The sequence below is a fragment of the Indicator indicator genome, chromosome 13, assembly GCF_027791375.1.
Source record: "Indicator indicator isolate 239-I01 chromosome 13, UM_Iind_1.1, whole genome shotgun sequence".
Taxonomy (NCBI): Eukaryota; Metazoa; Chordata; class Aves; order Piciformes; family Indicatoridae; genus Indicator; species Indicator indicator.
In genome coordinates this window covers 27,223,961-27,347,047 of record NC_072022.1, presented here as the reverse complement: position 1 = coordinate 27,347,047, position 123,087 = coordinate 27,223,961, and the positions used below count along the sequence as shown (strand labels likewise).

At 53.1% G+C, this 123,087-nt stretch overlaps 1 protein-coding gene across 6 annotated transcripts; it reads right to left on the bottom strand.

Moving 5' to 3' along the window:
* Positions 1-17,227: 17,227 nt before the first annotated feature.
* On the bottom strand, positions 17,228-120,656 carry MBNL1 (muscleblind like splicing regulator 1). 6 transcript variants are annotated; one of them, XM_054385930.1, is made up of 10 exons: positions 120,471-120,656; positions 51,730-51,900; positions 45,216-45,419; positions 38,406-38,663; positions 36,241-36,294; positions 35,199-35,352; positions 29,182-29,217; positions 28,240-28,334; positions 24,843-24,917; positions 17,228-20,471 (listed from the first exon to the last, which is right to left on the bottom strand). In XM_054385930.1, the coding sequence occupies exons 2-9, from the start codon at positions 51,796-51,798 to the stop codon at positions 24,861-24,863; spliced, it is 927 nt and encodes a 308-aa protein (XP_054241905.1). In that variant the 5' UTR covers positions 51,799-51,900; positions 120,471-120,656; the 3' UTR covers positions 17,228-20,471; positions 24,843-24,860. The 6 variants fall into 6 exon arrangements, with proteins under 6 accessions (XP_054241905.1, XP_054241904.1, XP_054241900.1 ...); XM_054385929.1 differs by lacking the exon at positions 120,471-120,656 and adding an exon at positions 109,499-109,521; XM_054385925.1 differs by lacking the exon at positions 120,471-120,656 and adding an exon at positions 88,639-88,915.
* Between the last annotated feature and the right edge of the window lie 2,431 nt (positions 120,657-123,087).

The following is a 123,087-nucleotide window of genomic DNA, read 5'->3' as shown; positions in this document are numbered from 1 at the left end:
GACCCTTGGGAATCCAGGCAAGAGCTGCAGGAGAGCTGAATTTGCCACAGAGAGAGAGTAGAACACTCAGTAGTCATCCTGGGTGACCCAAGAGCTGCAAACAGACTGGGAACAGTGTGGGGATTGGCACCCTGGGGTGCTGGGGGCAGGTGGGCTCCTCAGCCTCCCATGGGAAGAGGGCAGTGGTCACTGCTCCTCAAACCAGAGCAACAGGGAGGCAAAAAGAAGCAGAGGAAATAAAACCCCTCAGAAGTGGTGAGGCACTGGAACTAGAGAGGTGGGAAATGCTTCATCCCTGGAACCAGCCCAGGCCAGGTTGTTTGGGGCTCTGAGCACCTTGCTCTGGTTGCAGATTCTGACTGGATGACCTTTAAAGGTCCCTTCCATCCCCAAAGCACTGCAGGAGCCTTTGGTGCAGTTGCAGAGGAGGCAGCACCGTTGTCAGCTCATTCAGGTCTCCCCTGCCTGCCTTCACTGCCCCTCTAGCCTCCCTGGAGACCACACTTGGGTGTCAGTTCCCTTGCTGCTGGTGCTGGCAGGAGCGAGCAGGATGAGAGCTGTGGTGCACAGCTCCCTGCTGAGTCATTCTGAGACCCAGAGAAAGGCCTTTGGCTCCTCCAGCCACAGGAGCATCCGGAGCCAGCTGAGCAGGAAACAGATTTGACCCCAGCTGGTGCCTGCTGCTGCAGCCTGACCACAGCTGCTGATGGGCTATTTTTTTCTCCTCTCTGAGATGGAAGAGCTCCAAAGGAGGGCAAGGAGGGCTCCTCCAGGGAGCCCAGCCTCTCTCAGCAGCTTTGTTCAGGCTGGCACCAAACAAGACCCCCTGGGAGGAATCTCCCCTGTAGTTTGGTGGAGCAGCTCAAGATGCTCAGGGTGCAGCTGACTGCCCTCCCCAAGCACAGCAGAGCTGCCAGCACCACTGCAAGAGAGCTTGCCCTGGGCCTGCTGTAGCTACACCCCAGCCACCCACTTCACTCAGGACAGCACCTGCAGGACACTGCTCTCAGCCCAGTCTGTGCCCAGGGTGAGGAGCAGGGCAGTCCAGCACCAGCCTCTTCCCAAGCTTCCATCCCCTCAGGGGATGGCACTGGCTGAGAGTCAGAGAATCACAGAGTGAGTTGGGTTGGAAGGGACCTCAAAGCTCATCCAGTTCCAACCCCCTGCCATGGGCAGGGACACCTCCCACCAGCCCAGGTTGCTCCAGGCTTCATCCAGCCTGGTTTTGAACACTTCCAAGGAGGAGGCAGCCACAACCTCCCTGGACAACCTGTGCCAGTGTCTCCCCTTCCTCACTATAATGATTTTCTCTGTAATCTCCAGTCTAGAGCTCCTCTCTTCCAGCTTCAATCCATTCCCCTTCATCTCATCACAACAAGATGGTTGTCAGAGTCCTGTGCCATGGCTCTGCTCTCAGCCTGCCTGGCCCAACAGCACCAGCAGGGCTTCTAACCTGGGTGAGGAGTTATGCTCAGATGCAAACCCAGTGGGCAAGCAATGAGCCAGACAGCCTCAACGAGGGCCTCTTGGGAAGCTCCTCTGCATCTCCCCTCTCATTGCTCTCCTCAGCACCCCCAGGATCCTGCCCCCAGCTCTGCTGAACCCCCCAGTTCTGATTGGGCCTGGGAACTGTATTGCCTGCAGCACCGGAGCCCAGCCTGACCTCCCACTGCAGTCAGTAAACTGGGGAAAGCCTCCAGTTCTGGCTGCCAGAGAGTCAGCTCCCTGCCAGCAGCTGGGGGCAGAGGGAGAGCCAAGCAAGCATGCAGAGCAAGAGCACAGGCCTGGTGGTCTTCTGCTCTTGGACCTCCCTGCTGCCCCAGGTGAAGGATCTTACTGGCATGGCTCTGGGGCTGTGGTTTGGTTGTTTCAGCACCCAGCACCAAGACTGTTTCAGCAACACAAGCCTGCTGGCACTCTCCACACCACTGGCAACCAGCCCTGCAGCTGCCCAGCTCACCCTGGTGTGAGGAACACCTTCTCAGCTGGACACTTCCCACAGGCTGGAAGCCCCTTCCCAAGTGAATTCCCTCTGTGCCCTTTTTGTTTTCCCTCTGGAAGCTGCTGCTGTGCAGTGGGGTCAGGGCACCCCGAGCCCTGTGCCAGCAGGTGGGTGCAGCAAGGCTGATGCCAACCCCCAGAAGGTAGCTGCTGTCCCCTCTGTGTGCCCTGCTAGAGCCAAGGGAGGGCACAGAGTTGGCCAGGGGGGAGCAGGGGCACAGGGACACCAGGATAATGGCTGGGAGAAGGGCACTGGGAAGCAGCCATCTGCAGCCTGGCTTCTGCAGGCTCTGCCCTCACCTCCCACCAGCTTCCCCATGCCTCTCGCAGAGAATTCCAAGATTAATGGATGCATTAGGAGAAGAGCAAAGCAGAGAGGGCTTCCCAGGACAGCTGGTGCTGCACAGGCTGCTAGGGGTGGGAGGGCTGGCGGAGAGCAAGGCCAGAAGGTGCAGGAATCACAGAATTGTCAGGGTTGGAAGGGACCTCAAGGCTCAGCCAGTCCCAGCCCCCCTGCCATGGGCAGGGACACCTCACACCACAGCAGGTTGCTCACAGCCACCTCCAGCCTGGCTGCAAAAACCTCCAGGGATGAGGCTTCCACCACCTCCCTGGGCAACCTGTGCCAGTCTCTCACCACCCTCATGGGAAGGAATTTCTGCCTCACATCCAACCTGAATCTGCTGCTGCTCTCCTCACCCAGGGTATCTCACAGCTGGCTGCAGTGAGGGTGGCTGGCCAGGCTCTGCTCCTGCCCCTGGGATGGGACAGGATGTGGCAGGACCATTGCACAGCTCCTGGCAGTGTGGCAGGGGGAGAGGATACCCCAGGGAAAGCAAAGCTGAGGACCACTGGGCCCCCTGCCCTGAGCACCCCCATCCCCAGCCAGCAGCAGGGCCTGGGGGCACCTCCTGGCTTCATGGACAGCTCAGATCCTTTGCACTGCTGGAAACTCTCAGCTGCTTTCCAGAGGCTGAGAAAAGCAGCCCCAAAAGGCTCCTGTCTGACCTGGCCCCTTGGCTGCTCATGGAGTCTGGGTGGCTTGGCCCCACAGGTGGGAGCATCTGGACACAAAATGCCAAAAGGGGCTCTGAAAACTCTTCTTGAGACATTTCCTTCCCTCCAGAGCAGGCTGCTCTGCAGGGACAGATGTTCTGCACAGGCAGCTTGGCAAACAGAGCTCCACCTCCTAGGCTAACTGATTCCCCTGCCCCCAGCACGCTCCTGATGAATCATTAATCACTTCCTTCAGATTCCTGGGATGCTGCACAGATTCCTCTGGTGCACTGGGGAAGGAAATCAGGCCTGGAGCTGACCAACACGCCAAGCAGACAGAGAGGAGGGGCAGAGCAGGACTCTGGGAAGCTCTCCCCATCAGCTAACCCCTCCTGGCAGGTCCCACACTTGGAGCTGTCCCACTCCTGGGCTTCTTAAAGCCTTTTGAGATGTTTAAAGTTCCTCCCCACAGTTCAGGGGATGGTTTTCAGCCGTGGGAAACCAGCAAGCTGCTCAGGTGTCCCCAGTTCTCCTGGTCACCAGGAGTGGTGAGCACCCAGCAGCAGCTTTGGTGCTCCTAGCTGGTGCTTGGTATCTCTGAAGACCATCACACACCTGCTGAAAACACCAAATATGGAAGCAGGATGCACCTGGAAGTGCTTCTCCCCAGCAAACCAAGAGGGTTGTCCTCTTGGGAAGGGCTCGGACATGGGCATTTCTACAGCTGCCTGGGAGGAGGTTGAGTGAGGCCAGTGTTGGCCTCTTCCCCAGGTAATTCATGGCAGGACAAGAGGAAATGGCCTCAAGCTGCACCAGGGGAGGGGTAGGTTGGAGGGGAGGAAAAATTTTCTTTGCTGCCCAGGGAGGTGGTGGAGTCCCCATCCCTGGAGGTGTTCAAGAGAGGAGTGGCCTTGGCACTAGAGACAGGGTTTGGTGGCATTGCTGGGGTTAAGCTGATGGCTGGACTCAGTCTAAAGACCTTTTCCAACTCAAATGATCCTCGGAGGTGGGATGGGCCCTGGGGCATCTCTGGGTGCATTTCTTGGTCTGGGCTCAAGTGCCTGTGGAGTTTCTTGGCTGTTTTCCTGTGCTTTGAAAAGCATCTTCCAGGTGAGGTTGCTACTCCCTTTGCAGAGCCTTCTATGCTCAGCCAAACCCTGCAGCTCCCTCCCTGCCTTCCTTAGGCCCCCAGGGATGCTGCTCCTCTTCCTCCCTGTCCTGGCTGCCCTACTGAGAGCCCACACCTGCCACCCTCAGCTGGGTAGTGGAGTCCCCATCCCTGCAGGATGGGAACCTCTCACCAGGCACTACCCTGGGAACCTCTCACCGGGCACTACCCTGGGAACCTCTCACCGGGCACTGCCCTGGGAACCTCTCACCAGGCACTACCCTGGGAACCTCTCACCAGGCACTACCCTGGGAACCTCTCACCGGGCACTGCCCTGGGAACCTCTCACCGGGCTCTGCCCTGGGAACCTCTCACCGGGCTCTGCCCTGGCAACCTCTCACCGGGCACTGCCCTGGGAACCTCTCACCGGGCACTGCCCTGGGAACCTCTCACCGGGCACTGTCCTGGGAACCTCTCACCGGGCACTGCCCTGGGAACCTCTCACCGGGCACTGTCCTGGGAACCTCTCACCGGGCACTGCCCTGGCAACCTCTCACCGGGCACTGCCCTGGGAACCTCTCACCGGGCACTGCCCTGGGAACCTCTCACCGGGCTCTGCCCTGGGAACCTCTCACCGGGCACTGCCCTGGCAACCTCTCACCGGGCACTGCCCTGGGAACCTCTCACCGGGCACTGCCCTGGCAACCTCTCACCGGGCACTGCCCTGGGAACCTCTCACCGGGCACTGCCCTGGCAACCTCTCACCGGGCTCTGCCCTGGGAACCTCTCACCGGGCACTGCCCTGGCAACCTCTCACCAGGCTCTGCCCTGGGAACCTCTCACCGGGCACTGCCCTGGCAACCTCTCACCGGGCTCTGCCCTGGGAACCTCTCACCGGGCTCTGCCCTGGGAACCTCTCACCAGGCTCTGCCCTGGGAACCTCTCACCGGGCTCTGCCCTGGCAACCTCTCACCGGGCTCTGCCCTGGGAACCTCTCACCAGGCTCTGCCCTGGGAACCTCTCACCAGGCACTGCCCTGGGAACCTCTCACCGGGCACTGCCCTGGCAACCTCTCACCGGGCAGTACCCCGGGAACCTCTGTCTGGTCCTTGACAATCCTGCTGCAAAGATCCCTCACAGCTCATCAGCAAGCTGAGAGCTGCTCCCCAGAGCCAAGGAAAGCAACATTCCCGTTCCCTGGGGACCTCTGAGACATTTGCAAACGAGCTGTGAAATTTTGTAGCTTTCAGGTTTGCTGCTCAGCACTCGGAGCCCCAAGATGCCTTTTTTTTCTTTTCCCTCACACTGGATGGTGATAAACCAGAGAAGGGCAGAGCATGGCAGGGGTCAGGCTGCTCACAGAAGCAGGAAAGCCTCGAGTACCCCTCCCACAGCTTCACAGAACCAACACTAACCCAGCAGGAAAAGCAGTTCCTCCTCAGCAGAGCTTGGAGCTCTGTGCTGCAGTTCTCATCTCCAAAGTTCTCCTTCTTTAACCTTAGCTTTGAAAGACCTTTGAAAACGTCCAGGGACTTTTGTTTTCCCTTTCAGTTTTGCAGTTTCAGGGAGTTTTCCTCTTACTGCCTTTGCCTCCTTGCTCGTTGCAATCCCTGCAGGCAATGCTGAGCCTGGGGGGCAGCCTGGGGGCAGCCTGGGTGGGGATCAGCCTTCCCAGATCTGTCCAGGCTGAAGCTGGTTATCCTTTTTGGCCCTGCACAGACATCCAAAGAGCAGAAGAATCCAGCTGGAGAACCAAGCCCCCGCCAAACAGGCTGCCCAGGGCAGTGCTGGAGTCCCCAGCCCTGGGTGGGTTTCCAAGCCATGGAGACATGGTGCCGAGGAACAAGATTTGGTGCTTGGTGACCTGGCAGTGCTGGGTTGAGGGTTGGAGTTGATCCCAAAGGTCTTTTCCAACCCAAATGGTGACCTGATAGCTCAAAGAGATAACCTGCTCCCCAGGCTGGAGCTGGACCACCACTTCCCAGCCCCATCCTTGATCCCAGACCTCTAGGAAGCAGCAAGGGCAGCATCAGCCTGCCCAGCCCTGTGGCTGGGGTGCTCTCCTTCCCTGCCACCCCCCCCAGACAATCCCAACACACATTTTAACCATATCAGAGGAATTTCTGCAGCAGTTTGACATCAGGACCAGCTCTGCTGAAGGCTTGGGCAGCTCTGCATGGCATCACTGAAGGGTACCCATCACTCAAGTGCTGCTCCATCACCCTCCCAGGGACCAGCCTTGCCTGGAAGTGCCCCCAGCTCAGCCTGGGGCTGAGGAGCTGGGCTGACCTTTGGCTCAGTTTTGTGGCTTTCTGTTTGTTTGGGTTTGATGTTAACTTCCTCCTTCGGCTGCCTGACAGGGAATCAAGCTGCTGCTGGCCTCCTCCCCCCTCCAGAGACCCAAGCTATGGCCGGGACAAGCCCCCCCCCACAGGCATCCCCCAGCAGGGAAGCTGCTCAGCTAATGAAGAGAGAACCCTGGCTCTGTAGCCTGTGACCCAGCATGTGTCTGACAAGGCAGCACTTAATTAAAACAAATCCCCACATGGTTTGCAAACAATATTAATTATAGCCCATTGCTGCCAAAAAAAAAAAAAAAGCCACCAAACCCAAACCAAAAGGAGTATTAATTGCACAAAGCCAGGGCTGTCCCCAGCCAATGCTGAGCCTCAGGACAGCCCTGGCTTCCTCCTAGCTTTTGGGTTTGGATCCTGCACAGACGTGCAAAGGAAGAGAACCCATCTGGAGAAAGCAGCTGCAGCTGAAGAGGCTGCCCAGGGAACTAGTGGAGTCCCCATCCCTGGAGAGGTTTCAAAGCCCTGGAGATGTGGTGCTGAGGGCCATGGTTTGGTGGTGAGCTGGCAGTGCTGGGTCAAGGCTTGGACTGGATGATCTGAAAGGTCTCTTCCAACCCAAGTGATTTTGTGAAGTGCTGTGAGGGGGCTGTCAGCACCTCCACAGCACAGCCTGACCATACTGGGTCAGGTTTGGTAGGAGGAGATGCTACCCTTGCCAAAACCACCCTGATCCTCATCAAAACCACCCTGATCCTCACCAAAACCATCTTGATCCTCACCAAAACCACACTGATCCTCACCAAAACCACCCTGATCCTCACCAAAACCACCCTGATCCTCACCAAAACCACCCTGAGCCTCACCAAAACCACCTTGATCCAACCTTGGAGCAATCATGGGAAGTAAAGAGGAGCGTGAAGCCAGTGTGCCTCAGCTGAGGCAACCTGCAGGACAAGAGCTACGTTTATGTGGTCCTCTGCTCATTGCCTGCAGGGCAGGTGTGAGCACAGCCACCACAGAGTCATAGAATGATGTTAGGGGCTGGAAAGGCCCTCAAAAGCTCATCCAGTCCAATCCCCCTGCCAGAGCAGGAGCACCTAGAGCAGATCACACAGGAACACATCCAGGGGGTTTTGAATATCTCCAGAGAGGGAGACTCCACAACCCCCCTGGGCAGCCTGTTCAGTCTTCTGTCACCCTCACAGGGAAAAAATTCTTCCTCCTGTTTCCATGGAACTTCCTATGCCTCAGCTTCCACCCAGTGCCCCTTGTGCTGTCGTTGGGCATCTTTCACCCTCCAGAAGCAGCCCAGCCCGGGCAGCACAGCGAGGGCCCCGCCGGTAGTTCGAAGGATGAGGTGGAAGCCACCAGGCTCCCAGGGAGGCTGCAGCAGATGCTCCCCGCCCGGCAGGCAGACAGCTGAGCCTCCCCCGGGCTGCAAAACCACGAGGGGATGACTCAGCCTCCCCTTCGGAGCGTGCGGGAGCCGTGTGGAGCCCACCCTGCCAACCACGGTGCCAGCTGGTGAAGGCAGGGGGACAGGTCCGCAGCACCACCCCTCTGGTCCGCAGGCTGCTGGCGAGCAGGGCTCCAGGCACATCCCGGGATGCTCGCAGCACAGGGATGCTGTTGGCAGGAGCAGCTCCTTGCCCGGCGGCAGCAGCGCTTGGCACGGGATGCTGCTCGTCAGGCAAGAAGAGGCAGGGAGCTGCTGGCACCTCTCCTCCTGCTCCCAACCCAACCTGAGTGCGAGCGGCGCTGCGGGGAAGTCACATGCCCGGGGAGCAGATTTCTGCCCAGAATGAGCCTTCAGCACAGCAGGGGCAGGACGTGGGGATTAAAGATGGGCACGGAACCCTGTTTGTGCCAAGGCACGCTCCGAGCGGGCTGCCACCCCCGGAGCAGCCTGAACTGGCGCCACTGGGAAAGGCAAAAGGCTGCAGCAGCAGCAGCAGCTCGGTTCCTGCAGCTATCGATCCCTGCTCTGTTGGGGAATGGTTTGCAAGGCTCATCCCCACCCATCGTGAGTGGGAACCTGCAGCCTGCAGCACCACGATCACTGCTTGGAGCTGGGGGGGGAAGGGAAAAAGGAAAAGAAAAAAAATAAGAGCAAAAAAGGAAAATGGAAAGCATTGGAAGTGTGTCCCGTTCCCTGCTGTCCATCCCTCTGTCCAGCAGCAGGCTGGAGGGACCTCATCCTGCCGGGCGTTGAGGTACTGGGGAAGGGGACTGCTGCCGGTTCTGGCACAGAGAGAGCTGCAAAGCGCCAGAGAACACACCGGGGAGCGGCGAGGGCCAGGCTTCAGCACCGAGAGGCTGGGGAGCAGCAGAGCTGGGTTCTGGCAGGTCCTGCTGCCCGTGAGACGTCACCCTGCCTGTTGGGACAGCTCAGGGCATGGGGCCAGCCCTGTCCTGTCCCGTCCTGTCCTGCCCCAGCCCGTTTCACCTCGTCCTGTCCCATCCTGCACCGTCCATCCCACCTGATCCTTTCCCATCCCTGCAGCAGCCCTAGCCCACAGGGACCTTGTGCCCCCAGCTGCAGCACTCACCCTGGGAGTAATTGGGGGTAAACAGGACCCCAGGCTGTGGGACAGGAGCACAGAGGAGGAGGTCACAGCCCTGGAAGGTCCAGCCAGCAGCTCAGCACTGCCAAAGGGCCAGGCACAACCCCATCTCCCTTCCTGTGGGAGCAGAGGGCTGTGAGGGGTGGCTGTGAGCTGGCAGCTGGACTCAGGTTTTGCTGTCCTGAGAGCAGAGCAAGGGCTGAATTCCTGGGAAAACAGAGGTTGGGAAAGAGAAGATTGCCCAACTCCCCCACGGTGAGTCAGAGAGCAGCACACCTGGCACGGCTGCTCCCCACCAGCTCCCTTGCACTGGAGGAGACCAAGGCAACCACCTTGGAAGGGGGAACCCAGCCCCACACCTTGCTGGCAGAGCAGCTGCACATCAGGGGCCGGGCTTGGTTTGGCATCTGCTGCTGCAGCAGTGCTGGGCAAGTCCTGGCTGGGGACCCAGGGCTGGAGAGCTGTGGCACAGCCTCAGCCAGCAGCATCCTCATCCTGTGGTCCTCAAGACACAGCCTGCCCCAGTGGCACAGCCACGCTGGGGAAGGGAACCATCAGAGGGGACTGTGGCCATGGGGGCTGATGGGACCTGAAACACCACAGGGGCTCCCTGACCAGTTCCAGCAGATGCCTTGGAACCAAGGAATGGTTTTGGTTGAAAGAGACCTTTAGTATCACTGAGTGCAACCAGGGATCCAGCACTGCCAGATCACCACTAACCCATGGCCCTCAGCACCACATCCCCACAGCTTTCAAACCCCTCCAGGGGTGGGGACTCCACCACTGCCCTGGGGACTGCACCACTGCCCTGGGCAGCCTGGGCCAGGCCTGGTCAACCTTTTTGGGGAAGGAATTGTCCCTCATATCCAATCTAAACTTTCCATCCCCTATGAAGTGCCACTGGGCACAGGGCTAAAGTGGCTGACCCCTGGAGCTGGGAGAAGCCCACCCAGCAAGCAGTGCTCAGAAGGAGCAAGGAAAGGTGCTTAGGTGATTTCACAGGACAAACCAGATCCTGTCAGGCCTCTCAAGCTCCTGCCATGAGCTCCTCCTCCTCCTTGCTGTGTCTCAGGATTTCTATTCTGGGCTGACATTTCCAATGCAGCGCCAGTGTTCAGAGCTGGGTTTGGGGCAGGAAGGAGTTTTTTGCACTAGAAATCACAGAATCATAGAAGGGTCTGGGTTGGAAGGGATCTCCAAAGGTAATCCATCCTCCCTGCAGTAAGCAGAGACATCCTGCACCAGATCATGTTGCTCAGAGTCTTGTCAAGCCTTACCTTGAATATCTCCAGGGATGGAGCCTCAACCACCTCCCTCCTCAGGCAACCTGTTCCAGTGTTCCACAATCACCAACAGAGGAAGGAGCAGCAGCTGCCAGAGGCTGGGTAAAGGGACTCTGCACTTATTGTCCCCTTCACTTAGGGCTGTCAATGCCCTATGACCACACTCAGACCCCTTCACAATCACAGAATCAGAGACTGCTAGGGGCTGGAAGGGACCTCAAAAGCTCCTCCAGGCCAATCCCCCTGCCAGAGCAGGAGCACTTGAGCAGATCACACAGGAACTCATCCAGGCAGGTCTTGAATATCTCCAGAGGAAGACTCCACAACTCCCCTGGGCAGCCTGTTCCAGTGTTCTGTCACCCTCACAGGGAAATAATTCTTCCTCTGTTTCCATGGAACTTCCTATGCCTCAACTTCCACCCAGTGCCCCTTGTCAGGTGCGGGCATCTCCTACACCCCTCCCATCCCCATGCTTGGGCAAGGCATGGGGTAGGCTTTGAGGGATGGCACTGCCCCAGTCCCCAGCAGTGTGCCCAGCCAGACAGCAGAGAGCCTGATCCCTTTAGCACCAGCACATGCACCACTTACCAAGGTGGCACTTGGAACATGGGCACTGTTCCTCTGTGAGCTCAGCTCTGCTGCAGGACTCCTGGCATGGCCACGACATGAGGAGCAGCAACCAGCTTCATGCACTGCAGCAGAAGCACGTGAGGCCAGCAGCACATGGCAAGGATGAGGCAAGGGTGGGTGGTTGCCCACCCATCACCTCCTGCCCTGGCTCGTGGCACTGCCAGAGCTCAGCCCTATTCCCACCCCAGCTGCCAACCTGTGCTGAGCAGTGGCTCGTGGTGCCCAGCACTGGTTGGGATCCACCAGTGAGTGCCCAGCAGCTGGCAGCTGGGGCTGAGCCAGGCTCCTCATCCTGCTCCCCAGGCAGGATTCCAGCACACCTCATGCTCCCAGGCAGGAGCTGTGCACACGTGTCCTGGCAGCATCCCAGACTGTGGCACTGCTGCCACTGCTTCATGCCAAGCCAGCCCCACACATGCCCAGCGTGGAACATTCCCGAGCACTGGAGCAGCAGAGTCAAGGTGCAGACAGTGAGGGGAAAGATCACCACTGCCAGCTGCTCCTCAGGAGCTGGGTGCAGGATGAGGAGGGATGGGACACATAAAGCCCTTCCAAGGCCACCTGGGCTCCATGCCCTGGCGCTGCAGGAAGGCACAAGCCTGGGCAGGTCCACCTGGCTTTGCCAAGCTGCCACAAACAGCAGAAGGAGGCCACAGGAAAAGCTTTTCTGCCATGTGCCAAGAGCAGGGCCTGACCCACGGTGCCACTGGCAGCACACTCAGGTCTCTCTCATCCTCACAGGGGTTGGAAGGGACTTCTGGAGATCGAGTCCAAGGCCCTGCCAAGGCAGAGCCACCTGGAGAAGGTCACACAGTAGCATGTCCAAGTGAGCTTGGAATGTCTCCAGGGACCAAGCCAAGCAGCTGGGCCAGGACCTGCCCGGGGTCAGCTTGTCGTGACAGCTTCCCCTGTGACCCTGCACCCACTGCTGCTGGCAGGGTGCAACCAGCTTGGGTTGTGTAAAGTGTGGCTTAGGGCTCCTAAGGCCCAGCCACGCTGGAGAGGAAGCAGAAAGCAGCAGCTTCCACTGCTGACCTTTCCCTGGAGCAGAGGAGAAGGAGCCGTGGGTGGGAAGAGGCCACCAGCAGCACTGCTCCTCGGAAGGGCTGGGTTGGTTTCCCTCCAGCTCCCACTTCCTGCCTGCTTTCAATTTGCTCCTTGAATCCACATAAACAAGAGAGACTTTGCCACCTCCCCAGCCCAGGGGAGCAGGCAGTGGGCACCCAGCACAGGGCACCCCACAGCACTCAGGTCAGCCCCAGCACAGCTCCTTGGTGTGTGAGCAGTGCACAAAACAGCTCCTTCAGAGTCACTTTGCTTCCTCCTCACCCATTCCCTGCTCTCATCCCAAAGCAGATGAAGGCCACTCCAACTCCTCTGCAGGTCTCTGCTCCTCCTTCCCCAAAGGCTCCAGCTGCAGACCCGTGGGGGTGCACAGCAGCCTTGCCCTTTGCCTTTCCCAGCTGCCAGAGCTGTCCTCACTCCTCCTGCAGCTGTGCCAGCCCAGCCCTGCCCAGCCAGGTGTCATGGCATGGGGTTCCTGACCCTGCTGTGGCAGGAGCTACTTCTCGTGGTTCTCCTCAGCAGCTGAGTGGTTTGGCTTCTCCTGGCTCTCTGGTGAGAGCCCTGCTGTGGGCAGAGCTGCTGCTGCTCAGTACCTGCTTCCCAGGCTGAGCCCACCTGGTGCCATCCAGCTGTGGTGAAGGGTCCTGTGTCACATCGACCCAGGGGTGAGGAGCTCCTTGCTCAGCTTCAGTCCAGGCACACTGACTGGCATCTGGTGCCAGAGCTGTCTGCTCAGCCATGGGAATCAGAGAACCATAGAATTGAGGGAAGAGACCTTCAGGATCACTGAGTGCAACCTCCAACCCACCCCCACCATGGCCATCAAACCCTGGCCCCAAGTGCCATGGCCACAGGTTTCTTGAACACCTCCAGGGGTGGGGACTCCACCACCTCCCTGGGCAGCCTGTTCCAATGTCTGACTACTCTTGCAGGAAAGAAATTTTTCCTCCCCTCCAACCTAACCCTCCCCTGGCACAATTTCAGGCCATTTCCTCTTGTTCTATCACCTAATACTAGAGACCAGCCCCTACCTGGCTCCAACCTTCTTTCAGGGAGCTGTAGACAGCAATAAGGTCTCCCCTCAGCCACCACCAAAAAAGCAGCTCCCTGGCCACCTTCAGTGCTTGGAGGCAACTCCAGAGGAGCTGATTGTGCCCAGCCAGGGCACAGCCTGGATTTCACTCACAGCAGCAGGCAGAGGCACATCACAGTGCTGGGGTCATCATGGGGCACATGAGCTGGGAGTGCAGGGGAGGAATGGGGCTGCTGAGTTGGGAAATGAGCAAAGAAACCCTGTGTGACACCCTGTGAAATGCCAGCTCCTCTGCCAGCTCAGCACCACACAGCCACCTAAAGTCTTCATGGCAAAGCAGCCTTCAGTGCATTCCCTCCCCCAGCTGAGCCTGTGGCTCTCAGCAGCTCTGATTATCAGTGATACTTGGAGTATTGTGTCCAGCTCTGGGGCCCCAGCACATGATGGACATGGACCTGCTGGAGCAGGTCCAGAGAAGGCCACAAAGATGATGAGGATGGGACCACCTGCCCTATGAGGACAGGCTGAGAGAGTTGGGACTGTTCAGCCTGGAGAAGAGAAGGCTCCAGGGAGACCTCAGAGCAGCCTTCCAGTAATTGAAGGGGCTCCAGGAGAGCTGGGGAGGGACTGCTCAGAAGGGGCTGTGGGGACAGGACAAGGAGCAACAGTTAGGAACCAGAGCAGGGCAGAGTTAGGCTGGACAGCAGGAGGAAGTTCTGCACAGTGAGGGTGGGGAGAGACTGGAACAGGCTGCCTAGAGATGTGGTTGAAGCCCCATCCCTGGAGACATCCAAGCTCAGAGTGAATGTGACCCTGGGCAGCCTGCTCTAGCTGGAGGAGTCCCTGCTGCCTGCAGGGGGCTTGGACAAGATGGCCTCTGAGGGTCCCTTCCCACCTACTGCAATCTGTTGGTCTGTGGTTAGTGGGAGGGATGAGCACAGCAGGCATGGGTACAGGGCTCCCTCTAACGTCAGCCAGCACCATGCTGTGGGCACCCCACAGGGCAGAGCCTGGGGTGGTTCTCTTTACCTGCACCTTGGGAGCTGTGCCACAGGAGGGGGAACAACAGCTCAGCCTGGATCTGGCGTGGCCTGGGGCTTGCTGATGTCCTGGTGGGTGCAGCTCTGCCACCAGGTGTGCTCAGTGCTCTCTCTCCAGGTCCATGCTGTGTCTCTAACACCCCACACACTGCTGAGGGAGAAGTCCTCATCCAGTTTGATGATGGTGCCCTACTGGGAGGAGTGGCTGGCACCCCTCAGCACCATGCCCCAGAACAGGGGAGGGGCTGGAAAGCAGCTCCATGGAGCTGTCCCATGGGAAACCTATTGTCCACCAGGACCGCAAAGGGATCCTGGCGGACAATAGGTTACCCATGGGACAGCAATGTGCCCTCAGAGCCAAGAAGACAAATGGACTCCTGGGGTGCATCAAGTAGAGCGTGGCCAGCAGGTCAAGGGAGGTTCTCCTGCTCCTCTCCTCTGCCCTGCTGACACTGCATCTGGAGTATTTAGTCCAGTTCTGGGCTCCCCAGTTTAAGAGGGACAGGGATGAACTGGAGAGTGTCCCACAGAGGCTATGAGGATGCTGAAGGGCCTGGAACAACTCTCTGCTGAGGAAAGGCTGAGAGTCCTGGGGCTGTTTAGCCTGGAGAAGACTGAGAGGAGATCTTCTCAGTGTTTATAAATACCTGAGGGGTAGGTGTCAAGAAGAAGAGGCCAGGCTCTTGTCAGTGGTGTCCTGTGATAGGACACAAACTGCAACCCAGGAAGTTCCACCTCAACATGAGGAGAAACTTCTTTACTGTGAGGCTGCTGGAACCCTGGAACAGGCTGCCCAGAGAGGTTGTGGAGTCTCCTTCTCTGGAGAGATTCCAGACCCACCTGGATGTGTTCCTATGTGACCTGCCCTGAGTGATCCTGCTCTGGCAGGGGCAGGGAGGGTTGGACTGGCTGATCTCCAGAGATTCCTTCTAACCCCTGACACTCTGTGATCCCCAGCAGAGAGGTTTTCCACAGACCAATTTCAGCCAAACACACAGAAGGAACTGAAGCAGAAAGTGAAGTGGATTTATGACCTGGCAAGAGAAAAACACAGCTGAGGAAGAGAGCTTTTCTTAGGGCAATTTCACTTTATTTTTGGGTCTTTTTTTTGTCTTTTTTGGGGGTTTTTTGTCTTTGTTTTTGTTTTTTGTCCATACAGCAAGGTCAACTCTAGCAGTAATAATAAAATAAGCATAAAAACAAATTGCAGCCCAGGACAGAGTACATAATTCGGAGCAACTACAAGCAAAAAAGTAAGTCAGTGAGTACATACTGGATAAAACCCAAGCCCAGCTGTCCTCTCAGCAGGTGAAAGCTGCAGGGGAGCAAATAAGTGCACCTGGGGTGGGGATTCAGTGTCAGGCTGGAGGCACCAGGCAGCAGCCTTGCTGCAGCTCCCCTCCAGCCCTGGCATGGACAACACCAAAGTTGCTCCAGCTTGGGCATGGAGAACAGCAAGGCTGCTCCAGCTCTAGCATGGAGGACACCTAGGCTGCTCCAGCTCTAGCATGGAGGACACCTAGGCTGCTCCAGCCCTGACATGGAGAACACTAAGGCTACTCCAGCTTGTGCATGGAGAACACCAAGGTTCCTCTAGCCCTGGCATAGAGAACACCAAGGCTGCTCCAGCCGGGGCATGGAGAACACCGAGGTCCATCCAGCCCTGGCATGGAGAACACCAAGGCTGCTCCAGCCTGGGCATGGAGAACACTGAGGTTCATCCAGCCCTGGCATGGAGAACACCAAGGCTGCTCCAGCCTGGGCATGGAGAACACTGAGGTTCATCCAGCCCTGGCATGGAGAACACCAAGGCTGCTCCAGCCTGGGCATGGAGAACACTGAGGTCCATCCAGCCCTGGCATGGAGAACACCAAGGCTGCTCCAGCCTGGGCATGGAGAACACTGAGGTTCATCCAGCCCTGGCATGGAGAACACCAAGGCTGCTCCAGCCCTGGCATGGAGAACACCAAGGCTGCTCCAGCCTGGGCATGGAGAACACTGAGGTCCATCCAGCCCTGGCATGGAGAACACCAAGGTTCCTCCAGCCCTGGCATGGAGAACACCAAGGCTGCTCCAGCCCTGCCATTTCCCAGGGGTTGTTCAGTTTTGTTTCTCTTTCACCTGCTAAAAGAACAGGACCACTAGAGCAAGAAAAAAAGAATCACCTCAGGAACTACAGCTACAGTGTGCTGTTTGGTTTGCCTGCTCATGATTTACCTCTTTTGTGAAGGTCAGTATTTCTTTTGAACAATCTCCCTCTGTCTCTCTCTTTTTGTGTTTTTTTTTTCTATTTTTTTAAAAAAATTTGTTGTTTTTTTTCTTATTTTTAATTTTTTTTTCTCCTCCCTATTATTTCTGTGAAGGAATAAACCACTGAACTTGTCGGAAACTGGTCTGAGTAGCATATAGCATTAATATATCCTTGGATACTTGAAAACATGCAGTAGGGTTTTTGAGTAATGGAGGCAAGATTTGATCCATGATTTCACCTCAATGCTTTTGAAGTACCTTTTTTTTTTCCCCTCTTTTTTTTTTCTTTTGTCCTTTTTTTTGGTCTTTTTTAATTATTATTTTTTTCTCCTTTGTAATTAATGATTTTTTTAATTATTATTTTTTTTTCATCCAGTGGAGCCTTTTGTCAGTCATGAGATCTCAGAAAGATGTGACATTATCTTTTGGTTTTGGATTTTGGTTTGGTTTTCTTTTTTATGGTTTGTTTTGTTTTTCCTTTTCCCAGCTGAAAAAATCCTGGCAAAACTACAAGCTGTCCAACAATAAAAGCAAAGCTTTTCCCAAGGGGTATGGAGTGCTAACTCTGTGCCACTTTTGCAAGCAAATTTTTCTTCAGCCTGTCATAATTTTTTTTTTTTAATTCCATTTTTAAAAATTATTTTTTATTTTTATTATTTTTTATCATTATTTTTAAAGTTATTTTAATTTTTTAAGTATTTTTCTTTTTTTTAATTTTTCTGTTTTTATGTATTTTTTAAAGGGTTTTTCTGTTTTAAAGGATTTTTGTTTTTCTAAAGGATTTTTCTTTTTTAAAGGATTTTTTTAAAAGGACTTTTATTTTCTAAAGGATTTTTCTTTTTTAAACGATTTTTATCTTTTAAAGGATTTTTATTTTCTAAAGGATTTTTCTTTTTTGAAGGATTTTTACCTTTTAAAGGATTTTTCTTTTTTAAAGGGTTTTTCTTTAAAGGGTTTTTCTTTTTTAAAGGACTTTTCTAAAGGGTTTTTCTTTCTTAAAGGGTTTTTCTTTCTAAAGGGTTTTTCTTTTTAAAAGGATTTTTATTCTTTTAAAGTAGTAGTATTATTTTTTTTTAATTAAGCCTTAACAAAACTTTGTAATTATAGACATTTTTATTCAAAATAAGATCTTACTATTATACAGGTTTCTCTCTCTCGCTCTCTTTTTTTTGTTTTATTTATTTATTTCTTTATTTTTAACTATATACAGAAGTGCAAAAAGTCAACCTTCTCTTCTAGACCTTCCCCCTCCCCTCCCTCTCAACTTGCCTGAACTGCAGCATAATCAACCCCTCAAGAGTTTGCACACACGCTCTATAGAATTCTTGTTACGTAAACTTTTGGAGTATTTGGATTATCAACAACAAAAAAACCAACAAAACAAAACCCAAAACACCCAAAAAACAACCAACCAATGGCCCCCAAACCCCTTCCCCCCCAAAAACAACAATAACAACAAAAGTCCCTTGATCTATTTGATTATGCAGCTTATTTATATACCAAGGCCTGATATTCAGGGATTTCCACCAAAAAAAAAAAATATATATATTTAAACAACATTTGAAATGGATACAGTAGAAAATAATTTTTTTTTCTAATATCTAGGAACTAAATTTTTTTTTTAATTTTTTTTATACCTTTTTTTTTTTAATCTCCTTAACAACTAATTACAAACAAAGGGGGGAAAAAATATATAAATCATTAAAATCTTAACTCAGTTGCCTGCCAGGATTGTTGCCATAGCAACAAACTTAAAAATGTCCTTTACTTAGCAATGATTATAGAATTATTAAGATATCCATAGAAAAGATCTTTGTTTTTTCTTTTTTTAATGAGAACTAGAGACAAGAACTAACAAATGACTGACATTCTTACATTGTCATGTTGAAATCAGCAAAACAGAAATCATTCAGTTTCAAGAAGAAGAAGAACTCCTATGACCCAACTGAGGAGGTGATGAAGGAAAAGAAAACTCCTTTGGGTTGGGGGTTTGGAGGCGGGGAGGCAGGGGGGGAATTGGTTTGGTTTTGTTAGGTGTGTGAAAAGTCATTGATGAAATAAAAGGCTTAGAAACTGAACTGCTATCCAACTAGGAAACTAATAAATGTAAGAAAGGAAAAGCAGGATAAAAACAAGGAGAGAAAAAAAAAAAACAAACCCCAACTTAATATCCGCTACTGGAATAACTACGCTAAGATGTGAAGTCACTATGCTTCCTTAACACGACTGAAGTTACATTGGTATGGGTTGGAACCCGTAAGGTAATCATCTAAGGCTTTAATAGATGTACAGTACAATCAGAAATCAACACCTGGCTCCTGCAAAGCATCTCCCTCCAGCATTAAAAAAACCAAAACCCCAGCAGGGAGCTGGGAAGTACAGAGAGTTCTAGAACCGAACCTGCGCTTCCTCCTACCTCTCCCAGCCACCCGGCCCCTACCGCAGCGCTGGGCTGAACGGGGCAAGAACGACCCTTTCCTGGCTGCACCATCCAATTCCTTTGGATGAATCCACTCTTTAAAACTTGAATGCACATCTATTGATTTATCTTTTTTTGTCTGCTTTTTTCTTTTTTTTTATGGTTTTTTTAACGTTGTTTTTTTTTCTTACAGTTTGTAAAGGCTTTCTAAGGCTATAAGCAGTTAATCTGAACAACAACCCTCCCTCCTCCCCCCCCCAAAAAAGGCCCAAACAAACAAACAAAAAGAAATCACATATAAAACTCACCCCTAGTATTGACCCCACCCCATTTTCCTAGGCTAATTAAACATCTCCATTTGTCATCTTTTGGTTTTGCCATGCAGCTGCTGTCAGTGCTTCTCTCGTCTTTGTCTTTAGAGTCGCCGCCTCACAGGGCGACTGTGGCAAAGGAAAAAGTGAAACCCTACCTCTGCAGAATGTTTTAGAGTCCTTTCGACTTGCCACAAGAGGCTATAAATAGAGGAAAAAAAAAAAGACCAAAAGCAAACCCAATAAAACAAACCCCCCCAAGAAGTTCCTCAAAGCGTTTGTGGCTGTGTCTCAGAAATGGCTTTTTCCCTTTCGCGACTGGGAGAGCTCGACCCTACGGCCAGGGTGGGCTCCTCTGTGGCTGGGGAATCTCTTTTCCATCCCTTCTTCCTTGCTTGCCTGCTGTGAGGAGTTCCTTGGCCATTTCTGAGACAGCTTTGGTTTGAAACAGAAGGGTGCCCTTTGACTGCTTGGGTACTGGAAGAAAGCAAGTGAAAAAAACCCAAAAAAAACAACCTCGAAAAAAGGTGGTTCTGAGCAAAATAACACTGCAGAAAAATAATACTCTAGGTGGGATGTACAGTCTATGGCACTTCATGAGAATCCTCCCCAACGAGGTACTTAAAGCCATGGGTGTGCTTTAGAATAGATACAGTTGTGGTGTTTTGTATTTTTTTTTCCACTTGGCACATTCATCTGTCAAGATACCCTCTCCCCTTCCCCTCTTCCCTTACACAATCTCATTAACATTAAAAAATAGTCCTCTTTTAAAAAACCAACCAAACAACCAAACAAAAAGGAAAGGAAACGAAACCAAACCCAGGCAAAAGGATTTCCTGTGCATGCAGGCTCTCCTCTATCATGGCAACTTTTTAAATACAAGGTGCACCTTTTCTTTTTTTTTTTTTGTTATTTGTAAACCTTGGAGAGAAAAAAAAAGAAGAAGAAGAAATAAAACTTTTTTTTGTTGTTGTTTGACTTTTTTTGTTTTTAAAAATAAAACAAACCCAAACCAAAGGATTATCTCTTGGTCTACAGGATGTACCAACACCATCAGGAAGAGTCATGGGTACACCACTGGCTGTCTTTTCAAGGTGACTTTGATGTGATTGTGGAGGGGGAAAAACCAAAAGAGCCTGGCCAAACCCCAGGCAGGTGGCCCCCCCCTCACCCCCTCTCTCTCCCTGCTGCTAGAAAAGAGAGACGATGCTGTACTCCTTGGACAGGGATTGAAAAGAAAAGAAAAGAAAAGATCACCTCAGCACAAAGATCTCAATTCAATGTACAAAGTTAAGATAGGCAACAGTGTGTGGTGGATCCGCCACGCTCCGGCTCGGCCCCGCTGAACATGCAACGTGTGGAGGGCTTACTGCTGAGGGAGGCTGGGGGTGGCTGGCTGTATATACACTATGGCTGATGAGCTCCTCCTCTTCCCCACCCCAAACACACTGATCCTTGGCTCTTCGTTCATGATCTGCAATGGAAGGGGAAAAAAAAACGAGAAGAGAAGAGAAGAGAAGAGAAGAGAAGAGAAGAGAAGAGAAGAGAAGAGAAGAGAAGAGAAGAGAAGAGAAGAGAAGAGAAGAGAAGAGAAGAGAAGAGAAGAGAAGAGAAGAGAAGAGAAGAGAAGAGAAGAGAAGAGAAGAGAAGAGAAGAGAAGAGAAGAGAAGAGAAGAGAAGAGAAGAGAAGAGAAGAGAAGAGAAGAGAAGAGAAGAGAAGAGAAGGGGTTTGAGGTGTGCTAACTGCTCTTCGGCAGCCCCCAGCAGGAGGACTGCAGCTGGGAAATCACAGAGTTACTGAGTCTGGAACACACCTCTGAGGTCATCCACTCCAGCCTATGACCCAACACCACCACACCAACCAGACCATGGCACTAAGGGCCACATCCAATCTTGCCTTAAACACCTCCAGGGAGGGTGACTCCACCACCACCTCCCTGGGCAGTCCATAGAATCAGTCAGGGCTGGAAGGGACCACAAGGATCATCCAGTTCCAACCCCCCTGCCATGGGCAGGGACACCTCACACTAGATCAGGCTGGCCAGAGCCTCATCCAGCCTGGCCTTAAACACCTCCAGGGATGGGGCCTCAAATACATCCCTGGACAACCCATTCCAGGCTCTCACCACTCTCGTGGGGAAGAACTTCTTCCTCACGTCCAGCCTGAATCTCCCCACTTCCAGCTTTATTCCATTCCCCCATTCCAGTGTCTGATTGCCCTTTCCCTGAGGAAGTGCTTCCCAATTCCCCTTTCTCTGAGGAAGTGCTTCCTAATTCCCCTTTTCCTGAGGAATTGCTTCCTAACATCCAACCTAAACCTTCCCTGGCACAAGTTGCCTGGGAGCAGAGCCTGACCCCCACTTGACTACAACTTCCCTTCAGGTAGTTGTAGAGTGTGATAAGGTCCCCCCTGAGTCTCCTCCTACACCCCCACCAAGGCCAGCTACACTGCATCAGAGCTGCACCTCACACCCCAATTCTGCAGCAGTAAAGGTTCTCAGCTCACCACAGGATCACACAGAATGGTCTGGATTGGAAGGGACCTCCAAAGCTCATCCAGTCCAACCCCCCTGCACTCAGCAGGGACATCCCCAACTAGATCAGGTTGCTCACAGCCCTGTCCAGCCTCACCTTCAATATCTCCAGGGATGGAGCCTCAACCACCTCCCTGGGCAACCTGTTCCAGTGTTCCACCACCCTCATAGTATAGAACTTGTTCCTCACATCCAATCTCAATCTGCTCTGCTCTAGTTTGAAGCCATTGCCCCTGGTCCTGTCCCTTTGCAAACAGTCTCTCTGCAGCCTTCTTGCAGCCCCATCCAGGTACTGTCAGGCTGCTATTAGGTCTCCCCAGAGCCTCCTCTTCCCCAGGCTGAACACCCCCAGCTCCCTCAGCCTGTCCTCAGAGCAGAGGTGCTCCCAACTCCCTGATCATTTTTGTGGCCTCCTCTGGACCTGCTCCTTCAGGTCCATGTCCTTCCTGTATTGAGGGCTCTGGAGCTGGACACAGTACTCCAGGGACAGAGAGGTGGGGGAAGCCCCAGCCCTGCAACCAGGCCAAGTCAGGTCGTTTGGGGCCCTGAGCAGCCTGCTGGAGTTGCAGACGTCCCTGCTGACTGCAGGGGGGCTGGACTAGGTGGCCTTGAAAGGTCCCCCCCAACCCAACTCAACCCAGTGTCTGTGATTCTGTGACCTCCTCCTGTCCCCGAGCCCTCAGCTGTGGGACCAGAGCCTGTGGAACACGTCCCACCCCCCAAAACCCAGACTGGGAGCCAGCATGGTGTCCCTCTCTCCTCCCAGGCCCTGCTGTCAATGTTCCTGGCAGACTCAGGAGCCCCAAAAATATTTAAGAAGCACCTAAACAGCCTTAGAAATCTTGTCCCTGTTTCCCCAAGGTCCTTTTTCTGCCTTAGCTGCCCATCTAGTGTAGCTCTTCCTCTGGACTCTGTGGCCCATCACATGAGAGACATCTCTAGAGTGTGACCCCTCCTGGGGGGGGGGTCTCTAAAATGGGCCCCCCCTGTTGCATCTGGCTGCAGAGGGAAGGCTGGCAGCAGGCTGAGGCTGCAGGCCAGAGCCATCCCACCCCAGCCACAGGAGCAGTTTGAGAAGCTGGAAGGAACAACAGTTATGGTAACCCCCTGAGGAAGATCAGCTAATCCTCTCCCTGCACCCTAATCCCATCATGGCTCAGCCACTCAGGGAAACACTCAGCAGAAATGGAGCAGAAGGGAGAGAAAGGTGCCAGAAACCACGAGCTGCCCTGGGGAGGTGATGTGGTCTTGCTGACAACAGGAACTCCAGTGGCACCCTGGGAGCTACAGGTTCCACAGAGTAAAACCTCTCTCAGCCTTGGGCACACCAAGCTAGCTCTGAGGATACAGGTGAGAGCACAAAAAGCTGGCACAGGGAGGCTGCAGCTGCCATCCACACCACACACCATCTCTGAACCACGCTGGGGGACCTCTGCTGGCTCTGCCACCCACACTAGGACAGCACTGTCCATGGCAGGGCTGACAGCCTGAGCTGCAGGGAAAGCAGTCAGGCAGAGACTGGGCCTGTGTGGGCAGGGATGCTGGCTCCCCAAAGTGGAGACTTGTTCTCTGTAAGGGCAGCTGAATGAGGCCACCTCCTCCTGCCCCTGCAGCCTGAGAGAGGGGATTCTGCCACTCTGGTCTGGTGACACCTCACTTGGGAGTACTGGCTCTGGGACCCCAACACAAGAGGGACAGGGACCTGCTGGAGTGGGTCCACAGGAGGCCACAAAGATGATCAGAGGGCTGGAGCACTTCTCCTATGGGGACAGGCTGGGAGAAGGCTCCAGGGGGACCTTAGAACAGCATTTCAGTATCTGAAGGGGACCTGCAGGAAGGCTGGGGAGGGACTCTTCAGAAGGGTCTGGGGTGGTAGGATGCAGGGCAATGGTTTGAAACTGGAGCAGGGCAGGTTTAGGTTGGACATCAGGAGGAAGTTCTGCACAGTGAGGGTGGGGAGACTCTGGAACAGGCTGCCCAGAGGTGGTTGAGGCTCCATCCCTGGAGACATTCAAGATGAGACTCAATGTGTCCCTGGGCAGCCTGCTCTAGCTGGAGATGTCCCTGCTGCCTGCAGGCGGGTTGGATGAGATGACCTTTGGTGGTCCCTTCCCACCTGCTGCAATCTGGGACTCAGTGCTGCAGCCACCAGCCCCTCTGAACCAAACCATAAACCTCTCCCTTCAGACTGATTCTGCTGTTTGGCTGTGCACAAACAATTCTGCCACCTGACCCAACCCACCAGCTAAGGTGCTCACTGCTAAGGTCCACTTGGGAGAACCAAAACCATCCTGTCCCTGGACAAAGACCAACTTTCACAGACTCACAGAATCAAGCAGGTTGGAAAAGACCTCAGAGATCACCAAGTCCAACCTAACACCTAACACCTCCTGACAACTAAACCATGGCTCCAAGTGCCACATCCAAGCTTGTTTTGAACACTTCCAGGGATGGTGACTCCACCACCTCCCTGGGCAGCACATCCCAAGGGACAATTACTCTTTCTGGGAAGAACTTTCTCCTCACCTCCAGCCTAAACCTCCCCTGGTGCAGCTTGAGACTGTGTCCTCTTGTTCTGTTGCTGCTTGCCTGGGAGCAGAGACCAACGACCAACCCCCACCTGGCTACAACCTCCCTTCAGGTAGTTGTAGAGAGCAATGAGGTCTCCCCTGAGCCTCCTCTTCTCCAGGCTAAACATCCCCAGCTCCCTCAGCCTCTCCTCACAGGCTGTGCTCCAGACCTCTCCCCAGCTTTGTTGCCCTTCTCTGGACATTTTCAAGTATCTCAATGTCCTTCTTAAACTGAGGAGCCCAGAACTGGACACAGCACTCAAGGTGTGGCCTAACCAGTGCTGAGCACAGGGCAGGATGACTTCCCTGCTCCTGCTGCCCACACTATTCATCATACAGGCCAGGATGCCATTGGCCTTCTTGGCCACCTGGGCACACTGTTGGCTCATGTTCAGCTGCTGTCACCCAGTACCCCCAGGTCCCTTTCTGCCTGGCTGCTCTCCAGCTACTCCAACCCCAGCCTGTAGCACTGCATGGGGTTGTTGTGGCCAAAGTGCAGAACCTGCCACTTGGACTTGTTGAATGCCATCCTGTTGGACTCTGCCCATCTGCCCAGGTCCCTCTGCAGAGCTCTCCTAGCCTCCAACAGATGGACTCCTGCCCCCAGCTTGGTGTCATCTGCAAACTTACTAATGGTGGCCTCTACCTCCTCATCCAGACCATCAATGAAGACATTCAACAGTTTTGCATACAGAGAGGTTGCAAAGAGAGAGAAATGCAAGCAACAGGCTGGGAACTTACTGTTTGATGACAAAATGTCTACATCTGTGTAACATACTTGTGGCTAGTCAGATGTTCGGCAGATATTATGGGTATCTGCAGGGGAGAAGAAACAAACACAACCAGTGAGCAAGGGCTGCAAGGAGCTGCCCCACAGGCAGCATTCTGCTACAGAACAGGAGGCTGGAGAAGTTGGGGAGGGTGGGGGGCAGCTGTGAGTCGGTGGAGTTTACCTCACAGCTCCCCAGTTAAAACTCAGGGGCTAGGAGAGCAGCTTTAAAACTGGACAATGTTAAGTTAAGGACTACTTGACAAACATCAAATCGAGGCTTGTTGGCTGGTTGGGAGGGAGGGAAGGAGGCAGGGAGGGAGGAGGAGTTCAAATCTACCAAGTCATGCAGTGCAGTAATTGACAAGAGCCCTTTTTGTTGGCCTACACAAAATTCTGCGCTTTCAGTCCATCACTCAAAAGAATCAGTTCCATGGTGGCCTTGTTTCAGCCTCCTTTTGGGAAGTGTTCACTGCTTCCACTCTGGGGGCCTTTGGGCACCAAACCTAAGATGCCCTGAGCTCAATTTTTATGGCTGGTGAGGACCAGCCATAACCCCCCGCCCCCAAAAAAAGCAGTGAAACAGCTCTCAAAATGCTTGTCTGGGAGAACAGAACCCATCACCTGGCTCTCCTGAAGTGCCCCAGCAGCTCAGGTTCCCCTTTTCAAACCAGGATTGGAGCAGTGTAGAGAAGCAGCAGCACAACCTCGCACACTGCTGAGTGCACAGGAGGGTGGACCCTGAAGGAGGGCCAGCACTGGAGCCATGTGGGTGGGGAGGAGCTGGGGGCAGTCCTGTGTCACAGACAGGACCCCAAGTCTGGCTGGAGGGAGCCAGGTGATGCTCAGGAGCAGGACAGCATGCTGGGGCATACAACACAGCAGTGATTTGTACAGCCACTGCATGGCTGCTGCACTTGCAAAGGCTCTTTGTCCTCTAAGGCTGGAGCTGTTCCTCTGCACAAGACAGGGCCTAGGGAGATTTCTCCTTAACTAAATGCTTTACAGGTCTTGCTGCTGGTTTCTCCAACCCCCCTGTGCCCCCTGTTCCCTGGCAGCTTCACACAACACTGCCAACTGGTACAGAAATGGGCTTCAAAGCAGAAGGAAGCTTCTCATACCATGGTTTTCCTACTGCTGCAGGCCAGGCTGTTGCACCCAACTGTGTAGAAGCGTCAGGGATAGTGCTGTCGGAACATACCAAGGACCTTCAACAGGGCTCAGTGAAGATGGAGGGCCAGCTCTGAAGCCTTTTGGCATGCATGCAGACTGCATTCAGGCACTCCAGCTGCTCACACAGCTCATACATATATGTGCCAGGTGTGCCATATATGTATCGAGGGAGGTTTGGCTGCAGAGTTGCACTGGGTGGTGCTGGGAGGCTCCAGGGAGGCTATGCATGAAATGATCAGAGTCTGCAAGCTGCCCTCCAAGTCTGCTGGGGAAGGGTTATTTAGATGAGTTGAGAATTGGATGTTTTCCTGAGGCTTGGCTTGTTCTCACCATTTCCCTGGACTCGTGGAGGATGCAGAAGCTCACTGTAAGGGACCATAAACAGACACTTTGGGCATGCTTTGGGTTGTTTGCTTGGGTGGGACAGATGCGGTCCTACCTACAAACTACCTTTTCAAACTGCAAAGTCATTCTTCTTCTAGTCTAACACCCTGGAGGTGTTCAAGGCCAGTTTGGATGGGACCTGGAGCAACCTAGTCTAGTGGAAAGTGTCCCTGCCCGTGGCTGGGGGTTAGAAGTCTTTTTGAGGGTCCCTTCCAAGCCAAACTATTTAGGATTCTGTGAATAAATCCACATGTAAGGTGGTGACTCAGCAAAGACTGCTGCAGAGCAGACAGTCTGAGCTGCTAAGCAGACTAAGCTGACTTTTGTGGGACTGAATTAAATTATGTTTTTGGAATGAAAATATAATCAGGTGCCCCCTCGTTGAGACTTAGGATGTGCTCTCCTATCTGTAGGGTAAGTTTTGGAATGGTGCTTCTGAAGGGTCAGTAAGCAGGCAGGGGAACAAAGAATGTACAGCTGCTGGGGTACAAAATGCTCAGCAGGCAGAGGTGGGAAGGCTCACAGACTCCAGAATTAATCCCATGGGAGCCTGACCCTCTCCATGGTGTCTGGGCTCTGCACCCACCCTGAGCACACAGGGACAGGGGCACGGGGGCACAGGCATTGCTGCCACCCTGACAGCTTCACCATGGGGTCCGGACAGTGTTTGAGGAGTTGGCTCTGGTGCCTTACGGAGCTGAGTGTGCTGGGGGGAGTCTGCCTCAACACCTGCCCTTTCTCTCCACAACTGATGGCATGGACAGAGCCTGGACAATGCTGGAGCCCATGGTTAGTTCCATCTCCCAAAGGCACAAGTGTGATCCTCTCCAAGGCTGGAGCAGGACCTGCACATCAGACCAGAACTGATGCATTCAGGCAACTCTAACTTCCTCACATGTCTCCATAATTTGTTTGCATAAGAGGAACAAGGTTTTTAAGAAGTGTCCACTGTCACTCTCAAGGCAGCTGTGCTACAGAAACCTGCACTTTGACAACCCAGCTAGGTAGGAACCACAGCCCAGCTCATGTTCTGCTCTCAGTGCAGCTCCAGCTGGTGCCTGTGGGGACTGCAGCTCCTCTGGCCCCTGGTGCTTGCCTGATGGCTTTGCTGGGAGGACTTAGAATCACTTACTAAGGAAAGCATCATTCTTCTATTCCTGAAATACATCCCAACGTGGCCACAACTGGACCCTATCACCATCAATTTGGAAATAAAACCAGACCCTGATGGGAATTTTCTGAGCTGCCCACTGTGACCAGCACCCAGCCAGTTCCATGCAGCACCACCAGCTAAACAGAAGGGTCAAAGAAGTTTCTCCAGGGCCCATACTCAAGTGGTTTTGTTTTGCTCCTGGAACAGGAGAGTCAGGACATGCTCAGACTGCTAAATTCAGGCTGTTGTAATAATTGGGACCCTGCAAGCCCTCTGCACAAAGCTTTTCCTGCCTTTTGATGGGGCTCTCAAGAAGCTAAAAGGAGCTAAAAGGAAGTGCTAAGAGGAGCTGTTTGCTTCACAGACATAAATCACGGCCTCCCTGTGTTATCCCTTTCTCTGGGAGCAGAAATAAGCCTGCCTGGCCCCTAAATGTTAAGACTGAGTCAGAAAACTCTATTATCAAGTATTTTTAGCATCAGAAAGGAGGCTGCAGCACCTCTCCAGCGAGGCTCGGGGCCGAGGAATCCGCACCGCAGATCTCAGAGAGAATGTGTAGGCCAACAAGAGGGAACAAAAAAAAAAATCCACTCCCCCATGCTCATTAAAAGCACCCATCTCGAGTTGTCTGTAAGGAACAAAGCTGTAAATTAGCAAACCTGGTTGGCTGTGGCTGTTGCAGCGAAGGGAACACTTGTGGCAGATGTTGTTGCTGCAGACACAGTGGCTGGCGTAGCACCGTGCACCATGGGAACTTTCGGAAGGAAAATCAGGGTAAGCAAAAGGTACAGAAGAGTGGAGCAAGGGTGGGAACCAGAGCCAGATGTGGAGGGGCAGTGGAGCATGGGATTGGCACAGCGAGAAGCCCAGGGCGTCAGTGCCAGCGAGTGACATGCAACCAGAGTGCAAAGCAGGATGACATTCCAAGGGGCAAGGGGAAAGGGGAGGAGGAGGTGAAAGAGAAAAATAAAACAACAACAACAACAAAAAAAGGGGGGGGAAGGGAAAAGGCTTGTTACCATCACATCAACAACATGGACACAAACAAGCTTAACCATTTCAATCCCAAAAAAACTCAACGGCAGGAAGTTTGTAAAGCCTTTAGATTTTTTTTTACAAAGCTGTTATACATTAAAAAAAAAAAAACAAATCATTTTCCCACCCCCCCAAAAAAAAACCCCAAACCCAACCAAACCAAACCAAACCACCAGCTACTGCAAACAAAAACCTTTTAATCTCCTCGAAGGCAGGTAAAGGGTCTATGGCAAAGTACAAAGCTCTTCCCATTTTAAACACAAGAGAAGCTTTCTGAAACACTGGAACTCACAGTCCAGTCAAAATCCACCCAGGGAAGAGTGTGCAAGTCAAAAACCTGCTGGTCCAAACTGAACCCCATGGGGGTGCCCGTGTCAATTAAATCAACCAACTGCATTTAATTGACAGCTTGTTAGTGCAGGAGGGCCACGGGAGAGCTGGAGGGGGCCAACCAGAGCTCCAAACCTTAGCAGTGGATTTTGAGGGGTCCTGAGCTGCACACCACAGGTTTTTTTTGTTTGTTTGTTTGTTTTTAAAGAGAATCAAGAAACAAAGCTGGCACCTACCAACACTTGTAGCGGGTGTCATGCACAATATTGAGCCTGCCCATCATGCATTGCAACAGGAAGGTGGATTTGGAGAGGGAAAAGAATTAAAACAACCCATCACACGTGTCATTAGCAATTGTCATTGGAACAAAGAAGAAAAATTGTTATTATGGGAACAGTGGCATGGAACGGTCAGCACAATCAAACCATACAATAGCAGTGATCCATTAGAACCAGGCCGGGGGCAGGAGGAGGCAGGAGGTGGGGGGGAGGACAGAGCTGGTGGAACTGTGTGCTGCTGTTGCTGCTGGGTCCTGTCTGCCTTTGGAGCACTGTGGGGGAGCAGTGTGGCCTGGAAAAGCTGCTGTGGTTTGACTCTACTATGCCCTGGTGAGGCCACACCTGGAGGAGTGCATCCAGTTCTGGGCTCCCCAGTTCAAGAAGGACAGAGATCTACTTGAAAAAGTCCAAGGGAAGGCTACAAGGATGATTAAAGGACTGAGCACTCCTTGTGAGGAGAGGCTGAGAGCCCTGGGGCTGGTTAGTCTGGAGAGGAGAAGACTGAGAGGGATCTGATCAATGTCTATCAATATCTGAGGGCTGGGGGTCAGGAGGGAGGGGACAGGCTCTGCTCAGTTGCACCCTGGGATGGGACAAGGGGCAATGGAGAGAAACTGCAGCACAGGAGATTCCACCTCCACATGAGGAGGAACTTCTTCACTGGGAGGGTCCCAGAGCACTGGAAGAGGTTGTGGAGTCTCCTCCTCTGGAGCCTTTCAAACCCCACCTGGATGTGTTCCTGTGTGACCTGTGCTGGATTCTCTGGTCCTGCTCTGGCAGGGGGGTTGAACTGGATGATCTTTGGAGGTCCCTTCCAACCCCTAACATCCTGTGAGCCTGTGAACTCTTTTTACCTTTTGACACAAAGCTTTGTCATGGTCTTCACCCTGGTTTCCTTAGATGAAGAGAAATACATGAAACTTGCACAGGAGGAAAAACTTCACTCTGACAGTGCTGGAGGCCCTGGAGCAGACTGCTCAGAGAGGTTGTGGAGTTTCCTTCTCTGGAGAGATTCCAAACCCACCTGGACACTGTGCTGCTGGGCAAGCTGCTGTGGGTGCCTTGCTCTAGCAGGAGGGTTGGACTGGATGATCTCCAGAGGTCCCTTCCAACCTCACTATGCTGGGTTTTGGTGATTCTGTGGGCTGAGCATGCAGTAATTTTGTGATGTCTGAGCCTCAAGAGCTGCTGGTGAAGCGGGAGCCATCCCGGCAGCCCTCTGGTCCTTTGCTCACACAGGCCAGGAGTGACTGAAGAGCTAAAGTTTCCTCAACAGCTCACAGCAGCACGTCAGAACACTTGGTCAGCATTTTGTCCCCTCCATCATGGGGCCTATTTTAAGCTGCTGGTGTCTGGGTTCACAACTCCCTTCAGTCTCCACAAAGGTAAACTGAAGTGACAGTGCCTGCTGAGTTCTGCCCTGCAACTAGAGAGCCTGCAGCAGTCTGGTGGGGTTAGGAACAGGATGGGATCATTTTGAAGTACCCCAGAGTTTCTCATTCTGCTCACTTGACACAGCCAAGTGCCTTCCACCTTACTGAACTCTGCATCTGCTATTTCTGCTTCCAATCTGAGACAGTGGTATTTCAGGACACCCATTTTTAATAACCTGGTTACCTTGTTGTTTAACAAATAGCATTGATTGGCACTGCTAATTACACTGGAGGCAGCAGAGACTGAAATAACCTGAAATCTGGGAGCAGGGATTGCAGTGGAAGTGGACACATCTTCCAGAGGAGTGCCAGTGGGAGCCCTGCAACGCTGCTTTCCTTGACATTCCGTGGCCATCACAGGGACAGGAAATTGTCTCAGCTGGTGCCAAGCCCTGTAGTGGTCTCACAAGCTCCAGAGCATTTCAGAAAGCAGGGGAAGAGTCACTCAGTATAATTACTGCTGGGACCAAGGACATTTTCTGTCATCACTGCCTCTGTGAGGCTACAAAGCAAAGGGCACACCCACATTTCCTAATTGCTCTTCTGTTTCTACCTCATGGAAGAGGCTGAAAATATTCTCCAAGGAAGGTTAGAAGAAGGAGAGCTTCCTGACATTGCTGACTCCGCCACACACAAAAATCATGGCTGAGGTCAGTGGGACCACTTGCAAGGTTGAAAAATGGAGCAAAATTTGGCTAGAAGGTACCAGGCTGCTTTCAGAGTCCCTCTTGTGGGGTCTCTATGGCATTAATGAGGTTCCAGAGAAGAACCCTTGGGCTCTGGCTCTGCAGAAGTGCCCTGTTTGCCAGGCTTACAGCACTGCATCTGGGATATGACATCACTCCATGAATACACCTCCCACTATTCTTCATGTTCTTAACGGCTCTGAAATACCACTGGCAAGCTTTTCAGCTCCAAGGTTTAAAGGCTGAGCTGCCACCGTGAACGTTCCAACCAGCGCACACAGTTTAGAAAGGGGATCTGAAGCAAACGGAAGTAAAGGCAGAAATGAAGATACCAGCTGGGGTGCAGGAAGTGGCAAGAGATGAAGACATCATAATGCTGTATGACCCTCTTACCAGCAATAAAAATCAGTTCTCCTCTGACCTTAATCATCATCTTGAACTTCAGAAGCTTTGACTGACTAATGAGCAGGCATGAATAATAAATGTGCAGGCTGAAATGTTCCCTGGCTTTGCAGCACGAGGCACAGTTCTAATTCAAGGCTGTGTGCTCAGCTAACTGATCCTAAATTCACACTCAAGATTCTTTCTGCAGTGCAATGAAGCTGCTTCTATAAATATTCCAGGTTTGCTGGGGTTCTAAACAGGTCTTTTTTCCCTCTCTTCTCTCTCTGATTATTACCCCCAGGTTATTTATTCTGTCCAATCTACTAAATCCTGATTAAAAATCCACCCCTTTGTGTAGGGGAGCAGTGCTGCCTGCTCTTCCCTCCCTTACATTTTGGAGGAGGAGAGCAAAACCACTGCAATCTGTGAAGCTGTGAGAGCAGTGTTTTAGGCAGGGCCAGGAGCACCACAGAGGAGGTGCTCACACAGACACCCCTAGAGGAAGGAAGCTGCATGCTGAGCAGGTTCCTTCCCTGGGGCTGGAGCTGCAGGAGCTGACTCCAAATGCAATTCGTTGGCTGGACAGCAGAGGTGGCTGAAGCCTTTGCTGTCCCTGCCAGCTGCAGCAGGACAGCAGCTCCTGGGGGACCCTGTGAACCTCAGCCCTTCCTTCTGGAGGCTTTTGCTCCTCAACGACTGCCTGCTCACCCTGCCCATACACACAGCCCGTAACAGCACAGCTGGGCAGGCAGTGGCACGGGATGGTGACAAGCATCAGGGCAGGAATGCCATTGGGGTGCACACAGGAGCTCTGTCTGCACCTACAAACTCACCCCCAGCCAGCTCCCAGTGACTGGGCACAGGAAGTGCTGATGCCAAGTAACTGCAGCTCTGCATGTTCACAGCCCCACAGCAAAATGTTTGCCCCTATCTGCCGAGGTGCCCAGAGCTGGCAGTCAGCAACAAAGTACCCCAGCCAGCTGTGGGCATCTCCTGAGTCGTGCAGAGCCTCCTTGCTCAGCAGACTAACCCCCACTTCTTCCAACTAGCCAATGCCACATGTGTGCCCAGCTCTTCCCTGCGATGCCTTTCAGACTCCCCTCTCAGTCTTCCAGCAGCCAAGGTTTCTGGGAGCCCTGAGAGGGGAGCCAAGCAAAGAGGGAGCTTTATTTGGGAGTGGTGAGATGAAGATCTGAGAGTGTTTGATCATGTAAAGTGTGCTGGAGCACCAGTGCCCACCCTCTGGAATGGCCAAGCCCTTTATTTGCTCTCACATGCCCCTGCACACAGGCAGCCAGGCTATGCCTTACCATCTAGAAGAGGTCCATGGGTTTGTCTGGAACATGAGTGGAAAACTCACTAGTCCCCTGCACAGTGGAGGGTCCTACCAAGGCCCTCCACTGGTGTACACACTGATGGCTCTGTGAGTGTCCTGCCCTCCAGACCTGCTGCATTTTCAGCTGTTGTGGCTGAAGCAGCCAAGGACACATCTCAGTGACTACACTTTGGGTGTGTGAAGCTGAAAACCATCCCTGTAGTTCAGTGCCCACTACATTAACCTGCTTGTGCTCCATGGCAGCTGAGCTGAGTGCCCCCAGGCTCCCTGATCTCCTGTTGGTACTGGGGGAACGCAGGAGAATCTCCACCTCCAGGTGACTGAGCACTAGCAGAGCTGACATTGCCTCATTTTAGGTGAGGTAACTATAAAGGGACAGGTGGCAAATAACATTTCCAAGCTTTTACTGGATTCCTGAAAGCTAAAACTGCTGCTGTCTGAATAACAAGAGAAATTACAGCAGCTCATGCTAAAAATTCCTTTCCTTCTCTTGTTTCACATCTACTTCAGTGGCCAGGAGAGGTGAAATGAAGCAGCAAGAACCACGGCACAAACTCCTGGAGATATCAGTAGAGGTTTCCCAGGGGAAAAGCTGAGCTGGGTTGTGCAAGAGCTGCTGTGAGAGATCTTGGTCATTGATGCAGTGCAAAAGAGGCCTGAGGGACACGAGCTTCTGAGCGTGAGTCAAAGCAGCTCCAAGTCCTTCCAGGCATCACCCAGCCCCTTACTGAACTCATGGAAGCTGGAGAAGCTCCTGGTTTACTGACTCCACCAGCCAGGCTTTGCCAGCAAAGAGTGCTGCAGTGACACCTGCAGCAGGACTGTGTCTGCACCACTCTTTGCATCTGAATTCCAGCAGGTGGGCTGCAGGTCTGACCTAAGGCTTGCTCAGTCTTTCTGTGGCCTCCAAGGAGCTTTTACTGAGCGCTTTCAGTGCCTGCAGTGCATTTTTGGAACCTAAGTAAGTTATGGAATTGGACAACATCGAGCAACTGATTTTTGTGCCATTTGAACTCCACAGGTTGATTGTGCACCAGGTCAAGACAGAATGGGAAAGGACATCATAATCCATTCCAGGGAACCCCAAACTCATCAAGAATCAAATCCTCAGGTTTCTGAGGATTTGAGAAGGAGAACACATAGCTGTGTTCTCCTTCCTCCTCCTAACTGGCCTGCATCACACAGGGCTGTCCTTGCAGATCCCCTCCAAGCTTTCAGCACAGCTGTGCTCTGCACACCTGCTAGACTGATAGCCCTGCGCTGGTGGGGTTCACATATCAAATCCAACTCAGCCTGGCTCCACACAGGCACAGAGCCACCTGAGTACCTGCTGTGGAACTGTGTACCCCTGCTCCTGAGGTTCTGCCTGCAGAACCAAACCAGGTGTTCCAACTCTAGGGCCCCCCACTTGTCCTCTGGAGGCATTTCTGAAGTAAACAGCACAACCATTAATCCTTCAGCGACTACACCAGGACAGGTATGGATTGGATCACTCTTGGACAACGGCACCTTGCCTCTGCTGAGTGCCAGATCAGGTCTGAGGCTTTGGAGGCCTGAGCTGTGATTTCTCAGGTAGGTTTAGCTACCTGCAAGCCTGCCTGCACCTTCCATGGTCACTGCACTGTAATGAAAGCTCAACCTTCCAGTGTGTGACTTAGCAAGTGGTGCTAAGCACACGAAGGCAAAGGGGTCTTACAGCAAAGAGAAACAAACCTAACAGCTTGAGAGATGGGCAAGGAAGAAGAGTTACCAAAGGGGTCTTACAGCAAAGAGAAACAAACCCAACAGCTGGCGATGGGTAAGGAAGAGGAAGTTAATCAAGGAGCAGAGGGATGAGAGAGAAGACGGCAAGTTCTGATTGGGGATGACAGACAGAGCACGGCACTGATTTTTGTGTTAGGCTGGAAAACACCCACCCAGCTTCCCAGCCAAGCAGCCAGAAGCCAACCTACCTGCAGCCAGCACCTCCTCTGCCCACTGGGTACCACAGGCTGGAGGGGCTGCCTGCACCGGGCACCTGCCTGCACCGGGCACCACACAAACACCTCTGCGTTTGCCACCGGGGTGATTTTTTTTTTCAGCATCTTCCCTCCTTCTCCCACCCCCTCCAGAAAAAGGCCAAGGAGCAGCACTTACCTGGTGGGAGGAAGGCTGTATGCTGCTGTAACTGCATGTTGGCAAGAGCTTGCTGGTACTGGAAAATACCAGTGTTAAAGACTGCGGTGGCACCATTGGTTTTTTCAAGCGCAGGCCTCTTTGGTAATGGGGGGAGTACAGCTTGAGGAATTCCCTGAAGGGGGGGATGGGGATAAAAATAAAGTCCAGTAAAAAAAAGAAAACAAACAAACAAAAAAAAATGAAGGGGGGATGGAAGGGGAGTGGAGGTGTGGATGAGGACAGGAGGGATGGGAGGGGTGGGAAGGATGGGAGAGGAGGGAGGGATGGAGGGAAGGGAGGAAAGGGAGGGAGAGGGAAGAAAAGGAAGAGAGAGAAGGAAAAAGAAAAATCAGTAGAAGGCAAAACCCACCAGGCAGCACCTTGTTTATCCATGAGCAAGCAAGCAGCAGAGCAGGCTGAACTACCAAATCAAAGGCAGGGAGAAGCTCTCAGGGAGCACCACCTCAGCTACCATCACAGAGCACAGCTAAGGGGCAGCTGCAGGTTACATGGCCCTGCCCAGACCCCGCCGCCGGAGGCCGAGCTTCGGGCACCGCTGGCAACGAGGCTCTCAGGGGGGCAGGGGAAGCAGCACTGCCAGCTCCAGGATCATCCACACATAGAAGCCATGTTAATAGTCACTCTCAGGGGCGGACGGCAGGGCCGCTGGTGCCAACCCACTCCCCGGGCCCCAGCGCCTTGCCTGGGCATGCAGAGCCACGCCGCATGCCGGCACCCCCAGCCGCTTCCGCGCCGCCAAAGCCATGCCAACGCACCCTGCGCCCGGCCACGGCACCCTGGGGGAGGGGGATGGGAAGGAGGTGGGAAAGGAAGGGGCCAGGGAAGGGGCCGGCAGGGCGCGGGGGCAGGGGGGTCCTGCTCTGGAGCGCTGCCCCCGTGCCCAGCACCGGGGATGGGGATGGGGGACGGGGACGGACCAGGATATTCCGTTTCTACACATGAACCCCCAAACTCTACGGTACAGCTACATGCCAAGCTAAAAGGTGAAAGGTCATAGTACCAGGTCAAAGGTTGCCTCGAGGGGTCGCTTCAGTGATTTGACAGCCGACTGAGTCTTAATTAGCAGGCAGCGAGCACATGATGGCAATGGCCAGTGGGGTCAAGCGCATTAACATAAACAGCAAGCAGAGGTGCGTCATGGGGGCAGCAGTGCATTGGGGGGGTGAGAAAAAAAAAACAAATAAAAAAAACCAAATCACCGGATGCCGAGTACAACGGGAACAAGACTCTGCATGCACCGGGGGCGCGGCCCGGCAGGGCCCTTGCGGCGTGGGGCCGGGAGGGGGCAGGGCAGGGTCAGGGCTGCGGCCCACACCCCGGTGCCCTCCTGAGTCCAGGGTCAGGCTGCTCCTCATGGCTCTGCAGGAGTGCAATTGGGGCTCCTCCACGGCCCTGCCCTGCCGGAGTGCAACTGGGGCTCCCCACGGCCCTGCCCTGCAGGAGTGCAATTGGGGCTCCTCATGGCCCTGCCCTGCATGAGTGCAATTGGGGGTCCTCATAGCCCTGCCCTGCAGGAGTGCAATTGGGGCTCCCCACAGCCCTGCCCTGCAGGAGTGCAATTGGGGCTCCTCATGGCCCTGCCCTGCAGGAGTGCAATTGGGGCTCCTCACAGCCCTGCCCTGCAGGAGTGCAATTGGGGCTCCTCATGGCCCTGCCCTGCATGAGTGCAATTGGGGCTCCTCACGGCCCTGCCCTGCATGAGTGCAATTGGGGCTCCTCACGGCCCTGCCCTGCAGGAGTGCAATTGGGGCTCCTCATGGCCCTGCCCTGCATGAGTGCAATTGGGGGTCCTCATGGCCCTGCCCTGCATGAGTGCAATTGGGGGTCCTCATGGCCCTGCCCTGCAGGAGTGCAATTGGGGCTCCCCACGGCCCTGCCCTGCAGGAGTGCAATTGGGGCTCCTCACGGCCCTGCCCTGCAGGAGTGCAATTGGGGCTCCTCATGGCCCTGCCCTGCATGAGTGCAATTGGGGCTCCCCACGGCCCTGCCCTGCAGGAGTGCAATTGGGGCTCCTCATGGTCCTGCCCTGCATGAGTGCAATTGGGGCTCCTCATGGCCCTGCCCTGCATGAGTGCAATTGGGGCTCCCCACGGCCCTGCCCTGCAGGAGTGGAATTTGGACTTCTCATGGCCCTGCCCTGCAGGAGTGGAATGTGGGCTCCCTATGGCCCTGCATTAAGTGCAATAGAGGCTCCTCATGGCTCTGCCCTGGAGGAGTGCAATTGGGGGTCCTCATGGCCCTGCCCTGCAGAAGCACAACTGGTGCTCCGCATGGCCCTGAGGGAGTAGAATTTGGGCTCCTCATGGCCCTGAAGGAGTGGAATTGGAGCTGCCCATGGCCCTGACCTGCAGGAATGCAATCGGGGCTCCACCTGGCCATGAGGGAATGGAATTCAGGCTCCTCACGGCCCTGCAGGAGTGGAACTGGGGCTCCCCATGACCTGCAAGAGTGGAACCTGTGCTCCCCACACCCAGCCAACAGCTCACTGCCCACACCGTAGCCTTCCCAGAAGCTGGGGGCTGCCACCCCACAGTGCCGCTCCCCCTGCTCCTGGCCACCGCATCCCAGAGCCCACATCGCTCCCACACCCTGCCAGACTCAACATGGGCAGGACAAGATTGCAGCAGAGCCCTCCTCGGGGTGCTGGCCTCTCCTTGCTGGCAAACCAGGTGCTGAAAGGTTCCAGATCTGGCTGCTGCAACTACTGCAGCTAAGGGAGGGCTGTGCTGCTGCCCTCAGGGTGGGATGAAAGCAGGCTACAGGTGGCATCTACACAGCAAGGTGGACTTCCAAGTGAGTCTCTACAAAGACAGAGTAGCTGAAAGTGGGGCTTGCCTGTCTGTGCAGCTGGAGAGAGGCACAGCTGGCTGCACACAGGGACAGGCTCAGCTGTAGGTACAGATCTGCAGGCGCAGGCAGGCACAGACGTATGCACACACAGAGGTACATACAGATACTCTGCACGCCAGCAGGCAAAGTAGGGAGACATCCCAAGGCTCTCAACCTGCCCCCAACCCCAGAGCACACCTGGCACCACATGCTGGGAAAGCTCCTTGCACCGTGTCCCCCTCCTCGAGCAACCCCCCAGACCACAGCCAGCCCAGCTTTTAACCCCTCGCTGCCAGCGCTGCTGCCCGGGGAGGTGGGGGGCACCTGCACACTCACCATGGCAGCTGCAGTCGCTGCTGCCTGGGCAGCTGCAGCCTGGTTAACCTGGTACTGGGCAGCCTTGATCTTGGCTTGCAGGTGGGCAGGAGGGTGGAAGTATTTGCACTTTTCCCGGGAGCACCTCCCTTTGATGTAATCCATGCAGACGGTGACGGTGTTGTCGTTGGTGTCGATCATGGCGCTGTCGGCGGGGTGCGCGAAGCGGCAGTCGTTCTCCCCCCGGTTGCAGTTGCCACGTTGGTACTCTCGACACACCTGCCAGGGAGGGAAGGAGAAACTCAGTGTGGGGTGATGTGGGCATGGCTGGGGGTAAAGGGTGGCGTTTCTGAGTGCCGTGAAGGCCCCAGGAGGAAGGCAGAGGTGGTGGGACAGGGTGGAGGATCAGCTCCCTGGGAGCAGGGACGCAGCTTCTGTAAATCACAGAAACATTCAGGCTGGAAGAGAGCCTCAGGATCACCAAGGCCAACCCAGAACCCTACTCTGCAAGGCTCACCCCTGAACCAGAGCCCCAAGCACCACATCCAAACCACCTTCCAACATAGCCAGGCTTGGGGACTCCACCACCTCCCTGGGCAGCACATTCCAGTCCCTGACCACTCCTCCTCCTAATGTCCAGTCTAAACCTACCCAGTGGCAGCTTGAGGCCATTCCCTTTTGTTCTGTCACTAATTAGCTGTGAGAAGAGACCAGCACCAACCTCTCCACAAGGTCCTTTCAGGTCGTTATAGAGAGCAATGAGGTCTCCCCTCAGGCTCCTCTTTTCCAAACTAACCACAAACTTCACAGAGTCACAGAATGTTATAGGCTGGAAGAGACCTCCAGATATCATTGAGTTCAATGCCCAGCTCCATCAGTTGCTCTTCATCAGATTTATTCTCCAGGCCCTTCTCATCTTCCTTGCCCTCCTCTGCACTGGCTCCAGCACCTCCACGTCTCTCTTGTATTGAGATGCCCAAAACTGGACACAATACTCAAGCTGTGGGCTCACTGGAGCTGAGTACAAGGGGACAATCCCCTCCCTGTTCCTGCTGGAGAAACTGCTTCTGATGTCAGAACATCAAAGCCCACCAGGAAAGAGCTCAGCTCAGCCACCCATGAGGTTTTCTACATGTGCTGTGGCCAGCTCTGAGATCACAGAATCATAGAATCAGTCAGGGTTGGAAGGGACCACAAGGATCATCTAGTTCTAATCCCTGCTCCCTCATACAAGATCAGGCTGTCTAGAGCCTCATCCTTAAACACCTCCAGGGATGGGGCCCCAACCACCTCCCTGGGCAACCCATTCCAGGCTCTCACCACTCTCATGGGGAAGAACTTCTTCCTTACATCACCCCCAGCATGGTGCTTGGATGGCAGCACTTAGAGAATCCCAGCATGGTGGGGCTTGGAAGTGACCTCTGGAGCTCATCAGTCTGACCCCCCTGATAAAGCAGGGCACCCACAGCAGCTTGCCCAGGATCACAATGGCTAGGGGGCATTGGAAGCTCTCCAGAGGAGACTCCACAACCTCTCTGGGCAGCCTGCTGCAGAGCTCTACTGTGATGTGGCTGTGTCAAGTTAGCAGCATCCTGCAGCATTAATTAAGGTGCCTGGCCTTAATTAGTGGTGCCAGGAGGATGACTTTGTAGCCACCCTGAGCAGCTCCATCAGAAAGGTGCTTCATGCTGTGCCAGGGAACAAGCTGCAGTCCTTCCAGATCAGGCTGTTTGGGGCTCTGAGCAGCCTGTTCTAGTTGGAGATGTCCCTGCTGACTGCAGGAGGTTGGACTGGATGACCTTGAAAGGTCTCTTCCCACCCAAACCAGTCTGTGACTGTAATGGGTGGGAAATGAGCCACATTTGGAGGAGCAGATGATGCATCCAGAGTGGTCACTAGTCCCAGTGCCATGCCGCCACTGTGTGCCAGCAGCCAAATGAAGCTGAAGGGATTAGAAATTGCCCGAGGAAAGCTGCCTGGCTGGAGGGCATCACAGTGCTGGAAAGTGAGCTCCAGCACAGACCTCCTGACCTCTACCACCAGCCACACAGACATCAACTTCATCACCAAGCTGCCAAACATCAGCCCCCTCTTCACACACCTCTCAAACCCCCAGAGTCCCTTTTGAGACTCCCCCCAGAGCACTGGAACAGGCTGCCCAGAGAGGTTGTGGAGTCTCCTTCTCTGGAGACTTTCAAGACCCATCTGGATGTGTCCCTGTGCAACCTGTGCTGGATTCTATGGTCCTGCTCTGGCAGGGGGGTTGGACTCAATGATATTGAAAGGTCCCTTCCAACCCCTACCATCCTGTGATCCTATGAATGGCACAGAGCTGATCTCTACACATTCACATATAAGGGGATATACATCTAGAACTGTCTAGAAAGAAAATGTACCCAGAGATAAGCTGATTTTATCATAGCCAAAGCCCAAAGAAGAATGACCAAGGAGCTGAACGAGCTGGGCAGATAGAGAGAACCTCTGGCATGCCCACAGTCATTTTCCCCAAAGCTGTCATGCCCTAACTGAGATAAGACAATGAATGGCTCCCTCTCAGCTCTCCTGAACAGACCTCTGAAGGATGCTTTGCAGCAGGGCAGACACAAACCAGAACACTGCCAGTCCTTTCAACCAGTGTGACCAGCAGTGGCTGTGATGGTCACAAAAAAAACACCAACCCCACACCACTTCCAATTCCTGGTTACTTCAAAAGAGCCCTGGGAACAGTGACATCCTGGTGGCAGGGGCAAACAGCAGTGTGTGATTGAGGGCAGAGAGGCACAGAAGCTTGGTGTGTTGTCTGGCCTTGCAGAGCTGCAGAGATTTGATTCAGCTCCTTATTAATAGCCCTGTAATTAGCATCAGCCTTTTCAACTCAGGATGTTAAGAAACAGAAACAAAAGAGGCACCTGCATGTCTCCAGCCTGTCTGCAAAAATGCTGAGCTGCTGGGATTCACTCAGCTGCTTCTGACTTTGGGCTGAGTTTATTTTTGGTTGCCCCCAAAAATACCACAGTGGGGAGACAAACACTGAGTCACTGCAGCTAAGGTGGAGGTTCCAAACCGCTCACCCAAAGGCTGGGCAGAGCTTTGGCTGGAGGGCCATGGACAGCAGAGCTGAGATCCCTGCCATGAGTGAGTTCCCTCTCCTGTCTCCTGCTCTGCACTGAAGAGAGTTGACCAAAGTGGGTGGATTGTTACCCAGCACATTCTGAGCATCTAAACCAACACAACCACCAGAGCTCCTGGTTACCCAACATCTGAAAGTCTCCAAGGTCTGATAAGCTGCCTCTTCCTGGCAAAACAACCCCAGCACATATGGAAGAAGCAGGAAGCAGCAGGCTGGCTGTGGTCACTCTTGGCTGCTGGTCACTTCCCACAGAAGTGATGGAGACCCAGGTGCCAGAGGCACAGCACTCAGGCAACTCCTTTCTCTCTGGCTTCCCTCTCCTTGCTTCTCTCTATTTCACTGGAAGAGCCACACTTTTGCCCAAGATACTTCTGGCAGCATGATGAAAGCTGCTGGATAAAGCCTCAATTCATGGGATTTCCACCCTGAGATCTAGCTTCCTTCTGGGCGTGGCTGAAGGCAGTGGACACCCAACCATCTGTGTGCTGTCTGTACCAGCAGCATGGTCCCAGGAGGTATGAAATCAGTCCTGCTGCTCCTAACAGTCACCCCTACCTCATCTGAGGAGTGTTCTTATCAGTTCAGCTGCCTGGCAGCTTTGTGCTGTGGGCTTCTGGTGGTGCAGCAGCCTGATTCAGTACCCTAGGGCACATGTGCCAACTTCTTGAACATCAACCAGAGTGAGAAGCAGCGTTGGGAACTCAAGACAGAACACATCACACCCCAGGATTAGATGTGAACATCACAGAAGTTATTTTTCTCCAGGATGGTTCATTCCAAGGCAGAGACACCTAAGCCTTACAAAGCTCTCAGATCATGTTCCAATAAATGACAATAGCCAGAGCCAGGAGCTCACTCAAAGAACAGGTAGACACATGCTGGCTTCTGGGAGAGGCAGGAACCAGGCAAAACCTTTCAGAGATTCACAGAATGGTTGGGGTTGGAAGAGACCTTGAAGGACCCTGAAGATCATCTAGATCCAAATCTTCCTGCCATGGGCAGAGACACCTTTCACCAGACCAGGAACACTCTGCCAGCTGCCTCTGGAGCAGAGGAGTTGGCTCAGCAGTGCATCTTTTCTCTGAACAGCTGTATAAAGTATCTAGAAGCTGTGCAGATGTGGTGCTGAGGCACATGTGGTGACCAGGCAGTGCTGGGTTAAAGCCTGGACTCACTGATTTTAAAGGTCTTTTCCACCCAAAACCACTCTGTAATTCTATGATAAAGAGATTGGAAGCACCTGGAGGACCACATCCTGCAGGCTGAAGCCCAAATTCCCTTAGGTCCCCATGCACTGTGGTCCCAGTCTGCTGGCCAGCACAAGCTCTGCCCAGAAGCACCACCTGAAGAGGTGTCCAAATGCAGCTTCTCCTGAGCTTCCTGGGATGTGCCTGCTTCCCAGGCCCCAGCCAGAACTGGTGCTTGGGAACTTTGGGCATATTCTGCTCCTGTTTATGAGCAGAAAGCCTCTGAGCTCACCTGTCCTCAGCACCACTGTCCAGTGCTGTGGCCTCTGGATGGGTGGAAGCTCCATCAAACGCAGCAGCCAGCCACTGCTGTGACCTACAAGGCTCCCTGCCATCAGCATCTCCCTCTCTGTGCTCATTTCTGACTCCAGCCTGATTTATTTAGGATTTTATCTGATCACACTCTGGTTCTCCTCCACCTCTGGCAGGTGTCCATCATGAAAGAATCCTCCAAGGAAAAGCTTCCCTCGGTGATTCCAAAGAGCCAGCCGGGAGCAGCTGCTCTCCTGTAACCTGAGCATGCTTTGGGGAACAGAGCAAACATCTCTAAACAGGGCAATGCTGAGGTCCCACGGGAGGGGAACCTGTGGTGATGTCAGCTCTGAGAATAGTGACAGCAGCAGTGGGAAGTGCTCGCTGCCAGCAGACCCTCCCTGCTCCTCCCTGCTCACAGCCTTCTGAGCAGCAGCTTGCCAGGTCCAGGTGTGGCTGAGGAAAAGGAATTCCTTCAAAAGATAGACTTGTCTTGGTTGGAAGAGACCTTCAAGGTTGTCAAGTCCAACCCTTAACCCAGCACTGCCAACCCACCACCAAACCATGGCCCTCAGCACCACATCTCCACAGCTTTGAAACCCCTCCAGGGATGGGGACTCCACCACTGCCCTGGGCAGCCTGGGCCAATGCTGGACAACCCTTTTGTGGCAGAGATTGTTCCTCATGTCCAATCTAAAGCTCCCCTGGGACAACTTGGGGCTGCTTCCTCTTGTTTTGCGGCTTGTTTCTTGGGAGAACAGACCAACCCCCAGGGTTTCCCTTGCAAGGAGAGCAAGCCCCTGTCACAGCAGAGGCAGCAGCAGCACAATTTCTGGTTGCATCCGGACACAAAGCTCCTTCTGGCTCCTCCAGTGTGCTCCCTGATTTCAGGCACCCAAAAGCAGAACATCCACTTCCCACACCCCTAACCCTTCACACCCTCCCCATGCAGAAGTGTTGCCCAGGGGGTATCTCCAAGCCCTGTCACTGCAGCAGTGCTGCAGGAGCACTGGCTGCAGGCTAGGGGCTGAGGGAAGAGCCAGAGGTCAGGACACAGCACAGCTCTCACCACCACCCACCAAGGCTGCTGCTGGCTGTGGCACAACGCTGGAGAAGGGAGGGCTGACCTCTGGCACATGTGTGCTCCAGCACACCATGTCCACTGCACAAAGAGGGTAACAGAGAGCTACCCAGCCTCTCCCATCATCACCTTTGAACCAGCCTCTCCCACCAGCACCTGGTAACCAGCAGAGCTGGCTGGGGCTGCAAGCATGGCACAGGGCTGAGCTTTGAGCTCTGCTCGTGGCTGTGGCACAGTGCTGGCTCCCTGCCTGCACTGCTGATAAGGTGCTGAGAGCCCTGTTAGGACTTTCAGATAAGGAAGAGTCAGGGCATGGGGGAGCAGCAGCTGCAGAGCACCAACACTTGTCAGGTTGTAGCAGGGACGATAAGGCAGGAGGCAGTGGAGGAGTGCTGGCACCATCTGCGCAGAGCAGAACTAAGAGAGGCTGAAGGTCCTCTTCTATCTGAGCAGCTGAAGCTCTGCCCTTACAGCTGCCCTGCCTGCACCCACATATCAGCACCCTCTGGGCACACACTAACACTGTTGAGGGGCTCTTCTGCTGCCATGGTCACTCTTAAAAGAGCTCAGTATTTCCATTCTTCTCTGCAGCACAGGGGCAGCAGCAGAACCACAAGCACTGAGTGGTCATTGGTCAGTCAGGCCCTGTCCTTACCTGTCACTGAGAGAGAATCACAGAATTGTTTTGGCTGGAAGAGACCTTCAAGATCATTGAGTCCAACCCTTAACCCAGCACGACCAGGTCATCACTAAAGCACAAGCCTCAACACCACACCTTTGAAAACCCTCCAGGGATGAGGACTCCACCACTGCCCTGGGCAGCCAGAGCCAGGTCTGGACAACCCTTTTGGGGAAGGAATTGTTCCTTGTGTCCAACCTAAACCTCCCCTGGACAACCTCGGGCTGTTTCCTCTTGTCCTGTCACTTGTTACCAGAAGAAGAGACCAGCCCTCACCTGGCTCCAAACTCCTTTCAGGGAGCTGTAGAGAGCCAGAAGGTCTCCCCTGAACATGACATTATCAGCTGGAGAGAAACCTGCTCCATTTGCTTCCCTGTTTAGTACCCAGGAGACACAGTAAACGACCCCACAGTGAGAGCAAGCGAGGGAGAGCAGCTCCTACCTCCAGCCTGTCTGTCCTCATCAGCTTCTGGGCAGCGGCAGCAGCAGCAGCAGGCACGGGGACTCCAGGGTTCCCTGTCACCAGCATGGGCGCCGTGGGCAGGATCTCCGCCGGGACCAGGCCTGGGGACACAGGCCCCAGGTAGGGGTTGAAGGCGGCTGAGGCATTGGTGGCGGCGAGGCTGGGTGCGACGGAGAACATCGGCTGCAAGACAAGGAGGAGGAGGCGTGAAACACACCTGGCAGCTCCTGGAGCAAAGCATCACAGCACCACAGAATGTTAGGGGCTGGAAGGGACCTCAAAAGCTCATCCAGTCCAACCCCTCTGCCAGAGCAGGAGCACCTAGAGCAGATCACACAGGAACACAGCCAGGTGAGTTGGGAATATCTGCAGAGAGGGAGACTCCACAAGATCCCTGGGCTGTGTTCTGTCACCCTCACAGTGAAAAAATTTCCTCCTGTTTCCATGGCACTTCCTATGCCTCAACTTCCACCACTGCCCCTTGTGCTGTCATTGGGCATCACCCAGCAGAGCCTGGCTCCAGCCTCCAGGCACTCCCCCTGCACATCTTTATCAACAGGAATGAGGTCACCCCTCAGGCTCCTCTTCTCCAAGCTAAAGAGCCCCAGCTTTTGATCCACACCTGAGCAATGTCACTGTACAGGGCAGTCCTGATGGCACAGGAGAATTATAGAATCAAAGAGTGCTATGGTCAGGCAGGAACACACCCAGATGGGTTTTGAAAGTCTTCAGAGAAGGACACTCCACAACCCCTCTGGGCAGCCTGCTCCAGGCCTCCAGCACCCTCCCAGTACAGAAGTTGCTTCTCATGCTGAGGCAGAACTTCCTGGGTTCCACCTTACACCCTCTGTTCCTTGCCCTGTCCCTGGGCACCACCAAACAGAGCCTGGCACCTTTATCTTGACACCCACCCCTCAGATTATTTGTAGACACTGATCCTAGGGACACATCCAAACTGTGTACAAGCATCTGCTGGGGGGGGAGAGGGAAACCTGCAGGAGAGCCACACTCAGCTTCAGAGACATCAATCCACTGCTGACCCTGCTTCCAGGCAGCACTGGCTCAGGAATCACAGAGGTTCAGCTCAGGAGGGAGGCCAGACAACCAGAATCATTTCTTGCTGCCCAGTCACACAGGCTGTCCACACAAGCACAGGAACTGCATCCAGGAGATGCTTATTAGACTGCACAGAGAAAGAGAAGGCAGTTAACACTGGGAGGGGGAAGTGTCTGTTTGCTTATTTAAAGAGTCAGATGCCCTCATAGGCCACCACATGGTGTGAAGATAGTTAGGTGGAAAAGCCCAAGTAACACTGGAAGAGCAAACTAGGAGCTGAGCCTGAGTCACTCTCCTGCCCCACTGAAGGCAAAGCACTGTGCTGCCACTGCCACTGCCAAGAACAGTTTACTCTGGAGTGTCTCCCTTTAGTACCTAAATAAAAGAGGTCCTCCAGGTATTCAGTTTTCTTCCAAACCAGTTTGTAGAGGGGAAAAACAAGTGCAGAGTGAAGGCAGCTCTTTGTGTCCTATCTCTCTGAGCCAGCCAGCACAACACCAGCTGGGTTTGTGCTCCTGAGGAGACCACTGAACCCTCTGGAAGAAGGAAGGAGTCCATCTGAATCATAGAACCGTAGAACCATAGAATCATAGCATGGTCTGGGTTGGAAGGGACCTCCAAAGGTCATCCAGTCCAATCCCCTCTGCAGTAAGCAACTAAATCAGGTTGCCCAGAGCCCTGTGAAGTCTCACTTGGAATATCTCCAGGGATGAGGTCTCAATCACTTCCCTGGGCAACCTGAAACATGGGCTGAGAAAAGACTGCAAGCCGTGTCAATGGGAATAATTTCTTTGATGCCTTTGCTTCTTCATCCATGGGAATGAAAACCAGGCAGACTTGACAGGCAATGCAATCCTGCTCTTACCTCACCATTAATTAACTGCACTCCTCGTGGCTGTGTTATCAGCTATGCAGTAATGAACACCAGAAACACAAGCAGGGCCCCGCCCATCAGTGTGTTTGACTTCAGCCCAACACACTCACTGCACAGTCAATAAAACACCACCCCATTTACTTCCTACTGAGATCCTTCTACACTAACCCAAACACCCTGCAGCCCTTCAGAGCACTGCAGGAACAGTAGCAGGTTCACCTCCTGTCCTTCTGGGACTCACAGGTGTTTTGCACTGTGCTCTACATAGGCCAGCAGGTCACCCCTCACCTCTGCTGCTGCAGGGGGTTCTTCCTCCCAGGGGCAGGACTCTACACTTGCACTTGCTGGACTTCAAGAGGTTCACAGAATCATAGAATTGTTTGGATTGGAAAAGATCATGGAGTCCAACCACTGACCTAACACCACTGTGGCTATTAAACCCTGTCACAAAGTGCCATGGCCACATGTTTCTCAAACACTTCCAGGGATGGTGACTCTACCACCTCCCTGGACAGCTTGTTCCAATGCCTGATCCTCTCCAGTCTGTCCAGACCCGGCTGAACCAAAAAAAGTCCTGGTCTAGCTAAGCCCAGCTTGCCTCAAATGGTTTACAAGCAGGTAGGGCAGCGCTGACCTGGGCAGGCAGGGCAGCTGCCTGTGGTCAATAGGACGCACAACCCCCACTCCCCATCCCACTTCCCCTCCCTTGAGGGCCAGCTAAAGGCAGATAAGAGAGTGATCTGAAAAGGAGAGGTGGGAAAAGTCCACAGACACTACCTGCAACTAAGATAATTGAAATCTTCATCACAGAGTTGGTTCTGGTTGGCAAAGATCATTAAGTCCAAGCATCTTCTGTCTGCCAGCTCTGGTGCTAACCTCTTTACCAACCAGCAGTAAAAGTGAAAGGATCCTGCTGCTGTGCCTACCTGATTATTTCTGTCATTAGCTGACTTACTTTTATTAGAGCAGAGAATTGATTCTTGTGGAACAAACCAGACTGGCCTGGCTGGACAGGAGGACAGAAATCGGGTGGCTGGAGCAGCCTGGAACAACATCCCCTTTCCACTCTGCTAAATAATCAAGGTCATTTGAAGGCCAAATGAGGAGGGTGATATCCATTTGGAAACATACTGCTGGGAGAGCTTTGCCATGGATCCTGGCATTGAATGGGACTGATTCTGAGAACCACAGAATTGCTTTGGGTGGAAAAGACCTTTAAGAGACCACCAGACCCTGAGAACACCCAGTCTGTGATGCCTGATCTCTAGGAATGAGCCTGTAATCTATGACTCCACGACTCTTCCATGGCCCAGGCACAGGTACAAGGCTTGTGCTGCTCTTCCAACTCCACTGGCTTCAATTCTGCTGCTTAGGGACATTGTGAGAGAGCCCCAAGGAGCATTTCCATTTGATTTACATCACACCAGCCTCCCTTGACGTTAAAAAACGACTGCACTGGGATTTTGTCCATGACCTCCCAAATGTCCATGCCTACACACTGCCTTCCACAAACCCATCACAGCTCATGAAACAAACTCACCAAGAGCTTAAGAGGGAAGAGTGAGGGTGGTGAGAGACTGGCACAGGTTGCCCAGGGAGGTGGTGGAAGCCTCATCCCTGGAGGTTTTTGCAGCCAGGCTGGATGTGGCTATGAGCAACCTGCTGTAGTGTGAGGTGTTCCTGCCCATGGCAGGGGGGCTGGAACTGGATGAGCCTTGAGGTCCCTTCCAACTCCAACAGTTATATTAACGTTTTAAGCAATGGTTCTCTCTGTTGGCTGCATTTTGACCTAAGATTTCTCCTAGTCCTAAACATGAAGCTGCTGTGATGCTGGCCTCCAAAGCAGGTAAGGAAAAGCAAAGCTGTGGCCTGTGCACAGGTCTGTCCTGAGCTGCTGAGACTGAAATGTCCCTCTGAGGTTGCTCTGCAGTTGCAGCACGTAGAGCACAGCCTGCTCTCAGCTGTCTGGCTGCACAGACACTGCACTTTGCTCTGAATTCTGATCTGACAGCCAGCAGTGGCAGCAGCAGCAGGCAGCAGCCCACAGGCAGTTCTCCTACAGGCTGGGGGCAAGGGGCAGGGTTGGGGCACCCCCCAAGCTCACAGTGCCTGCTGGCTGTGTGCTGCTGCTGCCTCAGCTCTGCCTCACCTGGGTGACACAGTTTCAGTTCAAGAAAAGCAACCCAGAGCAGGAAAGCACAAGGTGCTATCTTCTCACACTCTGCACTTCCCTGTGAGGATCCCAGCACAGCACATCTTGCTGCAGCAGCCAGGCAGAAAGCTCTGCAGGACAGTAACAGGGGCAAGAACCACATCAAAATAAGCTACAGAATATTCCCTGGTGTTCTGCAGCCCCACGAAGCAGGGAGCCAGCCAACCACTTGGCACAAGCAGGAGAGTCCTTGCTGCTGAGCTGACTTGTCCTGAGGATCTAGCTGCATGCTGAGGAGCAGCAGTTGCAGTGTGCTATGTGAAATGGAAGCTGAAGAGCCCCTCTAAGAGAGTGAAGTTTCCTCAGGAAGGTGTCTAGAGGCGAATTACACTCCCTGAATTCTACCTCTGCCAGCAAGAATGGCATAAAAGAACTGGCAGAGAAGTGCTAATGCAGGTAGGCTTGGTTTATATAGGTATTTCTTTCAACATATTTTTTCCTTTGCTGCCATTTTAGCCACTGAAAGGGAGAGCTGCAGCCATGGGAGCAGTGTTTGCCTTTCCATGTAGAAGACAGCAGCCTGGCTCATGCATTAACCAGCAGCAGTCTTACTCATACATTAATCAGTGCCCTCTAATGTCTCAGCTAGAAATGGATATCCAAAGGCTTCTGGGCCAAATGTCTCCTGAGGTTAGCTCCAAGGAGCTCTCTGGATTGCATTAGAGGAGGGCCTGGCACAGAGTGTTAAGCTCCCAGAAGTGTACATGCATGGGGGCTGGGTGATGCCAACCACCTTCGGGTTGCTGAAGCAAGGGGTGGCTGCAGAGCAAGGCTCAGCCAAGCTGTTTGACTCCCTGGAACACTGCCCTGTGTTGACTTTGAGACTCACAGAATGGTCTGGGTTGGAAGGGACCTTCAAGACCATTTAGTTCCAAGCCCCCTGCCATGGGGAGGGACACCTCCCACTAGACCAGGTTGCTCGAGGCACCATCCAAGCTGGCCTTGAACATTGCCAGGAAGGGGGCATCATGATTAATCAACACATCCTATGGGCTTCAGTTTAAGGACAATAAAAATCTCCTACTGGAGACCTCAGAAGGTGGTTTGTGTTCTTCCTGCATTCACTCACTACATTCCTGGACATTTCTACTATACAGCCCTCATTAAAAAAAACAGAACACAACACAACAAAACCCAAACCAAACCAACTAATCAATTCCCCTACTCAAGTTTTACACCATTCTCACTGTGGAAGGTGCAAGAGAAACAGAGAGGATGCCCTGATCACATAGAGCTGTGTGGTCACATTTTACTGTCACCAGATGAGAGCTTTCTGATTGATTCTCCTTCCCCACCCCTTGGCTGCTTGTAGCAAATCTGTAATTTCCTATTTCAAGTAGTTTCCTGAGAAGGTTCCACTGAATGGAAAGCATCCAATGGGAATCTTCTCAAAGACAGGATTTTCCTAGAGCTTGTGAGATTGCAAAGGGAAAGACCTGTTGAGGGAAATCCCACACAGTTCACTCACTCCTCCATTTTAAGAAGGTGCAAAAAAATCCATAAAATAAACCAAATTAATTCATTAACTGCAAGGAAGAGTTAATAAGCAGCACAAAGAAACACAGAGAAGCATTCAGGTGCATTTGATTCGATCAACAGGAGCCAGCAGTGAGCACTTGCAGCCCAGAGAGCCAAGCAGAGCCTGGGCTGCAGCAAGAGAAGTGTGGCCAGCAGGTGAGGGAGGGGATTCTCCTCCTCTGCTCCACTCTGCTGAGGCCACACCTGGAGCTCTGTGTCCAGTTCTGGAGCCTCTATTACAAGAAGCATCTGGAGGTGCTGGAAGGTGTCCAGAGAAAGGCCACAAGGATGAGCAGAGGGCTGGAGCTGCTCTGCTATGGAGACAGACTGAGAGAGTTGGGGATGTTCAGTCTGGAGAGGAGAAGGCTCCAAGGAGACCTTCTTGTGGCCTTCAGGATCTGAAGGGGGCTACAAGAAAGCTGGGGAGGGACTTTTGAGGGTGTCAGGGAGTGATAGGACTGGGGGGAATGGGACAAAAGTAGAAGTGGGGAGATTCAGATTGGATGTGAGGAAGAAATTCTTCCCCAGGAGGGTGGTGAGAGACTGGCACAGGTTGCCCAGGGAGGTGGTGGAAGCCTCATCCCTGGAGGTTTTTGCAGCCAGGCTGGATGTGGCTGTGAGCAACCTGCTGTAGTGTGAGGTGTCCCTGCCCATGGCAGGGGGTTGGGACTGGATGAGCCTTGAGGCCCCTTCCAACCCTGACAATTCCATGATTTCTCCCCAGTTCCTGACAGCTGTTGGATTTCCCAGCACGCAACAGAACAGCCCAGCTGGGAACCTGCTTCACTCACAAGCCACTGTACCCACTGGTGGAAGCCAGGAAGAGCACCTACCACAGGCTGCAACGGGGCTCCAGGCATCATGGCATTGGCAAGCTGCATCTGCTGGGCCAGCATGGCCATGTTCTTCTGCTGGATCAGGTTATTGCGTCCATTGATCTCCAGCTGGGTTTTTAAGTGTGGTGGTGGGTGAAGATATTTGCAGTTTTCCCTTGAGCATCGACCCTGAGGAAGAGAATGGACATGGTTGGCTTAGAAGGTAGAGCAGCACCTTTGGTTCCTTATGCCAAGGCATAAACACAACACAAGACAGACCTTGGAGGAAAACCTTCAGCTGCTTCTCTTGGCTCTCACCTCCTGCCCACAGCCCCTGGACCATCCAGGTATCCCAGTCTCACAGGATATCAGAGGTTGGAAGGGACCTCCAGAGATCATAAGGTCCAACCCCCCTGCCAGAGCAGCATCACTTAGGGGAGTCACAGGAATGCATCCAGGTGGGTTTGGAAAGGCTCCAGAGAAGGAGACTCCACAACCCCCCTGGGCAGCCTGCTCCAGGGCTCTGTCACCCTCACTGGAAAGAAGTTTCTCCTCATGTTGAGATGAAATCTTCTACATTCAAGTTTGAACTCATTGTTCCTTGGCTTATCACTGTGAACCACCCAAAAGAGCCTGGCCCCCTCCTCCCCTTGACCCCCACCCCTCAGCTATTGATAGACATTGATCAGATTCCCTCTCAGCCTTCTCTTCTCCAGACTAAACATCCCCAGGGCTCTCAGGCTCTCTCCACAGGGGAGAAGTTCAAGTCCCCTAAGCATCCTCATGGCTCTCCCTTGGATTCTCTCCAGCAGGTCTCTGTCTCTTGCTTTGCCTTTTCACCTCCACAAACTACTGCTGCTTTCTGAAGTAACTGAGGCTGGGCAGATCTCAGTTGGTTTGGAAGTCCAGCATGCCCACCCTCGGTGGGCACAGGGAAGCTGTGCCCATGGGCTCCTCCTGCCCACAGACCTGCCTCCAGGAAGCCAGCAGCTGTGGAGCCAGAAAACCAGCCAAGGGAGGTGCTGTGGCTGCAGCACTGAGCCTGCAAAGCCTCACTGCCTGCTCTCCAATTGCTTTGCTTTCTGATAGCTATGCTGGGGCACAAGCAGCACTGAGCAGACAGCTCAGTGACCAGGAGAGGAGCCCCTTCACCAGACCTGCAGCAGAGCACCTCTGAGGGAAACCTCTGAGGTTTCCATTTCTGTTGCCATTGTGTAAACCATACAAGAAAAATCAGAATTGATTTGTTCCTGAATTTTTCATTAAATGCAAACATGCTAAACAACCAATTCCAGGCACTAATTTTATTTGGATGAAAGAATATTCATCAGTTTGACAACCAGGGAATAATAAGAAATAATTCTATGTACAGCATCTCTCCTTGTTACCAAGTAAAGCAGCCTCACACACAGGACAACCCTGCTCAGAGAACTCTCAGTCAGAGAGAGGTCAAACAGAATCCCCCTCTCCCGGGGAAAAGAATCCCCTTTTCTGGGGGCAAGAATCCTCATTCTCTGGGGAAAAGAATCCCCTTTTCTGGGGGTGAGAATCCTCATTCCCTGGGGAAAAGAATCCCCTTTTCTGAGGGAGAGAATCCTCATTCCCTGGGGAAAAGAATCCCCTTTTCTGGAAGAAAGAATCCTCCACTGGTAGCAAACAGAATCCTCCCCTCCTGGTGAAGAGAATCCTCCTCTCCTAGATAAGAGACTCCTCCTTTACTGGAAAAGAGAATCCCCTCTTGTCGTGGCAGGTAAGCTGGGGTCTCACACCATAAGACCTGAGAAAATGGACTTTCATTAATGGGGGAGCTTCACACACTAATTGCTCCTTCACAGGGTGCCACTGGGGTCCATACTTTCACTAAAGGGATGATAACAAAAAGTCCCAACTGCACAGTAGAACTGAATCCTTTTCTGGATAAAGCCAGACTCATCACATCACTTTTTTTTTCCCCGTTCCTCATTCATCTTTGAGATCAATCCCAGCAGGAGCAATGACAAGGCAAAAGGCAAGCTCAGTTGAAGAAACAAATCCTGGAATCATAGAATGGTCCAGGCTGGAAGGGACCTCCAAAGCTCATCCAGTCCAACCCCCCTGCACTCAGCAGGGACATCCCCAACCAGATCAGGTTGCCCAGTGCCTTGTCAAGCCTCACCTTGAATACCTCCAGGGATGGAGCCTCAACCACCTCCCTGGGCAACCTCTTCCAGTGTTCCACCACCCTCATAGTAAAGAACTTGTTCCTCACATCCAATCTAAATCTGCTCTGCTCTAGTTTGAAGCCATTGCCCCTGGTCCTGTCCCTGCAGGCCTTTACAAACAGTCTCTCTCCAGCCTTCTTGTAGTCTCCTTCAAATACAGGCAGCCTGCTGTTAGTTCTCCCCAGAGCCTCCTCTTCTCCAGGCTGAACACCCCCAGCTCCCTCAGCCTGTCCTCATAGCAGAGCTGCTCCAACCCCCTGATCATTTTCATGGCCCTCCTCTAGACCTGCTCCATCAGGTCCATGGCCAGTTTGATCATGAAGCAAATGAATGCAAGAGAGTCTGACCTGAGACTGCAATCTTGCTCCCAAAGTTGAACCCCCATGCCTGATAGGATCTGCCAGCAATCCAGCTGTGCCATGAGCCTGCTCTGTCCTCAGGGCTGGGAGAAAGGGTCTGGTGCTGCCCCGCTCCTGCTGCCAGCCAAAGCTCTTGAAACTCCTGTCCATAGCCAGTCAAGTGCCAGCTGGGTGATCTGGGCACAGAGGACACCCCTGATCCTCAGAACAATCTGGGAGGTTCTGTGGATCTCTTGGCTGCACACCAAGCCCACAGGAAGCCCCCAAGCCCATGCAGGTCTTATTGGGACACAGAGCAAAGGATGTCCATCCTCCTGAGCACCCATTCATTCCCTGAGCATACTTCCTAGAGTGAAACTCATCAGACGCTGGTCTCCTCACTGGTGGCTAGAGTTGGAAGGGACCCCAAGCCCTTGGGGGGCTTTGTGGGGCCTTTGCCTTCTTCCCTTGACACAGATGGGAGTCTACTCCTTGGACTGAATGGTGCCATGGGCTGTCCTTGGCAAGGTGAGGCACAGGAAGGACCACTGAGGTCACCTGCAGGAACCTCTCCCAAATAACACAGCTCCAAAACATGAAACCACAGAATTGTTTAGCCTGGAAAAGCCCTCAAAGATCATCCAGTCCAACTGCTGGAAAGCAGCCAGGACAGGGGCCAGAGAATGCACCAATCTAAAGGCATAACAACCACACCACAGATAAGCTGGGGGAACACAACACATGCTGGCCTGAGAAAATATTTTTGCAGGGGAATGGAGTTTCCTACTGCAAATAAGGATTAGGACTCCTCAGGAACAAACATCAATGATTCAGAAGCAAAAAAGGCAAACTGATGGTGGCCACAGCAATCTGTGGTTATGAAGCACGGATTCCTCCCCCTACAGAGGAGAGGAGGAACTATTTCTGCCCCAAAAGGGTTGTCAAGGCCTGGCCCAGGCTGCCCAGGGCGGTGGTGGAGTCCCCATCCCTGGAGGGGTTTCAAAGCTGTGGAGCTGAGGTGCTGAGGGCCATGGTTTGGTGGTGACCTGAGAGTGCTGGGTTAAAGGTTGGACTTGATGGCATCTGCCATCAGCACAGCATTAAAATCAGAGCTAAATGCTGCTAAATGAGTTCCAAAGAGCTCCAGCATGTAGCTGGAACCAGAGAGGAGCAATTCCCAAAGCTGACCCCAAACAGCAGATCCAACTCCATGTCCCTACTGCGGTGGTGGGGCTGAGGCTGGTCCACACCTCTCCAGGCTGGATCCACAGTTTGGCAGTGTGTGCTGTACATCCTGACCACCTGATGGACTGCAGGCCTTGAGATTCAAGGCTGCTCATGCTGTCAGGTCAGAAGAAGCCACTCCAATGATCTAATGCAATGTCCTCAAGCTGTTTCCCCAACAAGGCCATTATTTCTATCCACTCAGCAGCTGATCTTTAAAGAAGACAATTTTCTCTGAGCTAAAAACTCCAAGGACATGCCAGGGGCCCAGGTCACTGAGCTGGTGTTTAGCTGCCATTAGCCACATGTTGTTTGCACCTCTCTTCGGAGCCTGGCACTGCATTCAACCTTTGGCCTTCTCTAATTCTTGGATCTTGGCAAATTGTCCCAACCCAGTGCAGACTTCTCTGTCTGGCAACAGGATTTCTTGTGTTACTTTTAACTCCATGGACCTTCAGAAATAGTCCAGAGAGTGCCCAGGAAAGCAGAGGCTGAGAATCTCAATGAAGAGCACAGACTGCATCCCCCTCCTTTGCACTGCAAGTGGCTTCTTCATGCCCTGTCACTAGGTCCTGCTAGCTCCAGTCAGGCAGATTTTCATCCCTCTGAACACTTTCTGACCTCTCCCTGATGGTTTTTCAGCCATCAAGCCATGAGGATCATACGTAAACCCAGGGGAGCAGAAGCTGAGCAGGCTGGCAGTGTCCCACTGTGCCTCACTGGCATGCTGGGAGGGTTTCACCAGAGTCCTGCAGGATCAAACCTTATTGAGGGTGCAGGAGCAGCAGGTCCCCATCCCTTGAGCCAAGCAGGATGGGGCAGAGCAGGCAGAGACTCAGGGTGCTGTGGGGAGCCTTTGTGCCCACCAGCATGCCCTGCAGAGGCTGAAGGAGGAGGGCAAGCTCAGCCTGTGGCAAGAATGCTGCCTGCTCTCCCATGGTGTTTTCCTCCAGCTCTCCTACCAACAGGGCTCAGGCAGGTAGCCTGGGCTGGGCTGCACAGCCTGGCTGGCAGGAAACCAGGGCAGCACCACGTCTGCCCTGCTTTCAGCTCTCCAGCCTTGGAGAAAAGCAAGTGATGGGACAGGGGCAAGGAGGAGCAGGCAGCACTCACCCCTTAGGGTGCCCAGTGCTGGGCACAGAATCATAGAATCATAGAATTCTTTGAGTTGGAAAAGACCTCCAAGATCATCCAGCCCAGCCCTCAACCCAACACCACCATGGCCATTAAGCCATGTCCCCAAGTGCCATGGCCACACATTTCTGGAACACCTCCAGGAACAGTGATAGGTTTGCCATGAGCTGCCCTGGTCAGACTGGGAGGGTGCTCCTGCAGTGCCCTCCAGCCCTTCCCACACCTGGGTTACACAGGGCACTGACTTGCTCCTGCCCATGAGGACGTGTTGCACCTCTGCCCCAAAAGCCCAGAGGTCTTCACCTGCCACCCACAGCCAGGTCCCACACATGGAGGCTGCTGGCTTCACGAGCACTACCCACACACCACTGGCACTGCCAGATGGCACCAGCACAGGGCAGCACTCTGGGGAAGCTGGTTTTGCACCCTAGCCAAACCATGGCCACTGAAGAAAACCAAAGATGAGAACTGCAGCCACACTTCCTGAGGAGCCAGTGATGGGGTGAGCCACTCTGAATGACCAAGGCACCACCATGGATCCATCAAGCACAGCTTGCTGGCCCTTGCAGAGCCCACCAGGAAACAACAGCACCTCCATTGCTCTGTGAAGCACAGCACATGGTGCTCTGCAGGTCCCACACCAAGCCTTTGATCACACACAACAGCAATTCCTGCTCCCTAGAGATAATTTCCCTCCAGAAAACACCCTGGCTGCACCTTCAGTAATCCTTGGGATCCACTCCTGAGAGTGGCAGCTCCTGCAGTTACAGCTCTGGGAACATGGGCACCAACAACTGGTACCTTTCCCTTGAGGGATAGTCAATGGAAACAGCAGCAAAAGTCAATACCTAATTAACAAGAACATAATTGGAGCTCAGTCTGCTGCAGAGCCTTCTGCAACTGCCCTGCTTCCTGGCAGAGAATTGTGACCTGCTGGCAGCCCCCAGGCACGGTGCTGTGCTGCCCTGGTAGTCTCACCCATGGCCTTGGCACAGCTTTGGCCAAACCCTCTGTGCTCTCCAAAGGCTCCTCAAAGGCTGGGCTGAGCCTTCCCTCACCAGCTGGAGACACAGAGACCCTCTCTGCTGGCACCAAGGGTTGCAAGTTAGTGGCAGCCAAGCTGCCTTCACCCAACCACACATCTGCAAAGCTCCCCGTGTGGCGGTGGCTCCAGCTCCTCCAGTTGTGACCCTGCTGGTTTCCAGCTCCACTCTGATAAGGTGAGTGTGAACCCCCAATTCCTGCCTGCTCAGGCCAAAGTGCACACACTTTGTGCAGGATCTGCCCCTGTTGCAGTTAGGCCTTCAAAGCTGGCTTCAAAACTTGCAAACATTCACAACTTCTAGAAACTCTTGAGCCAACTCAAAGTCAAAGTCATCCTTTCCAGCATCTCCTCAGACACACTGGCTGCTCTGTCACATAAAGGAGGAACCAAGCTCATCACCCTGGTGGACTTGGTTCCAGCCTACCCCTTTCTTGGAAAGCACAGCCTGGTGATGCAATGGACGAGGTCTAATTAGCAAACTGCTCTCATGAGATCATTACTCCTCAGGCCCAGCCCAGCAGAACCTACCTGCCTGAGGTGCCTGCAGCATCCCAGAGCAGCCTCACACAGGGGCAGCAATCAAAGCCAAGATGTTTCTTCAGAAACTCTGTGAGCAGGAGGAAAGCTCTGGAAGGAGGTTTTCCACACTGAGTCCTCGTGCAGTGCAGAGAAGCAGAGGATCCAGAGCACCCCACCATGGCCTTGCCCCCATAGTGCCATCACCACCCAGTGCAATGCCCACCATGAACCCTCCTCTCCCAGAAGCATCCCCAGGGCTCCTACCACCTCCAGTGCCCCCTGAATCTCAGGCTGGGGTTGCCAAAGCAGGGCTTCCCACAGCACTTCTGCCTGCAGCACCTTGATAGAACAGGTTGCCCAGGGAGGTGGTTGAGGTCCCTTCCCTGGAAATATCCAAGGTGAGGCTCATCGAGGCCCTGGGCAGCCTGATCTAGTTGGAGATGTCCCTGCTGACTGTGTGGAGGTTGGATTTGATGAGCTTTGGAGGTCCCTTCCAGCCTGGACCATGCTATGATTCATTCTATTCCATGATGTGTAATTGGCACCTGGACAGGTTCTGGACCGTGCCAGCACCAAAACCTGTAAATGCCATCTGCCTGCATCTCTGTTTGCAGTGATGCTGGCAATGAGGCAGACCAACAGGCTGGGATGGCTGAAATTCTAGAGAACCTCCTCTGCTGAAGAGCTGACCGGCAGCCACCAGATGGGGCACAAGCCAAGCAGCCACGGAGAGGAATCCTGCATGGCCAGACTCCAAGCAAAGCTCACCCTCACTGCCGGCCTTGGGGAGCACGCTGAGCACCATGATCCTGTCGCTGCCGCCGGAGGTCAACCTTCTGCAGCAGCAGCGACACAGCAAAAACAAACAGAGCCAGCAAGACAGGGCTGCCACCGCCTGGGGACAGCCCCAACCCCTCCTCCAGCCAGGACAAGCTGCCTGACCCTGGAGCTCCTCTCTGTGCTGCTGGAGGCAGGTAACTTCCACCACACCAGCAGGGACAAGTGCCCCAAAGGCAGGCGGTGGCCTGGGAAAGTTCAACCGGGCTGCAGCCCTGCCGGACCCCTGCCGGGACCGTTTGTTTGTGCTGTTTTCACAGCACTGCGGGAGCTGCCCAGCACTTGCTGCTCCGCGCTGCCTGTGTTTACACAAAAGCTACTGCTCCCCAAGCCAGGGACAAGCTGCTGGCTTGCATCACTCCACCAACACCCTACCAGGAGACAGCACCAGAGGAGTCCAGGGGCAGAGGAGAACCCAGAGCACCAGCATGCAACTCACCACGTGTGGAGACGTTACCACAATCGACCTCGGCTCTTACCTTGAGGTCCTTGAAACAAACTCTGCCTCTTCCCCCAGCATCCCTGGAACAAATCCTGGTTTTTATCCTAGTATCCCTGCAACAAACCCTGGTTCTTCCCCAGTATCCCTGGAACAAACCCTGTTTTTCCCCCCAGAATCCCAGAAACAAACCACGTCCTCTGCCCCCAGTGTCCCTGGAACAAACCCTAGCTCTTCCCCCAACATCCCTGGAACCAGTCCTGGTTTTTCCTCCAGTATCCCAGAAATGAACCACTTCCTCTGCCCTCAGTGTCCCTGGAACAAACCTTAGCTCTTCCCTCAACATCCCTGGAACAAACCCTGGTTCTTATCCCAGTATTCCAGAAATGAACCACTTCCTCTTCCCGCAACATCCCTGGAAGAAACCCTGGTTCTTCCCCCAGTATCCCAGAAATGAACCACCTGCTCTTCCCTCAACATCCATGGGGATCACCCCAGGACAGGGTTGGCTCTGGGCTGCCTGTGTTGATACCAGGGTTTGCCCATATGCCCATATGCAGGGCCTTGCACCTGGCCTTGTTGGGCCTCATGAGGGGCTCGGTTCTCGCTTGTCCAGGTCCCTCTGGATGGATCCCATCCCTCAGGTGTGTCACACTGCACCACTATTTAACAGGTCACCTCCTAAAAGCAAAACAAATGTTTCTGTGGCCAGCAGCTGCTCCTACAAGAGCTGCACATCTCACCTGCACTGTGCAAGGATTTACCACCCCACCACTGCTCTGTCATGGTGATTAACGACTGACATAATTAACCCAGCCACTTCTGGCACTTCCAGCTGTGCTGTAACACTGGATGGCCATTGCCAGAGCTGAGGATGCTCTGCTGATGTCTCTCACTCACCTGGGCCCCTGCCTGTTCCCCTTTCACACCCACACCAGCCAGAGCTGGATGGCTGTCACAGAACTGAGTGGTTCTGATCCAAACCAAACACCTCCCTCTGCTAGGGAGCAGAAATTCCTTCCTGGAGCAGAGAGCTCAGCACATTCTAGCCCAGGCAGGAAGATGCCTGCTGTGGAAAACCCAACACTGCCTGTAAACGGGCAAACTATTCCTGCCCGTGCTGTGTGTCTGACAGGAGAACATTCCCTGCACGTAAGCCGGGGGCTGCTCTGCAAACACAAACTGTTTGCACACACACCCTGCTGCAGCAGCTGGCCACCAAGCAAATCATTCTGATGCACTTGAAACGTGAAATATAAAGAGTCACAGGACTGACTTCACCGGTCCGAGGCACAAACTTGCAGGCCCATCAGTCTAGCTGGGGCTGGCACCCTCTGCATTTGATGTCTCCTAACCGCCCCAGTAAAGGCATCAACAGCTAATGGCAACACAAACGTTTCTAACCCTTGAACAGGAGCTGGGCAGCTGGAGGTGTGGGGGGGTGCAGGTTCCTTTCTCTGGTGCTCTGCACCAAGTTTTGATGCCTGCTGCCTGCTGGTGCTAAGCCGGTGTGGGCCCTGCTGCTGGAGCAGGGCTGGGAGCACTGCAGGGGCTGGGGACAGGGCAGAGCAGGGCTGGGAGCGCTGCAAGGGCCGGGGACAGGGCAGAGCGGGGCTGGGAGCGCTGCAAGGTCTGGGCTCAGCACAGAGCAGGGCTGGGAGCGCTGCAAGGTCTGGGGACAGCGCAGAGCTGGACTGGGAACGCTGCAAGGTCTGGGCACAGCGCAGAGCAGGGCTGGGAGCGCTGCAAGGTCTGGGGACAGCGCAGAGCTGGACTGGGAGCGCTGCAAGGTCTAGGGACAGCGCAGAGCTGGACTGGGAGCGCTGCAAGGTCTGGGCACAGCGCAGAGCAGGGCTGGGAGCGCTGCAAGGTCTGGGGACAGCACAGAGCTGGACTGGGAGCGCTGCAAGGTCTGGGCACAGCGCAGAGCTGGACTGGGAGCGCTGCAAGGTCTGGGCACAGCGCAGAGCTGGACTGGGAGCGCTGCAAGGTCTGGGCACAGCGCAGAGCAGGGCTGGGAGCGCTGCAAGGTCTGGGCACAGCGCAGAGCTGGACTGGGAGCGCTGCAAGGTCTGCGCACAGCGCAGAGCAGGGCTGGGAGCGCTGCAAGGTCTGGGCACAGCGCAGAGCAGGGCTGGGAGCGCTGCAAGGTCTGGGGACAGCACAGAGCTGGACTGGGAGCGCTGCAAGGTCTGGGCACAGTGCAGAGCTGGACTGGGAGCGCTGCAAGGTCTGGGCACGGCGCAGAGCTGGACTGGGAACGCTGCAAGGTCTGGGGACAGCACAGAGCTGGACTGGGAGCGCTGCAAGGTCTGGGCACAGCGCAGAACAGGGCTGGGAGCGCTGCAAGGTCTGGGCTCAGCACAGAGCAGGGCTGGGAGCGCTGCAAGGTCTGGGGACAGCGCAGAGCAGGGCTGGGAGCGCTGCAAGGTCTGGGGACAGCGCAGAGCAGGGCTGGGAGCGCTGCAAGGTCTGGGCACAGTGCAGAGCAGGGCTGGGAGCGCTGCAAGGTCTGGGGACAGCACAGAGCTGGACTGGGAGCACCGCAGGTAGCATGGGGCAGGGCTGAGAAGGGAAAGCGCCCGCGGGGGGCACGGAAAGCCTGCAGGGCACCCCAGCAGGGCTTTGCGGCACCGGTGTGATGAAGTGGCAGCAATGCCCAGCCTAGAGGGGTCCACCAAGCTGCTGTGCCTGGCATGGGGAGCACTGCTGCCTGATGCCCCCATGCCACCCATGCCCAGGGAGGTGATGGAGTCACCATCACTGGAAGCATTTAAAAGATGCATGGATGTAGTGCTGAGCAAGATGGTTCAGTGGCAGTAGCTTAGTAGCACTGGTGGGATTGAGAGCTCTAGGCAAGCCGTCAGACTAGATGATCTCAAAGGCCTCTCCCAGCCTCAATAGTTCTATGATTCTATATTCATAGGATGATAAATATTGGTGTACCCCCCTGGGTGTGTGTCAATCCAGCACATCCAGGTGAGCCTGTATCCATACATAGAATCATAGAATTGTCAGGGTTGGAAGGGACCTCAAGAATCATCCAGTTCTAACCTCCCTGCCATGGGCAGGGACACCTTACACCAGATCAGGTTGCTCACAGCCACATCCAGCCTGGCCTTAAAAACCTCCAGGGATGAGGCTTCCACTACTTCCCTGAGCAATCTGTTCCAGTGTCTCACCACCCTCAGAGGGAAGAATTTCTATAATCCTTATACAATCCTTCTTATAACACATCACACCTCCCTGGGTCTGGATCCACACATGTACACATGCACCAACTTAGCAATATTTCTATTTACACCATCCCACTCCCAGGACACTCAAACTCTGTGGACTGAGCTAGAACAACACCTGATTTCTGTCCAAAGAAGCCCCCAGCTGCCCCCCCAAGCAGGCTGCACTGCAGGGCAGGAGGGAGCTGTGTCTTCCAGGCTTCCCTCAGGGAATCCAAACACCTCCCCAGAGCTGCAGGTGGCTCACCACAGCATTAAGGCTATGAGACATTTCCAGCAGGGCTTCAGAAACTCCTAAAGCCGTAAAATCCCTTTAGAGCAATCTCTAGTAATCCCTCTGATCCTTACTCAAGCATGTAAAACCCAACGTTTTAAGAGTAAAATGACTAACTTTATGTCAAGATGAAGAAAAACCCCAGACAAGATTAAACCTCCGCATTGTCACAGCCTCACACAGCACCGACAGCACAGGGCAGTGAGCAGGGCAGAGCGGTACATAACCTCCCCAGCTCCAGGACCTACAACTGCTATCCCTCCTGCTCTGCCCACAGTGTGCCACCTCCCCAGGACTCTTTTCCCTCCTGCTCTGCCCACAGTGTGCCACCTCCCCAGGACTCTTTTCCCTCCAGTTCTGCCCACGGTGTGCCACCTCCCCAGGACTCTTTTCCCTCCAGTTCTGCCCATGGTGTGCCACCTCCCCAGGACTCTTTTCCCTCCATTCTGCTCACAGTGCCACTCCCGGACTCTTTCCTCAGTTGCCACGTGTGCCACCTCCCCAGGACTCTTTTCCCTCCAGTTCTGCTCACAGTGTGCCACCTCCCCAGGACTCTTTTCCCTCCTGCTCTGCTCACAGTGTGCCATCTCCCTGCAGTGTGACAACCACCTCTGCACACCCAGCCTCTGCACTCAGGAGCTCAGCGGCTCCAAGCAAACCATGAACAGAAGCAGCAGGCTGCAGACCCACTGGGGTCCCACTGCCTCAGATGAATGCAGCAGAACTAACATTTTATAATATCTGCAGGTTCCTGGCTGGTTTTGGTGTGACAGGACTGCATCCAAGCTGGGGGACAAACCAAAAGAGGTGGCCCTTGTCTTGAAGAGCTCCTGGAATCGGCTGGGATCTTCAGAGCAAACCTAATCCTGGAATACCAGGAGAGGGGTGACACTGTGTGTGTCATCACAGACATTTTCCATCACTGATGCATTTTAGAGCTGTCTGCAGGGCTGTCTCACCATCCCAGTCCTGTCTCCATGCACACCCTGCACCACCCCCTTGGCTCAAGCAGTGTCCCATTAGATACCAAACAGAGCTTTGAAGGCAGATGAGAAACACTTCAGATGCTATTGCTGTCAGTTGGTTTGCACTGGCACTGTAAGCCTCTGCTGCCTGCAGAGCAGGGGAGGTGATTGGCCTGGTGATCTAAACTGGGTGAAACACAGCAGAATTCTCCTCTGTAGGTGCTGTGTTTGAAACTTAATTGCCAGAGCTTAACAACAACGTCTTGCCTTTGTGATTCCAAGAGAGAAGAAGAAACTGCCAGCAGAGAGCACGCTGAGGGCAAACACAGAGAGCTGGAGCTGGCAGCAAGCAGGACACAGTGCTGCAGGGTGATGCCACCCTGATGCTCAGCTTACAAATCTCTTCCCTAGCTTGCACAGGCACAACACACAGCACTACTACAGCACCACAGAACTGTTTTGGTTGCAACAGACCTTCAAGATCATCAAGTCCAACCCTTGAACCAGCACTGCCAGCTCACCACCAAACCATGACCCTCAACACCACATCTCCACAGCCTGGAAACCCTTCCAGGGATGGAGACTCCACCACTGCCCTGGCAGGCTGGGCAAGGCCTTGACCACCCTTTTGGGGCAGAAGAACCCTTGGCACTAGTGCAGTTTTGCAGTGGTGGTGTTTACTGTCTCCTGAAAGCTCATGGTGCTGGGTCCCCTGTAAGGTTAGGTTCTAAGCAAACTGCAGGCAGTGAGCTTGGGAGGTGTCTCCTCTGCCTCTTGCCTGTGAGGGATGAAGCCCCAGGTGAAGTGAAGACACCAAGTGCCAGGCTGGTGCTGAGGCTGGGCAGCCTCTCCTCACCTTTATTGTTAAGGTCACTGCTGAAGAACACCAAAATTAAAGTCCCATCAATAAATTGTTCTGCACTTCCCACCAGGCACACCAAGGGCCCTCCTCCTCCTCCTCCTCCTCCTCCTCCACTCAGCTCTCTGCAGGTCAAGTGTCATTGTTATCTGGCTGCATTTTTATGGATGAGAGGCTGAGTTAAAAGCCCTGGTGAAAACTGCAGCCCCACAGCACCCAGGTTGGCACCCAGGCACCTGAAAATGCCAGCACAGGGACACCTTTTGGGGGCGAGTATTGATGTGGTTTACACAACAATTACACACCTCTCTGCTTTCTTGCCTTGCAAACAGCATTTGTAGACCTTGCTACCCCTTTTGTGGGGTTTTCCCTTTTCTTTCCCTTGTACTTAGCAAATGCTGAGTACAATTGGGAATCAATTTGCCAGGCGTTTCCAGTCAAACCAGAGAAAACACAGCCAGCAGCCCTCACTTGCAGGGAAACCCCCTGACTGCAGGGCACAGTGGCTGGCAGGAGGCATGGAGGAGTGACCTGATTTTTGGGAATGCAGACAGCTCCCCTGTCCCTAACCTCTCCATGTGAGGCATTTTACAGTGCTCTAAACTTCCTCAGATGAAGCACATTGCTTCAGGAGCATCCAAACTTCCCACTTCATCCCTGCAGGGCTGGTACTGCCAGAGGGGCATGGAGGGGCAGGGGAGAGCTGGCAGAAGGACCACAGCTGAGGCTCTCCTGGGTGTTACAGCAACTAAAAGCATTCTTACAGCTGGTGGGCTCTGCTTGGGCACAAAACACACCTTCAAAAAACTGCCACCAGCCCCTCTGCAGTCAGCTTGGTCCTCCCTGGACTGATGGCAAACAAGTTCTCAGCCAGGGTAACCCACAGCTGCCAGCCAAGCTCAGGGATCGGCACCATGGCACATGGTCTCCAGAGGACAGCAGGCAGCACTGCCCTGGGGCACAGCCCTTGTTTTGTGCCCCACAGCACAGTGGGCACAGCCTGCCAGAGCCCACAGCAGCACAGCACTGGTGGCACTTACAAACAGTGTGACAGAAGAGGCATGGGGTTGAACTGTGCCCCTGGGATGGGCACTGCAAGAACCCGTGGGTTCTGCACACCCAGCCAAGCCCAGAGGTGTCCACACCTCACCATTATTTACTGCAGGGCTGGAGCTGGAGCTGTGAGGAGCTGCTGTCAGCACCTCTCACCAAAGTGTCAGCTCCAAGCTGGCCTGTAGTTTGGCACTGCCACTCCCAATGAGTTCTAAATGGCAAGGGCATCGTGCCAGCCTTACTCGAGAGTTCAGCAGCAACTAATGAACCCAGCACCATGCACCTGGGAGCACAGACAGCACACAGCCCCGAGCCTAGGGGCAGCAACAGCCCAGCAACAACCCCTGAAGCCTGCTGTGCCACTCCCCAGCCCACTGGCCCCCAGCCCACCTTCTGAACTCCAGGGGAAAGGCCTCAGGCTGTCCCTCTGTGCTCAGGGTGCCTCAGTAAGCCCCTGGTGGCTCAGCAAGGCGAGGCCCTCGCTCTGTGGCTGGTGGCCACCCCTGGCACACCAAAATAACTTGTTTGTTCCTCCTGAGGTGTTATTTTTACCCCAGCAGCTCTGAGGGGATTGAGTCACACAAGGTGCTGGATCAGGACTGTCCCTTTCCAGCCCAGCTGTCCCACCGGGTACAGAGGGCTGGGAGAGGTCCTTGTACCAGGGGAGTCTACAAGAAACACCTCCAGCACCACCCCTGTGCTGGGTACCCATCCTGCACCTCCACGGTGCCTTTTAGAGTTCTGGAAGGAAGGCCTGACCTGAGCTGCTGCTGCTGGACAAGAGATCACAGAGTCACAGAAACATTCAGGTTGGAAGAGAGCCTCAGGATCACCAAGGCCAACCCAGGACCCTACTCTGCAAGGCTCACCCCTGAACCATAGCCCCAAGCACCACATCCAAATCACCTTCAAACACAGCCAGGCTTGGGGACTCCACCACCTCCCTGGGCAGCACATTCCAATCCCTGACCACTCCTCCTGGGAAAAAAGGTTTCCTAATGTCCAGTCTGAACCTACCCAGTGGCAGCTGGAGGCCATTCCCTCTTGTTCTGTCACTAATTAGCTGTGAGCAGAGACCAGCAGCAGCCTCTCTGCAATGTCCTTTCAGGTACTGTAGACAGCAATGAGCTCTGCCCTCAGCCTCCTCTTTTCCAAACTAACCATCCCCAGCTCCTTCAGTCACTCCTCATAGGATTTATTCTCCAGGTCCTTCCCCAGCTTCATTGCCCTCCTCAAATCATAGGATCATAGAATTGTCAGGATTGGAAGAGGGAGATCAAGGATCACCCAGTTCCATCGCCCCTGCCACGGGCAGGGACACCTCACACTACAGCAGGTTGCTCACAGCCACATCCAGCCTGGCTGCAAAAACCTCCAGGGATGAGGCTTCCACCACCTCCCTGGGCAACCTCTGCCAGTGTCTCACCACCCTCATGGGGAAAAATTCTTTCCTAACATCCAATCTGAATCTACCCATCTATTTCTATTTTTTTCCACACCACCCCCCCAATCCTATCACTCCCTGACACCCTCAAAAGTCCCTCCCCAGCTTTCTTGGAGCCCCCTTCAGATACTGGAAGGCCACAAGAAGTTCTCCTCAGAGCCTTCTCTTCTCCAGGCTGAACAATTCCAACTCTCTCAGTCTGTCCCCATAGCAGAGGAGCTCCAGGCCTCTGCTCATCCTCTTGGCCCTTCTCTGGACACCTTCCAGCACAGGTGCCCAGGGTTTCCAGCCAGGCAGGAACAATTCCTTCATACACATGAGCAGCATTCACCATGAGGACAACCTTGTGGTGCCCACCTTGGCTGTACCCACAATGCTGCTTAGAGGAAGGACCCAAGTGCAGCTGTCCCTGCTGGCTCACAGTGCACTCCTGGAGCAGTTAAAGCTCTTCTGGGCTTCACCTCTCTTGGTCAGTGCTGGTTGTGGTAGACACAAGTGCACTGAGTGACTGTGCACATCAGCAGGGGCTGCTAACAACACAGCACGGCTGGGGAGGGGTAGGTGGGAAGAGAAGGGAGCAGGACAGCAGCAGAGGAAGCTGTTGGCAAGTAAATATTGCTCAACAGGACAGCAGCATTGGGGAAAAACTGACAGAGTGGAATAACAGGAAGCTTAGTCACTTCTGGACAAAAAACAGCCAAGCTTGGAGAAGGCTGGGAGGGGACCTGAGCTGAGCTGAGCTGAGCTGGGCTGGGCTGGGAGGCCCTGCAGAGCAGAGCTCAGTTTGCAGGCCTGGCCCATGCTCTGCTCTGGACTGTCCTGCCCAGGTGCCCCCATGGTGTGCCAGGAGGCCCCAGCAGAGCAACCCCCAGCAAGAGCTGCTGCACAGGCTCCTCTCCTCCCCAGGCAACTCCTGCTAGCAGCCTGTGCTAATGACAGGAGTTAAACCATGACCCACCAGCTGCTCCACCAGCTTCTCCTCTGGCCACCACCACAGTTGCTCAGTTCTGGGGCAGGCAAGGAAATGCCAGGGTGGGCCAAGAAGGGCTGAGATGCAGCAGGTAGAGGTTCAGGAAGTATTTAATTTTGAACAATCACCATTATCATTCAGACCTGCTGCAGAGCAGCTTCAGAAGGTGAGTTGAGTAGGCCTGAGGAAGCACCACCACCTTCCAGAGATTGCCTGCTCCAACCAGCAACCACTACAGGAACAGCACTGGAGGGTACTGGGGGCTGGGTGGGAGTGTGTGAACCCAAGCTGAGGCAAGGGCCCAGGAGAGCAGCCCAAGGGACAGCAGCAGCTCATCCTGGAGGATTTCTTGCTGCTGTATGGAATCAGCACATTTCTGGCAGCACTCAGACCATAAGGATGTTGCTCAGAGCCCTCAGGAGGGAGCAGAAAAGCTGAAGAGAAGGTTAGATTGCCCTGCTGACCACCTTCCACACCACCAAAGTACTCAGTGCCTTTCAGAGGAGGCTGCACTGCCTGCTGGTGGCACTGGATGTCAGGGAAGGGAACACACTGAAAAACACAGATCCAACATTGTCCTGCATCATCTGGAGGGGCATGGCACAGTAAGAGAGAAAGAAAGGAAAACATCTAAATAATTAGGGGCTTGGGAAAGAAAGCAACCAAGCCATGCCAGAAGGGAGACAAGCTTGGTTTATAAAGTGTTCTACTGCTTGGGCAGATGAGGGAGGAAAAGGGGTAATGACCAAATGGTTCAGCAGCAGGGAAGCACAACAACTTAACCAAGTTTATGCTTTAAAAGTGACCCCAGTGAGGGTAATTCAGATTTCAGTGGCCAAAAAGAGAATCAGTTGATGTATCAGGAGGAAAAGGGAGAGTCAGCTCAAAAGTCTCTAACAAAGAACAAGTTTAAGCAAGCAAAGGTAGGAAAGGGAAAGTGTCATGGGCAAACAAAGGCTGCCACACCAGGTTTGCTCTACCCACTCAGTGTGTGCTAAGGCACAATAAAAGCTTCCTGACCAAATAAACAACCTCCCAGTCCCCACAGACTAACCACAGCCCTGGCAAAGCCAACTGGGCCTGGGCTGGAGGCCTGGGCCAGTGGCTCTGAGCAGCAGGGCAGCACCTGAGAGCTCTCAGCTTCACGTTCTGGGCTGCACTTGGCCTGTTTGCTTAGAACCAAAGCCAAACACAACCCTGGAGTGGTGTAACAGCTCCAAGCAGAGGGAGGACACCCAGCTCAGCTGCATGGCCTCCTCAGAAACGTGCACAGCACAGCTGGGGCATGGTGTGGGGGGACTGGAGAGCACAGCACAGCACATGTACTAGGGAGACCAGCACCATGAAGGGGTTGGCTGAGCAATGGAGCAGGTGGCACTGGGTTCTGTTTCTCCCTGGCTCTGGAGAGGCTGGCCACAAGTCAAGGTTTGTTGAATTTCCAGTTTGTGGTGGCTCACCTTCACCAGGCAGCACCTGAGGCACAGGCTCAGTCCCCATGGCCAGCTGCTGTGCCCCCAGGCCAGTGCCTGGCTCCACCACTGCCACACCATGGAATGAGCCAATAACCAGCACCTCCAGGACATGGAAATACCACCAAAATGGAAAGTTTCAGCCTGTATGGATGCAGAACTTCTTGCTCTGAGCTCTGTTTGCCCCACCTGCAACAAGGGGCAGGGCATGGTGCTGCTTTTTCTTACAGCCTGGGATCACTTCCTGCACTCAGTACTCTGTGGGCCTCCTCCCACTGATATTTGGGAGACAAAGCAGGATGTGGGCTGCAAGCACTGATCAGCTCATACCTGCCACCAGCACTGCTGGGGCCACGCTGGATCCCTTCAGCCCTCACGCCACAGGTCTGGCCCTCCTGGCTCTCTAGGTAAAACAAAAGAGCAATCAAAGGAGAGAACAAAAGATCCTCTGTAAGGCAGTGTGCAGATAAAGGCAAGCCCTGCCTTCCCTGCACACAGCAGGGCAAACAGCATTAATGCCATGAGGCAACATCCCTCACCCTCAGGACCTCTCCATCTCCTCTGCTGAAGTTCCCTGCCACATGACTCCATGCCTTGCACAGACCAAGCAGAAGGGAGCAAGGCTCTTGTCAGTGGTGTCCTGTGATAGGACAAGGGGCAATGGACACAAACTGCAACCCAGGAACCTCCACCTTAACAAGAGTTTGAAAAACTTCTTTGAAAAACTATGAGGGAGCCCTGGAGCAGGCTGCCCAGAGAGGTTGTGGAGTCTCCTTCTCTGGAGAGATTCCAAACCCACCTGGATGTGTTCCTGTGTGACCTGCCCTGAGTGATCCTGCTTTGGCAGTGGAGGGAGTTGGACTGGATGATCTCCAGAGGTCCCTTCCAACCCCCACCATTCCATGAGTCTATGATCTGCACTGTCAGAACCAGCAGTTCTAACCTGAGGAGCTGGGACTCTGCAAGGCCCCACACAAAGCTGGTCCCAGGGACCACACACTGCAGCAGAGAGGTTGTGGAGTCTCCTTCTCTGGAAACTTTCCAGCCCCATCTGGATGTGTTCCTGTGTGACTTGTGCTGGATTCTCTGGTCCTGCTCTGGCAGGGGGTTGGACTGGATGATCTCTGGGGTTCCCTTCCAAGCCCCAACATCCTGTGATCCCATGAGAGGCCTGGGGGCTCTGGGCACAGCCAGGGACATGCCCATCTGTCCCCATGGGCTGTTGGCACAGCCCTGTGTCCCTGGGCTGTTCCCAGGGAAGCTGCTGGCTGGCCTTGGCCACAGCACCGTCACGGTTTGCAGACACACGTGTTGGAGGGGACCCAGCCAGGAGCTCGTGTGGCTCAGAAACGTGGCTGCAGGACCAGCCTTTGAGATCAAAGCCTTGACAAGCTGAACCCTGGCAAAGTCATGTCCTGGGGGGAAAAAAAATAAAAAAAACAAAAGCAAAAAGCAGTGATAGCTCAGAAAAGCTTCTGAGATCTGTGCCAATGATGTGAGAGGAGCAGAAAGTCCCAACAAAGAGCAGAAACTGCTGCTCAGCATCTCAGGGCTCTGGATGAACACAGAGGTGAAGCTCAGCCTGCCCTGGCTCAAACAGGTTGTCTAGCCTGGAGAAGAGGAGGCTCAGGGGAGACCTCATTGCTCTCTACAACTACCTGAAGGGAGGTTGTAGCCAGGTGGGGGTTGGTTGTTGGTCTCATCTCCCAGGCAAGCAGAACAAGAGGACACAGTCTCAAGCTGCACCAGGAGAAGTTTAGGCTGGAGGTGAGGAGAAAGTTCTTCCCAGAAAGAGTAATTGTCCCTTGGGATGTGCTGCCCAGGGAGGTGGTGGAGTCACCATCCCTGGAGGTGTTCAAAACAAGCTTGGATGTGGCACTTGGAGCCATGGTTTAGTTGTCAGGAGGTGTTAGGTGTTAGGTTGGACTTGGTGATCTCTGAGGTCTTTTCCAACCTGCTTGATTCTGTGAGTCTGTGAAACTGTTGAACACAGGAGGGCAGTGGACACAGAGTGGTAGGAAGCAAAGCTGGCAGGATCCATTGTCCTAAAGTCAATCCCACAACATGTCAGACACTGCTCTGGGGTCAGAATTCGCCTTCACTGTTTATTTTGGGATGGGAGCTGACAACTGAAACCTCCTGTCACAAAACCAAGCTGTGCAGAGAGAAGCAGCAGCTTTCCTCTGGATGGAAGGTGGGTTCACAGAATCACAGAACCTTAGAGGTTAGAAGGGACCTCCAGAGATCATCAGGTCCAACCGCCCTGCCATAAGCAGGCTCACCCAGGGTAGTCCACACAGGAATGCATCCAGGGGGGGTTTGAAAGTCTCCAGAGAGATAGACTCCACAATCTCTCTGGGCAGCCTGCTCCAGCGCTGCATCACCCTCACTGGGAAGAAGTTTCTTCTCATGCTGAGGTGAAACCTTCTATGTTCAAGTTTGTATCCATTACAAGAGCCCTCTGGGTCATTTTGGTGGTGCCAGGGGCTGGTCAAGGGCTTCTCCCCAGGAGGGAGGTCCAAAAACCCCAAAGGCAGCAGTGAGAAGGCCATGGTGAGAAGTTCGTCTTCCAGAAGCAATCTCTCTGTAGGGAGCAGCATTGTACTCAGGGCACTACCAGCTCATTGTAAGACACTTGCAGAGCTCCACCACCTCTCCCATACACAGGGGGACAAAGCAAACAGAAGCTCTGGAGATATTTTGTGGTGCACATGAGCTCAGGAGCATGCCTGTGACCCGTGGGCTCCAGCGCTCGCGCTTGAAGCCTTCAAGCCACAGAGAGCTGGTGGGAAAGTAAAAATGTTCCATGTGTGGGAGCCAGCAGAGCTGATGAAACACAAAGAAACATTCAGAAGGAAGAGCAGAGTATCATGAGCTCATCTGAGAAGCACTTTTTCCACCCCCCCTCTGTTCAGCATGTGTGAGGCAGAATCACAGTGGCAGAGATGAGAGCAGCAGCCTCGGGGCTGGGCTGGGCAGCTGTGTCACACAGGTGGTTCCTCTCAGAACCTGAGCTCTGCTCTAACACATTTCCAGTAGCTCAGCTCTGAGCATTAGAAAGAAGCAAAAGCTTCCTTGAAGTCCCCTCTTCTCCCTCAGACTTTTGTTTTATGATTTAAGAAAGGAAGACCAGGTGGATTCCAAAGACAGCAAAGCAAGAGGTAGAATAGCTCACATCCCACCCCACTATGGCACCAACAGCAATAGTGAAGGACAAGACACCAGCACACACCTCCTTCCTCTTCCTCTGCATGGATGAAGCCACTCAACATCAGGCTTCTGGTAAAATTCACATTCCCACCTCAAGAATGAGGGCTGGAGCCCACCTGCTCCTATCACAGGCACAGGAGGAGGAGGGAGAAGGAACTAGAAGCCTCTACAAGAAAGGAGGATGAAGGCTGCAGGAAGAATTGATCTGGATCTTCCCACTGCTTCTCCAGGCAATGCCACCTCCCTCCTCTACCTCCTCCTTGGGCTTCACAGTGAAGACAGCAACACCAGAGAGCAAGGAGGACCCTACCTCACTAGAATCATAGCAACATAGAATGGTCTGGGTTGGAAGGGACCTCCAAAGGTCATCCAGTCCAACCCCCTCTGCAGTAAGCAACTAGATCAGGTTGTCCAGAGCCCTGTCCAGCCTCACCTTGAATATCCCCAGGGATGGGGCCCCGACCACCTCCCTGGACAACCTGTTCCTGTGTTGCACTACTGATGCCTCCATGTGCTCCTGGACTTGTCCCTACCAGCAGCATCTGACCTTGGATTAGGCAGGTCCTCCAGCTAGTGCTCAGCTTGGTGTGCTTCTACCTGGAGACAGAGGTCCCATTCCCTGCAGGTGAAGCACCTCCCAACCATCAGAGCACCAACACAGCAGTGCCACCACCACGGGAAGTCCCTGTCCTCAGCTGCCCAGGGCCAAGACAGCTTTTCAGCAGAGCTCAGGAGCTGAATCTGTCATTTCTCAGGTGATCAAAACACAACTGAAGCAGTCACTAAATAACATTTTCCTATTGTCATTTAAACGGGGCAGGGAGAAGAGAAGGAAGCACCCAAGGCTGGTGCTGGAGAAGTGATCCTTGCTGTGCTCCAGGCAACAATAAACCCCAGCCCTGCTTCCCAAGGAGCACAAATTAACTGCAGGGGTATTTTTAGCAACTGCTATTTTCGATTTGTTTAAGCACAAAGCAGAGTTTCTTAATTCACAAAAGGCCTTTCCAGCTGCTGAAGGCTCTTTTACACCCAAAGGCAAGGCAGAAAGCACTGCAGCTGGAGCAGTCACCTGGCACCGTTGCTGCAACTGCTGGAGCACTCCCCAGGAAGCCCCAAGGATCCAGGAGACATGGATTGGTAGTGCTGGATGTCTAAGGATGCCACCCAGTGACCACAGCCACTTTATCTCTGAGCTACAGGCACTCACAGGCTGCCCCATGATGACAACAGCTCTGCTGTCCCAAGCCACCCACCTCCCACCCAGGGGAAATCCCCAGGTAGGTGCCCAGCAGCAGAGCCCATCTGCTGCCATCTGGAGCACCACGTCTGGGGGCCCTGCACCCCTGTCACACCTCAGCAGTGCCACCCTGCAGCAGTGCCACCCAGCCAGCTCATTGCTTCTGGGTGTCAGGAGGGTGTCACCACCAGCCCTCCCAAAAAGCTGAGGGCAGGTCTCTCCCACCTGGAGCAATGCACACGGGGAAGGAGAGTGGGGAAATAGCCCTTGTCAAAGAGTATTTGAACCAAAAACTGCAAAAAGATGCAGCTGTCAAACCTGCCCCCCTGTGCTGACCACAGCCAACCCCAGCTCCACCAGCACACACAGGGACAGAAGGGACTCAGAGAGGGACCTTGAAGCTCCAGAGCCCTTCTGGAAGCAGCAGTAGGGCAAGCGTGGAATGGAGGCAGCCACTCTGACAGTGCCACCTGCACGGTAAAGCTTAGCTTTTAAAAACTGCCAGGAGAAATCACAGAATCACAGAAACATTCAGGTTGGACAAGAGCCTCAGGATCACCAAGGCCAACCCAGAACCCTACTCTGCAAGGCTCACCCCTAAACCAGAGCCCCAAGCACCACATCCAAACCACCTTCAAACACAGCCAGGCTTGGGGACTCCACCACCTCCCTGGGCAGCACATTCCAAGCCCTGATCACTCTTTTTGTGAATTCTTTTTCCCTAATGTCCAGTCTAAACCTACCCAGTCATACCTTGAGGCCATTCCCTCTTGTTCTATCACTAAGAGACCAGCAGCAGCCTCTCCACAAGGTCCTTTCAGGTAGCTGTAGAGAGCAATGAGGTCTTCCCTTAGCCTTCTCTTTTCCAAACTAACCATCCCCAGCTCCTTCAGTTGCTCCTCATAAGATTTATCAAAATCAAACAGACCAAAGCCAAACTCAGCTGTTTTCAAACCAGCATAGCCAATAAGGGAGAAGAGCACAGCTAGGAATCAAACCCAGCCTCTCAGGGTGGGTTTCCCCTTGGAAGAACAGCAGGTACCTGAGACAGAGGGCAAGGTGAGCCTGGCCCAGCAGCAGGGCCCAAGGAGCTGGTGTGAGCACAGCCTCACGTACCTGGAGTGCTGCAGGCTCACTGCATCAGCTTGCCATCAGCAAAGGCAGCAGAGAGAGGAGTGAGATCCTGCTGGGACCTGCTGATCTGGCCAAAGCTGCTGGCTGCCAGGGCCTGCAGTGCCCATGGAGCTGCCAACCAGCCGAGCTCAGCAAGCCCAGCCCCAGCCTGATGCAGACACTGCCTCTGCCCCAGCCCCAGCTCAAGGCAGGAGGGGAAGTCTTGCACTGGAGCGTGGAAGGAGAACCCTGACTAAGCCTTAGCTTGGGTGAATGTTTGCTTTCTCCCAAAACGCTTTTTTTTATGCTTCAAATACTTCACTGTAAGTTTTATTCACAGATTTTACCAATCTAGAGTTCAAGTTAAAAGAGTTTAGGTTAAAGACCTAAATAAAGAGCTCATCAGTCTCATCCCCTGCACTTTACCAAGTCCTCAAGTGGAAATAAAAAAAAGCCAGCAGGTATCTAGCCCTGCTCAGGTCACTTGGTGCTCCCTTTCTGTCTTTGAAGGGAACAAATCTGTCCTTGCCCAAAGCCCTACTTCTGCTGAACACCACAAGAGCATTTCCCTTGCCTTCACCCACACATCCTTGGGGGAGGTCTCTGCTGGTTTCCTGCACACTGCTCAAATGACACCAAAAAGCAAGCAAGCACAAAAGAGGTTTTAAACCCAGCCCCACTAAAAAACCTGTATGTGACACAGACAGACAGACAGGGGCTCTGGGCAGCCTGCTCCAGCTGCGAGGGAGCTGCACTAGGTGACCTTTGAGGGTCCCTTTCCACCCAAACGGTTCTCTCTGTGATCCCAGGAACACTCAACGGCTCAGGTAACAGCTGGACCACCTCTGGCCCTCTGTGTTATGCAGCTGCACAGCACAGGTACAGCAGATCACCCTTGCTGAGGTGCCCACATGTGTGCCCCAGCACCACCAGCCTGGCTGCTGGCAGCCAGTTCCTGAGTGCCTGGTGCCAGACACTGTCAGAGTCCAAACCCACTGCTGGAACCTCACAGCAACTCTGACAACAGAGCTACTTAAGCCCCACAACCCTTCCAAGCCCCTCCGAAGCAGTCTGCCTGCAGCCAGAGCCTGCACACACATTATCAGGCAACCAGTGGCAGAACAAGAGGACACAGTCTCAAGCTGCACCAGGGGAAGTTTAAGCTTGAGGTGAGAAGAAAGTTCTTCCCAGAAAGCGTAATTGGCCACTGGAATGTGCTGTCCAGGGAGGTGGTGGAGTCACCATCCCTGGAGGTGTTCAAAACAAGCTTGGATGTGGCACTTGGAGCCATGGTTTAGTTGTCAGGAGGTGTTAGGTGATAGGTAAAAGGTTGGACTTGACAACCTCTGAGGTCTTTTCCAACCTGGTTGATTCTGTGAGTCTGTGATCAGAGCTGTGCTGTGAGCAAGGCAGGAGGCACAGCACAGCTCAGCCCCATGGCACAGCTGGCACTGAAAGGCACCAGGGCACACACAGCTGCCCTGGGCAAAGGAGAACTGAGCCTCTCCTGAAAGCTGCTCCCACTGCCACAGGGCCTGCCCACAGCTCATGGTCAACCCCAAAGGAACACAGCTGTGAAAACTTCCCCCTCATGGTCCCCACCTGACTGTAGTGACCCTTGCTTTGTGCCATCCTCTGTCATTAACCTGTGGTGTTTGCATAAGCACAGGCAGGGAGCATGCAGTGAGCGAGCACCCAGCGTGTATGTACACACAACGCACAGCAGGGAGCAAAACACTCAGCTGAAAGCTTCACAGCCAGCAGCTTCCACGTTCCACACTCTGTCAGTGCCTAAGCACTTGGGTACTCACACATCTGAAGTCCCCAGCAACACCTGAGGAGCGACTGTGGGCAAACACTGTGGAAAAATCCTTCCCACGCTTGCAGACGCTCGAACAGCAGCAGCTAACAGCCTAAGACCTCCAGTGGCAGCCCCAGTGCCTCACTTATTCCTTCAGCCATATCTTACAAGTTTCCAGCAAGGCAAAATCAGGGTCAATTCCCTCTGGATTCCAAAAGCTCCAGCACCAAGCATCAGCTTTCTCAACAGGCAGATCTCAAATCCCACCAGGAACCATGCTTGGAACTAGGCAGAGAAGCCTGCCTTGCCCACAACAAATGCACTTTGCATTCTCCCAAGGCATTTCAGAGCCCTTCTGCATGTTGCATCCCACCCCTGCACTGCCCTCAACAGCTCACTTCTCAGCACCTCTCCTGTCTTACACTTTCTTTCTCTTTCCCTTCTGTCTGCTCACACTTTTCAAACCAAGTCCTTCCTCCTTGGCTATGCTTCAGCTGGTGTAGCAGCATCTGACCCCCTTCAAGTTCCTTCTTTCTTCTGTCATCTCAATTCCTTTCTTCCTTCTGCTTTGTTTTCTAGTTGGAGATTTAATCACCTCCCTAGACATTTTATTTCTGTAAGCTGCAGAACACCCCTGGCCATCACCTCCTCTTCCCCTTTGACTACTTTCCTTTTTCACTTCCCTCTGAGGAGCTCCATTTCTGTGCGTGCTGCATTTGAATTCATCAGCTGCATGAGACAAAACTTAGCTCTGAAAGTCAAATGAGCAATGCTGAACACAATCACAGAAAGGCAGGGGGTGGAAGAGACCTCTGAAGATCACTGAGTCCAACCCCCCTGACCAAGGCAGGGTTGCTTAGAGAAGGTCACACAGGAACACATCCAGGTGGGTTTGGAATGTCTCCAGAGATGGAGAATCCACCACCTCTCGGGGCAGCCTGCTCCAGGGCTCTGTCACCCTTAAAGAAGTTTTTTCCTCATGTTTAGACAGAACTTCTGATGTTCAAGTTTGTGCCCATTGCCCCTTGTCCTATCACTGGACACCTCTGAACAAAGCCTCTCATTCTCCTGACCCCCACTCTTTAAGTATTGATCAGTATTGATGAGATCCCCCCTCAGGCTGCTCTCTTCCAGACTCAACAGCCTCATTTCTCTTGGCTTTTCCTCATCACAGAGCTGTTCCAGTCCCCTCAGCATCTTTGTCCCCCTTTGCTGTACTTTCTCCAGCAAGTCCCTGTCTTTCTTGAACACAGAATCACAGAAAGGTAGGGATTGGAAGGGCCCTCTGGACATCATCAAGATCACCACGCACTCTGGAGTGCCCAACTCTACTTAAAAGGAGCAGGCACATAAATCTTTTACAGCCACTTTAATGAATGGCCTGTGGTGGTACCAGCTGGAGAAAAAGGCAGCTGCCAGCTCTGACAGGATCTCCCTCCAGCCACAGCAGCTTAGAGCATCCCCAAAGCCTGAACCCTCCACCCATCCTGGAGCAGAGGGCTGCAAGGTCCCGCTCCCCTGGAACGGAGTTGGATAGGGCAAGCTAGCAGGAACCACTGGGGGACCTCTTGCAGTCTTAATCTGGTGATGGTTATGAGCAGCTTATGTTTGCTTTCCAGCCTTGTGCTCTGCTCCACAGGACACCAGGTGCAGGTACAATGCTCAGTACCAACAGGAATCAACAACAACAGAATAAAAACAAAGAAGGGGCTCTGCTGTTTGCCCCGAGGGGCACTGATTTTGGAGCTCCTGACTCTTTCAGTCTGCCCAAGCAAGGCTTTCCTAAGTCCCTTTTATCCAGCTCCAATCACTGCACAAACCTCAGGTGTCTCTGATCTCAGCTGACTGTAGGAAGGCTTCACCAGGCTGCTGGACAGGCAAGGCTATGTTGATGTGAATGCTCTTTAGAACATGCCCCAGCACCACAATGCTCGATTACAGGCACCATTTACCACCAAAAGCTGGCTCTCAACCCCAACTGCACTGCAGGAAATGGGAAGGGACAGGGGAGACAGCAGCCTGCCCAGCTCCAGCCCACCCTGTCTCCAGCTATCCAATGCTGCATGCTGATGGCTGAGTTCTGCTCCAAGAGCACCACCAACTCTACCATTTTTTTTCCTCTCCAAGAATCTGCTTTGCCTGTGGGGTTTTATAGTGAGTCCTGAGCTGGAAACAGAAGAAGCATTAATGCTCTGAGAGGCTAAAATGCCATCTGGCTTCTGCTGTTCCTGAGGTTCAGCAGGTGGGTAGTTCCCTTGGTCAGCAACTCAATCCAAGGCCAGGAGATAGGAAACACTTCAGAAGAAGAGAAAGGAACAATTTTTACCTTCCTTAGCAGTGGTGGTTACCAGCTGCACCTGCAGCTGCCCTGGGTTTGCATGGCTGCTCCTGGACCATTTTATTTCAACGTGCCCACCAACAAATGATCCTGCTCCCCAGGAACACTGCAGACCCCCTTGTAACTGAGCCAACCCTGGCCCACGACCTGTCCCAGCCATGAGCTGCCATGCTCCAGCAGAGCTTCAACAGGGTGTTTGCTCCTACTGGCCCCACAGGCACATGCCCCAGTGAAGGTGGCCTCAGAGCCACCCACATCCTTATGCCCCCCTCTTTATGCCAGCTGATTCTTGGGCACACAAGACACATGCCATCCCTGCAGATGGCACAGCAGGAAGGACAACTTCCATACTTTGCAATCCCTCTTTCCCAGCTCTCATTCCCACTCTCTCAGCCCCTTATGCTCACAGTTAGGCCTGGAAAGGCTCCCAGTCCACCTCACTGAAACCACACTGACAGAAAGCAAACCACGCTGTTTCCTCAGGAACTGTTCCTCTCCTCAAAGCCTCCTCTCCTGCTGGCTCTCTGCACTGTTTTACCAAGTTAGGAATGGTCCAGAGGAAGCTGGAGCTGAAAAGAAATCTTTCCAGGAACTTGACAGGACTTTAAGTGCTCTGGAGACACCAGCTCGCTCCAAGCCTGCTACCCCTGCTGGCCCCTTCCATGCTTCTGCTGAAGCTCCACTGCTCCTCCTCAGCAGCCTCTCAGCAAACTTCTTAAGGAGCACAACTTCCCATCAGAGCAGCACTGGTAAACCTTGGAAAGGCAAGGGAACTTGTCAGGATCTCCAGGGCTCAGAGCTGGCAGCTGAAGTGCACAGGGATACAAAAGGCTGCACTCAGAAGTTCATGCAGTGACTGGGACATTGCAGACTGCATTGGGCTGGAAGGGACCCTCCTCACAGGTCATCTTGCTCAACTCCCCTGCAGTCAGCAGAGACACCCCCAGCTAGATCAGGCTGCCCTGGGCCACATGCATGTCTCCAGGGATGAGGCCCCAACCACATCCCTGCATTACAAGAATGCACTCAGAGGAAAGAGATCCTGGTTCTCACACCCAAGGACCTGCTACAGCCAGAAATGCCTCTGGCTCGCACTGAAGCTGGGACACCACCTCTCCAGTGAGCAACCAGCTTCCAGCACAGCTTCTGCTGGGTCACCAAAGGTCCTTTGAGGTCTTCTCTGTCACTGCCACCCATTGAGCAGGATCATGAAGCTGCTGCAGCTCTCAGCTTGCCCCTGCTGGTGTGCAGCAACCCAGCTTTGCTGCACCCTCTGGCTGCATTCATTCTGCTCCTGAAAGATCTGCTTCATCAGGTGTTAATATTGTCCTCTGCTGGAGCTGCTTCCAACCACCTCAAGGGGTGTTCTGCATCAGTTAAATAATTAGATGTTCCCTAATGAAGGGGATAAGTCCTAAGCATTTCAATAAACTCAAACACAACCCCAAATAGGTTTTCTATTTGCATAATCCTGTGCTTCAGCACCTGACAGCTCGCTGCTAAATCTTATTTCAATAGCAGTAATCCTCCTCCTGAAGGAAAAAGGCAGAACTCTGGGGCAGGATAAAAGCATCTCTTGTTAGTTTATACAAGGACTCATTTAAGCTCATTAACTCATTTCTGGAGGAAGAACTTCAAAGCCTGGGTCCCCCAGCCATGGCATGGGGCTGTTAGAGCTAGGGGAGCAGGACCAGCTCCACTTGCAAAGGTCCAGGCTGTCCCCATCAAGGCTGCCAGCACACATAGCCATTAGCACAGCCAGCCAGAGACACCTTGAGGTGGCTTCACACCCTCCAAAGACCAGGAAGGTCAGCCCTGATTGCCCCCAGGCAGTGACACCAGCTGGGTGGAAAGAGCAAGGAAGGCAGTGGACAAACCCAGGCAGTTAGTGTCACTGGCACGGTGCTGGCTGGGACCCTGGGCCTCAAACAGCAGAGCTGGCCTGGTGCAGCCAGATGCTGCTTGCTCCCTCTGAAAGCACCACAGAGCAGGGCAAGGACAGGGCACACACCAGGAATCATTTTAATTGCTCCTCCCCAAGGCCTTCTTTATTCCAAGTCTGTGCTTGAACACAGGGCACTGCTGTACCACCCTCCTACCCCAAGGTCCAGACCCCAGCCAGCACTGGGACAGTGCTGAGAGCTGGTTCCCAGGGGGAGCACTGCTGCTGGGAACAGGCAGAACAAGCACATGGCTCTCACACACAGAATCGACCAGGTTGGAAAAGACCTCAGAGATCACCAAGTCCAACCTATTACCTATCACCTAACACCTCCTGACAACTAAACCATGGCTCCAAGTGCCACATCCAAGCTTGTTTTGAACACTTCCAGGGATGGTGACTCCACCACCTCCCTGGGCAGCACATCCCAAGGGACAATTACTCTTTCTGGGAAGAACTTTCTCCTCACCCTGAGCTTAAACTTCCCCTGGTGCAGCTTGAGACTGTGTCCTCTTGTGCTGTTGCCTGGGAGATGAGACCAACCCCCACCTGGCTACAACCTCCCTTCAGGTAGTTGTAGAGAGCAATGAGGTCTCCCCTGAGCCTCCTCTTCTCCAGACTAAACACCCCCAGCTCCCTCAGCCTCTCCTCACAGGCTGTGCTCCAGACCCCTCCCCAGCCTTGCTGCCCTTCTCTGGACATGTTCAAGTATCTCAATGTCCTTCTTAAATTGAGGAGCCCAGAACTGGACAGAGGACTCAAGGTGTGTCCTAACCAGTGTTGAGAATAGGGGAAGAATGACTTCCCTGCTCCTGCTCGCCACACTATTTCTGGTGCAGGCCACCAGCCCAGTCCTCCAAGTCCATCACCAATCCATGGGGAAGAACAACACAGCAAGAAAGGAAGCACAAGAAAACTGAGGGAGTATCAGACACATGCCCATTCCCACCCAACCCCAAACAACACTGGATTCTCTCTTAGCAGGTTTTGCTGCATCTGGCACTAATGCTTCTGCAAAGGCAAAAACCAGATGTGATCATTCCATCCTGGATGTCATTTGTTGCTTCCAGCAGCTTTTGGAGTGAGCTTTGGCAATGAAGCCTCTGTACTCAGAAAGCAGAGCAACAGTGACATGGGGTCACCCAGGGAAGGGGAGAGGCCTCATGGGCTGCTCCTCACCACTGCTCACAAGACTCAGGACAAATGGCTGAATGTTCTGGACATGAGGTTTGCCTATTTTATGCCTCTTTACATCTTCCCTCCTCAATTTTCCTACTTTTTTTTTTCTAATTAATTCAGACTCACAGAATGGTAGGGGTTGGAAGGGACCTTTGCAGGTCATCAAGTCCAACCCCCCCACCCCCTGCCAAGGCAGGGTCACCTAGAGAAGGTCACACAGGAACACATCCAGGTGGGTTTGGAATGTTTCCAGAGAGGGAGACTCCACCACCTCTCGGGGCAGCCTGCACCAGGGCTCCAGCACTCTTAAGTTAAAGAAGTTCCTCCTTATGTTTAGAAGGAACTTCTTACATTCCAGTTTGTGCCTGTTACCCCTTGTCCTGTCACTGCGCCCAATGAAAAAAAGCCTGGTCCCCTCCTCCTGCCACCCAGCCTTTAAGCATTGATCAGCACTGATGAGATCTCCCCTCAGGCTGCTCTTAGTCTTCCAGACTAAACAGTCCCAATTCTCTCAGCCTTTCCTCACAAGAGAGATGTTCCAGTCCCCTCAGCATCTTTATAGCCCTTTGCTGTACCCTCTCCAGCAAGTCCCTGTCCTTGAACTGGGGAGCCCACAATTGGACCCAATACTCCAGATGTGGCCTCAGCAGGGCAGAATAGAGGGACAGGAGAACTTCCCTTGACATGCTGGCCACACTCCTCTTGATGCACCCCAGGATGCCATCAGTCCTCTTGGCCACAGGGGCACATTGCTGGCTCATGGGCTGCTCGTTGTCCACCAGCACTGTTTCTGGTTTGGAGTTACCCAGCAGAGCTCCTGACCACAGGCAGCAGAGTCTGAGGCTGGTTTCTGGTTTTGCACAGCCTCTGAACCACCACAGTGCCACAGCTGCAAGGCAATGGTTTGACTTTAATTTCTTCCTGCAGGCGTAGAGCTGAGACTGTACCACAAATTCTGACCACTGCAGTGAGCCCTATCTCCTTTGTCTGAGTAGCTGGTAAGATTTCAAGATCCTGCTTCTATTCCTACTGAGGAGCAGGCCTTTGATGGTTTGGGGTTTTTAATGGACTATTTGCCACTCAGTCTAACAACTGCACCATTTTCCCAACAAATTTGCCACTTTCCAGCCCCTGCCTCTGCCAGGAGGATGAACTCCAGGATGGGAAGCAAAGGGAGAGGATTAAACCAGCAAAACAGCTCAGGAATCTGAACACTGCTGCTATCTTTTTGTTTTCCCAGGGATTCCTGCTTCCCAAGTTCCCTTGGGAAGAGCCCTGCGTCTATCTGCCCCCCTGAGCTGAGCTGAACCTCTGCACCCCAAAGGCTGGAGCTCACACCTAAGTGATGCCACAAAGTTAACAGCACTACAGAATCACTTGCTCAAAGGGCATCTGGAGTTTTAACTCTGCCTTAATTAAAGGGGAAACAGAGCCAATGATCTGCCACTCTGGGGTTGTTAGTGAAATTTGCTTTGCTTGGGGTTAAATGAAATAAATAAAAGTCCTCACTCTGCACCCTTAAGGAAGTGTAACACAAAGGGGGATGACAAGCCCAAAGGCAGCAGTGTAACTTAGGAGAGCAAAAATCTCTTTGGAAGTGGCAGTGCCCAAGCTCCAAGAGGGTAAGTTGTGATCCAGCCCAAACCCTGCCATGCTGACCGTGTCCACTGCCACCACGTGAAGTCTGGAATCAGTGGGAACTGCCACATTTTGAGTCAGAGCCCACAGAAAGCCCACTGCTGGAGCAGCACCACAACCATGCTGAGTCCTCCTCACCCTCTCCTCTCTTTCCTCCTGGCTGTTTTTATCCTTTCCACAGCTAGAGAAGGCAGTGTGGCAGCCACAGGAGGTGGCAGAGCAGAGGAGCTGCAGCAGGCTGGTGGGGTGTCCTCAGTGCAGCTGCAGCTCCTGCAGGGGTTGCATTTGACATCCCTCGCCCCTGCATGAAGACATTTTGATCTTGCAGGAGCCATCAGATGACTCATCTCTGGAATATCTGATGGGGCTAACGTCATCCTAAAAATGAATTCTCCTCAGGCACCGTTTTTCCAAGAAAAAGAAATAAAACGAAAGGAAAAAAAAGAAAGAAAATGTTTTAAAATGCTCTTAAAAAATCAGATTTCTGTTGCAGAGAGGGATTCCTGATTTAGGAAGCTGAGTGCTTATTTTTTGCTGCAGACAGTTGAGCAAGCATCCAAATTTAGGACAAAATTCCTGTGGCGTTTGAAGGAGGCAGAGGCCAGGCTGGAGCTGACTCAGCGGCTGGGCGCACAATTTGAATGCAGCCTGGGCTCAAATTGTCCTCTGCTATCTGAGGGCTGGATTAGCCCACAGGCCTTTCTCTTGATTAATGCACTACCCTAAGGACAGCCTTGCAGATTTCATTAGGCCTAATTAGGGAGCAGGGTATTCAACAGCGGCATGATAAAAATCTCGTGGTGATTGACAGGGCCCTGACCCCCTCCTTGCTCTACTCGCTGAGGTCACAGCGCTGCTGCTGCCTCCCTTTTTCTCCTAATTAAGATGGAACAACCTCCTCTCAGCACTGAGAAGGAACCATAAGGTGCACACACAAGGACATGTGTCCCAACAAGTGACACGTGCCCAGAGGGCCATGCTGCAGTGCCACAGCTCCGCCAGCCACCCCTGCCAGCAGGGATTCACAAAGCTCAGCGGGTCGGAAGGGACCCTCAAAGCTCATCCTGTGCAAGCCCCCTGCAGTCAGAAGGGACACCCCCAACTAGATCAGGCTGCTCAGGGTCACACCAAGCCTGACACAGCATGTCTCCAGGGATGGGGCCTCCACCACATCCCTGGGCAACCTGTTCCAGTATTTCACCTCCCTCATTGTGCAGAACTTCCTCCTCATGTCCAACCTAAACCTGCCCTGCTCCAGTTTCAAGCCATTGACCCGCATCCTATCACCACAGGCCCTTCTAAACAGTCCCTCCTCAGCCTTCCTGTAGGTCCTCTTCAGACATTGAAATGTAGCTCTAAGGTCTCCTTGGAGCCTTCTCTTCTCCAGGCTGAGCAGCCCCAACTCTCTCAGCCTGTCCTCATAGGAGAGGTGCACCAGTCCTCTGACCAGCTTTGTGGCCCTCGTGAAGGTACAGAAGATGGTACACCTCAACATGGAGGAGATCCTGGGGAGCAGACACCCCTCTCTTTTTGCTCTAGACCTCCAGACAGGTTTTGCTTTCATTTCACAGGGAGGACATAAAACAGGCTGAAAGTCCCCTTCCTGAGGTCTATTTTTGCCTCCTGGGGGCAGAGCAGATGCGCTGTATTTGCTCTGGGCTGGCTGCTCCCGGAGGACACCTGGGACCCAGGCCAAGGTCTGGGCAGGCAGAGCTGGAGGGTGCTGCCATTTGACAGGGGCTCCTCAAAGTGTCTGCTCTGCTTGTTTGTGTTCTAAAGATAGCAGAGCTCCCCAGCCAGCTCCTGCTGGGCTGCAGCTCTCTGCAGCACTCACACACCTGCCTGCCCTCGGCACACAGCAGGCATCTTCTTCAAGACAAACTGATTTTGGGGAGCACCAGGAGTGGAAGATGCAGTCATAGTTTGTAAAGAAAAAACCTCTGTGGTGTCTAAGAAACGTGTCGACACAAGAATAGCTCCTTGGAGAATAACAACATTACCCACAGGTAGGAAACCAAATACTTCAATATTAAGGTCCATTTTTTGTGGCACTGCTATTTTAGTAGAGCAAGGACATCACATCCACACTGAATTGCTGAAATAGCAAAAATTACTACTGAATGTCCCAATTTTTTTTATTTTTGGTAAACTAATAACTGAGCTGACAGGTTCCAGACAAATCTGATCCATTTCCCTAAACTGTTTTTGCAAAACATCTCAAGTTTGTGGTACAGCAGCAAAGGTTCCAAAGTGCCTGTTCAGCTTACACACAAAAGCTGACAAAGACCTGTAACAAACCCAAACCTGGGCAGCTGCTTCTCTGCTGTCTGGACTGCACAGGGCTTCATTGAAGGGATCTATTCCAGATTGTTTATTAGTTATTCTCCCACATTATCCAAGCTACTTCACTAAAAATAATAGCAGATTCCTTCCCAGTTTACAACCTAGCCCCTGCACTGCCTTTGCGTGGGCAGCAGAAGACTCCTCTCCACGCTCTGAAGCAGTGCAGTAAGGCTCTAATGTCACCTTCAGTTGTTACCCACGGACCTGGCAGCCCTTCACAAGGGTGGCAATTATCTCCCTCATTAAAAAAGGAAAGGAAGAGCCCTGCTGACAGCCACAGAAGAGCCAGCCATGCCACGGACAGGACAGGGAAGACTGGCTGGGTCCCGGCTTGTCCCTCACCCAGACACAAGCCCAGGCTGCTGCTGCAGCTCCGTCACTGCCAGCCTCCTCCTCCAGCACTGAGATGTGGAGGCACTGGCAGTGACCACAGACATGAGAAATCTGAGAGCAGGACCCTGGCATACCGCAAGCTCAGGTGATGCCTCCTCCTGTAGCAAAGGAGATTCACCTCCAAGTAACTCTGGTGTCTTGTTTCAATCTTTTCCCCTGGATGCTGGCTCGGAAAAGTGCAAGGCCAGTGGGGTAAGGCTGATGCAACCCAACAGCAGTGCAGTGGGAATTAGCCAGGGACTGCTGCAGGTATTACTGTCCCAGTAAACCCATCTTCACTACCAGACCCCCTCCCCAGAGGCTGGTTTAGGTCCCTGAGGGCAGGTGGGCCCATTGCCACCAGGGGTGGTGGCCATTCCTCCACCAAGGGTGATCTCTCAGGACCAGGATTCCCATCAGCACTGACAGCCCTAGCACTGCTCCTCATGCCAATGCTTCCTTCATGCATAGAAACATTTTAATTCCTCTGTTTAAAATGAGTTTTTCTTCCCCCCATGAGTCAGAATTAGTGTGATCTTGAAATCAATTTGAACACAAACAAATCCCTTTCAGTATTTGTAAGTGAAAGCATGACATGGGGTGGTGGGGCTGGGCATTTCAGCCCCAAGAGCCTTTTAGAGGTTCACCCCCACCCTGATCAAGACAAGACACACTTCTGAAGACAGGAAGGTTGCAGGACTGGTATCAAACCATTGTCATCCCACTGCCTGCCCAGCTGCGGCTGTGAGGGGCCTGGCTGCACCAGCAACCTGCAGCCACTGGTGACAGACACAACTCCCTCCCCAGAGCCTGGCCCTGCCAGGAGCCAACTCCACACGCTCAAGCCTCTGCTCTGCTTCCTGGCATTTGGTTCCAAGAAGAAGAAAACAACACTTTATCAAACCTGACAGGCATATTTTTCTTTCCCAGCTTTTGATATTTTAGGACACTACTAAATTCATTTTGTACTGTTTGGATTTGAAACGTTAAGAAAAAAAAGAAGGGAAAGGGGCTGGGATCCAGACATTTAGCACCTATTGCTGAAACAACAGCTAAGGTAAAACAGCAGCTGTACATTCACAGCCCAAACTCAGACAGGCCTCCTAAAAATCCCCTGAGGCTGTACTCTCTCTGCTCACACATCCAGAGGCACCCTGCCCTCTACTAAGCATCGTCCTTCCCTGAAGGGAGAGCACTTGTAAAAGAGACAGGATCAACACAGCACTCCCAGCCACGGAAATACAAGCAGGGTGCTCACAGACACCCAAATAACCCAGGGAGGAAAACACTCTTCTAAGATTCACCACAAGCTGTCCAGAGACACCAACAACAACCCGCTAGGAGTTAGATGGAAAACGAATCCTCATCTCGCTTACGTGGTTTGTGCTATTAAAAACAAAGAGTCCTCACAGTGACTTTGCTGTTTCTACGTGAAGTGCCCTTTATTCCAGCTACAGGCAGAGAGTCATTTGGAGCTGCTATAGCCTCACCAGAGCATTTCAAGCCCTGCCAGGAGTTATTTTCCCTTCATTCCCCTGATCCTTCCCTTTCCCCTGAGGAAAGCAGCAAAAAAAAGAGCGCAACCCAACACACCAAGAAATCAACAAGCATCAATAAAATAAGAGCAGCAAAACAGCCCAGTGCTGGCAGCCAGCAATCACTCCCTTTTGGGCTGCAGGGTTCCTCTGGCTACAACTGCTTCTTTCATTAACCGCATAGCCTCGGAAAGAAGGTAATATTTACTCACTTTCAATGAATCAAAGCAGGCGATTACACGTCCATTTTCGACTTGGCAGCTTTTCGATGGGTGTGCAAATTTACATTCCGTGTCTGGTCGTGAGCAAGTCCCCCTTTGGAACTCCCTACACACCTCCAGCGTTAGCCATTTTGTGTCCCGAATCGGCGTGACACTAACAGCCATCTTTTAGCCTTTACAGGTAGTTACAATCTCCAACGGAAACGGACCAACGAGCCGCTGAACCGATCAAACTGGAAATGATGAAAGTGCCACCTCCAGAATACTTCTTTTTTTCTTTCTCCCCCCCCACCCCCCCTGCCCCGCTCCCTATTTTTCACAGTACGTGCACAAGGGGGTGGCCGGGCTCCCACGGGGCAGTGGTGCCAGCAGGAGCTCACAGCGGTGCCACCGCTACCCGGCGCAGCCTCCGCACTCACAGCAAGGCCGAGAGCTGCCAGCAGAGGTGAAGGTTAAAAGGTGTGGCCGGGGCTCAGCAGCCCATCCTGGGAGCCCAGCGGAGCCCACAAGGCAAGCATGGACCCGGGAGCGGGGGTGTCCGAGCTGCTGGCAGGGAGGGGGGCTGGCAGGGGATCTCCAGGCAGCGGGGCGGGGGTCTGTGGTGCAACCGGGATCGATTAGTTTGGCATAGACAGATGCAGCAGTTTAGAGCAGCGACCGAGATGGGGGCTGTTGGGGGGATGGTTTGATTTGGTTGGTTGGTTTGTTTGTTTTCTCTCCTCTCCTCGGTTTTCGGGCAGCAGAGATCTGACCTTGGCGGCAAACTTTTATTGTACAGTAAAGCAGCCTGCGGCAAGGCCAGCGCCCTTCCCTCGGCGGGGCCCGGCCCGGTGGCGGCGATGCGCTGTCCTCGCGGTCTAGCTGGCAGCAAGCAAGGCAAAAGCAGCGGCTGCTCTAGCAGCGGAGACGTCAGGAAAGGCACTTCTTAGTACCAACCTGCAGAGAGAAGAGACAGGTTACAGTCGCGGCGCGGATCCCGGCTCCCGCCAGCCGCCGCCCGGCCGCACTCACGCCAGCCGGGAGAGGGGCCGCTGCCCCGCGCCGCGCCGGGCATGCTGCGCAGCCAGCCAATCGCGGGGAGCCTTGCAGCGATATTCCGGGCGGGGAGCCAATGGCGGGGGCCGTCTTATGAAAGGTCGCGCCTGTCAGAGGCTGCCCCGAGCGCCCGCCCGGGCTCGCCGGGCGCCGCAGGACGCGTGTGGGCCCGGGCGCTACCCGGCATGCAGCGAGGGGGCCGCACCATCGCCGCCGCCAGTGGTTCCGTCCGCGGCCCCCGCCCTCCGCCTGCGCGCCGCCGCCGCTCCGCCCCGCACGGCCCCCTCCCGCCGCCGGCGGCCCGCAGCGACCGGGCTGCCCCGCAGGGAACCGGGCTGCCCGCAACTCCTGCTCTGCGGTGGTTACCGACTGGGGTCAGGCCCTGACACGGCCCCTCCGCTCCTAATGACAGCCCGGAAACGCCGGTTATTCCCAGGACAGGGCCGGCCCGGTGCCCCGGCGGGCTGCTCGCGGGCTGCACTGGTAGCTAAGCAAAGCCACCCCCCACACGTGGCCGTTTCGGGGGTACCGCAAAGGTGCCTGGGCCTAGATTCACCCAAGAGCTCGGGCACGGTGCCGGCTGGTGTGGGGCTGCCCCTGCGGAGGATGGGGATGGTCAGCCAGCACTGCTCCCTCCCAGCCCAAGCCGCGGCTGAGCTGCACGCTTCTGATCACAGCACTCGCCCAGGAGTGACACCCAGGCATCCCAGGAATCACGGGGAAAACCTTCCCCCTGGGGGCCAAGGTGGGACGGGTGTTTTTCTGAGAGGAGTTTCAGGTACCTTGGTTTGCCACAGAACTCTGGTGCCACGTGCCAGTGTAAGAAAAATGATAAATACAACTCACATCCCACCTGGAGATCCCCAAAGAGCAGCCCAGAGCAGAGAGGCACTCATGGCAATGCCCACCAGAGCCCACAGGCAATACCACCAGCGAGACTTCTGCCAGCAGCATCCCATCCACTGTGAGACGGAGGGCTGCCTCCATCCCGGTCTTTACCCACAGACACTGCTCCAGAACAGGCCTGTTTCCCACCAAACCCAAAGCAGCATCACCAACACTGCCACCAGCAACATGTTTTGGGAACTGCTACTCAGTGTGGATGCAAACCAAGAGACAGGGGAAATCTACAAGGAGTCTTTTTTTATCCAGGGTCTAAGTAATTAGAACAACAAACTACAGAAGTAAAGCACACCTACTACAGGTAGTAAGATTACAACGGTGGTTTCCTTGCCCTCTAATCATGCCCACATTTTAATCCCTGCTGGCTGCAGACAACTTTGTGTAATTACTTTCAAGCACAAGTAAATAGCAAAGTGTCTTCTTGGTAAACACAGATACTCATCTGCTTCAGCCACCTAAAACTCAGAAGCTGGAGTCATCCCAGGCAGGAGCTGGGCCTATAGCAGAGACTCAAGTCTCAAAGACTCATTCCATGAGTGCTCAAGCAAACAAGTTTGGTTCTTCCCCTGCACCATGCTACTCAGCTGTGCTGGGTTAGTACCAAGCCCCAGAAGTGAAGAACCATGAGCTGGGAGCTCAGGATGCCACATGCCAGCAAGTACAGGTGGGTGCCCTGGTGGTACAGGCTCCAGGCATCCCCAGCCCCCTTTGTGCTGGACTGCCTTCCACATCAGAGAGCTGTCAGCCTGAAACACATCACCCAGACCCCAGCTGAGGTGTACAGCAACTCCTCCTTGTCCTGCACAGACATAGATAACAGATGTACCTGTTTCCTCCCACCATCACCCTTGAACACCACAACAGTCACTTTGGAAGAGATTTTGTTCTGGACTGACAGGAGAGGGTGATGCTGATACAGGCAGATCACAAGCTCTCCCTGGAAGCTAAGGAATATCTCTAAGCAGGGATTTTCTCCTGCTCATCATTCAGTAACACAATCCATTCCAAGCACTCATTTTTCCAAACCCCAAGAAGAGCTGGAGCAGCAGTTGATACATTCTACATGCTACAGCCAAGGCAAGTTAAAGGACATGCTTTCAGAGCAAGACATTCCATTTCACTCTCACAATATGAGTAGTCACTCCTAAGGAGGAAAGGAAGAGAGCACCAAGACAACACAAAAAATGAAACCAGATAGAGCTGTCTTGTGCTCACAGGTCGAGGAAGAAGCAACCTTCCTGGTAAAACTCACAGAACCATGCTTTATCCCTAGCTTTGTACTGCAGTTTCTATTTGGAGCAGGCCCAGCCACTTGCAGTGAAATCCTGCTGCTGTGGAGGTCACTGACACGTCTGCAACTGCACTAAAACCAGGCTGAATTTCACCCTTCATTCTCCAGGCTGTCAGCTACAACAAGAAAAGCATTACCTGAGGAGCTGTGACACCTCAGAGGTGCATCTCCTGAGCGTGAAGCAATGCTAGACAGACATTCTGTCTGCACAGTCACTTGAAGAAAAATTGTGTTGCTAAAATTCCTTATCTACCTGAAAACAGAGCCAGAAATGTCAGCTTTAAAAATAGCCTTCCAGCAAAACTAGGCTGAGTTCAGACCAGAGGTCTATCTTCGGGATCTCCACTGTTAGCAGATGTTAGCAGATCCATTATGTTTTAACCTGCACAAACTATCTTCCCTTCACTTTGAAATGCTCTTGTGATATTCCAAGTCAATAAGGAGTCCCCAGTCAGCCTCAGACACTAAAGGACACCACTGCCTGCCAAAGCCCAGCAGATAGGTGTGATGTCACTTTAGGCTGTCTCTGATAAGCCAGGAAAGGCTGCAGCAAATCCAGAGGGAAAAACCACAGTGCAAGGACAGGACAGGGGGAGACTGAGGTAATTTTTTTTTTAATTAATATTTATTTGGAGGCTGGCAGTTTCTAGACTCCACCCAGCTCCTCACTCAGCACTAAAGGCACAGCTAGGTTTTGGAGGTTCACATTTTGAAGTGTGGAAGTGTTTGCTACTTGTCTTGGGAGCGTTCCAACAACTGTCTGGCCTAAGCATAACCTTGCTTTCACTGATAATTGGGAACACAGGGAAAAAGCAGCTTAAAAACATTGACTGAAAATGCCAAAGTGGTTCTCAGAAAAGACAGGAGAGAGAAATCACACTGAGAAGACGTCTGGGAAGAGGGTAGGAGATGAGTTGGCTGTCTGCTGAGCTGGGTCAATGACATCCATTACCAAGCAGCTCCACCAATCAATGGAAAGGTTATCAGGAAATGCCCAAGAAAGTGAAACTAGCACAGAGAGGCCCATGTGATGATGGCTTCTAAGTTCTGATTAAGGATGTTCCATTTTTAGTACTTCCTGTTTTTGCTATAAAAAATGCAGCAGGGCCAGGCAGGTCTCTCCCTCCTCTCCTTACAGTCTTGGACACAAAATTGATGTACCAGCCCAGGAGCCTTCGCTGCAGCCACTGCTTTCACTCCTGCTGGAAGCTCCTGTTCACTCACACTCATCTCTCAGCATCTGTAGAGTTGGAGAGGCAAAAGTTACTACCCCGAGGAAGAACATGGCAGTGGAGAATGATGGTTTTATGCTCAGAGAAAAGTGGAAGCTGAAAAGCCCAGTCTCAGTGACACGAGAGCTGTCAGCAGGAGCAGATAATTACACAATGTGAATCCACCCTCATGACAATGGCTCTAACAAGATAGGAAATGGAATAAAATCAATATTCTGTTTACACTGACGAGTCTCGGGGCTCAGAATTGCCAAATGGCTGTCTTTTAAAGAAAGAAATACCAAAATTACTGACTGCCTTAGAGAATTTTTCCAACACCTCTCTGCCAAATTCAAAGTTTACCAATAACACATCTCAACATAACATTTGGAAGAGATACAGCAATTACTTCGTGGCACAGTCAAGGGGTATAATTACAGTGCTGTCACGAAATTAAGCAGAGACAATGAGCTAATTAACATCCTGGCCACATAACACTGAAGGACTGGTTAGAGAAAAATATTCTTTAGGAAGCTGCTGCTGAATAAACCATGCTGGACTTGCAACATCGCTCTGTAGGAACTGCAGCCACCAGGCTTGTACAGCAGCAAGTCAAAGCAACAAGACCCCTCTCTGTCTTGTACTTTCACATATAGTGTGGGGGGAATGCAGAGTGCAAAGGCAGAGCACCGAGCAGCCAGCTCTGAGGTAGGAAAGCCCAGACACTGAACCTTTTGAGATGTTATTTCACAGCCCCCACGTGCCCACTAACTTCGGACTTAGAGCTCGGTAAAGCTACAAGCACAAACTAGCATTCAACTGCTAAGGAAGTCCCACACCAGACTGGTAAAAAAACACTGCCAGCACTACCTCTGTGACCCAGATACTCTGCATAATACACATAGTTGTAGCAGTAGTACTGCTTAAAGGTTATTTCTGACAGCACTGCTTGGGAAGGCTGCACAACCTCCCACTGACTTCAGTGGGCTTCTCAAGCAGAGCCTCTCAGACGTGGTTTGATCCCCAGTCTGCTTCACAGCTTCTGAAACCCTTTTAGCAGCAACACCTACCTGAGACATTACATCTGAATGCAGCACACCCAAGTGTGCTCACTTCCTGAAAAAAAAAAAAAAAATCACAGAATCCTGGAATTGTGTTGGAAAAGACCTCTACTAAGATCATCGAGTCCAACTGCCAGCTAAGCCCACCATGACCATTAAACCATGTCCTAAAGTGCTGGATAAATCATGGGAAATGAGGCAACATGTCACAGTTAAGTGTCCCCAACTGCACATGCTCCTGCAGTATGCAGGAGTAAGGTAATTCCTTGAACTCAGTTCTCCAAGAGTCACAATCCCTACTGAAACTGGGAACCAGCTCCTAACAACAGGGAGTGGCACTGACCTACAGATCCCATAGCCCAGTCCTTCCTTCCTTTAATTAGAGAAATGCTGTTTTCATGTCAAAAAGTTCCACTGCAACTTCCACAAAGCCTCAACAGAGGAGATGTTTATGAATTAGCCACTGTTACTGTAATTAAAACCAACCTTCAAGTCCAGAAATAAGCCTGCTGAAGTTTTTCTGCTACAACCCAGTCTGTTATCCGTCTCCTTTGCAGAGTCTGGGATTCAGAAATGCAGAATTCCTGTTATCTGGCAGCATTAGCTGGATGTGGATTTGCAAAGCACAGCAGAGGAAGGTCAGTGACTGTCCCCAGACCAGGCTGTGTATGCTGCCATCGCTCTGCTCCTCCAGCCTGCACGCCACAGCCACAAAACAGTGGGAAGGACACTCATTTCAATCCATCTGCTGCTGATTTATGTCTCACAAAGCACCCCCCAAGCCATCCATGACACTGAAGCTGCACAGACTCTTTCTGGTAAGTAAAAAACACATCCATGCTTCAATTCCTCTTACCATAGCATTTATGCCATACATTACAGAACTAGGAAGTCCTGTGTCATCCTGACAGAGGGGAATTTCAGCCCTAAAAGAAGGGACATTTCCCACACAAGCCTAACAAGAAGCTGTTTATCTTTAAAAGTTAAGTTAAATCTTTAACTTAAAGCTCCCAGAAGTCATAAAAAAAAAAAAAAACACTAAACTGAACTGAAATAACCAAAAGGCCTTTTACTAAAATCAGCCTTAGGTGCTTGCTCTAATAAATATTAAACACAGATATTAGAAGGGCTGTAACAAAACAGCTCTGCACCCTTCCCAAAAGCACAGAGCTGTTCATTAATCAGGCTCCTGCCCATTAAAGACACCTTGTTTGATTAACTGCAGACATACCTAACCTAAACTGAGGGACACAGCAGAGCAGCAAGGCAACTTAGGGCATAGCCTCCCACCAGGACCAGTCTCCTACAAGCACAGCTCTCTTTTGGGTCATCATGGCAGGGCTGAGCAGGGCTGGCCCAGATGAATGGCCTGCCCCACACCATCCTCTGCCACCAGAAGGGCACATTTCACTTGGTTTGGGTGTTTGCCTCAAGAACACAGCCGCATGACAAAAAGCTCAGCATGGGCCCCACAACTGAGATTCAAAACTGGAAGGTTCTTGTAACAGTAGCAGGAGAGCTACACACCACTGAAACCAGTCCCAGACAGGCAGGGGATTTCTAATGGCCCCTGCCTGTTCAAATAGAAAACCTTGCACATACCAAACAGGATTCTTAGCCTCATCCACAGTAACAGCTACAGGGAAAAAAACCAGGTCCATGACTCAGCACGGGACACGGCTGCTTCCCTCCAACAGCAGATTCCGCTGATGCCGATGGTTTCAGGAAGGAGGAGTGAGAGCTCCTCAGGTCACCAGAGATGCAGCAGCCACCCAGCCCAGCTGCCTGCAGGTCAGATGCCTGAGCATCTACTGCTTAGCAAGGGGAAAAATCCTGGCACCTTGCTACTGCTAAGGTTCAAAATGACATCTGCATTACCTGCAAAAGGTTCCCACTTTTCTACAACCAGCTCTACCGTTTCTCACTTCCCCTCCACAGCAGCAGGCTGCCAAGCTTGGCTCTTTCCCTCCCCAGAAGTGGACCTCAGCAGTGGGTACAATGGGTCTGGAGGGGCCACTGTGGTGAGCACTACAGCACAGGCACAGTCAGTACTGACATTATTACTAATGGCATTTGCTCCAGCCAGTGAGCTCCTCCTTCCCCTGTCTGCCTCCTCACCAAACTCCAAGCTACAGAGTCCTTCTTGCCCCTTTGCACAGCAGTTGCTTTGCTGCGTAAGTAACAACGAGCTAGGAGTGTGCATGCATCCACCACATCTATGCACACATCAAATTAATCAGTGAAATTAAAACTCAATTTAATTACCAGTAACAGACCAGGCCATTCATGTCACCTGCTCCAAGCTGGTACTGTTGTCTCACCCCTCCAAACCCCTGTGGACCGTGAGGCCACCAGCAGGCATCTTCAGAAGCATGCAGGTGGGGCAGCTGGGGGCTGAGTGCCTGCTGCACACCAGGCATGCTCCCAGTGAGGCAAAACCAAGTTATGGGTACGTGCATTGCCTCATCTTGCATCTCACTTGAGGGCAACCAAAAAGGGACATGAACAGAGAGAATGAGGAACACGTTACACCCAGTTCCGCTTTCGACAGCAAGCTGGAACTCAGGTTTTGACAGCCTGGTCACCTCAGTTCAGGAATGCTGAGCTGTGGCAGTGCTGTGACAATCACAGCTTCTCTCCAAGGATGAGAAAATTACATGGGAATCGGTGAAAGCAGGGTGAGTGGTGTGGTATGGACTGAAGTGGAGCTATGGGCAGCACTGAGCCATCATCCCCAGCACCCTGAGGAAGGCTAAGGGGGACCCACACCTCCAAAATCACCCCAGACTCCAACATCCAGAGCACTGCCACACCAGTGAGGTATCAGCAGGACAGGGCAAGGATGAGACTGCCCAGCTCCTGTTAATGTGGGTCACAAACAACGACAGCACTGGGGAACTACTCCAGCATCTGCTGGAAGACAGGAGGTAAAGCCAACTGTGCTCCAGTTCAAAGCCGTCTGTTTCTCAAAGGATCTCAAAACCAGAAGGCAGTATTCTCCACGGTTAAACACATTCTGGCCTTACACTTCATTTATATTTATCAGTCCTATCCTTCCAGCACAATAAAAAACTTAAGATAACCTATCAGAAAACACAATGAATCCAAAGTAATTTTATTATTTCAGACTCTAAAGGTCTACAGAATGGTGCTTTCTAATCCTCTGTGCTCTGCCACCACCTGAGGTACACGAGAGAATCACAGAATTATTGAGGCTGGAACAGACCTCTGAGGTCATCAAGTCCTGCCTATGACCTAACACCACCACACTGATCATGGCCCTAAGTGCCACATCCAATCTTTCCTTAAACACCTTCAGGGATGGTGACTCTACCACCTCCCTGGGCAGTCCATTCCAGTGTCTAATTCCACTTTCCATGAGGAATTGCTTCCTAACATCCAACCTAAACCTCCCCTGGCACAGCTTCAGGCCATGCCCTCTGCTCCTGGCACAAGTTGTTATGCACTAAGAGCAAAATGATCCTTCACCATGCAGCAAAACCAATCACAGAATTGCTTTGGTTTGAAAAGACCTCCAAGATCCAAGTCCAACCATCAGCCCAGCACCACCATGGCCATTAAACCATGTGCATAGTGCCATGTCCACACATTTCTTGAACACCTCCAGGGATGGGGACTCCACCACCTCCCTGGGCAGCCTGTTCCAATTCAAGTCTAGGAGATGCTTTCCCTGGCTTCCCAGAGCTGGCTATACATGGAGCACTCAGCAGCACAGAAACACTCCGTGATCTGCTCAGTTTTGGAACCTGAATGATCTCACCCAAGCTAAACACACGTGCCTTCAGCTAGAGCAAGGAAAAGCTCCACATTAGTCACCAGCATTAAAAAAGAAATAACAAAACCTGAATGACTCTGCTTGATTTCAGGAGAGAAGGGAACAATGTCTCTGAGACCATTTTTAATCAGCATTTGCTATGCTTTACTGTTCTGCTGCTTCATCTCCAGTCCCTGCATTTACATAGCTAACAAGAAGCATGAGCAACAGCCCCACTGCTGATGGCCCCTGCTCAGAACAGCTCCTGCTGCACACAGCCTCAGCAGCAGGAACACCACCAGGGACTGAGGAGAACTACTGGGGACTTCTGAGCATGGCTGTCCCCAGCACACAGATGGCAGCAGTGCAGGCAGCCCCTAGAGACAGACTGCACACAGGGAGCCTTCCTCCCCTCCTCCCTCAGGAGCAGGGCTTGGTGATGAATCTTTTTTGCACACATGGAGCCTTCCTCCCCTCCTTCCTCAGGAGCAGGGCTTGGTGATGAATCTTTTTTGCACACAGGGAGCCTTCCTCCCCTCCTCCCTCAGGAGCAGGGCTTGGTGATGAATTTTTGCAACACTCACTCTGTTCATGGATTCCCTGATTCCTGAACCACCCAGCTGGTGTCACACTGCTTGCTGGCAGCTTTTCTCTTGTTTCTAGCTTTTGGCTGTTGGTAGTAAATACGAACTTAGAGGAAGATGAAGATGAGACTTCTGGTTAGTTCAGTGCCCAGAAGGCCTGTGACCATACAAGAGAGAGCTGCAACACCATCACACATATAGCCCTGCAGCAGAGACCCCAGACACCATCACCATGGAGCCCTGGGGCCACCAAGCAAACACAGCTTCAAGGACACTACTGGTGTCACACACAAAGGCACAGGAGATCAGCCACAGCTCAATGAACTTGTCTGATAAAAAAAAAAAAAAAAAAAAAGAGCAAGCAGCAGCCTTGCAGGGAAGGTGCAGTGACTTGTGGCAGCACCTCCTGCATCACCACAAACGGCCCCTGCAGGGGGTTTCCAGCCTGGCCAGTCAGATTTTTAATCACTGTTGTTTCTGGGTGATGGATCAGGTCGTAACCCTCCTGCCTCACTGGGGTTTTACTGATGGCTGTGACAGGGCTGACCTGTCTGAGCTGATCACAGAGTAATCAAGGAACATCTCCGAGGCAGAAGGAACATGGAGCCTTCATTACCCTCTTGCACCCTTGTGTTCCTCCTGGTTTCCCACTGTAAGCTGCCACACCACTCTCATTCCCACAGCTCGTGCCTGCAAATGCTCTCTCCCAGCTTGTTCTGCTCCCTTTAACTCTCCTTGCAGAGAAATGGCCTTTCTATAGCCATGCAATGTAAAAATGGATCATTTTCCCTCAAAATGCCTGCTATGATAGGAGAAAAACACCAATGTTCATGTGTCAAAGGCCTACAGGACCAAAAATGAAAGGCAATTTTTGAAGTACCTAAAGCACTCACATTCCACCCTTGTCATTAGGGTCACTTTAAACAGTTTTTGCTAGCAGCACTGCACAGCAAGTAGAGAGGATACCCAAAACATTCATCTTCCCTGCTTCCCTCTGTTTTCATCCTCACTTGGAAGATTCCCCTCTGTCCTCTGCTTGAGCCTTCTTCCATCTGTCCCCTGCTTGAGCCCTCCTCCATCTGTCCCCTTTTTCATTAACCTGCCTGTGCCAGCCCCCCAAATTGAACAGCACAGGGAAGGGATTTGGGGAAAAGCTCAAATGTTATCGTTTTCTTTCTATTCTCATCTCTATCTCTAAAATCCATTTAAAAGTACTAAATATTAGAATTTAAAATTCCAGCCTTACACAAAAAAAAAAAAAAAAATCCCAAAACATGGAATATTTGGTTAATAGCTTCTGGAAAGAATTAACAAAAAGCAATTTGTATAAAAATTATGATTAAAGCCAGAAAGCTTCGTGGTTGTAGAAAACAAAGCAAAGAAACCCAAATAACTTTTGACAGTCATGCAGAAAAAGGAGTGAAAGATGTTCAAGTTGTTCTATTTCAGCTGCCACCATTAACTGTATTTAATTAGAATTGAACAGAGCTCTGTCTGCTTTTCACCCTCACCCCTGCCCCCCCAAAAAAGAGAAAAATAACATAAAAAAGCTCCTCAGAGATTGATTTCTGCAATATATTTGCACATAAACACGAGACTGATAAGCAGCAAGGTATTTTCCCAGGGACTTTCTCCTAAGCAGCCTGCAAGGCTCAGGCACAGCAGCAAGTGCCTGCACTCCTGCAAGAGCATGTTGAACTGCTGCACATCAGAAAGCTGCAAAGCACAGAATTACACTCTGAGTATCACAGCCTCACTCCTTTGATTCTTCACTGCTTGGAAAAGAAGGCTCCAAGTGCCTACACATTGAGCACTGAAGAGAGGTTGTTGAGTTTCCTGCTCTGGAGACTTTCAAGACCTGTCTGGATGCCTTCCTGTGTGACCTGCCCTTGGTGACTCTGTTTTGGCAGGGGGGTTGGACTGGATGATCTCCAGAGGTCCTTTCCAACCCCTACCATTCTATGCCTCTAAGGGTTTCCATATGAAACTACCCATGGCAAGGGTTTCACTGCAAACCAAAAGCAGTCATGAAGTCCAGAATGCTGCCCAGGCATAAGGGAGCCTTCCAAGCACTGCAAAAAACAGCTTTGGTTTTTCTTCCAAGCTTCAGAGAGGGAATGGATTGAAACTTCAGGAGGGGACTGAAGATTAGGAAGAAATTCTTGACAGTGAAGGTGGGGAGACACTGGAACAGGTTGCCCAGGGAGGTTGTGGATGCTTCCTGCCTGGAGGTGTTCAAGACCAAGCTGGATGAGACCTTCAGCAACCTGGGCTGGTGGGAGGTGTCCCTGCCCACACAGCAGGGAGGTCAGAACTGGATGATCACTAAGGTCCCCTCCAACCTAAACCATTCTGTGATCTCCTGGAGCACTGTGTAGGTGTCACTGCAGCAGATACTGTCACTGGCAGAACCAAAAGGCTCTTGGCAGTGTAGCCTTGTCCCACGCCAGCTGTGGGCTGGCCCATGGAGGGCTTTGGCCGTGCACTCATGGCCCATCCCCTCCCAGCCAAAGGGCAGAGCTGGGGTTGAGGCATGACCAAGAGAGGAGAGCTGAGGCTGTGCAGGGCTGGGCTAAGAAGCTCTGCCTGCTCTCCCTTTTTTAGAAGGAACAATTCCCAGTAAGGCCTCTGGAAGCAGGATTGGGCCCAGAGCCCACACATGCCCTGGGTTCCCAAGTCCTTACTCATGGCTCGCAGTCAGCCTTGCTGGAGCAGGAACCAGCAGCAGGGCAGGAACACACAGAGCTGCTCGGGCAGTGTGGGCAGCAAAGGCTGCGGGAGCCTGGGGTCCAGCCCCATGCTGCTCCTCCAGCCAGGGCAACACCTCCCTGCCCCTGCCTGCTGCATTAAACACCACCCCTGTGCTTCTCAAGCACCAGCTCTCTGCAGGCACGTGTGAAGGGTGAAGGCAGGCACAGTCAGCCCAGCTTCCCGCGCTGGCTCTTCAAGCAAACTTTGCACTCAGAGCCACCCAAGCCAGGGCACAAGTTATTTAGATTGCTTTTGACATTTCACTTTTCTCTCTCCAAATAATACCTGCTCCAAGTTCAAGCCCAAGGCATATTTAGCCTTGCCAGCTGATCCGGGCCCGTCTCATGCCTTACGACACTGTTATCATCGCCAAGCTGAGCAAACAGGGCTGCTGAGCCCTATTAATCTTCTGAGACACCACATCTGAAACTGCAGAAACAAAACATCTCGCTACAAGATACATGAAATGTGGTCTGGTGAGATAAGAAGGAATTTGGTGCCTGCTCTGTTCATTTTTTTTTTTTGCTCTTCCACTGCACGCAAGGCTGATGAGCTCCCGGAGGAACCAACTCCAGCTGCAACCTTACTGACAAGTGCCTAAGTGACAAAAAGCCCTTCTACAGCAGCAGGATTCATCCAGGCCAGGCAGCAAGGGGTGCTCCCAACAGGGAAAATCTGGTCTGAAGGCTGGAGTTTGAACTGCTACCAGTCAGTCACGGAAATCAAAGAATGGCTTAGGCTGGAAGGGACCTTAGAGGTCATCTACTCCAACCTTCCTGCCATGGGCAGGGACACTTCACGACGGGACTTGGTTGCTCAAGGCCTTATCCAACCTAACCTCCAGGGAGGAGGCATCCACAACCTTTCTGGGCAACCTTTTCCAGTGTCTCACCACCCTTGTACTGAAGAACTTCTTCCTAAGCTCCAGTCTAACCCTGCTCTCCCTCAGCTTCAAACCATTCCCTCTTGTCCTGTCTCAGACACCCTCATGAAAAGTCCTTCTGCAGCCTTCCTGTAGGATCCTTTCAGGTATTGGAAGAGAGCTCTAAGGTCCCCCTGGAGTCCTCTCTAAGCTGAACACCCCCAGCTCCCTCAGCCTATCCTCATAACAGAGGTGTTCCAGCCCTTGGATCACCTTTGTGGCCCTCCTCTGGATTCGCTCCAACACTTCTCTGTCCTTCTTACATTGAGGACACCAGACCTGGATGCAGAAAAAACCAAGACGAGTCCAAGAGAGCTGGGCTAATGTTGGGAGGGCTGAGAGCCCACTTCTCAAAACCTCAGATGGCCAGATGTATTTTAAACCTGCCTGGTCCTTATTTTATTTGTGCTGAAATTCATTCTGGTTCAGCTGAACAGCTGGCATATTTATGTCCCAAAATAATTTTCCTGTGAAAACCAGTATTTGCCAAAAGCCTCAGAGCAGCACAGGCAGTTGCAGGCTTTGACAGTGCTCCATGATCTCTGGAGAACCCTTCCAACCTCTAATGTTTTGTGATTCTGTGAAACAAAGGCTGGAGAATGCTTCTCTCCCAGACTTGTCACCAGCAGCAGCCAGCAGCTCCAGGAGGTGGTGGGGCTGCAGAAGGACACATGGAGGTGGGGGCTGAGCTGGCACCAGGCTGTGTGACAGCAGGGACAGGTTAGTGCCCACTGTACACTTGGCTTAAGGCTTTTGTGAGCCTGGCCACACAAAGCTCATAACCAGCTGTGACTGTGGTTCTCCTGTGCACTCTGTAGGTTCAACAGGAAACAAACTTTGAGCTTACTGTGAGCATCCCAGGGACAGGAGGTGCTTTTACCTTACAAATCACTGCTGGTGCTCCTAATTCCTACCAAACTGCCATTATTCCATTGGAAAATGAAGCTGCATTTAGGGACAACTTGTGCTAGGCTCATCTAGGTCACATCTACTGCAAACTTGGACTTTTTGTTAAAATGCATTACAAGAGAGTTCTCCCAAATAGAATCATGGAATAGTTTTGGTTGGAAGAGACCTTCAAGATCATTGAGTCCAACCTTCAACCCAACATCACCATGGCCATGTCCCCAAGTGCCATGTCTACACATTTCTTGAACACTTGCAGGGATGGTGACTCTTCTCCCAGGGAACTAAGGACAGGACAAGAGGAAATGGCCCCAAGCTGCAGCGGGGAGGGTTTAGTTCAGATATTAGGAAGAATTCTCTACAGAAAGAGTGGTCAGACATTGGAACAGGTTGCCCATGGAGGTGGTGGAATCACCATCCCTGGAGGTGTTCAAAAAATGAGTGGACATGGCACTTCAGGACATGGTCTAGTGGTGATGGAGGTGTTGGGCAGAAGGTTGAGCTCAATGATCTTGGAGGTCTCTTCCAACCTTAACGATTCTATGAACCATGGACCTAAGTGGTGATGTGCTCATCACAACTGGGACATGGCTTTAATGGTCCTTTCCTTCCTAACTGCTGCAAACTCCCACTGACACTAATGGCAATCAATGGCCCAGGCTCAGGGCAGCCCAGCCTCCAAACCTCACCAAAGAGAGCAGCAAAAAACCACTCCCATCTTGATCCTCTGAGTAAATAAGTGGGGGGAAGGGAGGGAGTAGCAGGAAGGAAATGTTGTGTACTTTGCTGTTACTTGGGAAACTATGTTTACACGATGGAATTGTTAATGAAATTAAAATTAAAACAATAATCAGAGGCAACTGCTGCAGGAACACAAACAGTGGAGACCACCAGACACACAGGCAAAGGAAAGCCCTGGAGCTTCTGCCCTGTGCTGGGCTAGGCAAAGCAGATCTGAAGAGAGTCCCTGGGGAAGTCACCAAAGCCATTCAGATTCACAGAGTGGGTATGGGCAGGGATGCCTCCTACCAGAACAGCTTGCTCCAGGCCCCATGCAACCTGGCCTTCAACACTTCCAGCCTTGGAGGCTCCACAGCTTCTCTGGGCAACCTGTTCCACTGCCATACCATCTTCATGGGGAAGAATTTCTTCCTAACATCTCATCTAAATTCAGCTTCTTCTAGTGTGAAGCCATCATTCCTCATCCTGTCACTTCATGACTTGGTCAGATGTCCGTCTCCAACTATCCTGCAGCCCTCTCCAAGTCCTAGAAGGCTGCTTCCAATCCCACACCTTGCAGCTGTCAGGTGTACAGAGCACATGAACAGGAGCCTGGATCTGCTCATAGCTCAGCAGGTCTCCAAGCCCTCTGGCCAGCATCTGCAGGTTTCTCTTCAGGATTATCCTGCCACCCATTACAAACAAACATAAACCAGGTGACTCCAGGCAACACCTGAGAGCTGACATTAGCAACCTTCCCAGCTCACCCTGAAAAATCATCACAAAAACACACAAAAAACCACAGAAAAACTCCTTCTGGACAGGAGCAGCTGCAGGAACATGTGGAGGAATATCCAGTTACAAGAAGTCACCCTCAGCATGGACACAAACCATCAAAATACAACAGCAGAAGGGATGAGAAAGTCATCTGCAGTTTTATCTTGCTGAGCTGGGCTTTGCAACAGCAGCATCACCTTTTCCATAGTGTTTGTGTTTAAGCCTGTGTAAGGCAAACATCAACTAAGCGTTTGAAAGTAAGGAGCAGCTCCAGCAAGGCATCTCTTTAATCCAACCCTGGGACTTCCTCCATGTTAGGAGTGAGAGAAACACTGTCTGCAGCTTGGATAGGCAGTTCCTAAGCAGCAATCATCCTCTAGCTGGACAGCAAGAGGTGCTAAGGCTCAGCCTCCTCATTATAGGCATTCCTGTGTTGTTGCCACTTCTGCATTCAATCCGAAGCAGCAGGCTAAAACAAGGGCTTGAAGGGAACAAAAGCAGAGGGGAAAGTATCTGTTTTAAACTCCAAAGGGTCTAAGAACCTGGCAGTATGGTGAAACCATGCAGCTTTCATGGTCTCTGGGCAACCAAAGTGGAGCAACATCCATGCTGGCTGCAGCTGTTTGGTGAGACACATAGAATAGTTTGGGATGGAAGGGACCTCCAGAATCATCCAGCTCCAACCCCCCTGCCATGGGCAGGGACACCTCACACTACAGCAGGTTGCTCACAGCCACATCCAGCCTGGCTGCAAAACCCTCCAGGGATGAGGCTTCCACCACCTCCCTGGGCAACCTGGGCCAGTGTCTCACCACCCTCATGGGGAAGAATTTCTTCCTCACATCCAATCTGAATCTCCCCATTTCTAGTTTTGCTCCATTCCCCCCAGTCCTATCACTCCCTGACACCCTCAAAAGTCCCTCCCCAGCTTTCTTGGAGCCCCCTTCAGATCCTGGAAGGCCACAAGAAGGTCTGCTCAGAGCCTTCTCTTCTCCAGACTGCACCACCCCAACTCTCTCAGTCTGTCTCCATAGCAGAGCAGCTCCAGCCCTCTGCTCATCCTCATGGCCCTCTCTGGACACCTTCCAGCACCTACAGATCCTCCTGCATCGTCACCTTCTGCACTTCACACGTATTCTCCAGGTCTTCAACACACAAGGACTCTGAATTTGGGAAGTCCAAAGGCAGGAATGCAAAGGGATGCAGCTGGAACATGGGGCAAATGCCACATGTCCTCTAAAAGGCACTCTGGGGACAGGCAGCAGTGACTCACCTCACGCATCCTTTTCAAGAGCATCTTCCCCACTTATCAAAGTTTGGAAAGTAGCATTTTCAGTGCTCCTGACACATGCCAATGGACAGGCTCCAGAAACCTCCATGCAAAGCAGGTGTTAAAGGAAAGCAACAACAGCAGCACCTGCTACTTTCAAAGGCTTGTCAGCGTGTGGCATTTGGCATGCAGCTGGCTAAAAGTGTTGGTTTGTGCACTCCTTGGCCTCACCATGGGAAGAAGAACACAGATAAAGTCAGGATTTATTACCTACTCCCTGCTAGAAAATGATGAGCAGTATTTGAGACTTAGTGAAGCAACAAAGTAGAAGAAATTAAGAGGTGGAGCAATGGAAAAGCAAATTAACCTTTCTCCAAAGCTGCAAATGAACATCTACACTGGAGGCTTGAAGCAGCTTGGTTCACGCTAACTGATTTCTGATTATATTTTTGAGCTTCCCAAAGCAGAATGAACCAAGAGCAGCTCCAGTCTGAAGAAAAAGAATCAGCAAAACTCCCTGAAATGTTGTCCTGTCCCCATGGCAGCAGCAGAAGCTGGGTGCCCCTCACTGAACCCAGCACAGAGCCTCCTGGGGAGGTAGCCCAGGAACCTGCATGGATCCCTCAACCCCCATTCCACTATCCTGAGCTTAGGATTGTACTTTGGGGACCTCCTAAAACGAATGGGGCTGGCATCCCTCACACCACTGCACACCAGCCACAGCAAAGGAGGAACTTCTTGGCCCCGAGTGCCTGCAGAAGCAACCCTGAGTGAAGCCTGCTCTGCATGACGACTGCAATTGCTTCCGCAATTAGACGACAACATACCAGAGAAATTTCAAATTAATATCCTCTGCCTCCACTAATTAAACTGCTTTGTTGATAATCCTGAAGACAGCTACTATCCACTGCCTTGTTAATCTACCAGCCACTCTACCTAATCTTCAGCCAAGGAGGGAAGAACACAGTCAGACACCAGCCAGGGAGGGTCCAGCTGTCAGCAGCCATGGGACACATCCAAACTGGTGATTTTCTGTGTTCCTTTACAGCTTTCAGCCCCAAACCCACAAAGCTCGTGCCTAGCCAGCACTGGCAGCGAGCAGCAAGGAGGATTTTGTGGGGAGGTGAACAGAAATGACAAAGCTGTTCCCAGCACAGGGAGTGCTGGCAGGGTGCAGTGGATGGATGGAGACCATAGCATCTGCTGCAGCCCAGGGGAGCTTCACCAGACAGCAGCTCTGGCACTTTCTGACTCTGGTGAGCTGCAAGTTGGCCATGGAGTGCCCCATTTTGCCTCACAGCACCACAAAGCACCCCTGCACTCACACCTTTGCCTGCCATTCAAAACCAATTTGATCCCAGGGTGGATGCAAGGAAATAGGACAATAAATGTGCCCTGTCACTTCCTCTCTCATGTATCAAGAAGCACATCTTGGCCCAGCAGACCCACTGAATAACTGCAAAGCCCTGTGCTGCTAGGTGCCACACAAAGCAGGCAGCTCCACAAAATACACCCCACACAGGGCCACACGTTCCCAACATCTTCCCCAGTCTGGAGTCTCACTGGTTACAAAACTCAGAATGTTCTGTCACTGCCATCACTCTTCCCTTCTGCTTCAAATAAACCCAAAGCAGCTTTGTAGCTCAGAACTTCAAACCCAGGGAAGCCTAACTCCATTAGCCAATGCTCTAGTTTTGACCTGATGTGACACCAGCCAAGGAATGCAGAGTCACACAGAATGGTTTTGATGCAAGTGGACCATAAAGACCACCTAGTACCAATCCTGACACAGGCCTCACAAAACCTGAGCTGCTGAAGCAGGTGCTACAACCACAGAGCTGAGCTCAGCACAGACCCACCACCTTGTTGATAGGACAACCCCTGTTGCACCCCAGCACAGACCCTGCTGCACCTGTGATAGGACAAGGGGAAATGGATAGAAACTGCAGCACAGGAGGTTCCACCTCCACATGAGGAGGAACTTCTTCACTGGGAGGGTCCCAGAGCACTGGAACAGGCTGCCCAGAGAGGTTGTGGAGTCTCCTTCTCTAGAGACTTTCAAGCCCTTTATGGATGTGTTCCTGTGTGACCTGTGCTGGATTCTCTGGTCCTGTTCTGGCAGGGGGGTTGGACTGGATGGTCTTTGGAGGTCCCTTCCAACCCCCAACATCCTCTGAGCTTGTGATCATCCCATCCTGATGGACCTTCGTGGTGCTCTGCTCCCCAGGAAATCCCCAAGGCAGCACTACCAGCTCAACCCACACGTGGAGGGACCCCAGCACCTCATGTTCTGCACTGGTACGTCCCAACCTGCCCACACAGCAGTTTCAACCCCCATTTCAGTCAGGCTGGAGATGCCAAAGCCTTTCCTTGCTCTCTCTTTTATCAACTTAAAATTGTCGTAACACTGTTTTAAGGCAGCAGGTCTGGCAAAGGTCAGGACAAGCAGCAGCACAGCCCCGTTGGGAGAGATCCACCACCACCATTTCCAAGTGCCCAGCCTCAGGCTCTCACCCTCAGCCTCCCCCTGCAGCAGCTAAGTACCATCAGTTAATTATTCATTATGCAAATTATTTCCTTGTTGTCCCTTTGGAACCGTGTGGTTATTTCATCAGAACCTTGCTTCTGTGATGCTAAAGAGGAGATGGTGCAGGTATTTCTTCAGGGCTGTTATTCACTGTTTGAATGCCTCTGTCCTACCCGTTACATCCCTGCTCTATCTGGGTCATAGAATCATTTAGGTTGGAAAAGCCTTCTGCGATCATCAGGTCCAGCCATTAATGAGTCCTTCTGCCATGTTCTGCAGCAGGTATTATTACCCCCCTCCAAAAATTACCCCAAAAAACAACTTACATCTAAAAGAAATATTCATACATTTACTCAAACGACCATTTAACACAGACGACAGCCCCGCATTTTTTTCTTCCTCTATGCTGACATGCCAACAGATTTGTTTGCACTGAGCAGATGGAAAACAAAGTTCTGAATTCCAGAACTTGCTCAAAAAAAAAAAAAAAAGAAGAAAAGAAAAAGCTATTTCAATTCAAGAACTTCCTCTAAAAAGAAAGCAAAAAGCTCTGTTTCCAACCCCCCCATCTGGTTCAGCCAGACAGTCCCGAAGGGCTGCTAAGTGCGCATGAGGTCTGCTCTGCACGACCACCAGCGTGTCCCCAGCCCGCCGACAGCGCTGGGCAGTCACCGTCACCTTCCCAAACCTGACCCAACAACGGTGCTTGCCGAACGCCTGTGCTGCCCCGCCGGGCTCCCCCCTTCACCGGGCTCTCCCCCTTCACCGGGCGCCACGCCGCTGGCTCCGGCCCTGCTCCGCACGGCCGCCGGCAGCAACTCTTCGGCTGCCCGGCCGGGTCCCGCCTGGCGACCTTCCCCAGCAGGGCTGGCGGGGCCGCGCCCCGGAGCCGCGTTCCTGCTCACCCTCCTCGGGCGGAGAACCAGCCTCGGCCTCTGCCCCTGCCCCCGCCCCAGGGCCCCGCCGCGCCAAGCGGGGCCTCTCCCTTCTCGCTCTGCCTCCCCAACCCCCCCCCCCGCCGCCGCCCCGGGCAGGCCGCAGCCGCCGCGTCGGGAGAGGCCTGGGCCGGGGCGGGCCGGGGGCAGCAGCACCCCCGGGCACCTGCCGCCGGCACTCACCTCGGGCATGCTGTCGGCGGCCCTGCCCGGGCACGGCGGTGTCGGCCGCGGCGGCCCGGCCCGCTCAGAGGCGCATGGTGACAGCAAGCGAGCGCCGCCGGCGCGGCGGGCGGCAGGGGAGGGCGGGCGGGAGGCGGCAGCAGCGGCCCGGGGCTCCCCGAGCCGGCCCCGGCTTCCGCCGCCGCCCCCGCCCCGTCCGGAAGCTGCGGCCCCGCGGGCGAGCCGCGGAGGAGCCCCGGGCTCCGTGAAGAGCCCCGGTAATGCTCACCTAAGCCAGGCGCAGGCTCCGGGATCTGGGAGAAAGCGCAGCCGAAGCAGGGGCGCGGAGCTGGCAGCGTGGCGGGCGGCCCTCCCCCGGGGACTCGCCCTCCTCAGCCCCGGCGCCTCATGAGTCACGGTGCCCGGGCCCCAGCACACGTGCCCGGCCCCGCCGCCGCCGCCTCCGCTCCCGGAGGAAGGGAGGGAAAAGGAAAGGGGGAAAAAAAAAAAAAAAAAAAAAAAAAAGTGCGCCGCAGGGGGAGGGCGGCGGGAGCAGAATGACTCCGGCTCTGCCCGCCGCGCCGCGCCGGCTGCCCCCGCAGCCACCGGCATGCTGTGTCCGCAGCCCCCCGGCCGCCCCGCGGGGGAGGCTGCCGGGTCCGGCTCTTATCCCGCTCCTCGCTTGCCCTTCTCTTGGCAAGCAGCGCGGTGCCAAGCCGCCGGTTGTACCCGCAGGGGCCAGCTGGTGCCCGGGGGTCCCCGCGGGCTGGCACCCATCGCCGTGGCCAGGGCTGCTCTGTCCCCTGCCAGCTCCCGGGAGACCCTGTCCTTCGGGAGCAGCCTGCTCATCACACAGGTGCCAGTTCTGCTGTGCCAAGTGTCCCACGGGCAGCTGTCTGTGCCACCACTGTAGTGATGCCAACATGAGCAGTGCAGAAAATGGGGCTAGGATGGTGTAAGTCATAGACCCATAGGTTGGGTTGGATGGGAAGGGACCTTCAAAGGTCACCTAGTACAACCCCAGGTATATCTGCAAACAGAGCAGGTTGATCAGAGCCCCAACCAACCTGACGTGGAATGCTTCCAGGGATCAGACATCTCCCACCTCACTGGGCAGCATGGGCCAAGGTCTCACCACCCTTAGTGTCAAACTAAATAATAAATCTTAACAAAAAAATCAGTGTGTTCCATGCAGGGTGCTCACACCTAGGGCCACACGTGAAGGAAATACCAACAGGACAATGTGATGCTAACCTAAGTGACAGAAAAGAGGACAAACATCTAAATACACAGAGGGACATGGCTGCTAGGCTGAGAGGGTGCAGGGTCCAGTCCCACCAGGATGCAGGAAGCAGGATGGGAGCTCCAGGGATGGTGGTGAGGACAAAATGATGGAAAGATCCAGGCAAAGCCTGCCAACGCCGAGGCTGGAGGAAGCACATCAGTGACCTTCTGAGATGTAAGGACGATATGGAGAGCAAGGAACCATCTTGTCACTGTGTTTATGGTGGTGAGGACAAGAAGATGGACTTAAACTGTGGGGAGAGAGATTGCAGCTGGACGTAGAGGGACTGGGGGAAGGGGACTGGCAAGGAGACTAAATCAAAGTTAGACACTCATCTAGAGAAGTGATTTAGGTACAATCCATCCTTCCTGGGGCAAGGGCACAGATGAAGAGACCTTTTGTGGTCCCTCTCCCAGCTCCTTCTGACCCTGCTGAGGTTCACTCCATTTGATCTATTCTTCTTTTACAGTGTGCTGCCAGTTCCACCCAAGGCTCAGTACCCCTGGTACATCCTTAATGCTTTTCCCCCTTTTTTTTTTTCCCATTTGCCATGAAAGATTCCTGAGCCTTTGAAAACGATGGGTTTCAGTCCTCTGCCTTTTTACCACTTGAATAAAATCAGTGGCAGGATTCTCTCTCTTTTCGTATGAAGGCAGCAGTCATGACCTAGCCCAGCTGACACCCAAAGCCTACAAATATTTGCACTGATTCTGGAGGCATTTTGCTTAGTAGTTTGGTTGGGTTTTTTTTTCCCCTCCAAGTATTCTATCACATGAAGCAACTGATAAGGCTGAGTGCTTGTCACTGTGTGGACACCTATGTCTTCAAAAAAAAGCAAAAAAACCCAACAAACAACCTTCCATTTCTCTCTTTTCCTTTAAACTTTTCATTTCTATTTCTAAATTCTTTCATAGGGGACAACTCAGAGAAGTGCCACCTCATGGGGAGTGCTCCAGCAGTTTCTGTTCAGCACTGGTCCTCTTTTCCAGACAGTTAGTTAGAACAAGGAGATCACAGAATGGTTGGGGTTGGAAGAGACCTTAAAGACCATTTTGGGGGTGCTGGTGGAGGAGAAGCTCAATAGGAGCCAGCAGTGAGCACTTGCAGCCCAGAGAGCCAAGCAGAGCCTGGGCTGCAGCAAGAGAAGTGTGGCCAGCAGGGCCAGGGAGGGGATTCTCCCCCTCTGCTCCACTCTGCTGAGACCACACCTGGAGCTCTGTGTCCAGTTCTGGAGCCTCTGTTACAAGAAGGATCTGGAGGTGCTGGAAGGTGTCCAGAGAAGGGCCACGAGGATGAGCAGAGGGCTGGAGCTGCTCTGCTCTGGAGACAGACTGAGAGAGTTGGGGTTGTGCAGTCTGGAGAGGAGAAGGTTTTGAGGAGACCTTCTTGTGGCCTTCCAGGATCTGAAGGGGGTTCCAGGAAAGCTGGAGAGGGACTTTTGAGGGTGTCAGGGAGTGATAGGACTGGGGGGAATGGAGCAAAACTAGAAGTGGGGAGATTCAGATTGGATGTTAGGAAGAAATTCTTCGCCATGAGGGTGCTGAGAGACTGGCACAGGTTGCCCAGGGAGGTGGTGGAAGCCTCATCCCTGGAGGTTTTTGCAGCCAGGCTGGAGGTGGCTGTGAGCAACCTGATGTAGTGTGAGGTGTCCCTGCCCATGGCAGGGGGGTTGGAACTGGATGAGCCTTGAGGCCCCTTCCAGCCCTAACAATTCTATGATTCTATGATCTAGTTCCAATCTCTTTGTCTTTTTCAACACAGGTTCTGCTTGGATAGCTCCACTTGGTGCCACAGCCTGGGTTAGTGCCACAGCCAGGGTTGATGCCAGCTCCCAGCTCACAGGTACCTTGGCAGTGGGTTGCTCCATGGCCAGCATGGCCATCCACAGCCACTGGCCCAGTGTTCCTGCCACTTGCAGGAATGGCCTTGACCACAGGGAGCTTCCACAGAGGCTTTTCATTGATCTGAGCTTTGGAAAGCATTGCAAAATGGACACCTCAAACATTCACAGCTCTGCAGAGTTGGCTTCCTGCTTTGGTTGTGCAAATGAAGAGCCATCAGGTAGGTGAGTGTTCACACAGGGAGTGTGGAGCCTCCAAAGGAGTTCTGCTGCCTCATCTGAGCCACACCAAAAAGACACTAGATGATCTTGAAGGTCTTTTCCAACCTGGGTGATTCTGTGATTCTGTGACACCACAATGTCTACAAGGAGGTGACTTTTGCTGAAGTCCTGTAGCTGTTACTCACCAGCCCTCCACTGGCAGCGTCTGCAGCACAGCAAGAGCAGGAGGTTCACAGAGTCACAGAAACACTCAGGTTGGAAGAGATCCTCAGGATCCTCCAGGATCCTCCAGGATCACCAAGTCCTGCCCAGAACCCTTCTCTGCAAGGCTCACCCCTAAACCATAGCCCCAAGCACCACATCCAAATCACCTTCAAACACAGCCAGGCTTGGGGACTCCACCACCTCCCTGGGCAGCACATTCCAATCCCTGACCACTCCTCCTGGAAAAAAAGGTTTCCTAATGTCCAGTCTGAACCTACCCAGTGACAGCTGGAGGCCATTCCCTCTTGTTCTGTCACTAATTAGCTGTGAGCAGAGACCAGCAGCAGCCTCTCTGCAATGTCCTTTCAGGTACTGTAGACAGCAATGAGCTCTGCCCTCAGCCTCCTCTTTTCCATACTGACCATCCCCAGCTCCTTCAGTCACTCCTCATACGAGCTGAGCACCACACACTTCAGAAATTAAACCACAAAAAAAAAAAATATGGAAGGCTTTCCTGGGGTGAAGGCTTCAAGTCTTTTCTGATCTGCCTTCTAGCTCCCCAAGATCTCAGGCCAGTGCCCCAGCCCTGCAGGGACACTCCACCAAGGAGCTGGTTTTGTGCTGCAGTGCTGCTTGGCATGTCCCATTACCCACATCTCTTCCTGCTCACCCCTGCTTGTGTGGAGACACCAAAACTCCAACCACTTCTGTCCTTCACACCTTATGCTCCCTAGTGACTTTATTCTGAATTGTGGCCTCTTCTGTCAGCACCACACCAGATTCTTGCAGCCAGCAGCAGCCAGTGGCTACAGCAATGGGCTGGATGGTACTGGAAAACAAACCCAAAGCCTCTCATCCCCAGATGGGCTCCCATCTTCAGACAGGGTTTACCTTTAGCCTCCCTGTTGCCACAGACTGGGACTCCCATGCCATGCATTGTAACCTGTGTGGCTGGTGTTCATCCCTAGGCAACACAAACAGCAAACTACAAGGGACCTCAACATCAGAGGACGAGCTGAAAAGCAAAGGATTTACCTCCAAGAGTGTAACTTGCTTGTGTTAAACATCTCTGTTAACACAGACACCTTGTTCCAGCCTCTTTTTCTAGCAAATACAGGTCTGTGAGAACTTGGTCTTTCCATCTTCTCCCTCTGGTGCTTCTCTCTTTCCCCTAAGTCTTGTAATGTGTGTTTATAATTCTGAGCATCACTTGTAACCCTGACCCACTTGTTCCAGAATATTTGTTTTCACCTTCCAAATGAAAACCATCAGCACTCAAGGAGCATCACCCCTGCAACTGAATCTTGCTTTTATCCATTTGCAGATACTGAGCCTCTGCTGACTTCTGAAATATCCACTGATGGCTCAGGGAATCATCTCCCACATTCCTCAGTCCCTAATGGAATAACCCAAACCACTTTGCTGTTTGCTTTGAAATTTATCAGGCTTAGAGACTAGAGGAAATTTGCCTTTAGATTTGATTTTTTTTTCCCCTGATCCATACTCAAGGCTGAACTAGCAGAGTTGTGCTTTGTGAAAGGAGGTGATAAGGTGCTTTTCAGCTTTAATGAATAATTCTTTGCTTCACAGTAGGAGGCAATACAATTACCTGCTCAGGAGATCCAAACTCCAGCTCTTTCCTTCTCAAGTCATCATAACAGCCTGGCACAAATACAATTAACTTCCCTTTGGCTGCTCTGATCTGCAGTGTGTCCAACAGATCCAGGGAGGTCCTCCTCCCCCTCTGCTCTGCCCTGGTGAGACCTCACCTGGAATATTGCATCCAGTTCTGGGCTCCCCAGTTCAAGAGGGACAGGGATCTGCTGGAGAGTCCAAGGGAGTGCTACAAGGATGCTGAAGGGACTGGAGCACTGCCTGGGGAGGAGAGGCTGAGAGCCCTGGGGCTGGTTAGTCTGGAGAAGACTGAGAGGGGATTTAATAAATGTTTATGAATATCTGAGGGCTGGGGGTCAAGAGGGAGGGGACAGGCTCTGCTCAGTTGCACCCTGGGATAGGACAAGGGGCAGTGGATAGAAACTCCAGCACAGGAGGTTCCACCTCCACATGAGGAGGAACTTCTTCACTGGGAGGGTCTCAGAGCACTGGAACAGGCTGCCCAGAGAGGTTGTGGAGTCTCCTTCTCTGGAGACTGTCAAGATCCACCTGGATGTGTTCCTGTGTGACCTGTGCTGGATTCTCTGGTCCTGCTCTGGCAGGGGGGTTGGACTGGATGATCTTTGGAGGTCCCTTCCAACTCCTAACATCCTCTGAGCCTGTGTGACCCTGCAACAGACAGCATCTGAAAGCAGGGGCAGAAAGGGGGTGTCTAGAATGTCCCTCCTCAGGAGCTGCCCAGGCCAAACAGCCTCCAGGGGAGCACAGGACCCCACCTGGGAGAGCTTCCTGAGATGTTCTCTTTCTCTTCATCGGCTCTTCACTAGAAACTGGAGAATGAAAGGACATAAAGAGACATTCCTTTTTCTTTCAGGGAAACAGGCCCTGAATTTACACTTGTGTTTCAAAGTGTAACCTAGCTCAGTGTAAAATTGGTGGCAGTTGGCATCCTGCCACGTGCCTGCATCTGCCTGAGGCTGGTGGCTTCTCCTGTCGTTACAAAAAGCAGCAGCAGCAGCAGCAGATGCTCTGCTCAGATAACTGCAGCCCTGGTGGCACAGGCCTGAGAGCTGAGTCTTGTCATGGCTCAGTTCTTGCTCTTCCTGTCCTACCCCAAGGAAACACAGGAGGCTGTTTCCTGCTTGCAGCAGTTGGCTGGGCACTGCCAAAGCCCTGGTGCTGCTCAGTGCAAACTCCTCAGTGCCCAGGTTCCTCCTGAACTTCAGTGTCTGGCACGAGTCACCTCTGCTGTACACAGAGCTGCCTTAAAAAAAAAAATATATATATATATATAACTGCTGTCTAAACTGAGCCTCCTTGTCCTGCCTTAGCAGCAGTGTGGGGAGAGAATCAGAGAGCTGTTTAGGTTGGAAAAGACCTTTCAGATCATGGAGTCCAAGCACTAACTCAGCACTGCCAGGTCACTGCTCACCCATGTCCCTCAGCACCACATCCACAGGGCCTTTAACCCCGTCCAGGGATGATGATCCAACCACTGCCCTGGGCAGGCTGTTCCAAGGCTTGACAATCCTTCCAGTGAAGAACTTTCCCCTGATGGCCAGCCCCTGAGGTGCCCACAGCTGGAATGGCAGCTGCCCACCCAGCCCCCTCCACCCCCAGTTTCAGAGCCTGTCTCCACAGCCCTTATTTGGCTGTGCTGCTAGGTTTGGTTCGTTTAGTTTCATTTTCCCATCGAGTCCATTTCCCCCACGGCAGCTCACAGCAGCCCTGGGTTTGGTGCTTGCTCCTGTGCTGGTCACAGCCCTGCCAGCCTAAGCCCAGCAAGTAGCCACTGCCCTTTCTCCACTGGGAACCCTGCTTGAACACATCCCTTCCTGGCAAGGAGCAGCTCCACTTCCCTTTATCACTGTATTTACACCCTGGTATCATTGCTCACTCAACCCTCTCAAGGCTGATACAGGGCCACAGGGGCTCAAACCCTAAAGCACAAGGTCTGGAGGAACCCCAGCACCCAGGCAGGGCATGGTAAAGAGGAAATTGTAAAGACACCTCAGATCCAGAGGTCTGCAGATTATCATCTGGTAATGATGGGAATTACCATCTGGGATACCAAAGGAGACAACAGGCTTCCAGCAAAGGATAAAGCAGCATTATTGTGCACAGCTTGGTGTGTCATTCCAAGGGAAAGGCAGAAGTGAGCAGAGAAGGGAAAAGAGAAACATGTTGTGTGCAGAAAGAGGGGCTTGAGAGGCACTTGATGGTTCAGAGTCACTCCATGTTCTTACAACAAGTGAGAAAGAGGAACTCTTGGCTGAGCTACCACAGCCCTGGTGCAAGTGAAGCAAGACTCTGACCTCCAACAGTTGTGTAATGGTTGCCTGCCCTTCACCCCAAAAATCAGCAAGGAAGGGCTGCAGGGCCAGCAGTGACCCAGCCCAGGCTGGCAGGGGCATTTCCAGCACAGCACTGGGATACTGACCTGCCCTGGCTGTCATATGTGAGGATGGCACCCCCTTGGCAGCCCTTTCACAACTGTGCCATAAGCAGAAGAAAAGTCCTTTCCACTTCAGTTCCTGCCTCAAGGGGATCCCCAGGGAGAAGTCTGAGGGACAGGGCATGCTGTGGCACCTGGCAGTAGGGACACAAGCTCAAAACAGATGGAGTTGTGCTCCCTTACCACTACCAATACTCTGCAAGATGACTTAATTCAGCAGCATTGAGAGACCTGCACTGTGGACACCTCAGAGATGTGTTTGTTGAGATGTTTGCTGTGGGCAGAAGGCAGCCACCCTCAATGCACAAACCAGGGCTGCTTTCAGCACCAACCCAGCAGCCATTTGCACTCTTGCCTCCATAAAAGCAACCCCTGGGCAGCCTGCTGCCTGCTCACAGCCTCAAGGCCCTGCAGTGCCTACAGAAGGGCAGGGTAGGTGGCTGGGCGTGTGCCAACTGATGTCCACACAGCCTCCAGCAAGGGCCATGGACCAAAGCCTCCATCTCAGCTTGCACCAGCACTTCACCTCCAAACCCCAACTCCTGCTTGCATTCAAGGTGTAAATTCAATTCATTCAAGAAGGAGAACCACAAAAGTCAGTGAAGAACCTAATTTACTTCAGAACTAGCTGAATGTTCCTCAACTCCAGCCAGCTGAGTTGCTGGTGTTGGATGGGAGCAGTCTTGGGTTCCATCAGCCCTTCCTAGTGCCCCCAAAAAGCTGTGCTTGCAGCTGTGCCTCCAGCTATGCAACCAAAAGCAGAGCTTCTCTCTTTGGTGTCCACAATTACATAGCACTGCAAGGAAAACTCCAGGAGGAGGTCCACAGTCTCCTGAGCAGCCTGCCCCTGGCCAGCAGCACCAGGCTGCCCTTCACTGTGGCCTCACCATGTGGGGTGCAGAGTGCTGCTGTACCCGTGCCTGCTCAGCAAGCCAAACACCACCATGCAAAGCCACCTAGCTTTAAATAGAGAACCTTAGAACTGATGGCCTTGGAAAAGACCTCCAAGACCATCACATCCAACCTTCAGCCCAACCCCACCATGCCCACCAAACCCTGTCCCCAAGTGCCCTGGCCACAGGTTTCTTGAACACCTCCAGGGATGGGGACTCCACCACCTCCCTGGGGCTTCACTTCATCCCCCCAAACAGCTGCAATATAGCAGTCACCAAACATCACCTCCTGCTCTGATTTCCTTTATTTCTCCCTTGGCCTTTATCAAAGGCAGACTGCAAAGTGACTGCAGCCAGAGGGAAGCATTCTGTCCCTGGAGAAGCTGCTCTCTTCCTTGTGCTCTGCCTCAGCACCCATGAGACTCAAGCTGCCCACAAGAGCCTGGCACTGAGTTGCCAGCCTGCTGAAAAAGCCATGGTTCTGTGGCTTTTATCTGGTCCAGGGTGACTCCAGCAGTAACCAGCTGCCACTTCTGCCTCTCCCTGCTGCAGGGCAGATAGTCCCTGCTTGTTTGGGCTGTGCTATCTGTGTGTGCATGCTGGGGAAGATAAGGGGCAGCTCGGAGCTGCCCTCCCACTGCAGCAGCCTTTCAAAGCCTCCCACACCTACAGTAAGTCCAGGGAGGTTGTGGAGTCTTCTCTGGAGACTTTCAAGACCCACCTGGTTGTGTTCCTGTGGGACCTGCTCTAGGTGATGCTGCTTTGGCAGGAGGGTTGGTCCCTTCTAGCCCCTACCATTCTGTGATTCTATGGTTTTGTTAAAAGAAATGGGGACATAAAGTGTGTGACCAGCAGGTTGAGAGAGGTTCTCCTTCCCCTCTGCTCTGCTCTGGGGAGACCACATGTGGAGGACTGGATCCAGTTCTGGGCTCCCCAGTTCAAGAGAGACAGGAGAGAGTCCAAGGGAAGCTCCAAAGCTGCTGAGGGGCCTGGAGCATCACTGTGAGGGGGAAAGGCTGAGAGCCCTGGGGATGTTGAGCATGGAGAAGAGCAGCCCCAGAGGAGATCTGAGCAAGACCTAAAGGCTGGGGGGGGCAAGAGGCTGGGGCCAGACTGGGTCAGTGGTACCCAGGGACAGGAGAAGGGACAATGGGCACAAGCTAGAACCTAGGAGGTTCCATCAGAGCAGGAGGAAAAACTTGTTTGGTGTGAGGGTGCTGAAGCCCTGCAGCAGGCTGCCCAGAGAGGTTGTGGAGTCTGCTTCTCTGGACAGCTTCCAACCCCCCCCGGCTAAGAGTGATCCTCCAGGGTCCACCTGCTTCACTCAGGGCTGGAGGGGACCTGCACATGGAGGGAAGCCACACTCAGCCCCCCCTGAGACACCAATCTGCAGCACAGCGATGGCAGCGAGCACCCTGCCCGAGCACCCTGCCCTGCTCCACCCCACCAGTAGAGAACCAGCTGCTGAACCAGCTCAGGGGGTGCTTGCAAGCATGGAAAATTCTCCCTCAACTTCCCCAGCACCACAAGAGATTAACAAAATGAGGGTAGAACCAGGAGAAAAATGAAAGCTGCACCCACTGGCAATGTGGTGACCAACTCCCGCGCTAGGCTTGTCCCACGTGTTCCCAGCAGCAGGTCAGGGCTTGCTCAGGGCTCCATGGAGCTCCCAACAGAGCCCCAGGGAGCTCCAGCACTCCTAGGGCCCCAAGGAGCTCCATCATTCCCAGGGGCCCAAGGAGCACTGAACATCCCTGGGCTCCGTGGAGCTCCCAACATCCCTGAGTCCCACAGAGCTCCAACATCTCAGGGCCCCACACAGCTTCCAACATCCCAGAGCCTGAAGAAGCTCCAATATTTCCAGAGCCCCACAAAGTTCTAACATGCCAGGGCCCCAAGGAGCTCCAACATTCCCAGCTCCCCACTGAATTCAAACATCCCAGGGCCCCATGGAGCTCCCAGAACATCCCAGAGCCCCAAGGAGCTCCAATATTCCCAGCTCCCCACTGAGGTCAAAAATCCCAGGGCCCCAAGGAGTTCCAACATCCCAGGGTCTCATGGAGTTCCCAACATCCCAGCTGCCCAGGGAGCTCCCAACATCCCGGGTCCCCAGGGAGCTGCACCACTCCCAGGGCCCCACCATGCCCCTGGCAAACCTCACAAAGGTTCTGCTCTGGAACCCAACTGCTGCTGGAGACACTCTTGAGAGCTGCAGAACTTGGCTAAAGTGTGCAGAACAAAATCTTATGCTGCTCCCTGCTCACTTTGCTTAATCAATTAATTACAGCCTTCCCTAACTGATCTCAGGGTCAGCCAGACCTGGATGCCAAAGCAGCCACAATCAAACAGATGGAAGGGAACTTGTTGGGCTTGCTGAAGAACTTACTTTAAGCCATCCAACAACTTCACACCAAAACGAGGGGTGAAATAAAAAAGGGGGGGAAAAGGGGAAAAAAAGAAGAAAAAAGCCCAATCCTTACCTGGTATCGCTGGGCATGGAGTGTGCCAGGGCTCGCTGCAGCACCCGGGCAGCCCAAGCCACCTCCTGCCTCCCAGGCACGCCCGGGCGAATTACAGCATGGCTTGGGCTTTGCTGCAAGAGCAGGAGGTGGGGGTGGGGGGAAGAGGCAGGGACAGGCCAGCAGAGCTTCCCCCAGCCTAGAGGTCTAAGGATGTGAAGCAAGGCAGCGGTGGTAGCCCGGGGCCGTTGCCATGGCGATGGGCTGCGGTTTGCAGCTGCATTTCTTGTCTTTTTTTAAAAAAAGAGCTCCCCCCACCCCCCAAATAATTTTTTTTTTTTTTGTTACTTTCAGCAAATCAAAAAAAGAGAGGTGCAGGCGGAGGGGGAGAGGGGGGAAGTGCTCTGCACCGCAGCCGCCGCTCGGGCTGCAGCCGGGAAGCTCAGGGCTCGGGCACCGACGGTTCGCGATGCAGCTCCGGGTGCAGATGGCTCTGCTTGCAGCGCCTTTAATCTGCCCGCGGGGACACGCGTCTGGCAGTGGCACAAGCTCAGGCCGCCCGACAAGGCCACTGCCTGCACCCTCTGGAAGCAGGGGGGGTGGTTGGGTGGTGGCTATGGGGCTCCCTTCCTGCTGCAAGCCCCAGATAACTGCTGCCTGCCCAACATGCTGCTGGCAGCACCCAGGGCACCACCAGCCTCACCAGTCAGGGCTCCCTCCCTGCTTCAAGCCCCTCATAACTGCTGCCTGCACAGCACTCTGCTGGCAGCACTCAGGGCACCACCAGCCTCACCAGTCAGGTACCTGAGGCAGGCTGAGGGAACTGGGGGTTGTTCAGCCAGGAGAAAAGGAGGCTGAGGAATGACCTTCTGGCTCTCTACAACTACCTGACCAGGTGGGGTCAGTCCTTCTCCCAGGAAAGAAGCAATAGGACCAGAGGAAACTACTTCAGGCTGCACCAGGAGAAGTTTAGGTTGGACATGAAGAACCATTTCTGTCCCCAAAGTGTTGTCCAGCCCTGGCCCAGCCTGCCCAGGGCAGTGGTTGGAGTTTCCTTCTGCAAATAAGGATTAGGACTCCTCAGGAACAAACATCAATGGTTCAGAAGTAGAAAAGGTGAATTGATGATGGCCACAGGAGTGTGTGTTTACAGAGCATGGATTCCTCCCACTACAGAGGTGGGTCAGATTGGACACAAGGAACTATTTCTGCCCCACAAGTGTTGTCCAGCCCTGGCCCAGCCTGCCTAGGGTGGTGGTGGAGTCCCCAGCTCTGGAAGGGTTTCAAAGCTGTGGAGATGTGGTGCTGAGGGTCATGGTTTGGTGGTGAGCTGGCAGTGCTGGGCTAAGGCTTGGACTCAGTGATGTTAAAGGTCTCCTCCAACCAAAACCATCCCATGGTTCAGACTCCTCTTTGAGAGCTCTTCTCCAGCCCCCATCCCTGGGCTTCCTGCCCCAGCAGCAGCCCTTCCACCCAGAGCACTGCAGAGCAGAGCTTGCCACACACCACAGGCCTTGCTCAAAGCAGCTTTGCTCAACCCAGGGCAGGACACATCACCCTTCCCACTTCTCTCACTGGTCCTCTGCAAAGCCACAGAGCACCCCCAAGCCAGCAGGAGCTGGCTGCCCACGGTGGGCACTGCCCAGGGCAGGAGGAGGCAGGGTGCAGCTGGGGAGCAGCAGCGTGGGCACCACCGCGGCGGAAACGCCTCCGGCTTCCTCTGCTGCCCTGAGATGTTCACAGGGTGCAGGAGGGCTGGGGGCTGGCAAGGCACCAACCAGGGATCAGAAGCATTGGAGAGAGATCTTTCAGATCAGAGTCCAACCCTTAGCCCAGCACTGCCAGCTCACTACCAGAGCAGGGCCCTCAGCACCACATCTCCACACCTTTCAAACCCCTCCAGGGATGGGGACTCCACCACTGCCCTGGGCAGCCTGGGCCAGGGCTGGGCAAAGCCTTTTAGGGAAGAAACTGTTCCTCATGGCCAACCTAAACCTCCTCTGGTGCAACCTAAGGCAGTTTCCTCTGGTCCTATTGCTTCTTCCCTGGGAGAAGGACTGACCCCAGCTGGCTGCAAGCTCCTTTCAGGGAGCTGTAGAGAGCCAGAAGGTCTCCCCTCAGCTTCCTTTTCTCCAGGCTGAGCAACCCCCAGTTCTCTCACTAGCCCTCTTCTCCAGACCCTTCCCAGCTTTGTTGCCCTTCTCTGGACCTGCTCCAGCCCCTCAACATCCTTCTAGGAGTGAGGGGCTCAAATCTGATCCCAGCATTCGAGGTGCAGCCTCACCAGTGCTGATTCCAGGAGCACGATCACTGCCCTGCTCCTGCTGGCCACACCACTGCTGATCCCAGCCAGGATGCTGTTGGCTTTCCCCTGCATCCTACAGGTTGTGGCATGAGCTAACAGCTTTCCAAGGTGTGCTGGTCACCTGGAAGGGCTTTTCAGAGGTCAGGAGGAAAAGATGACTGAAGGGTACCCAGAAATTCCAACCACAGAGATGAAGCGGGTAAAATGTTCTATGGGTGGCACTTTTCTGCTTCTGGAGCAGTCCAATGTAGCCCTCAAGGTCTCTCTGTGAGCACAAAGGAGTCCTGGTCTGGAAGTCATGACTCAAATGACAAAGAGATGTTGGTCACTTGT

Coding starts and splice junctions, on each gene's coding strand:
- MBNL1 (XM_054385925.1), bottom strand. CDS start 88,812: ATGGCTGTTAGTGTCACGCCGATTCGGGACACAAAATGGCTAACGCTG. Junction 36,295..38,405: donor CAGCGACTGCAGCTGCCATG/GTGAGTGTGCAG, acceptor CTGCTAATTAAG/ACTCAGTCGGCTGTCAAATC. Junction 24,918..28,239: donor CAACAGCCACAGCCAACCAG/GTTTGCTAATTT, acceptor TCTCCCCTGCAG/ATACCCATAATATCTGCCGA.